Source organism: Molothrus ater, chromosome 1 (assembly GCF_012460135.2).
Source record: "Molothrus ater isolate BHLD 08-10-18 breed brown headed cowbird chromosome 1, BPBGC_Mater_1.1, whole genome shotgun sequence".
Taxonomy (NCBI): domain Eukaryota; kingdom Metazoa; phylum Chordata; class Aves; order Passeriformes; family Icteridae; genus Molothrus; species Molothrus ater.
Window position 1 is genome coordinate 60,430,199 of NC_050478.2, and position 131,077 is coordinate 60,561,275.

General features: G+C 39.7%; 3 protein-coding genes across 3 annotated transcripts; 2 read left to right on the forward strand and 1 right to left on the reverse strand.

Moving 5' to 3' along the window:
- The first annotated feature begins 24,010 nt into the window (after positions 1-24,010).
- On the forward strand, positions 24,011-80,880 carry KIAA0319 (KIAA0319 ortholog). Its single transcript, XM_036379280.2, is given in 22 exon segments — positions 24,011-24,263; positions 35,809-35,973; positions 45,135-45,484; positions 45,487-45,903; positions 53,122-53,305; positions 55,458-55,556; positions 56,221-56,318; positions 56,699-56,786; positions 57,341-57,433; positions 58,042-58,174; positions 59,841-60,069; positions 62,379-62,502; positions 63,875-64,007; positions 64,929-65,077; positions 66,972-67,123; positions 68,190-68,328; positions 69,531-69,690; positions 71,021-71,163; positions 72,137-72,259; positions 73,247-73,337; positions 74,869-74,960; positions 75,816-80,880. Coding segments are annotated over 21 exon segments (3,225 nt in total). The 5' UTR covers positions 24,011-24,263; positions 35,809-35,924; the 3' UTR covers positions 75,995-80,880.
- Positions 80,881-84,830: 3,950 nt separating this feature from the next.
- Positions 84,831-92,018, reverse strand: ALDH5A1 (aldehyde dehydrogenase 5 family member A1). Its single transcript, XM_036395946.2, has 10 exons — positions 91,706-92,018; positions 91,494-91,577; positions 90,393-90,563; positions 90,141-90,257; positions 89,568-89,711; positions 88,558-88,701; positions 87,707-87,865; positions 86,231-86,400; positions 85,441-85,499; positions 84,831-85,288 (listed from the first exon to the last, which is right to left on the reverse strand). Exons 1-10 carry the CDS (start codon positions 92,000-92,002, stop codon positions 85,083-85,085), a joined length of 1,551 nt encoding a protein of 516 aa, XP_036251839.2. The 5' UTR covers positions 92,003-92,018; the 3' UTR covers positions 84,831-85,082.
- Positions 92,019-93,337: 1,319 nt separating this feature from the next.
- Positions 93,338-115,311, forward strand: GPLD1 (glycosylphosphatidylinositol specific phospholipase D1). Its single transcript, XM_036379281.2, has 25 exons — positions 93,338-93,462; positions 96,324-96,379; positions 96,864-96,942; positions 99,485-99,582; positions 100,385-100,495; positions 100,753-100,801; positions 101,283-101,337; positions 101,994-102,101; positions 102,787-102,814; positions 102,895-103,034; positions 103,984-104,049; positions 104,258-104,381; positions 104,889-105,028; positions 106,025-106,211; positions 107,157-107,267; positions 108,271-108,345; positions 108,802-108,958; positions 110,668-110,809; positions 111,349-111,448; positions 111,555-111,648; positions 112,198-112,374; positions 112,676-112,836; positions 113,091-113,117; positions 113,209-113,259; positions 114,372-115,311. The coding sequence occupies exons 1-25, from the start codon at positions 93,366-93,368 to the stop codon at positions 114,465-114,467; spliced, it is 2,529 nt and encodes an 842-aa protein (XP_036235174.1). The 5' UTR covers positions 93,338-93,365; the 3' UTR covers positions 114,468-115,311.
- Positions 115,312-131,077: the final 15,766 nt, after the last annotated feature.

Genomic DNA, 131,077 nt, shown 5'->3' on the forward strand with positions numbered 1-131,077 from the left:
ACTGCCCAACTCCCCCCAAGTGAATATTGCTGGTAGACTTAACACAGGAGCTAATGTCACTACTATTTCAAAGACACAGTGGCCTTTTATTTGGCCCACAGTAATTTCTGCGGCAGTGGCAGGAGTTGGGGAAACAACTGACAGTTGCCAAGGTCCAGTGCTGTGGAAGGCTGACATTTCCATTGCTTAAATTAAGGCACTCATACCTAATTGTTGAGCCGGTGCCAAAATTAGAGGGTCCCACCTTGCCTGTAAATCTGGGTTAGAAAAAAGTCTGTTGCCTAACAGGGCGTCAACTCCTACAGTGTGATGAGGGTCCTGCTGACTTAATTGCATGTAATTCCAAGCTCTTTGTATGGTTAATTGTCTCCAGATATTTTGAAATACACTATATTGTACTGGCTGAAACCGAATTGTGGCATATCATCATAGGGAACAAGCACATCAGCATTAATAACACGAGTTAATTGCATTACTTTTCGAGAATTAATACCATATTTAGCCACCTTTGTGTGGAGGTCTTGCATGACCCTCCATGCAAAAATTTGATGACTATCACTTTTTCCTGAATTAGGAACTGCTTTGAAAACAGGAGAAGCCATAGGCTCATTACAAACAATATTCACATTGACACTCTGCATATCTGACATTTTTGCTGGGCCTATTTTTTCTAATAAATCCCAATCCCCCACTTCAGCTGCCTTCTTTTTAACGTGCTCCCAAAATTGTAAAGGGTGTCAGGCAATTACAGTCACTTGATAGGGGACTAAAGTCCAGGGAGCAGTAGGCTTAGATCTATTACAGGGTCTGCAACAGACAGATTCATGCACTGGTTCAAGTTTCCTTGCCACTGACATTTCATCATCCTTACTATCAGGTAAGGGAGGATATGGCATTGATGGTATCATTTGTTTATGCAGATTGGGGGAAGGCAGAGGGGCAGACAGTTCAGTTTGCTGCTCTTTTAAAGTCATTTCATCTAACTGCTGTGCAGGAGTAGCATATTTTGACATAGCTCTTAATTCAGCAAACTGCTGCACAGGGGAGGGATACATAGGCTTAACATTGATTTTTTTTTCACTCCAATTCTCCTCCCACTCCCTGCTCTCCCCTGTCCTGCTCCATTCTTTCAAAGTCTCACAGAGCAGTGTCCAGGTGGTAGCCAGCTCAGCAGCCGTCCTTTGCCAACACATCCCAAAGTCTCTCCCCAACTTCCTTCCATGCTCTCATGCTAAAAGCCATACTTATATCAGTTTCAAAATCTTGCAACCTGGTCCACAGTAGCATACTATGAAGAGCATAATCAATAGTCCCAATATGTTTTCTCTTCAACAAAGCCTTCCAAGTAGACAAAACAGTCTATCTTCAATGGGAAATATTTTATTCCCCTATAATGTCCCCAGTGGCTTACCTGTATCCCAGGTGTCAAAATCAGTCTGATCTAGACTGGCAGTGTCCCTGCTGCTGCTCTCAAAGCTACACTGGACCCCATCTCCAGCTGTGGACCCCACAGCTCAATTGCATTTATGTCAGGATCACCAGATGTCACTGTTGAGATGGTCACGACACACAGAACACCATGCTTTTTAGAAGGCTTCTCTGTTTATTTTAACAGCATGCTTTCTTTTATACCTTTCTGGAAAGTTTATACACACAGTGCTTGTTGGCGGTCTCCAGAGCAGTCTCCACGACTGTTTGCAGCTAATGTCCAACTGCAGGTCCCCCTTGCTTATCTTCTCTACTTCTTGGTTTCCATGTCAATGACCTTGGTAGAATTCCTTTCAGGGGTAAACAACTCTTATCAGTCTCTTGTCCAACCAAGTCTTCCTAGCTCACAGACCAGCTGTCAGCCCCTTCCACACAGTACCTCTGAGTCTTGTTAATCCTGATGGGGGCAGGTAGCTACAATCTGTCCTTACGTAATCTCAGTACCATTAGATTTGAGGGGATGTGATTGTTTGACTCAAGGGTTTACAGCAACACGCACCCTGGAAGTCTTTGGGAATGGAAATCTTAGACCAAAGTGTTGAACTGCAGGTGGTGACTATTCTGCATTTTATACAAACATTGACTGACTTGCAAAAATTGCAAAGTACAATTAATTGGATGAGGCCATTATTGGAATTACTGAATATGCTGTTGGCACTGCTTTTTGATTATTAAAGGTGAGCTCTCCTTGTTATTTTCCAGGAGCTTATCCCCAGGAGCACTTGATGCATTAGAGCAGGTAGAGTTAGCAATGAAAGGGAGACAGCAGAAACATGTGGGTGATGGGAACATACAGACTCTGCCTTATCCTTGCATGTTACTTTACGAAGTTGGATAGTGATTGATGTGATTAAATTTGTACAGCTATTGATAGAACTATATAGCTGTTGATTTTGTTACTATCCTGATATATGGCCTTTAGCTTATTCTTATGTGTTTTATAAAGTTGTACAGTGGTTGACCTTGTCAATATTCCATAAGTATAGAGATTCTGATAGAGGGTGGGAGAAAGTAACAGCTTTTCTCAGCTGTCCCACCTCACAACAGGGGACTTCTTCAAGACTTGGGTTATTTCAGCTGACCCAAAAAGTAGATGCTCTTGGCTGCACCAAGAGTACAGTTTCATTTTTTACAAGTTAGAGGCAGTGAGAGGGCAGAAGTAGTTTCTTATAGGAACAGTCAGGCACTGGAGAAACAAGACTGATGGCAAGTATTAACAGTAAAGATAAACCCAAGGCAAGGTGCCAAACATTACACAATTTACATTTGGTAGCCCTGTTCCAAAGGCCATCCCAGTTCCCATATATCCTGCTGTGCTGGGGCTAGTCACATGCAGTTTTTCTCTTACCACACACACACAGTGGGTAGAGTTTTGACCAGGCAATATTTTATGTTTGTTTGCATGTGTTGTCCAAAAAAAATCCCCAGGAGGCAATCAAAACTTTTGATTAGGAAGCTTCCAACCTGAAGTAGAGATAAAAAAATGTTAAGAAACTGGCAAATTGATGAAAACATTCCAGGTTTATCTATGCCTCAGGCTAATACTTAAGAGAGCAGGCATAATTGTTGACACCCTTCAAGACCAGGTATGTGCATTAAACAGCTTATTCTAGTAGGTGGCTGTGAGGACCTTTAGGTTGGACAGGATCTGTAGCTTTTAAAAGGGGGTTTTATACCTTCTGAGAAGAATGAAGGGTTCTTACTGCATTTATTTTTGAGGTCCTGAAATATTACCTGTCCCTAATAACCCTGGTTCTAGGCAACTTCTTTATACTTGCTTCCTAATAATGAATCATTCTCACCTGAGGAGACATAACAAGATCAGTCATACTTTTCTTGCTGGTTATCAAATTCATACGTTCTCTCTTCGCAACTGATTTACAGGACAAACAAGCACACAGAATACACAGCAAATATAAAAGAAAATGAGCAAATGAATTCTGTCACTCTATTTGGTGTGGAGCCCTTCACAAAACAGAAAAAGGCTGAAGTTGCAGTAAAGCTATTACAACATGCATCACCCATACACATCTACTGAATTATGTTTGTATTACCACAGTACTTCAGTAAGCCCTAGCCATGAACCATGAGAAGCCACTTCAGTCAGAGTGATATAGATGAAAAAAAATTACTCTTCCCCAAGACAATTACTCTGAGAAACATCTTAGATGTAGAGTGCAACAAGTGCTTACAAGCAGCTTTCCCACAGCTTAAATTACAGGAATACAATTTTGCTGTACTTACGGAATGATGTTAACCTACTGTTTAGAAGTCAATTACGAGAATGTTGAGGAATTGGATTATGGTATTGACAGAAAGCCATGTGTCACTGAGCCAACCTGCAATAATTTCTGATCATTCTATATCTAAAGAGATAAGTTTCTTCTGGTCTTGCAAGTCAAATTATTTAATTGCATTGAAGTAGCATGTCTTTGTCTCATATCCCAGAAGATGGCAGCAGTCCCACAGTATTTTATTTATTTAGAGCTGCAGTTGCTCTCAAGACTTTCTTACAGTTTTCTCTATTTAACCACTCAAGAAGTAAATATTCCTAATCATCATTTTGCTGTTAATGTGGTGTTTGTACCTTGCAATTTACCACCTATTCATGGTAGAGGTTTAAAAATTCTTTTAAAAGAGACTAAAATGAAACTGAACTCACTTGTATTAAAACACCTTATTAGCAAGCTTCTACAAAGACATGTGTAAGGGCTTAAAGAGCACATTACCTGCCTCAAACACTGTTAAGATCACAGAAAGACTTTGCCAGGAGATAAGTGACTGTAGGGCACTAACCCCTGTCCTGGTGGAGGTGAGGTCTGGCTAATGCATCCAGGCAGAAATTCCCACTGCAGATAAATGGGTAAAGAAGTGCTCATACACATATCACCAGTCAAAAAAAGGTCTGTGGGATGGATGGCATCTGTGACCCCTGAAGCCCCTCCCCAGATTTGCTGTTGTGGATGCCTGGAGCTTGGTCTTGAAGTTAAGTCACCATGATGGGATAAGAGATCCTTGAGATAAGATAAAGGTGGTCCAGATGTCATCTCCGATCTACTGGGGGCTAACAAACCTGGGGGAGATACACAAAGCTGGGGAAGCAGAATGTATCAATGAAAATGGATGCAAAGAATACAGAATTTATGGGCCAAGAGAAAAGGCAACCCAGAAACTGTGCTGAAATCAGCTCAGACTGGGTAAAATGCAATTCTGGCAGAGAGAGAGTGCAAACACTGACTCAACAACCCACCAACTCAAAAAAGCCACCAACCCAAAAGAAAATAAAGACTTAGCATGGGACTAAGCATTAGAAGTGAGGGACTCATTTAACCAATACAATAAGAGAACTGTGTAGTCAATGAGCATTAAATCCTTTTTTTGCTAAAATGTGTAAATAGCAAAAAGCCTTTAACAACCTGGGGACCCCCACTGCTGAGAAGGCACGAAGACAAGGGTGAGGAAGGGCCAATGGATGCATCACCATGGGTGATGACTTCCTTCTGCTTGATCATTCTCTCTTTCTCTCCCCCCACCCTCGTCTTTTTTTTTTTTTTTTCTATTTCTTTCTATCTCTCTGCCTCACACTTTTAAATAAAATCTGTACTACTGGCTTGGACACATGGTCTTGTCTGAACCTTAATTCAGGCAAATGCATCTCTCGCTAATCGGATCATAACATGTGACACTATTTATTTAGTGTTCACTGACACTGAGGAGATATTAAAAAATACTAAAAATTCTGTGTTCATCTTCAATATTACAGTCTGTTTCTCCAGCTCTTCCAGGTTTAACAGAAGCCTGAAAGAATTTTGAACTCCTAATTTCAAAAAACAAACAAACAAATAAACCCACAAGATATTTTCTCAGATTTGCAGTGAAAGTTAATCAATTCATTCAATAAAGCTGGTTGTTTATTTTTGTTTAAAAAGGAGTAATTTAGACAATAGCTATACTGCAGCACTTTTCATTAATTGAATTAACACTTCATTCCAGAAAGAAAAAAAGATGTTCATACCATATATAGCCTGTAACTAATTAAGCCACTGAATTTTATCAGTGCTAAATGACACACACTCAATGCTACAGAAGGAAAGTGAGATCTCAAGACAGTCTTGAGTCCTGAAATATCTTGCTAACAGGCCAGACTGGCAACAGAATCTGATGAAGCCCAGGACTACAAACGTATTTAGTGTTAGAGACTAGAACGGCAACTGCTAAAATTATATTCTTTTCATCAAATTTAGGCCTATATTCTAGGATCTCATTGAGAATTTCTTTCTTTGAGGATCTTTTATAAGGAATCCTCAGAACATCTTGGAATTTTCAAGGCACAAATACTATACTGAGAAAGACTCCTGGCCTACTCTGAAAATTATCTGTAAGAATTAAATAAAACTGAAAAAGTGAAGAAAAAGGTGGAAACTGACAACTTAAATGACTGACAACTCAATCCTTACTAACTACCAACTATTAAAAATGTAGATAGTAATACTTACCATTTTAAGTGTGCAAAAATCGTTTCTTGCAATGTTTCCCTCATAGAAACCAAATATTTTAAAGCTTAGATTTACAGGTTTCAAATATATTTCAATTATTTAAGGAAACTCCTGGTCTAAATAAGTGTAGAGAAAAGCTTGAAAAACATGTGCCAAACATAGTTTTAAAAAATGGTCAAGACAATCTTTGTAATGTTCTGGCACGACAGAATTTTTAGGCAACTTGTTACATTAGGTACTCACTGGAAGTTTTGAAAAGCTTCAGCTTGGAAATAAATGAAACAATCTGAGTCCTTTTTTAGGAATCCATAACTATGAGTTTTATGGTATTTATCTCAGTCTCCCTTGACTTTTTCTTCATTTTGAGAACTTAAAGAGACTACAAAACAACCAATCAGAATCTAAAACACCCTTAGTGTTTGCTTCCAGTTTCTCCCTTAATTTCATAACTTTCCATAACACTTTCTAGCATGCCTTTTGGAATCCTGGTTCCTAAAATCTTACTTTAAATTTTTTAAATGCATTTCATTTTAAGAACTTTCCTTTCACCCCTAATCACTGCTGAGTTACTAAGGCAAATGCAAAAGATGAGTGAGAAGAAGAAAAGGAGGAGATCATCTCCAATTAATTGCTGAGATGGATACAACTATATTAATAGAAGTTATTAATGTTTTTTGGGAAAATACATGACAGATATCTTCAAGTTGTTTCATGCAAAATATATAAATATTTTGATACTTTGCAATCAAACAGAAAATTTTCGAACCTCTCTGTGAAATCACCTAGCATTAGAGAAACATTATTCTCAACACAGAGAAATATTTGGCAGTCAGACCATAGCAATCTTCCTCATCCCTTCAAAATGTTGACATCCTGTTACAATAAAGTTTTACTTCACTATTTGAGATTATTAAAATATCATAATAAGGAGGCTTAATATGAAATATCTCTATGAACTAAATTAACCATGTATTATCAAACTAAAAGTCACACAAAAGGACTTATTCTCTCCTAATTACTCTAAAATTAATTCTGTAATAAAGGTACCTTGCAAGTGATTTATCTACAAGATGATAGGGTAATGCTTCTACTTTGAATCGTAGAGACATGATAGTGACAAAGATCAATTTTAATAGTTAAAATGTTAATTTTAACACATGAAGGTCATTATACTATAAACAATCACAGGTGTTATGAGACTAATGGGCAGAACATGTTTTAAATTGTGGAAGCACATAGAACTGTGTTTTTATAATGTTACCCTTGGCAGCAAAGCCAGCATATGCAGTTCCTTCTCCTCAGTCCTCTCAGCCCTGTCTCTTCTGACTCTTTCATAAACTCTGTCTACCAGATGTGCTGGTACAACTTTTATGGACCACTTCATCATTGCAAAGATCTCCATTAAAATAGTCAGTCCTTACAAACAAAAGTGTCACTTTAAGCTGGTAAATTTAATTGGTCTTTAATATTTAAAAACAGGAAGATTGGTGCAAGTGAAGGAGAACAAGGACAGCTAACAAGTAGGTAGCACAGGAAAATTAGGTGACTCTAAAAAATGGCTATGCTGCAAAGAAAAGCATGCCATGTGGCTCTATCTAATATGTCATATTACCTTAGCAGTGAGAAACAAAAACAGCTTTCATCATCAGGTTTTCTCAGGGAATATCCCTTCAGCTCCAATGAAGCCAACATAGTTGAACTGGTGTGAAAACTGAGCTATTTAAAAATCATGTAATAATAACTGTACACAGGCAAAACCTGGTCCTCTGAGAGATGTGCAAGCGTATTCTGGCCCTGTGTGCCTGTGGCTCAACAGAACAGGTTCTGCGACCCACTGATGCCACCTAGAACAGCTGCACAGCTGCAAAAAGGGGGGGTAGTCATGATGATTCTCCAAGAAGTAGGTTTCTAGATACTGTAGACACCTCTATACCTTGCTAGGATCCCATGAAGAACTGGGTTGGCAGATACCTCTATAGTGTCCTATTCCACTCACACTCCAGACTGAATGCATGATCCTGACTTTGCTTTCAAGTGCAAGTCAAGTTAGTACTGCATGCATCTATTCCAACCTTTACTCCCACAAGTAAATAAAAAATTTTAAACCACCCTGAATTGATTGGCAGAGAAGCCACTGCCCCACCTTATTTTGGTTGTTGATAGGCTGCATTCTGTGGCACATGCAGAAATAGAGAACTGTTCTGAATACATGGTCTCTTCATAACCTAAATCACCCAAAATGAAACAGTTCATATTTCAGCATAACTGCAAAGTTCATCACTTATGTTAGACTTTTTTCCCAAACAGTGATAAAATCTTTAAGCAGCAGAAGTCAGAAAATGGATCTCTGCATGGTGTCATGAGATACACACTCACTCAGTAATTTCCTATTTATAATTACTATTGGGAATTGTCACTTAATCAGCCCTAAATTCATTAGTGCCAAGTTGATTATCCTGCTGGATAATCGATCAAGATGCCATGCAGCACTAAGTTAAATGCCTCACAAGAAAAGTCTGCTACATCAAAAAATACCTTTATCAACCAAAATTGCAGCCTCATCAAGAAGTGGCTCCACAAGAATCCATTCTATCACTTTGCCCAGGACCAATATCACAGCTGATGGATTAATAACTTTTTGTATTATCTTATTCACTCTTATTGACTCTGGTGCAGTGCTAGCTTCTTGCCAGCTCATGGAGATTCTTGGACAGCTGCTGGATGGAGCTCTTCTGGACTGCTGGCTTAAACCCTCTGTCTTTATTCATCTCCCTATTCTAAACAGCAGCTTAGTTACAACATGTTTACTTGTCATTCTTCAAAAGAAATACATCTTCAGTTTGCTTTTTCCTAACTGCAGAACATAAACATCCAAAAAAAAAAATCCAAACTTTTGAATTGTTCCTGTAAACACAATACCTACCTAAAAATGAGCCGATACTACTGGTACATCACACTCTTCTTTATCTTTAAACATTTTTTGCATTGTCCGTAGTACTTCTTAAATGTAGGGATTTTTTGCTTATTGGTGCATTTTGAGGCAAGGGGAACTGTTACTTAGTCTGCACTCCAATTTGCCATGAAGGCTTGTGCCACACAAATGCCAAACATGATGGCAATGCCTACAGATGAACCAAGGGTACATCATGGCTGTGCTAGTGCAGAAAAGCAGCTGAATGTCTGCTCTGCTCACACCAGGTACGTGATACTTAATGCATGTGCATACAACCAATGCACATGTGCCTCAGGGCTGAGCCGTCCTGGCTTCTGTGCGTTGAATTTTAGATAATTTGTTCTGGAAACTGAATATTTTATTTGCAACATATTTGCAGAAATTAGTGCTGAAATTCTGACCCCAGGACAGCATTTCTCCAGACTGTTGTACTCTGTACCAGCTGTTACTAATCTCACTGTTTCTGCCTCTGGATTTAATTCCTTATTTACATCAATGGTTTTAGTGTTGCTTTAATCTTCACTGAACTTATAAATAATTTCTTCATTCCCCCCCCTCCCCATTTTTTTAAGTTGAAGCACTAAAGAAAGTCCTAAAAGCCTAAGAAGAAATGAAATGCTTCATTACTGGCACTATTTTTATGGGAACACAGTGAATCTGCTTGCAGATTCAGGCAAGCAAAACCCTCCTCCATGGGGGCTCTTGAGAAAAATGGCAATTGGTCAGTGATGACTGAGGAGCAGAGCTGGGACACAAAGTCTAGAATTGCCAGTGTATATATTCATTCATGCACATGCCCCACCCAAACTGGGACACCCCAAATATGGACTGACACAGGTTTCTGATTCTTTACAGTCTTATTGAATTGTTCAGGTACAACACAATTTGAGTCATCAATAACTCCCCTATTATGAATTACTGGTGGCAGTAAAACTTTGCAAAGCAACAGCATTTCTGCAGCATTCTTGCTGCCTGTTGATCCAGATGCTCCTGGAGTCAGTCTTGAGACAGACAAGTCCTTATGATGCCAGATGACACCAGGAGGGTTTCAGAGATGTGCTAGAGGAGCTAGGATGCTGGCGCTGTTTAGGTCACCCAGGCATGTCTTTTCTCATTCACAGACAGCTCTAAGCTTCTAGGCCAAGTCCTTCTTTCCAGGACTGCCCTTTAATAATAAACTCTCAAGTAAAATTCCACTACCTTTTTCCATTATAGGGTATAATGTTACCTTATGAATATGTCTAGCAGCAAGGAGGTTTTCAAAAAAGCAAATTTTTTTGATTACTTATGAAATGTTTGCCATTTTATTTCAGATGAGTAAAAATAATCATCTAATGAATACTGCCCATGAGCTGTTGTACTGCTTGCATGGCAGACACTCTTTTCAACAGTAATAAACATACAACAGGCTACAAGACAAAATTATTGAATCATCTGTGTAGTTATCAAAATAGTTTTCTATAGCAGTAATGTTGATATATGTCTTACAATTCAACTGAACTTCTCTTGAACTCATTAAAACTTTTGGCCCCACTACATCCCTGACTATATTTCACATGTAAAATTAAATTAATTCCATAAACAAAATAGAATAAAAGAAGAATGAGTGGAAGAAGTGGGGATAAAGAATCTGTTCTTTGCCAATATTCTCAGCTGCTCACCCCTTTTTCCTTGGAACTCATGGGTTTTTAGTTTATCTGCCTTAGCCTGTCCTCTTCAACTTTATTCATCAGAAGTTTGTAGTTTCCTATATTAGTAGGTAAACTTATATCTTTGATTTCATAGAGCTTTACTAGTCTTTAAATAGCCTTTAAATTATAGAAAGAATTAAATATTGCAACAAGTGTATTTGCTTAATAATTTTGGCATCTAACTATGGAACTATTATTCATCAGATATTTATCCTTTTTAAAATAAAAATTAAAATTATTGCTTAGTAAAAAATATATGAAAGTCACACCATAGAGTAGAATTATAAAACCTCTCCCTCTGATTCTTTTCCAAGCTTCCCAAATCAATCACATAGCACTGTCTTTCACTCCATCTTGTTTGCCAAGCACTCTGTGAATGATAATTCAGACTTCAGTAATTACATATTCCAAGGGCTTTGTTCTCCACTTCTACCTGAAAGTAAAAAGATGTTTCCATACTCTTTGAGGAAGGAAAGGCTTTTGAAAAGAGTATTAAAAGAAAGCTGCAACAAACTCATATAAACTCAGCTAATAAATGGGCACGGAGGTTTGCATGTACAATCACTTACTTACAAGTGAATGGTGACCAAAGATAGACCAAAGGTTGGACTTGATGATCTTGGAGATTTTTTTCAACTTTAATGCTTCCATGATTCTATGATATCATGGCCACAGCAAATATGGTCTGCAAAGTGTACAAATAAACAGGCAAGTAGTGTTCAGGTTGCTTTTAAAGAATCTGGAGTTGTAACACAGGGTCCTTCTCATCCCAGAGGCACCTTTATTGCTGGCAATAAAAAGGAGGTTTAGCTAGCATGTACTTCTGCTGTCATATTTTTTCTCCCAGTGCTTACATGTGAATTAGAAGAAAAGGAAAACAGAGGGAATTTCATTTCACTAACACCATCACAGCTAAAATAAGTTTGCCATTTCACTCTTAAACTAGAGCATCTATCAGAATTCATTTGCACCCCAGAAAGGAAGTAAACTTCCCATTACATTAAAACATTAATTCACATGTGCAGAAATCTCAGGGGTGGCATTTTGCTACTTTGCATGTACAAAATGCTTTTAACACAATCATCTCAATTCTTATAAATACAGGGAACTTCCCTATGCAGCAATAGAAGAGTAATTCTTGGTTGAAAAGGGAAGCACAGCAGTTTGTCCTGGTTGACAGTGAGAACTGATGGGAACAGAGCATCTGGGTAGTGATTCCCACTTTGTTACTGGCATTTTTTATGCTGAAAGCATGAGAAATTCCTTAAGTATTACATGGAAATTCCCTCAGTATTACATTAGATAGTCTTAAGCTGGTATTAAATTTGTCAGCATCAAAATTCCTTGATCATAAAATTGAAAAAGTTGAAGAAATGTTTGAGTAAATCAAATAAAAATTAGAGATGTCATTTAGAATGAGGTAATTAATATTCAATATTCATTTAGTTAATAGTGTATTGATCCTGATTTTCAAATAAATTATTAGGCTGCACATAGTGCTCTAATAATTTGGACTAGTTATTGCATTCTGTGTACTGTACAAATTATTTGTTTCAATTATTTGCTGAAAGGAAAGGAGTCCTTTCAGTTTTTTTGAAAGGGAAAGTAAAATTAAAATCTAGTTGTTGTTACAGATTTTTGCTTTTCTCGAAGATAATATTTAGCTATTCTAGTATATCTATACGTTTTTAAGTTCTTAGTACCATGAGTACTGAATTAGAAAATCTCTCAAACCACCTCTAATGAAATAGTAATGTTCAATGTTTCACAAAACAACCATTGGTGCAATTTATTGTCATGCCTAAATTATTGAAGGCTCCAAGGACAGATGAAATAGCTGATATTTTTTACAATTACAAGGTCATATACAAACCATTATTCCAGAGCAGCATTTATAATCACACTTTTCCAAGAGTAGTCTGGGTATCTGCCATAGTCTTACTCACATTAATTTCAGTAAATATCTCCTAAATGGCTTAGAAGCTCAGTTTTCAATCTTTGATGTAGTAATTCTTTTAGATACCCATCCTAGCACTATTTTTTTTTTTGTTCCTCTGCTAACATGAATTGTTTCTCCAGCCAGTTTCTCCAGGCTGTCATTTTCAGGAGCTATCCTTTTGTGTGGTTGTGCTTTGAGAGTTTTCAAATGTCATTGTAAGTTCCTAGTAAGAAAGAGTATCAAAAAAACCCCTTCACCTTCAACCCAGAATAATCAACCTGTTATTTCTCTGTTGTTAGGCAAAGTAATCATATTTCTCTGCTGAGGTGCATATCCCCCCACTACCCCTCGGGCTCTTTTACAATTTTCGGAATGCTTGTTAGGACCAAGCCTTGATTAATGCCTCTTATGCAGTTAGGCTCCCCTTGAGATCATTGGAAACACTGTCTGCGCCCAGGAATTTCTGTTGTCTAATGAGGTCCTGTTTCCTAACAAAGACCATCCCTGGTCTTCATGTAAACCATTCTAGATTGATTCTAACTTGATTTTACTTTGTGTGCTTTATGCATATAGTAATAGAATGAACCTTATCACCAAACTTTGTGCTTTTGCAAACGTATATTAAACCTGCTTTTGTCAATATTTTGGTCAGTGTTTCTCTAAGTGACCTAGACCACTCATTCACAATGCTCTCTTACCTTTCACTTTTCAGACATTTCTTTCAACTTGCTAACGACCTTCATTGTTGCTTTCCCATTGTCACCTATTTAATTGAAAGTCTTTTTTAGCAGTTAATTTTGCTTTAGATATCTCAGTATCTGATTTCTTGTTGTAAAAGTCCCTGACTGTAATTACCTTTCTGTCCTTTGATTAAAGCAGCTTTCATACCCTAAATCAGTGCTGGTGACTTTTCCTGCAATAAGCTCAATGACATCATGTATGGTTGTCATTTATTACGACTCCTTCTCCTTTCCCTGCAATTACATTCCAAGGTTCTCTCACTGAGTATCTTCTATTGGCATTCTTTCCTTTTCCCTGATTTAATACATTTGTCAGATACACTCTCTGGGCTGCTTCCTGACAGCCTGAGATGAGCCTGGAGCAGTAAGTTAGGATGAATACAGCTTCTACTGCTCTTATGCTTCCCTTTTGGATGCAGGAGCTGGCCACTATGAAGCAAAGGCAGTTTCATAGATATAAAACTTCAGCTGCAAGTGTAATAATTTCACTGAACTACCCTCACTGCCCTCTACTTTGACCCTGCAACGTTCTCCCACCAGGCTCAGCAGTGAGGACTCCAAGCCCATTCAAAAGATGCAGCATGAGAATTTTAGGGGAAGAAAGAAAAGATCAAGCCTCCTGCATCAAGTCTTAGATCTCCTCCTCCATGCCAGTTCCTTCTCAAAGGACACTGTGTTGTTCCTAGATAAAAGTACACTGTCAAAACTCTTTTTTTTAGCAGGGCTTACACCAACTTGCTTCCCACAGCAGTTCCCTGAGTAAGCTGAAACCAGTTACAGTTTCCTATTGCAACTCTAGAGAGCAGTCAAGACCAGGCAGATCAGAGTATTTTCACAGCCCTTTCAAACTGTCTTTCCCCATTTCTCAGTCTTGATTTGAACATCTTACTCAAAACAGCAACATAGATAGTTTTTCATTATGGAAGTACTTCACATGATTTGACACTTTTTTCCTTGAATGACATGGGAGAACAAATATTTTATATCAAAGACAAATCAAGGCTAGATCAGAATTCAGTAATTCCTTGTATGACATCTAAAACAAATACTGACTAAACAATATCCTCACAGTGCAAGGGTATTTAACTTGACCTAGGTGTGATCAGAAAGGAAAAGACTACAGAGAGGTGATCTCATTTTCTTTATCATATGTTTTGCATGTAGCTTCTTGCTTCAAGTGTTGGAAACATAGAATCATAGAATAGCTTGGATTGGAGAGACCAATGATGAGAAGACATAAATCATTCCAAATTATTAATTTCAGGCCAGTGTCACCAGGTATTAAATATCAATTATTTCCTATTTTGTGTAGGTAGGAGGGTTAGATTGGGCAATTACCCATAAACATTGTTTTGGTTTCCATGGTTACTCAGGTGATTCTGGCGCCTTTCTTCCACACCATTGGTTGCCACGGATACAAGTCAAAAAATACAGCAGCTACAAGTCAAGATTGCAGGAGTATAGTCCTCCTGCATGCTGCACATATATGCAATGTATCTTGTTTGACACAGCATTTGAATCCTGAGGGCATAATCAGTGGAGTTCTTGGAGTTAATCAAGTTAATAAATTTGTTTTAAAAGGAGAGGATGCTCACCAAACATAAAATGGATAAGACATGGCTACGCTGCCTGAAATAAACCACTTGAGTACCTTCTGGCAAAAGATAGGAATATCCTGATCCTACTGTATTATAAAATTCCAACCCAGACCAATAGAAACTAAATCAGAGCAGAGTGCTGTCTACAGTTAAGGTCAATATTATCTTATCAACTGTGAAAATGTCCTGCACTGTAGATCCTTGTTTAAAAAAAATCCACAGTTATTTTCAAATGTCTGCTGCAACATGTAAACTGACAAAACGAGACCTAACAGCCTATAAATGTAAAAAGAGATAGAATAGGAAGTGCACCGAACTAGGTTTACATTTTTCTGTTCACAAAATTGCAAGAGGTTTATGTGGGCATTGGTATGTCTAAGTGTCTAAACTACATGGAAATACACAATAGACACAGTTAACCTATATTCAAAACCTGAGCTTTTAATAACCTCCATCAGCATGTAAAAAATAGATGCTCTTTTTAATTTTGCAGCTCACCTATATTAAAAAATATACCCCTGTATTTTCATTAGCACACAGTTCACTATGATCTAAGCTTTTAAGTTCTTTCAAATGGCAAAAAATAAGAATACCTATACTTTTCAGATACAACAAACAACTTGCTGAAAATTAATAACTCCTGATCTTGTAAAAACTCAAAAATTGTTACAGGGTGCTATAGCACAAAATATATCATCCTAGTTGTAATAATATTTATTTTATGAAAGATAGTGTAAAGTATATTTTAGAAACCTTTCTGAATTTTATTGCTGTCTGAAACAACAGATCACGTTTCTGAAATAGAATGTAACTGAATAAAAAACACCTTTCCTCCCATGAAAGAGAAAGCTTTAATTTTTTTAATGGATGTTCACTCTCTGCTGCAACTTCTAGAAATCCTGAGAATTAAGTGTCTAAAAAAGCTTGAATTATTTTTCTTCTGTCTTGATATTTTTGGGGATCTTTCCTTGTAAATGGATATCTCTCTATTTCCTTGTCTAAGACACTACGTTTAATTTATAAATATTTTTTAAAATCCACACAGGAAATTCCTAGTACTTTCTTTCTAGTGTTAACTGTGTATTATTGACAGTAACTTTTTAAATGTACAAAATGTGGGCAAAAAATAGAAATGGCTTTCATTTCTGAAACATATACTCTCCTTCTAAAGTTGGATAAAGTTAATGGACAGCCTTACAATCTGCTTAGAAACATAAGAATAAATTCTAGAGACCCAGAGTCTGCTGCTTAAAATATTATCTTGCAATTTTAGATGGCTGACGATTCTTATACTAAGATATTACAGAATCTGTGGCAGGAGTCTGATTAGCTGCAGAAGAAAAAAGCCTGTTTGGTTTTTTTTAAATATAATTAGTAATTCTTTTTCTTCTGTCGAATTGCCTCCTTTCCTCTCTTTTAAACAGATTTTCACAACTTACATCAAAGTTTGAGTTTTGAGTTTGCTAGCTGATTAAGAATGCTAGTAGTCAGCTGAGTAAACATCTCTGTGAAGAGATTTGCAAATTCATCATCATCATACTTAATTTAGGACCAAATTAAATAATATTAACTGTAGTTGAGGAATGACTTCTTAAGTTACCAGTGCTACAAACCAAAGGCATTAAAATTACATGCAGAATTCACTAGGATGCCGCAAATTTATGTTCAAGCTGTCCTCAAAACACTAATCTGCTAATCAAGCAGAAAACATTCTAGTAACACTGTCAAAAATGTTGACACAAAGTATGGAGCTAAATCTTTAGGCTTGACCTGAACACAAAAATTTAATTGGGATGTTAGCTCAAACATTAGCAAGCTTTTGAGTCCAGGATTTTCATGTGACTTTCAAGAACTGGTCAAAATCACTTTTCTAGGAGAGTTGCACTCTTAGCCATGGAACATGCTTCTGTGTGTTTGAAAATAGCTGCATGGAAACAGAAAAAATATACTGCAGAATTTCAGCAATACTGAAAAAAATGTGTAAAGCAAGAATATGATGCACAGTGACTGTCTGGGGTGGGTTCAGGTTATCAGACTTTTCTGATGCCTGTTCTGAGTCACTTATTTGACAATTCAACCTCCCTAAGCTTTGTTTGAGTTTGCTTTAGGTTATCAAGCTGCAGGTGTTTGAAGTCTTAGAGCTCTGTAACTTCTTGCCTACAGATGGTATGAAAACTAAGAGCTAACATAAGGTCAAATGGAACTTGGATTCTCATGGACTAGAAATACACAGGAATGCTACAATCAGCTCACAAAGACAAAACTAGCTGGATGCTGGGCAAATGTAAAAGCTACCATATATATTTTTCCCTAGCTGCCTGATTTTGGCAGCAATATAGGACAGGGAACTACACTGAATGAACATTTGGGTTGACTGTGCTTATGTAAGAAAACCTTGACATGTAATTTTAACAATCAGCTCTCCAACATAAAAGACAGTAAGTATGAGTGTTACATGAAAGATTCTGCTCAAGATAAAACTACACTGTGAGATAGAAAAACACTTGAAGCTCAGCCTGGATAATCGGAAATAGCCTGGATTTTCTGGTCTGAGCCCCACACATCTCCCCATAAATAGAAACAGTACAGTGATATGGCTATAAAAATGGACCATGATGACACCATTTCTTTTTTCAAAAGGCTCTATCTGCTTTTATTTCCTTGTTCCAGTCAGCTATTTCTTTTAGGAAGGCTGGTATCACAGAACAATTTCTGGTTGAGTATCTTTGTCACCATGGGTCAAAAAGGCCAATCATTTTATTCTAATTTGATGTGTGCAACCTATGCCACTGTGTTTAATTCCTGTGTTGTCTACAGCTCAGTTGCTTATAAGGACTGCTTAATGCTACAGGATCCTGCTACTGCAGGCAACAGTAATAAACTTTCAAACACAGGTGAAGACAGCTGCAGGGATCAGAGGGCTAAGAGCTCCCATCTTACCTCCTATTTCATCACACACCCTTTCCTCCCCTCTCACCAGCCTGGGACCTGAGGGCCCTCCCTGGGGGCTGCTGGGGGCTGTGCAATGCCCTGGCCTTGCTGGGGCAGGGGGCTCATCCTGCTCATGCACGAGGGTGCTCATGCCCTACAGCCACAGTCATGACTGTGCCTATCTGCTCAGGAGGTCATGGCACAACATGAAATCACTGAGGACATTCAAATTGAGGAGAGGGTAGACAGTGAGAAGTAGCCCTTCCTCTACAATCAGGAGCCCTGGTCTCCTCCTGGCCTCAATGAGCTGCCCAGGTGTAAAGGAAAGTCACAACTAGACACAGATTTTCATTATTTTTGGCTACATGAAGGGAAACCATGATATGACAACTGAAATAAAATTTTAAAGGATCTATTCTTAACATACCCAGAAAGCTTCTCAGGAGTAACTTAGCTTAGAAACATCATTGTAAAGTCTCATGACGGCTAAGGCAGAAAACTCCGTATTTTATTTATTCATTTATGTTCCCAAATAACTAAATCCTCAGGTGCATGCTAATTTTTATGGAACAACTCTCAAAAATACCACCAATAGAGAGTATTTGTGGTTTTTGTTTTTTGGTTTTTTTTTCATTTTGAAAAGCTTTATATTTGCTTAGACATTCAAGGAAATGATGATGATAGAGAAAAATGTGGTAAAACCTTGTTTGTGGTTTCCCACATTGCCAAACTATCTTTTATGTTTGCCTTTTATACACCTTTAATCTATGTGGGTTTTTTTACAAGGAATGAATCTAATGTTAAATTAAATTGCTCCCTCCTTCTTAAGTGACTGGAAGCATTTGAGTGCTAAGACCTGAGATTGTAATTAAAGTGATAACAGTGGTATGAAATTTGGAAGTCTAATTATTAGTGTCATATGACGCAGAAAAAAAGGCAGTCTAGTTAAGACTCACAATTTCAGTTCATATTTACTGGAATTTTTAAGGTATTTCTTCTGCACCAGTTGTCACTTTACATCTGTAACTTTAACAATGCAAGTGTTCCCTGTTCTCCTACATCTGGTTGTGAGTGACAATGCCAGCACAAGCAAACAGTGCTCACAAATTTTGATTTGCTTCACATTCTCTTCTTCCTCACTAAGAGGAAAGAAAAACCATGAGGTTTGCTTTCATTGCTTATATCTCCTATACCTCCCTGGGAGTTGCAGCCGAAGGACTCACGGGCAAGGTGAAGACAGGGAGTAGGAATTTAACATTCCTAAGAATCCCTGAGAAAGGGAAAGCACCATAAACTCATGCTTTGTCAAAGAAGCACCAGTTTGCACACCCTACTACATTATGACTACTTCTGTTTCTTTGTGTACCTTCAGTACTATTTTGAAAAAAAGGTAAAATGCTATTAATGGCTGATATTGTAGGACAGGTTTTTAATTTGGAGAAGAAAGAAAAAAGACATTTCAGAACTTTGAGCGACTTAGCATCACACTTAAGCTGCAGATCCATCTCCAGAGCTGACTAACTGCTCCCTCCTTTGATCAGTAGGGTTTCTTCACCTTTGAAAGAGTGAGTGAGTGGGGCTGTAATATTTTTATTAGGTACAAGCAAAGTCATAACACTTTGTAAGAGACAATTCATTTTTCTAATTGCAAAGACAGGCAAGAAGAAAATTATATTTGGTGCAATTAAGTGGTTAGTCATTCTTCCAGAATGAGAAAATCTTGCATACAGCTTTTAAAAATCTTTTTGAACTGCAATAAAGCAATCATATTTAAAAAAAAGAGGCATAAATGCTAAATGTTTTACTGACTAATGAATATTAACCAAGTACTATATCTTTAATTAAATACATTTTAAACCACTTAATATGTACCAATATCACTGACAGTCAAATGACAGAGCACTAACATCAATTTACCTCTTTGATGTAAAAGGCAAAATACCTGCTGAATATGGCAACCCAAACTGGTAAGAAAACACCAAAATATTTAATGTTACAAAAACGAAAAATGTGAAACCTAACAAAATATTTATTAGGCTACAACTTGGAATTTGAATTCTTTTCCTGAATCAGTGATGTTATGGAAACTATCCATCACAAAGGATTTACATGAGCATGGAATGTAAGAAAATGCAGTGATTATCTCCCATTGATGATGAGAAACAACAACAGAACTTGATAAAATTCCGTATGATCAGAAGCCTTATTTTATTAATATTTTGATTTACATACCAAGAAAAGCAACTTCTTTTGAGAATCTGGGCAAAGCTTTAAACATTTCTACATGAAAATAGCCTGAAATAACTAAAACAGAAGAGATGTAACAAAATAAAGAAATGTTAAACAACTATGAGGTAAATAATAATTAGATGGATTTAAAAAGAAAAAAGGGGGGAAGCAAAACAACAGTAATAACAGGAAATCATTTTATCATGACTAAAAGTATGCATCTAAAGAACATTTATGCTCTTAGCTATTGAAAATAATCTGATTTTAACTACAGAAAATAATCCAAAACTGTAAATAACAAAAATGTGTTTACAAAGAGGCTGTCCTTTCAGTAAGGCTGAGAAAACAGGAGGCTTAAATGGGAGATACAGTAGGCAGGAATGTTGTTACATTACAATTGAAATGAAAGTAATATTGCATCTGCAACTACCCATGGTAAGGTCATTACACTGTCATTATTTACAGATTCATGCATACTCAACAATAAATGGACTTAAAAACATAGAGATGTTGTAAAACTACAGTTTTGATTAAGGAACAGGGAAAAAGTATAGACTGCCTCAATGAAACATAACAGAAAGAAGGAAAGGATTATACCATGTCACTCTAACCTTTTGCACTCTTATTAGATTTCCTGATACTGTCACTGGTGGGACAGAGAAGCCAATAAAAACCTACTCAGACACAATTGGTCAAGGCAAAAGCTTTTCCTGGGCTGGCAGTAGAAATGACATGTAAGAGCAACCAGACAAATGTGGCCAAGAGGAACTCACCTCATTCCAGCTTTCAAAAACTTTTACAATTACTGATGAATAAAAAAAAACATCTGTCCCAGGTGCCTTGAAGGTGAATACTACCCTCTTTTTCAGTGTTGGTAGACACCTCCTTGAAATGAAACAGATGAAGTTATTTTACTTATTTAAATGGGAGGTGGGAAAAGGTTATTTTCAGGAAAGTGCAACACGATCTAATCAGGGTTAAGTAATGTGAACTAAGTGGCATATGCCCCAAACTTCTTTCTTTTGTAACAGATGTCCCAGGGAAAACTTCCAAGCAGCTGGTTTAGCAATCCAGTTGAAAAGGGATAGGAGAGTAGGATAGGGTGCAGGGTGACTGGAAGGGCTGTGCCAACCCCCTGCGGTGGGAGGGACCTCCTGTACATCATCATAATGTTGTGTTATGTCTCAGGTCAGAGCTTCCCTGAGACAGCAAGAAGCTGCTCATAAGGTCCACTTGGCAGTGATGGGAGGTGCATGTCAGGGGCAGACTCCAAAATGAACCTGGGTATCTGGTGCCGAGTTAATTGTCCTGGGTGATGACAGCTTCACAAGACTTTTGTCTGATCAAATGAAAGCACTTATTGTGGGAAGGCAGCTGGAGGTAACCAGATCAACACTATAGCCCTCTCACCTAGAGGGCTATATTTTGAAGTTTTAATGATTTTGAGATAACATTATAGCATGCTAAGACTATTATTTTGGGAGGATTAAGCCTATTAATTTATCAATTATATGAAAGGCAAGAAAGGCTCAGCAAGAAAATACCTTCTTAGCCTCACCCATCTCCAGCAAACCTGCCTTCACAATCTGTTTAGCCATTTCATTTCATAGCATTTCTGGAGTTTGCAGACTAGCAGCAGAACAGGCACCAGGTGCTGCTGCTGGGTTTCTTCTACAGGAGCTGTTTGCTCCAATTCCTCTGTGTTTGTGTAGGAGTAGTTGCATCTTGATTACTCAGTGGAAGAGGCAGTCTGAAAAGCCAAAGGCACTGGATCATCTACCCCTGTGCAGGGAAAGCAAACAGGGACAGTTACTGCTTTCATCCTTTTTCACCCTGTTTTAATTAAGAGAGTGGGAAGAACCTCCTGACAGGATACGCAGAAGACTTGTGTTCCTAAGCATGTGCTGTGCTAAGGAACCTTTTGCATACCTGCACAGATCCTTCAAAAAGTGCTAACATTGAGAGAATAATCATTCCTGCAGAGAAAATAATTAAAAAAAAACAGTGCCACTGTATCTGCTGGCAGTCAGTAAAATTAGGATCACATAACCGTATGAAGCATTGGAGGTCAATTTTCTTCTCCCACTGGATGAGTAAATTGAGTCCCAGTGCTGGCAGGAAGGCTTCAAGGCATGAGAAATAGGGCTGCCACAAAGGAAAGATATCCAGGCTTCCTCTCTCTACACACACATCCTTTTCCAAGTCAAGTAGACTAGGTCAACTGTGGAAATAATAAGTCTTCTCTTCCTTTTGTGTTGTTATTAGAACATGTTTTAGGAATTCATATGATACTTTTTTACTTCAAATGAGTAGACTTGGTCTCCCTAAGCTGGCCAAAACAGCCAACACGCAGAAATTGCAGAACTGTGGAATCAAAATTGGCACAAGAACACAGCAAAAAAAAATTTTTTTAAATGTCAACAGACAACTCCTTTAGGCTCTTTCATATATATTCAAAAGCAATCCACAATTACAGTTCTGAGATATCATTCCTTACTTTAGAGAGCAAGCACACGAGTCATGACCTTCCCATACTGAGGAAGACATAAAGTAGCTTCAGGAAATATCATAACAGACCATTGTTGAATACAGTTGGTAAGGTGGGAATCAGATGAGGAGGTAAAAGCTGTTGTTCACTCAAGAGATGACATTATTACATCCTTAAAATGCTTTGATATTTTCATCATCCTGTAGTACCTGCAAAACACTGTTTACCCCGAGTCAAGCAATTCATTAAAGACTGAGCAGAACTTGGCAATACAGTAGCATCACAAACAGGTAGAACAGAGGATCTGGGACCTTGATAGGCAGGTGCAAAGCATGAAACCTTTACAAGTCTGAAATTCACTGCTTTTTTAATTTTATTTCACTTAAAAATGAAATTGCTTGTTCTACAATGTTGCTGAGGGAGATATACTTAAATCACTTCTCTATGCCACATGGACTTTGGTGTTGAGTAGAAAAACGCCTGTTTCCAAATCAAACTGGTGTATTATTTTGGAGTGGAGCTGTAAAAATCAAAGAAGCAATCAAACCATTTCTGCATGCTCTGACTGCAAACGGAAAATGGCAACGTGACAAGAAAAGAGCAAAATCAAAGACAGAGAAATGATGAATATTTTGTTGAAAAGCTATTCTGAATAAGCTATGGGTTCTCTTGCAGAGGCTTCCAACAGAGATATTTGCCATTAGGATGTGGGACTTTATCAGATGAGCAGCACTGGCTCCCCAGCCCAACGTTATCAGAAGATTGGAAAGGTGAGGATGTGTGAGCTGGGGAGCATGCCCCAGTGCATCTCATGCCTGACAGGTGCTGGCCTCCTGCTGCAGCCACCGTGGGAAATCCCTACTAGCAGTAACAGTGTCCCTCAAAACGCTGCACGTGGAAACAGAGCAGCGAAAAGCCGAGCAGGTGACAAAAGTAGGGAGACCTGCACTCAGGGATTGGGTGCGAGATCCCACCTTCGAGGCCCTTGGCAGACCAGCAGCAGTGCCGTGGTCGCCTTTCGGCCGCTGGCACCCAAAGTGGCGTGAGGCAGAGCTCGGTTGCCTCCCCGCTACAGCTTCTTGGCTCAACACCTTCATACCCTTGCTGAAGGTCTTCAGACCTGGGAGACCTCTCGCTGCTCTACCTCCAGGTCGCGTCCGTGGAACAGTAAAAGCCCTGTGGGTGCAATGCCGTGGAAGGTGCCACCACTGTCCGGCCGGGCGGGGAGGACAGCAGCAGCAGCGAGACCCTGCGCCCAGGGGCTGCGCCTCCCGCTCGCCCCCTCCTCAAGATGGAGACGCGGTACCTCCTCTCCTTGCTGCCAGCAGGAACCCGCCCCCGCCCCCAACTCCTTCTTGGGATGGAACTGGACCGACCCCACCTCCCCGCCCGGAGCCACCTCCCAGCCCTCCCTGCCGTGCCCAGGGCTGCCCACAGGTGCGGCCCGCTGCCGCGGGTGGTGCGTGCCCGGCGGGGGCTGTGGGCAGCGATCCTGCGCGGAACGCGGCGGCCGCCCCTCGGCAGCGGCGTGAGGGACGGCGCCTGCTCCTGAGTCAGCAGCGGCGAGGAGGAGGAGGTGGCGGCACCTCCCGCCCTGCCCAGCCCGGCCCGGCTCCGGCCCCACGCCCTCTCTCGGCTCCCGGCGCTCAGCACCCGCGGGAGGGAGCGAGGAGGGGCGGCGGGGCGGCGCCGGCTCCTGCCCTCCGCTAGGTAGGGTCGCCAGGAGATGGGATCGCCGCCGCGGCCTGGGCGAGGGTGGGGAAGGGGCGGAAAGCGGAGCCGGTGCTCCGGGCGAGGCGCTCCCCAGGCTGAGCGCTGGGCAGCCGCCCTCGGCTCCCGGCGGGGCGCAGCCGGGCTGGAAGGCTGCGGGACAGCGGTAGCGATGAGCCACCCGGTCTCCCAGGGAGTTCTCCTTCACTCCTTGACTCCCCCGTCTGCGTGAAGCAACGTGTGTATTCTGTGCGACCTGTTAGGCCGGGAGCGTGGGGAGATACAACAGTGGGCTGCTTTGGGGAAGCGTGTGTACATGTTGGCAGATAGATGTATTTATTTATGTATGTGTAGAAAAATAAGTATTTATGTATGAAGGATCATTTTTGATAGGATATTTCCTAGGTGTTCATGTGCATTTATTTGTGTCCAATCATAGCTTTATGTTGTTCTCTGTGTGTGTGTATATATTGATATTTATAAATCCAAGGAATGTAAGAATATTACTCTCACCAAGCTGCCCTCCAGTCTTCTGTCAAAGTGTGTTTTTGTTACAGCCCAGACATGTATTTATGTGCCTGCTGAGAAAGAATGGTGCTAATGTGTAGTATGTGAAATGCTTTGTTAGATTTCATTCTGAGCAGTAGGACAGAGCTTAAACAGGAGAAAGTGCTATGTGTGATTTTTATATCACTGCAGTTTTGGGTGTTATCTGCATTATGGTTGCTGTACAGAAACATTTCCATCCTTCTCCTGACCCCCTTCAGGCGCCTATTGCAGAATAGTCAGATAGTTGAGGGAACAAAATGAAATGCAAACTGTTTTGCCCTCTGTTCCTCCCTTATCTGTTTATACTGTAGGAACACCCTCATATTCCTCACACTGACTGCATGACAAGATAGTGGAATTGATATATTAAACTCTTTGGGGTAGGTTCTCTATCTCTTTTTGTCTTTGCAATGTCTTGTAGTTGGAGATTGATCCTCAGCCACACAATTCTGAGAGATATAAGTATCACATAAGTATCCTTGTGTTTTACAAAATTTGACTTTTGCAGTTGATATTTCACAGTTAGACATTGTGTTGAGCCAAATTTGAATCTCTAAAAACCAGAGTTAATAGGTGGTACTGTCTATACTCATTTTGGTAGCTTAGATGATGGGAGATGAGCTGCTCAGCATGTTCTAAGTCTGAGTGGTACAGGTAAGGTGAGAGTGGTGTGTACAAGCTTCTTGGGCTGATGCTTTTCCCTAGGCACAAGGCAGTGGAGAATGCAGTATAGCCTGGATTTTACATTATTTAAGATAAGTAGAATCACGATCATGGTGGTCTGGTGAGGATGCTGTGCGCAGGGATTGCTTGCCCAGTTTAGGTTTTTCCCCACCATTTCCTTTGGGGAATACTGTGGTGGAGGGCTGAAGGAATACTTCTGTGCAGAGGGACAGAGACACTTCTGTAACACTTAGGAAAACTTCAGGTTCCACAGAGAACACATGCAACTATTAATCTGCTTCATCTTCACTAGCTGTGTATCAGTGAGCTGTAATTCTGTCGATTTTAACGAACTGCATGAAGTGACAAAGTTTTGGTGACCTGGAGATGCTGTAGTTTGGTTCAGCTTTGCATTGTGTTGACCTCTCACCACTTAGGTTTTGGATGCTGTTTGAGCAGGCTGCTAATTTCAGTGGCATGGAGATGAAGGAATTACTGTGGACAGGTTTCTGAACCTGCTAGTGAAATCTCCATCAGGAATGCTTTAAAAACAGTTTATTCTCTCTCCTACCCATGTGCAAAGACACAATATCTGTTTCAGGTGGAGTCTTTCTAAACCTTCCCAGCTGTACTTTCTGTAATGTTGGAAAAGGCTTTCTGCGGGCTTCCACCCATACCAGTGGTACAGATTTGCTTACAGATCTTTCATTTAAGGAGGTGTGTGGGAAAGGTTTATGTATGCTAGTTTTGATATGTTAGGTATATCCTTAATGGAAAACCAGTGATTAAAGGTAGAGCTGTGAACAAGTCCTGCATATCCAGCAGTCTCCAATTTCAGGACAGTGGAGAAGGCAAAAACCATTGTAATGGATATTGTACCCATAGGGAGAAATCTTTCCTACTGTCAGGCTGTTACCTTTCAATTTCTGTCACAAGGTATCTTTCTGTACAAATTTATAATCTAATTTACCAGCAGATATAGTTGCTTTTCCATTTAAGCATCTAATCTCTTCCTGAATTATGCCAGGGTATGACCACTGAGTATTTTTCAGCATGATGTGACTTTTTACTGAGTAGGTTGGAATTGAGTCAGTCCAGTTGGTGATAATATAAATGTTGTAAGGCTAATGCCAGTTTTCAGGCTAGTTGACCTTGATGAAGAGACAGTTCAAAGGTTATTTCCTATCCTGATGTATTTTCTTTGATAAATCTGTTCTCTGTACAGTTTGTTAATTGTTTTGTGTGTTGCAAGGAGTTCCCCTTGTAAAATACAGATTTTATTTTACAAGGGGATTTTAGAGAAGTAAAACATACTCAATTATATGAGATTGGGCTCCAGAAGTTTGCATCTGAGCGGAGTCTGTGTGTGCACATGTGCTTTAGCTGTTTATTACAAGCAAGTGATTTCCTGAACAGCAGAGTTAATTAAAATTTCTGTAAAGTGGTGTATTGAGGTCGAAACCTGATTTTTTCATTGTCTTTCCCTGTACCTCTGCATTTTTTTGCCACGTAGCTTTCTCTTTCCACAGACTGGACTGATTTCGCAATACGTGAGCTGCCATTTTCAATTATGGAATCTGGATGGCACATTATATGAGGTTTGAGCCTAAAGATGTTCAAATTGCAGTTTCGTTTTCTCTGGCCTAGCTTATTTTACAGAAGTCATGAGAATTTAATTACCTTCTGGTAATCAGTTCTCCTCTGGTTGAAATCAATGAATGGCTTAAAGGGTACATAAGTGAAAAAAGTCTTTCAGACAAGATTTTTCTCTACAGGGCAGCAGACTAACAATGGGCATAAAAACCTGCCTTTGTCATGTGGGTCAAAAGAAATGTCTAGAAATGGATTTTCAGCATCCAAATGCTCTAAAGCTCTTTCCTTGAAGGTGATAAAATAACAAGACAAATGGAGAGATGTTCCACTTCATGTGGAAGAATTGGGCTTTTCTGGCTATCTGCTGTTATATCCACGCCCCTCATGCAAGCATTTTTTCCTGCAGTGTGTGTTGTTTTATCTCAGGCAGTCACTGAGTTCAATACTCTAATCTCAGAAATGGTCAATTAACTTAGTTGATGTTAATACTTATATTTCTTGATCCAGTCTCTGTCAATCAATCTGTGAAGAGCTTGGAAAGCTTTTATAAATTAGATTTACCCCTAAGTCTGGTTTCATCACACCGTAGCATGATACAAAAAACATTACCTAACATCCTAGTGCATCCATTTGACTTCAAGTGTCAGACTGTCATTTCTTCTATTGTATGGTGCTTTGTTCATTAATGAAGGTAGTATTTATCACCTGAAGGCCATAAATCAGAAAGCTTGAATCTCCTGTAAGGGAAGTGGATTCAGAGAACTATTACAGTAAAATTTTACTGTAGTAGTTTTGCATTGTTTTTCTTCACAGTGTTTGCCTTGTGAGTGGTATTAGTGCTAGAGTGTCAAAGTAAAATGTAGTCATTAATTTAAGTGCAACAAATTGCACTGGACAATAACATACATGTTTTTGCAACTCTTTCTGTAGCTAGTGTTCCTTTGGCTGAGGTTCCAAACTTGTGGTTTTTTGAGACACCCTCATGTTTTATGTGACAGCTGTCCTCTACATTTCAAAGATAGAAGATGTCTGCCATTTCCTTTGAAGTGTGATCATCTCTGTATTCAGCACTTCTGAGATCAGTGTCTGGAGTTCCTGCATAGTATGTTTGAAAATTTGGTCACCAGTCTGGAAATACTAGCTTTGATGCCTAGGTAGAGATCATGTTACGAGAAGAGTAATTTATTTTTTTTTAAGTATTAGATGCTAAATATCAGTATTAACAATTGCAACAGTTCAAGTTATCATAAAAGAGATTATCTAAATCCTAGCACTGATTTAAATGTGGTCATGACTTTGCCCCATGAAGTTTTTCTTAAAAAAAAAAAAAACTGGCAATATTTAAAGTCTTGACCAATCTATGAAAACTATGAATCTTGTGGGTTTAAATTGTGGGATTTTTCTCTTCAGTAGAGAGAGGTTTCTTTCCCTACTGAAGATTGAGACTTTTTCTATGATTACTGTAGTTCAGGAAATGGCACTTTAAGAAAATTTGTCAAAATCCTAAGAACTGCAATTTAATAATGGCATCTTGAATCAATTATTTTTTCCTTTTAATTTGAGGATGTAGAATATAAGTGGAAAAAAATTGCTCTTAGTTGCAGCTCCATGCTATAGCAAAGCTTTTCATAGTTTTGATATAGTAATTTTTGACCTTGAGCAAGTGCAAAATAAATACATTCTTGTGTTCTTTGCGTTTATGTGATCCAGATTAAACTATCCATGTGAGAATCTTTCTTGCACCTCTCCTTTTAATTTCATCAAGTTTCTCCAGAAGCATCAACCTGCACTTGCAAATTGTCCCTGAGCTGCGCAGAGATACCTCAGTACCTAGCTGGAGCCTGCTGTGCAGTGCAGCCTGCTGTGTGTAATTGCTTTCTGCCAGAATGGCACACTACTGAGACCACACGACTTTGTCACACAGGCCTTCAGTCAGCAGTTGGGCAGCAGCAAATTTGGATTCTGCAAACTGAAGAAGATTTCTACCGCCTTCTCTGCAGTTGTATGTGTCTTTTTGCAGGCAGTTTGCTAAATCTGGTTTTGCTTTTTCCATCCAAAGGTCAAAACTGATGTTATGTACACCCATTGGATAGTTTTCTTCTGTCACCTGTTTTCCTGTTGGGAAAAAAAGTATTTAAATACTAGAAGATTAGATAGATAGATAGATAGATTCTAAAGTACCCTTCATGGTAGGCTAATGACAGGCTAGATGAAAATCCAGAGGATTATGCAAGGTTGCTTTGTCTTGCCTCTGCTGTGGCAGGCACAAGATTCCTTCAAGCTCTCCCTTTATGGGTGTCACTTAATTTTCGTTGTGGAGTACATAATTGAAAATTGCCTCACTTATCAGTTCTCTCTCTCCTCTATGTCCTTGTGAAAGTGGAAAGCAAATGGAAACTGAGTATAATGGTTTAGAGGAACTGTCCAACAGTTAGACTGCCTTCTGTAGAGAGGTATTTTGATGTGTCTGGCCTGTTGTGGGGATGGAAATGCTCTCAGGTGTTTACTGATCTCACTCTGTGCTATTAATTTTCTTAAGGATGAGTTTTTGATTAGCCTTCCCTCCTTGCTGGGCTCTCTGACCTCAGGGCTATGCAAATGTCTGTATTGAAAATTAAGTAGTAACAATCGTGAAACATGTCAATCCTGACACTAATTATAGTGTTTTTATAGCTTAGCAGAGAGTAGTTCCACCATTCATTGGTGGGTTCAAAATTTTTTCTTCCTGGTCTCTTCATCCCATAAACCCCTGCTAATTCTCTCAGCTTTAGGATTTGCTCTATTGTTTGCACTCTCCACCCCAGTTGTAATGAAGGAAATCTTGTAGAAGATTTCCTGAGATCTTGTAGAATAAAATTGCTCTTTGTGTGCAGCACTGCTCTTTTCTCTTTGTCTGGCTGTTTGGTGTCACTTAGCAGTTGACAGAGCTATGGTTACCAGTGGAGCTAGTTGAGCATGTATCCAATCCAGCTGAACATGGCAGAACATATTAAGCTATTCAGTTTGTTGTTCTGTCACCATCACCTTGCTGTTTGTGCCCTGGACCTGACTGAGGAAATTGATACAGAGTTGGGATGTAATACCAATCTAGTGTCAGCCTTCACCAAGACCTGTGGGAGATCCTCTTAATAAAGCAGAGAGACATTTGCAATTATAGTTATATCCTGCAGTTGCAATAACATTCCATCAGAAGTCATGGGTTTTTTTTCAAGTATAGGTATACCTATTGTTAGCAAATTGTGTGAGAGGAAGGTGACTTTGCACAGGTCATAAGCATTGATGACTCTGCAATACCTGCCACATCTGCTCAAGGGCGTGAAAATTATCTCCTTTATTTAGATGCCTAACTTGTGGCTGTTTTGATGATGTGTGTTCAGACAACATATGTTATTGTTAGAAGTCCTAGTGGCTGCACGTGTCCTGAGTATTTCTCTCTGTTACTAGGGACAAATGCTACTGGCATGAAGTTTAATTTTCTTTCCTTCTACAGTATTTATGCAATGTCAATGCTCAGCTATTAAGTAACTGTCTCAGGTACTAATGCAGGTACCATAACTGATAAAATAAATAATTTTAATTCTTCATGAGAGGTGGATTTCCTGAAGGATTGTTTTGTACTACATTTAATAGAAAGGCTGACAAATATGTGTGTATGTGTGTGTGTGTTTATGCATATAGACACTTTCATTAAGTGTGGTTATATGTTCATTTACTCAGCCAGGCTGCTTTATAAAGGAAATGCTGTCAATTCAAAAATAGGGATTTGCTTTACTGTGGCTTGAGTTTCAGATGCTGTTTCAGTATTTCTTTTGGCATGTTCCCTAGCTGTACTAGTGACCATAAGGGCAAGGAGGCAAGGACCTCCTGCCTGCCTTTCTCACTGATGCCAGTGTGGCTGGGCCCAGCGTTCAGGCCCCTCATTCTCCTGGAGGTTTCTGCTGCCAGGCAGTGTTCTCTGACTGCCTTCATGGCTCCATTTGTCCCTGTCTCTGATTTTGTTGGCATGCAGGGATTCTGCTACACCTTCTGTGGAGCACCTGCATACTACCTTATGCTCTCTTTGCCGTTTCACAGCTGAAGGATTTGAATGTATTCCCAGACACAGGTAATTCAGTCTGTACACATTCTTACTGCTAATGGCCCTGGCCTAATTATGTGTAGGAAGTGGCAATATAGTTCTGCATTGCTGACCCCTTTCTCTCTCTGTGGGAGAAAATTATTTGAGTCTGCCTCAGGTGAAGCAAAATGCAGAGTGAGATTTGATGTGGAGGAGAAAAGGAATATGGAAGTAATTTCTTTCCTTGGAAATCTGTTGTAGTTCATGTGTTAGCTACTAAAAGATGTGGTCCTGATCAGCAGCTGCAAATGTTTAAAAGGTCATGGAGTCAAAATGTTTGTATAGAGGGATCAGTTCAGACTTTTCTCTTATCCTGTTTCCTTGAGCCCTGCCAAAAGCTGCCAGCTGGAACAGAAAAACAAGTTTTCAGAGTAAGGCAATATATGTATAATACATACCTGGTTTGACCATACCTGCTGCTCAAGGCTGCCATCCGTCTTCTAGCTAAGAGTGCAAGTCAGACTTGAACTTTTAAGAGCCAAGAAATGTCAAAGTAATTACCAGCAATGCTGTCTGCTTGTGTTGTTATAAAAATAGCAGGCTTTGTGTTATATGTGAAGGATAGAGATTCAGCTAGCAAAATAATCTTGTGGCCTTAGTTATTTTTAATTGCTGGGATCTCAGGGCTGGCCACCTTAAATTTTAATGTGTCTTGTGTTTGTGTGATGAAACTTGCACTTGTGTGGAACAGAAAAGTATCATGGGGAAGATAAGAGGAGCATTGCATGCACACACTGCAGCACTGTTTACTGTTTTAACAGTTTAAGAAGGCACACAGTGTCTGGTAGCTTTGTTCTCATCTGTGGGTCAGAAGCCGGGCACTGAATTGTGACTGGGTGTGCTTTGTGTCTGAGCTTGATCCTAATATCAGGAAGCACAAGCTAGTGTTGCAGTGAATGTGAGCTCTTTTATTATGTGGATATTAAACATCAGTAGATGTGGAGCCACAATGGAGCATGGGAGGACACAGTGCTGCTTTTGTGCATTCACTGTATCCTCACATGGTGTGTCCCATCAGGATTCAGTGAAGATTGTACATGTGGTACAAAGTCTACCATTTTGCAGCTTTGTTAAGTCATGTTTTCTTAATATAAATTTAAAAACAAAAAAAAAGCCAAAACAAACCCAAAAAACCCCAAAACTATAAAAAAAATCACAAACAAACACAACATAAACCAAATCAAACAAAATTCCAAACAAACAAACAAACAAAACACCCAAACCAAAACACACAACCAAATCTATGACCCTTTGCTTCAGGAACTTTTGTTTCTGAATCTGGGACAAGTAACATTGAAAAAGTCTGGATCATTTGCACCATCTCTCAGTGTTTTTCTTAGTGTTGCTAAAATGTGGACTATCTTGTAAGTGTTGCTGTCATGTGGACTCCTCAGGGAATTGTTCTATGGTAAAAAGAAGCTGCTACTTGTCTCTTTTTAGTGGCAGTGAGATTGTAGAGTTGGCCTTGCAGAGGAAAAGACCTGTTAAATAAATAAAATATTTTTCCGCCTCTGGTTGTGGTTAATTTTTACCTTGTGATGTTCTGATACCAAGCCTGATGCATTTTTCCTTAGGCTAAAGAACTAAAAGTCTCTCTTAGGCATCTGGTCCATTTAGCTGTTTCTGGGAATGGGTGAAGGTTACAGCAAATGCACAGTATCTCAGAAACCTTTATCTGCAGTAGTAGGTTCTTCTGCAAATTGTGATTTTTTTGTGGCTAACAACTTTTCCAAATCTAGAAGGATTTCTATAGAAACAAGAAAAAGGCTGTATGTGAAATTGTGATCTTACCATAATAATCTCTTCTATCTCTCAAGGATGAAGTATTTGGGGTTTGTGCTAATAAGATGGGGATATTTAGTAGGAACATAGCATACTTCTGCTACTCTGTTTTTTCTCAAAATCCACAGAAATGTTTCAAAAACCATTGCAAGATGAAGCCTGTAAACATTTTACACTCTGTATATCTTTCTGGTTTAGTTTGAGTGTCTGAAATAAAGCACCAAATAAAAATAATCACTTTGAGTAATGTGTTAGATGACACATTGTTACATGGGCAAGTGTATGCTGCTCGATTCAGCTTAAGGAAAGGCTTAAGAAGCCATCTCTCTTCAGCTGGAGATCAGTCTGCATAACTGAGATTCTGGATAAATAGACTTTCTCATGGTGAAGGTGACCATATACTGGCAGATTGTCCAGGAAGGTTGTGGAGTCTCCATCCTCAGAGATACTGGATCTGTCTGGACGTGGTCCTTGGAAGCCAGCTCCAGGCTACCCCGCTTGAGCTGAGGGGTGTGGATAAGGTATCTACAGAAGTCCCTTCTAACCCTAACCATTGTGTGGATGGGTTGTGTTAATCTTCATAATTCATTTCAGTGTGAAATTAAGCAATTCCGTTCGCATCACCTTTACAGTGAAATCAAAATACAAGGTTCCATGTTGTGGGACCTTCAGGACTGACACTTTCCCTCTTGTGCAAAAGTGCTCATTTCTCTTCAGTTGCCAATGATCCTGTACCTTGACCCTGCTCAGTGGCTATTTCAGTGGCTGCATAAGTGGATCGTTTAGAATGACTTGGCCTAAAGAAAATAAGAACTTTTGGTCTTTGTCTGCTACAAAACTAAGATTAAAGTATATGGAATATATTATAGTATATTAATAAGGTTATAGTTAATAGAAGGACAGAAGAGCAATTAGGTAATGCAAGACAGCAAAAAATGGCCCTGTTGCTGAAAATTTCTTATCATAGAAGTAGTACCTGGAAGCATCCAAACAGCCTTTTGCTCTTTCTCAAGTCAAGCCTTACTAAATTTGCTACAGAGGAGCACAGCTCCTCTGGCAGGAATTGCTTCCTGAGAGAACATCTAACAACAGGTATTAAAATAGCATCGTCTTAGAAGCAGTATAATGTGTGTTTGTTTGGGTTTTTGTTGTTTTGGGTTTGTTTTTTTCTAATTGTGAAGCATGGAATAGGTTGGGAGACCACCTTATCCTCACTAAGGCAGCTGCCTTAGGAAGGGGATTTTGTTTTATGTTGGATAGAACGAAACAAGAAGTTGAGGATCAGGCTTTTGGAAAGTTAGTAAGAGTAAGAATAATGCAATGTCTAATATCAGACTTAATTATTTGGAGATACTTACTGTGACATGGGATTTCTGATTTAGTGAAGCAATACAGAGTATGCTGAAATCACAATGCAAAATCCATTATACTTGGCAAAATGTAGCAGTGGCAATATGCAGTTTTATCTGAATACCAATATGATTCCCTTCATTGATTTCTATAATCCCAGCATCACAGCATCCTGTGTCAGAGGAATGGGACATATGGGTTGAAGCTAGCTCAAGCCCATTGCTGTCTTTTAGATTTTTTTGCTAGTTGTTTAGTTTTTATACTCTGTATCAGGTTAAGCGACCTGTTCGTGTTCACTTGGCTTGTGCTGGTCCAGCTTCCTCAGGGAGGCAGCCACACTCTTTAGTGAGCTAACTGGGGGAAATATTTATTCCATCAGTTGATCCACTCAGCTTTTGATAGAACTCCTAATATCTAAAACAAACAACTGGTCCCTTTTGTCTTGAGATAAATACATGTCTTGCTTTGCAAAAGCTGTGGTCAGTCACAGAAGTGCAAGTTGCAGATCAGAGTCCAGTTGTTTGTGTGACTTAAACACATGCCACCTATAAAGGATCCCTTTTCAGAGAGCAAAAGTCCAACTGCTGAGCTGCTAGGGTTTCTAATCTAGTTCAGTCAGCCCTGGCTTGTCTAAGTAACTTACTTTTCCTTTTGCAAGGGAAAAACCTAGGCGGTTTTTCATCATATAAAATTATGTGTGGCAAGGAACCTGCCAAGAACAGCCAGTTAGCAGCATTTCTATCACATGTAGATATAGGCAGCTGAAATATGAAAGTCATGTAATGAATGTGTGATACTCTGCCTTGAAAAGGGCTGTTCACTGAAAAAAACCCTACCTGTGTTTTCATTTACACAAGTGTTTCTTGGTCAAGCATCCATTTAGGATCCTTTATGTGGGGGGAGTTTGGCTAAACTGGTTTTTTTTGTTGCATGAGTCTTGCATGAGTAATGTTGCTTTGAACTATTCATTCCTTACATCTATTTGTTGCTCAGGATACCTTACTTGGAGAATTTAGTGTCCTGACAAGGGATGTCTCCCTAGAAATTCTGGAGTAGTGTCTGCTTGCATTGCCTTGATAGCTGGGAAAGAATAGCTTGAGCACTCAAAAGCTGACTTAACACTGCATGGATTTTAGCATGGAGAATGCTGTCTGTGATTCCTTGGTTAAAATTACCTGCTAGTTTAAAGTCACAGCTAAACCAGGGTCTGGATAACTGCAGACAGAGAATTTGTGGGGTTTGAGGTACTGGAGGCCAAGAGTGCAAATATTTCTAGGGTGTTTCTGTATCTCTAGAGAAAGAGATTTCCAGGTAGGTAATTTGTTCTGTATCTTCAGCATGCCTGATCTACTATGTCATCCATCAAGAAGTCAGGAAGTAATGATAAAGCCTGCATGTCACCTGTCTATTGTCTTTAACTTTGACATTCTAATTAATTCTAATTCTAATGCTCACATCTGACCTAATTTTTTCCTGTGCTATCTGTTTCAGTGCTTGATGGCCACAGCAGGGCACTAAACAATATTAGAAAAAAACCCCAGCATTAAGACCTATAATTCCCACACCACTGGCTGGAAAAGCGGTTGTCACTGCCTTCCTGGTGCAGCATGGCATTTGGACCTGGTGTACTCTGCCTGTTCCTATGGACAATAACAGGTAGGAGTACTTCTTCTGTGTCTGAATCATCCAGACAGAACAAATGAATTTAATACTCCTGAAGTGTGTATACAGCTGTGAAATAAATATGAATAAGGCAAAAGTTGGGAAATGCTGTGATTCCTCAGTGGTAAAAGCTTTGGTAAGTTACAACTTTGTAAGTTGCAAGGGAGGAAAGCAGTTGTGAGTAGATGTTTGAAGCCAGTTTCAGCAGGCTGCTTTGGGGGAGATGCATAGGGTGAGAGTGGGTGGTGGGAGGGTTCAAAGAGGTTTCCCTCTTTTTCACTTCCAGGAGAGCAATTGAGGAATAATGTGTTGCTTGCATTGTGAGCTACATTTTTGTTCTGAATTTTTATATATGAGTAGCATGGTTCACATCTCTCACCTCATCATACTCTCTACAAACATATCTATCCTTTCAAAAAAACACAGGAAAGTCCTGTAAGTTTCTGCTTCAGCCACAGGAATAGGTAATTTATTTGCATAAGCAGACAGATGAAGAATGATTAATACTGCCTCTGTCAGAGAGAGACTTAATCTGGTGCAGGTAGTTTTGATATTGTAACTGAAGAAAAATATATTAAGAAGTGGGGTTTATTTCCTTAAAAAAATATTGTTTGAATTCTATCTCTGGTGGTACTGGTAGTATCCATATTAGCAGAAATTGAGAAAATAATGCACCACTGTCTGACTCTCACTTTGAGCTGTTTCATGAGGGAGAGACTTGCTTAATATGCTAAAGCTTAAATTGACTGCTGAATTTGGAAAAGTTGGATTAAAGGGGATGGATATTAGCCTACAGCTGAGGGGGATAGTCATTACCTATGTCTGAGCTTGTAGGTGGTGTTTGAGGTAGTCGTCAAGATCACCGTGAGGATCTCATAGTGCCAAGCTTTTTGAAGAGAACATGGAGCTGAGTTTTTTGTTGCTGTAGTGAAGAAGTGTGCCTTTTGTAAATAAAATCCTCTCCTGTGAGATACTGAGTACCTGCTGTACGGTCTATGCTAGCATCTTTAGGGAAAAAAAAAAAAACAAAGCAACTTCAGCAGAAGACAGTAATGTGCAGTAAATACTGAAATTTGCCTGTAGAGAATGTCACAGTTTCATGCTTGTGATAATACTGTTAAATGTTAGCAGATTAGAACATCTTCCACATGCATATAGGAAGTTATCTGTTTTAATTGCAAATTTGCTATGCTCTCTTTGCTTATCTGAGAACAAGACCATTGCTCTCAAAATGCTGGCTGTATTTCAAGCCTCTGCCTGTATCTCAACTACCAGTTCACAGTGTTTAGAGGATAATATAACCTAATAGCTCATATTATTTTAGTAAAAATGTTAGTATTTATTTCCATCTCAGTAATTTGTGGTATTTTAGTACAATTAATATTAAACTGGGAGGTTCCTGCTAAGTTCCGGGATTTGCTTACTACAGTGTATCAGTAAATACTTACCTTTTCTAAGTCAAAAGGACTTCTTTTCAGTGCAGGCTTTAAAGTGAATTGACTGACACTCAGGAATTTGCTAGATGTTTATTCTGCAGGTTTTTTCTGCACATGAGCTTGTGCTTTTAAAAGCTACCTTTTCTTTAAAAAAAACCCCCAAGTTATCTCAACACTTGCTTTAATTTAAGATAATGAGAAGACTGACTTAATATAGGAAAGAAAGGCTCGATACTCCATCACCGAGGGAAGAGAAAAACAGCCTCACTGATGAATAATGTTGGAAGGATATTGAAAAATGTGCTCTGGTTCATTAAAAGACATTGAGGTGGGCTACTCTGTCCTGTTTAGGTAATGTTTACTTAGTTTTATTTCATGCATGATAGTTTTTGACTAATAGTGTTTTACTGCTTCTAATGAATGTGTGGGTTGACCTTTGCTGGCTGCCAGGAACACAACAAGTCACTCTATCACTTCCCTTTCTCAGCAAGATAGAAGAGAAAAATAAGATTAAAAACTCCATGGACTGAGATTGAGACAGGTCATGTCTCATTCATGTACCTGTTACAGTCAAGAGCTGACAAAACTTGACTTAGTGAAATTTATTTAATTTATTGTCAATTAAGCAGAGCAGGATAATGAGAAGTAAGAACTACTATAGAAACACCTTGCCCTCACTTCTCCCATCTTTCTATATTCAACTTTGCTCCCAATTATTCTTTCTTCTTTCCGTGAGCAGCTCAGAAAATCAGGGACTGAAGGTTGCAATTAGTTCATAATGCTTCCACTCTGTTGCTGCTTTTTCCTCACCCTTTCCCTACTCCAGTATGGGGTCTTTCCCATTGGCTCAAATTCTTCAAGAACTACACTACCATGGGTCCTTTTCACATGAAAGTCCTTCAGGTACAGGCTGTTCCAGCATGGATCCCCTGTGGGGTCACAGGTCCTGCTGGAAAATGTGTTTCTGTATGGACTCCTCTTCATGGGCTTGTGATTCAGGCCAGGAGCCTGCTCCAGCCTGGGTTTTTCAAGGGTTCACAACTACCTTCCAGGCTTACCCACGTGGTTCAAGGTGGGGTCCTCCATGGGCTTTAGGGCTGGGTATCTGCTTCAGTGTGGATCTCCATGGACCGCAGCAGGACAATGAAGCAGTGAATCACCATTGTTTTTACCACAGCTGCAGGGGAATCCCTCCACTGGCACTGGACCACCTCCTACCCCTTCTTCAGTGACCTTGCTGTATACAGCATGGCTTTTCTCACATTTTCTTGCTCCTCTCTCCTGCCTGCTGCACTTGTGCCAGATTTTTTGCCTCTTTGTAAAACCTTATCACAGAGGAGCTGCCACCATCCATTTGGTTCAGCCTTGGCCAGTTGTGAGTCAGTCTTGTAACAGGTTCTGTCCTGACATGGGGCATTTTCTGGTGTCTTCTCACAAAGATATTCTGGCAGTCAATTTCCCCCTGCCCCAACTACCAAGATGTGCCACATAAACCTAATTGATACAGATATCCATCACTGACAAATGTGCATGCCTCTCAGGAGGCTTGAGGTGAGTGTAGCAATAGGTATGAGTGGGTACCATGCCTCTGTCACTCAACATCTCATGCATTTTGGGTGATTGATTTCCAAAATCTCTGGATGCAGCTCCTAATTTATCCATATACATATTCCTTAGTGTGCTTATAATCTTGTTTCAGTTTTTTGAATCCATTCATTGATGAAAGCAGCATATATTGAAATACATTTCAATTATCCTGGCCATTAATTAATGTTTTTTTGCTAATGTATCAATTTCTTTTTTCTCTATGAGAGAGAGGAGACATTGTTTTCCAGCACAGAAAAGTGAGTTTACTTTGCAACTGGGAGTCCAGGATCTTGGAAGCAATTAAGTCTAGCTCTCATCTTGAGCAGGCATATTTAATTTGGCATTTGAAGCAGACCTTGTAAATACTGCTGTTAAAATGCATTTCTGCAAATATTGTCAATAGCATTCTCATGGCTGACTCTTGGTTTGGTCATATGTGTGTGCGTGTTGTGTGCTTTGTTTTGAGATTAGCCACTCCAACAAAAATATAAACAGCAATTACCAGGTAATTGCAGTCATAGGTCTTGTGTCATCTGGTCTCCTGTTTTCAAGTCCACCTAGCCCAGATGTAGATTATATGACCTCCCAGATTCCTTGATAACCTTCAATGTCCTTTTATTTACTTGATAAAACTTTGATAACCAATGTCCTTTTATTTACTCTAGCAAAAGGTGTTTCTAAATATATTACAAGCCCTCAATTTTCAACACTTTTCACTACTACTGGTCTTGGACTTTGAAAAAGATTAATACCCTTTTCTTCCTACATGTCTAACATGTAAAGCCCAAGCCAGGAGTGTCAAGGAACACTTTACGATGTGGGTGCGCCTTTGAAATGACAGTGGAACCACTGCCCTGGGGTCATGGTGCATTCTTTGTTACTTAAACTACCATGCCTAGATGTTCTAGTGTCCTGGTTCACACAGGTCTTTCCAGAGATACAGGGTGGTGTAGTGCTTGATTACAATCTCTGAGATCATAGTGAGTTACACCATATGCCAGGTTAGTTCACATTGTCCATGCCTCCATTGGAAGTGATCTGGTATTTCCTTGTGGAGGGATGCAATAGTTGCAGCTGTGCATCTACCCTTCTGTTTTCTTAATATTTTTTCCCCCTTCTTTTTAAATAGCACTTAGTTGATTTATCAGTGACAAACAGGGAATATGACAATTGATGGAATGAAAACAATACTTGGAAAGGATGATCAGACCCACTGAACTAATTATGATGCCTTGACAGATTCTGGACAAAAGAAGTGTGAAGGCTGCTGTAATGACCATAAAGGCTTTGCAAATCATTATTTGCAGATGTTTACTGTTGATAGTCTTTGTTATCGCATATGTATCTGTGTTTAAAGACCTGAGAGACAACCTCAGGGCAGCCTGAAGTAAAAGAATGAAAGTGCTTTCATGGTGTGGAGGGATGTTAGCTGCTGCTAGAGGAACCAATGCAGTAAAATTTCAGCTGTTGAAATGTTCCGATGTCAGTGCTACTGCTTTTCTGGTTTCAAGGACAGTACCCTCTGTAGGGCATTACCAAAGGTGATTGAGTATAAGCCTTTTTCATCATTTATGATATGAAGTGTGCTTTGCAGGGGTTTATAGCTCTGCTGTGGAAATTATCTCTAGCTTGAAAATTGGAATTTTACTTTCTCCTCTTAGATGACTGTAACTAAAATTAAAAACTTACTTTAATTTTGCTTCCAGAAACTTATCAAAATTGTTTCAGTGTGTTATAATGGTAGTAGGAAAAAACAAAACTTATTTTTTACTGATGCGATGTCTTTCATCTCAAAATTCACCAAATGAGATAAAAGTTACTTGAATAGATTTTAAAAAGGATCACTAAGCCTAAAAACAGAATAGAACTAGTTTGCTGCTAAAAGAGAGTAGATGGAGCATATGGCAAGAAAACAGGGACAATCCTACTCTTCCTGTAGCAAAATGCTATAGGATCCTCCATGCTCAGGTAGAGGCTTTTAGGCTGTGAGAATAATGTGCTATGTGGGCTCTCAATGTTGTGCTGCCAGAGAAAAGGTAATGGGATTCTGGTCAAATGTGATGATTCTTGGTGCAGGGTCTGAATCTGAGCTTTTCTCTATTACTGTACATTTCCTTTTGCCACTTCTTTCTGCTTCTTCTTACAGTGCTTGCTGCTAGGGAAAGCAAGCAGAGTGGATAGTTCTGCTGGGGTGATGAGCTGTGATGACCTAAGTGTTAGTACATGGTCAATTTTTTACTGACTCTCTAAAGAATACTTGCTGGCAAATCTTTCAAGTGCTCATGGCTGTGTGAGCACGTGTGGTGGTGTTTGCAGGGGTCCCAGAGCCGAGGGAAGAGATGAGAATCTTGACTCCATTTTTCAGAAGGCTGAAAAAATTATTATTTTATGATATATTTAAAATTTATTATTTTATGATATATTTTATATTATAAGAAAATTATGTATTAAAACTATACTAAAGAATAGAAGAAAGGATTTCATCAGAAGGCTTGAAAGGAATGGAAAGGAATGATAATGAAATCTCCTGACTGACCAGAGAGTCTGAGAGAGCTGGACTTTGATTGGCCATTAGTTAAAAACAATCACATGAGACCAATCAAAGATGCCCCTTATGCATTCCACAGCAGCAAAACATGGAGAAGCTGAAGCTTCTCAGCTTCTCAGGAGAAAAGATCCTGGCAAAAGTATTTTTCATAAAATATGTCTGTGACAAGCATGGGGGAGAGAAACTCTTAGGTTTCCTTGTCCACTTGAGGAAGGGTCTCCAGCCAGCCGCAACAGGGGAACAGCTGTGTTCCCAATGGGCTCCTGACATCAATGGACTCATGCTCCAAGACGTGAAGGAGCAGAAGTGTGAAGCTCAAAGAAACGTATGGATGTTCCCTCATTAAAAGAGTGAATCTCTTTAAAATGAAACTGTATTCCACACTGTGACTCTGTTAGGATTTTGGTAGGGGATACAGGTTGGGTTTTTTTTTAATGGTAACCATCTTGCCTGACTAGGTCTCTGGATATGTCAGTGTTGTCCTGCTGTAGATGTAACAGGGTGCAGCTAAGAGCGAGGGAAACACTTTGCTTGCAGAAGTTTTAGGCTTTTGACTTATGTTCCAGAGGGTTTTGGGGGGTTTAAATAAAGGGAATCAGTCTTCCTATTGGTAACTTGAATGAGTTCTTCTGAAACAGAATTGCATGATGCTGGGTTTTGCCATTAGTGGTCGGAGTAGAACAGAGGTTTAATAACTGAGATAAGTTTATTAAAATAAAATAGTTGTGCTGTGATCTCACACAGTGGGTAGTACTGTGACAGATACAAATGTTACTAAGTGACCTTTTATATTGCACACCTTCAGTTAATTTTCTATATAAGCTAATTTTCTAAATAAGAGACCTCGCTATCTCTGAGTCCACTGCAGACTGGAGATGAGATGTAAGTGAATATGAAATTAGAGATCAGATCAAGTTCACTCCAAGTAAATCATACATATTTTTCATGTGAAGTAGACGCACCCAGTATGAGGCCAAAAGAGCTTGATGAATTCATCCTTTCTTGCACACCTACTGCTACAATTCAGCTCAGGTGTAATGCTAGATAAAGCAAGATGAAACTTCCATTACTTTGAGATTTTTTTCTGCTCCTTGTTGGGATGAAACCTTCTCACATTTGCAAAAGCAGGTAGCCAAGGTTTGTGGCTAGGTTGCGTACTTGGGGAGATCTAGGTTCAAAGTCATGTATCATCTTAGAAATATGCTGCACAAGTTTCTCTCTATGGTTAAAAAAGCACCATGAATCTTGAGGGATGTTGACACTGCAGTGTGATAACTGATGTGTCAAACTGAAAGTGGTGCAGTGAGATTTGAAGTTGATTGAGGACTTGAAGCCTGGCCTCACGTTAGAGCTGTGGAGTGTCCCAGTTGTGTAGGCCTGTCTCTTAAGCAAAAACTATTGGTCATTCTGTTCTGAGCAAATAAATAGTGAAACTTTCAGTTTGTTTTTTTTTTAACATACTCTTCACGTTCTGTTTCAGGAATAAGTTAAAGAAGTGGGGGTGATGAAAACAGCCATCAAAGGAGCTTTTTGGCCCACATTAATAGTGCTGTTCCTAAAGTATTCATTGCAATGATTTGTTGCTGACCTGATATTACACATTTGCACAGAGTCATGTTTCTGTTTTCCCTTTTTAAAGGCCTGTTACTCATCTCTCTACTGATTTATGGGATTAACTAAATGCATTTGAGCTGCAAAAAGACAGAATGGTTGAATGGGATGCCTGACTCCTATACTTCATTTTAACCCAGACTTTTTCTGGCTCCCCTGTTCTAAGTTGTGCAGACAACTTAAACAAAAGACTTGTGGTGGCAATTCTGAGTCTCTGCCACCGTCTTATGTTCTTGGAGGTAAAAGGGAATGTAGAGAAAATGTTTATATGCAGTGTAACAGAAAAAAAATGCAGAAATCTTGAGCATCTTCTGGGTACAGATAAGGATACGTCATGTTTGGGCTGTATAAGAACAGGATAGGTTGTTTTAAGTGCTTGTTTCCCTGGGTAGATTTTTTTCACTGAAAGTGTAAAGTGGAACAGTTGACAGCATCCTAGTTCTGTGTGAAGGAGCAGCTGCAGTCAGAAAAATGGTTCTTGAAGTTCTTATCCTTTTTGTCAGCTTCCTATTCAGCTATATTTTTGCATATCATCAATCTTCTTTAAAATTTATTTCATTTCATGTTTTTCCTTACCCCACACAGCCAGCTCTGCAAAACCATCATACCATCTTGCCCTCTCTGTCCCTCAGTATATTGTGCAATTTTTTTGTTTGTTTGATTTGGGTTTGTTTGGTTTTTTGCATTGAACTAACCTACTTTGCAAGCTTTACATTCTTCCCAGGCAGTTTGATTCTGCACATATATTTTGGTAGCCATATTCAGACCATGTATTGTGAAGGAGTGTGCTGCAGTTCAGCCCAGATGAGGTGGTGGGAACTGTAATGTGGTGCTGGAGAATCTCTGCATCTCATATTCTGACCTAACCCCTATTGCCAGCCTATTCCTACTCCTTGATTTCATTTTTCCTATTGTGAATAATGAGGTACAAAGCAAGCAAAGTCAGCTTTGTCTTCCATTCCTGTGTTAGCTCCACAGTGGGGTCACATTTGTTTTCATTCATTGAGATAGCAATTCCAGTTGAAAACGAAAGAGAATAATTTTCTGGCTTTACTCAACTTTCTTGAAACATAATCAGATTTTAGGGAGAAGAATTATGAAGAGCAGTTATAAGCAGGGAAAAAACACCTAGAAAAGATGTTAAAAACTGACTGGAATATGCAATATGTTGATTCATGCTTTTTTTGACCATTTCACTCTCAGTCTGTAATGTGCTATGAAAATAATTCCAATGTCATGTTAAAAAATTTCAGTGTTACTGGAAATGAAGGAAAGAGCTCCATACTGGAGCAAGCTCTTGGGTTTTCACATGAACTTGTGGGTAAAGCAGCAGAAGTTTGAGAAATTGATCCAGGTTTTATATTAAGATCAGTGAGTATGTTGGGGTGAGGAACTCTTCATGACATTAAGATGAGATGGCAAATCTTTCTCCTATTTAGAGTTTTGCTCCCTTTTCTCTCAAGTGAAAAAATGACCTGTTACAGCATCTTATTTGAGTTTTGTTTCTAAACATGTTTCTAAAGATTCCAGTCGGAACATGCTGCGGAAGTAATGAAGATACCACATGGTTTTGGGTTTTTTTGGTGGGTTTTTTTGGTTTTTTGTTTATGTTTTGTTTTTTTTTTTTTGTATTGTTTTGTTTTTTTGGTGTTGTATTTTTTTTTTATTCTCTGCTCTTTTCTTGTTTTTAAGTGTTGGCAATTTGCTTTTATCTCTATGTATTTGAATTGTAGCACAGGAGTAAAAGTTACTTCTGCAAAATATGTCAAGGTCCTACACTGAAAAATCCTCAAAGGAAAATTTTTACTGGAAAGGGACATGCTTAAAAAAGTAGTGATGATGTTAGTGAAAGGAAATGCGCTCTTTTAAACAGAATACCATGTGTCTCTATCTTGAAAGCTATTTATGGTCACAATAAACTCTATTATCACTTGGATGTAGTGCTGTGCCTTATGTTGGTGGTGTTGTTGCAGGTTCCAGTTGTGAGCAGTGCAGAGAAGGAGCCACATACTCAGGTGCCGTAATATCTCCCAACTTAGAAACCACTAAAATCATGCGAGTTCCTCACGCTTTGTCCGTGTCCGACTGCATCGCAGCGTGCTGTGACCTCTCTGGTTGTGACTTGTCCTGGATGTTTGAACGACGCTGTTACATCGTCAACTGCCAACACAAGGACAATTGTGAGCCTAAAAAAATTGAAACTGTCCAGTCCTACCTTACCTTTGTGCTGAGGCCTTCCCAGAGGCCAGCCTCACTGCTAGGGCTTGGGCAAGTGATCCCAAGTATGGTCCACTCTGTAGGAGTCCAGAATGAGCCGTCAGAGAAGTGAGCAGCCTGAAGAAGCTGTCTCTGCTTGGCAAAGATCCCAGCCTTGAGGAGATACCTGAATACATTGATGATTATAAAGAGTTGGAGCAGGACCCCTTTCAGGTGGGCATCAAAAATGAGCAGAAGGACAGTATGGATTATGCTGACTGGGGCCTGATAGTGGCAGGTGAAAATGGCTTCAACACTTCCACGGGTGATGATGGAGATAACCAGGAAGATTTTGCTGAAAAGAAAGGGGTATCTGGGAAGGTAGAAAGCCTTCTGAATAAAAACAGCTCTGAACTGACTTCTGTCAATGAACACCCCACAGAGAGGTCGTCCCCTCCGGAGATTACACCACTCCCTGGGAAAACATTTGAAAGGGAAGCAGCAGTTCCACTCCTTTCACAACCTGAGGATGCTTTGCAAAAAGAGGTATGTTTGCCCCTAAGGAAGCAGGCTATGGTGAGGCTACTTGGCAATTATTTTAGTTTTCAAATCTTTGAAAATCTTAGGTTATTGCTTTATAATATTACAACTCTCAAATGGCTTACAGTCGTGTTACTGTGTAGAAGAGGCTGAAGGGAAGAGGATTGTCTTAAGAGACAGATGAATCACTAAAGGATTTTTTTTTTTTTTCATCAGATGATAAGGAGTAACGTTCCCTTTAGGGCACTGTGAAGTTTCCTTGAAAGTGTACAAATTAGTGAACCTGGACCTGGTGTTACAGTGTTCTTCATTTCTGACCCCTGGTGACTCACTGGAAGAAGTTAGCAGAGCAGTACTAGCAGACCCTGTGGTATCCAAAGGCCAGAATCAGGGAACATAAGCTCCTCCATCAACAAAATTAGTCCTGCTTCATGGTTTCATGCTACTAATGCACAGTGGTGTTACAGATGTAAGTGCTGAGTTAATTTTTATAATGCTTTTAAAACATGAGAGGGGCATGGAACTTAAGGAGGGATGATAGCAATTTTGGACCATGATGTACAGCTGGATAAAGTGGATAAGGTGTTTCTGTTCTCAGAATCCTTGAGTCTGATAATTAGAAAAATAGGTTAATTACCTAAAATCCAATATCTAAGTCAATATAAGTAAGGTGCACTTATTCTCTGATTATGCCAACTCGTTTGATCAGTTGAGACTCAAGGGGCCTTGGTTTCTTAAGAACGGGGTAGGTTCAGCTGGAAAGTTTAAACAGGCTGTAAATTCAGTATTCCCTGGGTTTGACTCCCCTTGCCAGAGGAAAGAGGAAATTGATCAGTTTTAGCTGACTTGCTCTAAATACCACAAGATTTTGTAACTAGTAAGTATCTCTTGTTGTAAAAATGGTAATTTATTATTGTTACTGTACAGAAGTAAAATGCAAGCAAATAAGAAAGTTGCATGAAATCTGTGACAACTGCAGTTCTGGGAGGGGATGACTGATGTGTGGAGAGCAGCAAGTCATAAGAAACAGATAAAGACTTCAGGTAACTGGAAGGAACCTCTTATTAACAGCCCTGGTCCTCCTGGTGGATTTTAGACACCCCAATACCTACTGGGAGGGCAAGAGAGCAGGGCAAAAGCTGTGCAGAAAGTTTCTGAAGGTTTTTGATAACTTCAAGAAGGTTATTGGTTTGAGTTGTTTCCAGGAGTTGAGAAGGAGAGACTCTGCTGGACCTCACCCTTGCAGGAAACAAAGGATTGGTTAGGGATGCAGGCATGAGGTAGAAGCTCCTAAGAGGGGCAGGAATAAGTGAGGAAGCAGAGTCACAACCATGGGCTGCAGTAGAGCAGTCTTTGGTCTGTTGTGGGATCTGTTTGGAAGAATTGCAAGGGAAATTATTGCCCTGGAGTTAAGTGGGGGCCATGACAGCAGGCTGCTTTTTGAGGACCATCTCCTGTAGAGTCAAGGTAGCCTGTGACTTTTATCACTGACTAAATTGGTCTGGAGTGTATTGGCACAAGTGAGAAGAGATCAGAACTCATTTTCATGTGTATGGAAGAACATTTGAAAATAGAACGAGTGCTGAGGCAAGCTGGTTCTGCAAGCAGAATTGATGATGGGAGACTTGTTTTTAAGAGTTCCTTCCATGCACACTTCCAAATGAGCATAATTAACGTGGAGGTTTAGGTGAGAAGAGTAGATATTGGTTGTTTTTTTCTTAGCATGCAAAAAATATGTATATATGTACATATGAAGAGTATGAGAACAAAGTAGACTGTCACTGCTAATAAAATTTAGAGTGACATTCTGTCATGCACTAGTGGTGCAGTTAGTCCTAGCACAGGGCAATAGCTGAGCTAAAATAAAGGACATCCAACCACTGCTATACTAAGCTCGTCTCCCATATTTCCTTCCATCTGCAAGGGAAAACTTGCAAGCATCTTTTAGTTGCTGCCTGTGTAGTGTGGTGGAAATCAAGCCACACCAAGAACCTGCAGTAGCTCTGTGCTCCACTATATTTGTTCTATATTATACTTTAGGTATGCAGTAAGACTTGAAACTTGTTTCCATTGCATTTTGCTGTCTAATGGAAGAGCCATTAGCACGGTGCTAATCTTTAGCTAATTGTCAGGATCCATGCTGACTGAACTGCTTATGCCTTGTGCCTTAGAGGAGTCATAAAACTTCAAGTTCACCTAAACTATGTGTCAGAGCTGAGCAAGTTTGTTCCCTGTCTCTAAGGGATCATGTGAATACTATTTTATGAAAGTTGAGATTTCACATCCTGCAGCAGTGATAAATATATTTGGCCAAGCCTACTTTGTAGATCTCTTCTTTGATTTTCCCATCCCAGCCAGAATATAAAGATTTTGCTTTATCTTTTTACACTAACTGTAGACGGGAGTTTATTGTAATGTGAAATGGAGAGAAACCTACTTCTCACTGGGACACAGAGTTATTTTTGTGTGATCTTTATATTATGCTAACATTATGCTAGCACAGCCACTGAAATTCTAATAAAAAGGCTGAGGAATGAGATTGCTGCTTTCCGTGCAGAAGGGATGAGATGCCAAACCTGGGTCAGTCTTTAGCGACAGCTGATAATTATGCTGAGGAACTGGTAAGACAAGTGTAGTTAGAAGGTGGTTGGGAAGTGCTCTGTGAGCAGAGCTGTAGAAAGCATGTTAATGGGATAACATCAAAAGCTGTTCATGACATGTATTGAGAAATGGCTCTAAAGGCTCTCTATTAATGTAAAGATAGAATCTGGGGAAGCAGAAGGCTTTCAGAAACTGCCAAAGTCTAAGTGACCTTTGTTTCCTAGGTGGGAATTCCTTTGAATTTAGACATGTGTGGAGAAATGGAGATGATGAGCAGTTTTAGCAAATAGTTTTCTCTTGAATGACCTTCCCTAGAATTAGCTTCAGTCCAGACCCATCTCCTGTCCCCTTCCTAGTCTCCACTCCCTTTCACTGCAGATTATGCTCAGTTGCTTTGATGAGGAAACAGGTGGCACAGGAGGTTGGAGTCAGTGCATGGCAGTCTCCTTTCTGCCACTTGTCATTTCTTTCTCTCTCCTGCCACTGTTCCTTCCTTTTTGTTTCATCTGCACTGGTGTGGCTTCTCTGTGGGCCTCATTTCCCTGGGAGGTGGCATGGAGTGCATGTTTCCATGAGGGTGTCTCCAGCCCTGTGCACAATGTTTGCTTCCAGATGTTTCCTGTTGTGCAACCCCCCACATCCTCCTGCATCCCCTGCCCACAGTGGCTATTGCCCTTGTTTGACTAGGTTTGAGAGGTTGTGGTGCTGGTGCATGGTGGCTTGATTCCATCCACTGCCAAACTGACTGGGACCACCAGGGTGGCCCCTGCAGCCAGTCTTCTGTCACCTAAGCCCTGTCAGGTATGCCCAACACAAATTTCCAGCTTGGCTTCAAGTTTTTCTGGTTTGAGAGCTTTACTTATGACCCTAGTGAAATAGAAGCTGCCTGTGGTGTATAGTGGTGATAGGATTTCCTTCTTATGTGTCTCTTTCTCCAGCAAGCACATATTTTCATCAAATCTCATATGGATTGTTTAGCACATATTTGTGTTTCCTTCTGAAAAAAGGTTGTTTTTTGAAAACCAAACTTTGTTATGAAGGAAAGATTACATTTTCACCCTGGATTAAAAATGCCGAGAGGTTTCCAAATAGTTTTTTCATTGGTATATAATCCAAACAACCTCTCAAACTGTAGTGGTTTTTTATAGGTTATGAAAATATGAAGGTCTTAACATCATGCTTGCTACTAAGTTTAATGAATTGCCCTCCTTATTGCACATTATGCAATGTTTTCCTATCATCCTCTCAGTTCTGCCACAGCAATTCTATATCTCTGTTCCTGGATCTGTGCTGATGCACTCCCTTCTCCAGACAAAGCTGTTTTGACAAGCCAGACAGAGCAAGGTGGCAAAAATGCAATTCCCCGATTCCCTCCCTTCACAGTAGTCAGCAGGATGTGGTGTCAGGTGCTGTGTTCTTTGAGCAAGGACCTGCACAGAGATTTTAAACTGAGAAACCAACCAAATACAGACCTCTGGAGTCTGTGCCCTTGGAGCATCCTTGTCATAAACAGCAGTCAAATGCAGGGAGTTTCTGTATGTGATTTGGGAGAGAGAATATGGGGTTTGTCACTTAAATGAGTCACCTGACTGTTGGGTTTACATCTGAGTTCAGAGGGATCTTATGGACTGTCAGTCTCTGGCAGCTCAATAACATGAGTGTGTTCAGAAACCTGTACAGAGTATGTGCTGTCCATCTGCCCAGATCAGAAATCTGCAGTGCTGCCCATCCTTGAAGTGAGATATCTGCAAAGAATTAATTTTCTTTTTAAAATTTCTAGTTAAAATTGATTTTTAAAATTTACAGTTAATTTCCAGCTGATCTGCTAAGCCAAGTAGGGTTTTTAAGGTCTTAGCCAGAGTCTAGCTGCTGCTATGTTGATGCTGCAATCTTCCAAACATTTACTCAATAGATAAGGCTTTACTTAATTCTTGTGCTTATTGTATTTGCAGGGATAATGGTGCAGTCAAAATGCATAAATCTCTACCTAAGAAGCCTTAAGATGGCTGATGGACTCTATGTGATGGTGAGCCTTTTAGTGTTTGATTGGCTTGCCTTCAGAATTCGTATTTAAGACTTAGAATGCAGTTGAATAACATAGATATTCATCTCTTGTTTTGGCTTTGTTTCAGTTTTGATGTCTGCAGAAGCTGAACAGTTCTGTTTGGTTAAAAATACATTGACTTGATCCATAGAGGATGTATAAAACCCCTGAAAGATATTTTGATACTTAGATTTATCTTTCTTTCTATTTTGAAGTGTGTACTTCATGGTATATTGTTGTTCTTATTTTCTGTTGGAATTCTCAAGAGATTTGCGCTCAAGTCAAACCCAGGGAACTGGAGGATGTGGGCCCTCACCATTGGTGTGTTAGTATCAAGTAATAGTGGCTGTAAAAAAGGGTAAAAGCAAACAACCCACAAAGTCCCTACCAGCAGAACTGCCTATCAGACTCACTCCCAGAAAGAAGTCTTTTCTTTCCTTTAACTTTCACTTCCCAAGCTGGAATTTAGGTTGATCTTGCCCTCCACATCTGTTCCAGCAAACTCTCAGTTTCTGTCTGAGAGCTTAATTTCTGATATTGTCCCTGCCCCAGTTGTCTGCTGTCTGCTAACATTTTTAGTTTGTCTTTTTGGCTGTGACAGCGCTTCAGACATGACAATGCCACAGGGCACCTTTTTTGTGCCTTGCCTAGACTTGCTGACTGAAGTGATGTTTGGTGCCACTGCAGAAGAGGCACCCTGGAAAGGTATGTTTGAGGTAACTTTGTCTCCATCTGTCCTACAAAGCCATGATGGCTGCTTTTCAGCTGCTAGATTGGCAAAGAATGAGGAGAGGAGAGAAGCCAGAGGAAGCTCGAGACTTCCCTCAAATTCAGAAGGCAAAAGAACACTGTGGTTTGCCCAAGTGTGGGAAGAAAATCTTCTATAAAGATGAGGGGTGGAGTGAGTATGTCAAGGAGACCTATCTGGAGGAAAGACCTTTTGTCAAGATACAAAGCAGGATGGGCTTGAGGTTCTCCCTGTACATGATGCTGTCAAGGGTGAGATTCTTGAAGGCACTGCTTCAGGAGAGCTGCAGTCCCTGATCCTGCTCTCAGTGTCCAGCTGCTCAGAGAGTACTGTCTGCATATGGAGCAGAGCTGGAGGTGCGACCTCAAAGGTGCTTGTCTTGTCTGTGTTATGGACTCACCCAAAGGTGCAGCTCTTGGTGTTTTCCTCAGCATCTTCAAGGGTGGGCAGCTGTAATCCCTGACACTGCACAGGGATTTGTTCCCTGTGTCCATTGTTGAAGGTTGAGATGGAGTTGCAGATGACTTGTGCTCTGTTTTCTTGTAGGCTGGGAATGAACAGTTCCTGGCATTGCTTTCACGTTCCCAGCTGCACAAGGAGCTTTTTCTCCTGTCCAGAAGGCAGGGCTGCTCTTATTTCCTAGGGAGGCAAACTGCAAAGGGAAAGTAGAGCACCTGAAATGCAAAGAGTGGGAAGAGAAGTGGGACTGTTCAGTCTTGAGCAGAGAGGGTTCGGGGGGTAATATTAATAACTCTTATGGGTGTGAAGAAGATGGAGCCAGGCTCTTCTCAGTGCTGTTCTGTGGCAGGATAAGATACAATGGACACAAAATGAAATACATGGAATTTTATTTAAACACTAAACACTGTATTTTTTTCTGTGAGGATGCCCAAACGTCGGAGGTTTTCCACAGAGAGGGATTCTCTGACCTTGGAGATACTCATAACCTGACTGAATTTGGTTCTGAGCAGTCTGCTGTACCTCCCTGCTTTGGGGGTGGGGGCTGAGCTGGGCTACCTCCAGAGGTCCCTTTCCACCTCAGCTGTTTGTGATCTTAGTGTACACTTTGCCAACCTTCATAATCCTATTCTTCAGTTAATAGATGATGTACAAATAATAGTATTTTGCTGTACCTTCATATGCCAAACACAGTAGCCATAATTAGAAAAATGCTTTTCCCATATCATTAGATCAGAAATAAGTCTTAAGAATATTAAGGAAAACCTGCTGACCCATTGAGGGTAATGTGTCATTAAAAGGTAAGATTAACCCAGTGCTGAGTTATTCATGCCACTCTTGCCATGTCCTTTGAGGCAGTTCTGATTTACTAACAAGGTGAGGCAGTGCTGCTTGATGAATGAAGTAGAGACATGTAGGGTGTTTTATTCCTGTTGAGGAGATAAAAAGGTACAAGCAACTTGTGTACTGAGCAGATGTAGTAAGAAGCAAAGACTCTGTTATGTTTGTGTATGGCACAAAGACAATAATACCACATAGACTTTCTGACATTGTCTTTTAAAGGTTTATGACTGTATTTAGACCTGTTGTACTGATTTTTTTAATATTTTGGTAACTTGTAGCATTAGTTGTATTCCAGGTTACCACATGACTGTTCTACATCTGAAACTTGGAAAATTAGCAATTGTTACAAGGCCTGGTTGGAAAAAAACCCAGTCCTGGTTCAATGGATATTCTGTATGTGAATAAAATCTCTTAATAACATAAATCACTTGGGTCATCCTACATGCTATTTAAAACACAGCATACCTCTAAATCTAGAAATGTGAAAAATGTCTCACAACAACTCTTTCTCTATAATTCCTTTTTTCAGGCTGCTACACCTTCCTCTTCTTCAGATAAACCAGATTTCTCCCCAGGCATGTCAGAGAAAACCCAGACTCCCACAGTGGCCCCAGAGAATGCCACTGAAGGTGGGATCATGCTACTTCCCACTAATACTGCCCCATCCGAGCCCATGCAGCTGTTCACACCACCTGCTACTGCTGCTAAAGCAGGTAATGTTTCAACAGAGCTGGTGATCTGAGGGGTACCTGCAGGTTGGGCAGAGGGTGAGCATGACTTTTCTACTGTCAGGCTTCCAACCTGTTGTTAGTAAGAGCTCATTCTTTATCCAAATGTTACATAATCCCACTTTAAACCTGTAGACCTACAGTACCACTGCAAACCCCAGAGCCTGTAGTCACTTAATTCTGAGACAAAACCCTGGCCAAGTCCACCATTAGTGGGAAATGACAACTCAAGGAAATACAGCAAAGTAAAAAGCAGAGATTAAGACCTGTTTTAAATGTTTTAGGTTTTGGGGTTTTTTTTGTTTGTTTTTTTTTTTTTTTTAACTTTGTAAGCAATACCTGAAGCTCTCTGGGGTTTCAGAATAGTCTCTTGTACCCATATTGTTGTTTTTGGTGTGACTCTTCAGAGCACTGCTCCCTCTCAGAAACTCTGCAGTAGAAGCCTATCCATAGTTGCCAGATACCATGCAGCAACATAGGTGGGACCTGAGGAAGCTCAGCCCTTAACAGTGGAGAACATGGCCTCCAAATCCTGGGAAAACAAAATTTTGCTCTAATTTCAAAACTGTGGGGAAGCTTATGATAATTAGAGCTGCAGAACCATCGGTTTTATTTTGAAAAGGACTTCTAAATATCATGTCCTCTGTAGTTGTGTTAAATTCTGTGTGTATGTTCATGTATCTCCTTTCTCCTGCTGAATTTCCTGCCTCTCTGTGCACATGGACAAAGGGTTTGAATGACCACAAGAAGCAGAGAAGCACAGATGTGTGTTTTTCTGCACTCCTAATGTACTGAGGGATGTTGAGAGCTAAGCCCTTTGCTTCCTGGTAGAGCAAGTCTGGTTTGGAACATTCTTGACAGCCTCTACCAAAATGCAACCTGCCAGCCAGGATAGCAATAGAAGGTAAGAGGAAGAGATAAGCTACAAGAGATTTCTCTCCAAGACAGTGGATCATCATTACCACTGACTGTTGCCTAGGGAGCTCTTCCTCCTCCTCCTGTGAAGGAGGAGGTTGAAGAGGGCCCAAAAAGGAGTTTGGAAGAAGAAACTGAAGGGAAGGTTGTGATGAATCTCACAGTAGGTACTGCTTTATACAAGGATTGCCTAAAGTTTGTGTGTTCTCAGCCAGACTGTCTAGAAAGTCTCAATGACAGTCCCTCATTCTCTCTTTTGGCCATCACCCTCTTCTAGCCATTTTATTATCATCTCATGTGAAGGTCCAAGTGCAAACCTTTGCTCCTCAGGTGTCTAGGGCAACTTCCACGATCAATTGTGAAGCCTTGGGTGAATTTAGGTAGCAGTGACAGAAAGTGTGTTGTCAGTGTCTTCATTTCATCATTTTTAGACCCATCAGCTGCCACTGCTGAGTAGCTTCTTTGGCATCTCTTCTGAGTTTGTGAGTTGGACATTTAGAAACTAGTGAATGCTGCCTTGGGAGAACTTTTGTTCTGTGGTTTCCCAATATTAAAAGGAAGATATTTGAAACATTTGAAATACAGGACTAAGTTGTGCTTGGGTATATTTCTTCTGGGGGCTGGTTTTGTGTACTTTGGCATTTTTTGAAAGGCAAAAGTTTTCACAGACAAGGACAGGATAGCAAGTAGATTGAATGGGCAGTTCAGATAAGAAGTAACCATTAGCCATGCTATGCAAGTGGAATTTTTAAAAGGAACACAAGATGGACATTGGAACCTGCCTTGCAAGTGCCACACGAACATAGGAATAGTACTTCTTGGTGAAGGAAAGTGTGATAATAAAGTTCTACTATGATTTTTTTGTCTTCATGCACTTCCAATTACTGAGAAAAATACATAACTCTTTATGCAGAGCATTGTTACCTCTGATATAAAGGAAGAATGAGAATGCTTTTCTCTGAAACAGAAGTAGGGAAAATGAGGCATCATAGCTGGAGAAGAAAAAAACCTTTTGTTTGGTAAAAGGTGAAGGAATCACAGTCATGATTAAATAGATCATTATTTTATAATACATTAAGGATTTTTTTTTAATTATTGCTGCCTGTTCTCTGTAGAGTACTTGTCAGATTTTACTTAATCAATTCCAAATAATATTTGATGATACTAAATTTATATCAGTTCCATCTGTTATAACAATGTAGTCATCCTGTCTTATATGCAGTTAAAGAACTTACTGTGTCTGCTGGAGATAACATACAAGTGATGTTACCCAAAAATGAAGTTGAACTAAATGCCTTTGCTGTCCCACCACCATCTACAGGTGAGTTGAATGCATTGGTATACAAGGAGATGCATGCACTACTTGTAAATGCAGATAAGTTCTGAGTTATGTGAACATACACCACTTGGAATAGAACAATTTTTCTTATTTCTCTTACTGCCTCTTTTGTGGCTCTAACTGCAGAGAGATTTCCTCTGTTGGATTTTAAAGAGGAATTTTTTTAAGTGGCTTTTACTTTCAGAACCTGAACTCATTAGCCAGATGATTCAGTAGAAAGCCTGTAATTTCTACCAAAAGATGATGAGGCCTAGTTTATAGCATCTTGCTGTAAAGCTCAGGTGAGGTGGGAAAGTAGGTTTTGAATGCAACATTTGCCTTAAAACTGCCAGCTTCTGAATTTCAGGAGCAAGTATAAGATGTTTCATAAGTAGCTATGTGAAATATGTTGGCTTCACACGAAGCTGGTTTTTGTGAAAAAGTTATTATTTGTGAAGTCCATTATATCCTTGCTGCTTTACCAATTTGGAACACACTGGGAGTTTAACATGTGGTCATACTGCTTCATTTTACAGGCTTAGGCAGTAGCAGTCATGATTTCATACTGTAGTGTTTTATCTGATGAGTGGTGAACTTAATTTCTTTGTTTTATGGCCTTATCTTGAACACAAAACTGATTGTTCTTACCCTGTGTTATTGCTCTTAGAAACAGCCTACACCTATGAGTGGAGCTTAATCAGTCACCCTGCTGACTATAGTGGGGAAATGGAGCGCAGGCACAGCCAGACTTTGAAGCTCTCTCATGTAAGTGAGCTGTAAGCTCAGGCTCATTATGTTTGTGTGGTCCTTTCACAGAACTGTAAGCTGTGGGGAAGGGCACCTTGATTCAAGGAGTTCAAATGGCTTCAAGCCATCCTGAGTCTCTTCACTTGTTTGTGTCACCAAATTTATGCCAGTATCTTAAAGTGCTCTAATAATTTTCTAAGATAAAGTAAAAACTCCTCAGTGTTTACTTCATATTCTCCACTTTCAGGCGGTGGCTAGTGGCCTTTTATGTATGTGTTTATTAAAGTAGTTTGAGGATTCAGACATACATATTTGCTCTCTGGTGATATGATTGTCAGATTTAAGCATACTTTTGTATAATTCAGCATGTAACCCTATTTGTTCTGTATTTGTTTCAGTTATCAGTGGGACTTTATGCCTTCAAAGTGACGGTTTCTGGTGAAAATGCCTTTGGCGAAGGTTTTGTAAATGTCACAGTCAAACCAGGTAAATGAGTTGACTGATACAATAAATTTATTCTACACAAGTACAGCATACTTATCAAACAGTCTCTCAGTTACTGTTTCTCAAGGACATCTGGCAGTCCAGTCATGCTGATGTGTTTCATATCTTGGTGTCTATAAGGGGTTTTAAGAAAGCAGAGCTAAGGGTCCTGCTCACTGTTTAAATACTCTCTAGTCTTTCCCCCTCCTCAGGCAAAGCCTGAGATATCATCATGCCACCTTTCCTGGTCCTGTTCTCCAGCTAGGGACAGCAATCATGTGCTGGTCCAGCTCTATCTGTAAGTTACAGTGCACGGCTCTGATCTGAATTACACCACGTAGGAGCACTGCAGTGGAACACTGCTATGTCAGCACACTGCTCATCGCTAACCACTTCTTTGCCTTTTCCAAAAAGGACAGCAGATGCTGCAAAGCTGTGTGTTCCTAGATTTAATCACTGGGGACTATTGATCTGTAGACTTAACATAAGTTTTGCCTGGGCTTTCACTAATTTTTTTTTCTTGCCCTTTTTTTCTTCCCCCCTTGTCTTTCTCACAGCAGTCAGAATTAACCAGCCACCTGTTGCTGTTGCTTCACCCAAAGTGCAAGAAATTTCCTTGCCCACAACTTCTACCTTCATCGATGGCAGTCGTATGTACTGGACCATCCTGTGTTTATATCCTATATTTTTAATATACAATTACAACATTATTGTTTGTCAATTTCAAGTGAAATTTCTTATTCTCACTCTTCTCAGAAGTTCCCTGAATAATGATTTTGGGAATACGTGTCCAGTTCTAAATGATTTTAATAAATTAAAAAATTATAAAACACTACCTTGCACATGGAGATTGAGATGCAGTGTGTCATAGACTGCTGCATCCAGACAGCAGCTACTCTTACAGCTTCTTCCTGTCCTGCCCAGAGAGTCTCTGTGCCAGTACAGCTGGGGCCATAGTAGAGAGCTGTCAGATAGGGTGTGATGAGGTGTTGTAACTACATTCATAATTACCAAGTACAGACAAGTCAGAAAGTGTAGAATCTGAGACTGATTTTTTTTTTTTAATTCATGTGTGTAAAGAATTGTTTAGATAAATCATACCAAAGGTAACTTGGTATGACTCTGTCGTTAATGAAGTTCAATTTTTCTTGTAGAGACAATTTTAGAAAACCAGTTAGGGATGAACAAATGAATTACTTAAATATTCATTCCAGCAATTGCTACAAGAAACTGATGTGTTTTTCTTCAATGAATGTAGAAAGCATAGATGATGTGAAGATAGTGAGTTACCACTGGGAGGAAATTAAAGGTCCCCTGAGAGAGCAGAAGGCATCTGCTGACACACCTGTCTTGCACTTGTCTAACCTTGTTCCTGGAAACTACACCTTCAGGTACCTGCATGATTATTTTCTTGGGGGCTTATCTGTGATATCAGCTAAATTTTCATTTTTTTCTGTGCTCATCTGTATCTCCTCAAACAAAAGAATTTTTCTTCTGCATGCTGTTACTCTTCATTTTGCACAGTGGAGAAACATGGAGTGGTTTTATCAAAAAATGCTTGCAGTGATCCTTTATAACTCAAAATTACAGAAAGGAAAGTATCATAAATTAATTATGTCCCCACTTCCAGCAGTAACAACTGTGACAGACTAAATTTTCTTTCCTAGCCTAGAATTTGGCTAGTGCCCTGAATGAAACTATGAGTCAGGCTGTGAAAGTCATCCTCTGAAGGGGTGGCAGACAGAATAATATTGGCAGACTGGTCCTCACAAGACATTGTTGTGTGCTGATTTTACTAAGAGTCATTCTGTTCTTTATAAAAGCATTTACCTTGCTACTGGTTTCCTCTGTTTATGCATTGTTGAAGCTGGGGGCTGCCCAGATAGTGGAAGGAATGTTTGTGGTTCAAGGTGCTTTAGTAAAAATCAGTCCTTTTTCTGAACTGTTTAACTTAAAGTCCAGTGTGTACAGAGGCAGACTTCCCACTGACCCAGCTTGGGTTCTTTGGCTGTCAGTGGGTTGCCTATCAGTCAATCTATCATCAGCAGATTGTTGAAGCCAGCATACATCTACATTAACTGTGGTGCTTCACATAAGTTACACCAAAAGTTTTACAGCTTCTGCTTCTGAATTCTGTGTTTTTTACTGGAATTGTTCCATAACAAACAGTAGCAGAAATGAGTGTTAATTTTTTTCTGTGTTAAAAAGGGCAGAGCCTGGCTTACAAGCAATGCTTCTAAGTGTGTTCCAAACCGTAGGGAATTCAGAAGTCAGTTGTTGCATCTCTGCAACTTTGAGGGAGGCTGACTAACCTGAACAAAAAAGTCCAGTGCCCTTGATACACATTGATGTGCACTCATTGCAAAATGTATGGGTTCCCTACTGTCTGAGGTAGTGAGCACTAGTTTTGTTCCTGCTCAAGTTCCCTTCCACGTGGTCAGCTGTATGCAGTTTTCATAACAGAGGTGGATTACAGATTAATTGGTCACCTTTGGAGTGCCTGCAGTAGTCTTATTTTAAGAATATTTTGTGCTTCTGAGAGGCAGTAATGTCTGAGGTTTTTTAAAACCCTGTAAATTTTTAGTTTTGTAACTTGACATTGATATTAATTAAAATTAGTAATGATGGGCCACAAAAAAAAAAGTGAGGATCTGCTACTGTTCTATAAGGAGAGCTTCTGAACATCCAGAGTAGTTTTAGATGTTTCTCTGTACTGTTTCACTATAGATGATGAATAAAATCCTTGTTTTTTACTGAGTACATTTCTAAGATTTTGTAGTGAATGGTGAAGTTGCTATTGACAGCAGGTAAAGGGATTCAGAATATCTAGTTTTGCTTTGGTTTTTTTTTTTGTTGTGAAAGGTTGAAAGTTGGCTTTGTAAAGTTTTCTGAATTTCTTTCTTGCCTTAACTGAGGGATATGTGTGTTTGAAGCAGAAGTTCATATCATATAATGAGTAGCTTTTGTTTAGGTGGTGTTTGAAAAAGTGCCAGAAAAAGATTAATACTTCCATTTGGCAGAAGTTCATCTTAACAGATAGTGTTTTTCCTGTTGTAGACTCACAGTGATTGATTCAGATGGAGCAGCCAACTCCACCATTGCATCTCTGACTGTCAACAAGCCAGTGGATTACCCACCTATTGCTAATGCAGGACCGAATCAGGCAGTCACTTTGCCCCAGAACTTCATCACACTGAACGGAAACCAGAGCAGTGATGACCATGAAATTGTCAGTTATGAGTGGTCACTTAGTCCCAAAAGCAAAGGCAAGGTTGTAGCAATGCAGGTATGTGTATTTCTCCTTTCATAGGATTGAAAAGCTCTTTTATCTTTGCCTCTAACATGGGCAAACACATACCTAAGTAACTGCTCAGAAGCACTGAAATAACTCGAGTTACATTATTATTTTTTTGTTTTTCTTTCACATGTGTTCAGCTCTTATTTTAGATACTACTTTTAATTCCTTTTCATATTTTTTTTAATTATTTGGGGCCAAACAAACTTGCTTGTTCCCTGGTGGTTTGGAAAGACTTCAAGATCACATTGTCTGTCCTTGAACCCTAGAAGCTGTTTTACAGAATCCCATCTTTTGAGGCTCTGGGCAGGCTGAAAACTGGTTCTAGGAGAATGTGGGGATGGTCAGAGTTTTCTTGTAACACTTTCTTCTGGAGAGAGTAGAACTCAAATAGAACCTTCATTTTCTGAATGAAAGATGACAAGACCTTTTGGCAGTGTTTATGCAGCCATGCTCTGTGGTGGATTATTATCCTCACTAAAACATGGGTTTCCAGTGAGGGCTTAAGAGAATTTATTCTCTTATTTTCATGACTGTTTCTGTTGTTGTTTTGGTTTTTTTTTTTTTAATCTGAGAAGTTAATAAATATTTTCATTGGACTTGCATTTGTTAAGTTGGAGATTCTTACAGCTCTGTAGGTGGTTGAGATAATTAATGTAGTGAATCCAGCTGAAACTCAGGAGCCATTTTTTATGAGACTTGATTTCTGCCATGTTGGCAAATGCTTTAGACCTTCAGAACTGAAAAGAGATCGCTGTAGATCTATTCAGGAAAGAAGTAATATTATTAATGCAAGACTACAGTGTAGAGGAAATGAAAAATTATGGAAAGACTTACAGCATGATGAGTCTGATCATTCACCACGACAAAAACTTTCCAAAAGCACCCAAGCAAGCTGAACTTGTAGTTTTTGAGAGCTGTTCAATCTTAGAGCAACCTTTCTGAAGGAAGGGAATAACTGCTCGAATGATCCAATGGATTCACTGGGTATTTAATGTGGAAATGCAAGTGCATGTTACAGTTTCTTTTCAACAGACTAGTAATCTTTTTCATGTGCCTGAAGCTGAGGATCACAGAATCATAGAATGGTTTGGGTTGGAAGGGACAATGAAGATCACCTTGTTCCAACACCTTGCCATGGGCAGGGATGTCACTCACTAGACCAGATTGTTCAGGGCCCCATCCAGTTTGGCCTTAAACAGTTCCAGTGATGGAGTATCCACAGCTTCTCTGGGCAACCTGTGCTGGTGCTTCACCACCTTCTGAGTAAATAATTTCTACTAATATCTAATCTAAGCCTGCCCTCTTTCACTTTGAAACTATCTGCCCATATAAAAAGTCCCTCTCCCTCCTTTTATAAGCCTTCTTTAGGTACTGTGAGACTGCAATGAGATCTCTCCAGAGCCTTCTTTTCTCCAGGCTGAACAACTCCAACTTTCTCAGCCTCTTTTTGGTGCACCAGCCCTCTGACCCCTCTTCATGGCCCTTCTTTTGACCATGCTAGAGGATGCTGGTCTGTGCTGTATTAGATGGTATCCACTGTTAGAGTGCAATGTAGCAAGTACCTCTGCTGGTTAGTTAATCATTTATCAAGTCTCTGTTCTTACTGTCATCTTTATCCAAAAGAAAAAAAGAAAGCCATACTTATTTGCATTATGATTTGGTATTCCTCATATGAAAGATGCACAAATGTTCATTTTATTAGCAAAAGGACCTATAGCTGGGCCCAGTCATTTTATGACTTCTATAGGTATCAGTAAATGCTGCTGAAGAGTAAACTCAGAACAGAGTTGTCTTGTTTAATATGGGGGTTTTTTCCATAACCCTATTTGTCTGGATTCAAGTCAAGCTTGGTTTTGCATTTAACAGTTTTTATAAGTAGTAAAGGATATCATTATGTTTGGTTTTAAAATATCCCTAAGGAAATGGAATAAGCTGTAGGAATTTTCACCACTGTTTAATTTCCTAATTGAGAATGGTAGTGTTCCATGTGTTTCACAATTATTGTTGTGGAGATGTGGTGTATGCAGTGGTTATACCAACAGAAGAAAGTAGGATTTATTGCCTATAGATATTTCTCTGGGTTGGTAGGAAGAGTTGGAATAGTGAACACATTACCTCTGTCTGTGTGCCAAATTTTAAGCCTCCTCTTTATCTGCAAGGTGCATAACTCCTTGCTCAAACACTGTATTTACGACTCTAAGCATTTCTTTCTCCTTACATTTTCTCTGTAAGACCTTTCATTGCCCACAACCCATTTCTGTTTAATCTTGTGCCCTGTCCTTGCCGATGCTGCGAAGGGAGTACGGACGCCGTACCTGCAGCTCTCTGCAATGCAGGAGGGAGATTACACCTTCCAGCTGACTGTGACAGACTCTGCACACCAGCGCTCCACGGCCGAGGTGACGCTGATTGTGCAGCCTGGTAAGTCAGTGCAGGCATGGCTGGCTCCCTCAGGGCTGGCCCAGCCTGCTGCCTTGGCTCCAACACCTCCTCTCCTCGCATTGTACCACTGATAGGGCAGCCCCAGTGCCTGGTACCCCACAAAAAGGACTTGTCCACCTCCATTTTCTGTCAAAGCAGGCAGTTAAGTGTAGAATCAAATGCAGAATCAAACAAAATCCAGGTGGTGATCCTGAGGGCTCACACCAGCCTGGTTATGTAAGGCAACAGAGGTCTGTTTGAATTTGCTTCTATAACCCAAAGTGTAGCTCTTGAGTTTAATGTCCTACAGAGTCTGTTTTGAAAGCTGCTCAGCGTATCAATCAGTGCTTTGCTCAGTTTTCTTATTGTTTTGCAATTCTCCTGCAAGAGTCCTTGTGTGATTTGAATTCACTTAAACAAATTGTCTTGTGTTTCCAAGGAAGAAGTGTCGACCAAGGACTTTTTGAAAGCTGCATCTTTCACATGTTTATTTAGCTTTGGGAGCCAAATGATGAATAAGCCAAAATGATCTTGTGTGATTTTTTAATGCCTTTTTTTTTTCACTGTATGTTTGCCTTTTACATCCACAGTAGCCTTTTCTGCCCCTGTGCAGGTCTCATATTCCACCATGCAGAAATGTTTTATCTTCCTGTTGCTGCTTAACATGCATCCTTTGTAGTTTATCCCTCTGGGGCAAGTTTACAGCAGTCATTCACTGCAGAAACAAGAACATGAATTGGAAGTGTGGTGTGTGGTGGTGCCTTTTAGAACCCTTTATAGTGTGGAGTTAGAAAGATGCTGTTGCTGAAGTCAGGCTCAAGGGTAAATGAATATACAGAAAAATGGTAGCGTTGCCAGTTTTACCATGTCACAAAAGCAGAGGCTGAAAACAGAGTAGCAGGTTATGTTTCTTTGCTAAATTCTCAAAGGCTCTCAGTTGGCAGTAACTTAGTGGCCTTGAGCAGCAGAGAGAAGGGGTCAGTGTCTTCTCTGAGGGCAAAGAATCATATTTGTGTGGGAGGTTTTGAAGGAGGTGGACTGGTAGAACCAGGAGAATACCCCTCATGTTTTATGACATTTTATATAATGCATTGAGCATGCAGCAAGATTTTTGGGAGTGTGACTATGCCTTCAGCTAGGACTATGAAAAAGGGAAGTACTTGATGTGGGATTTGTGATCCCACTTGCTGTGGGATTTGGCTTGCTGCAGAGTGGGCCTCCCACCTGCTGGCTTGTGCATGTCATACTTGTGGTTTGTACCTTTTGAGCCAATATACCAAATTTTTATTAAAATACCCTATGTAAAATCTGATTGGCAGGCCTTGCCAGTGACTACATCAAAAATGTCATGCACTAAATACTAATTTTGCAGAAAATAACAGTCCTCCAGTAGCAGTGGCTGGCCCTGACAAGGAGTTGACCTTCCCAGTAGAAAGTACTACACTGGATGGAAGCAAAAGCCAAGATGACCAAGGCATTGTCTTCTATCACTGGGAAAATATCAGGTATCAAAAGATTTTACTAATCCTTAGTAAAACAGAGAACAAAGTGAAAATGATTGAGTCTAGAGCCTCTTATCCAATCATGTTGAATGATGAATTGTGAATTATGTTTGAAAATTGTTTTCAGGACAATCTCACTTGAGTAAGTAATAGTATAAGAAATAGCAATTTTAAGCTGAACTCGAAAAGCTCAGACACTCTCTGCCTATGTTTTGCAATGTTTCATTTTGAGGCCTACTTTTATAAAATTAAGAGAAAAGGATGGGAACTTCTGTGTCTCCTGTTAAAATGCAAGTAGCAGGCTTGGGTTGCATCCTGTAATACACAAAATTTTCCATTTGTGCTCAGAACTAGGGTTTTTCAGTCACTTGTTTATTGAACAGTAAAGTGTCAGTCACTTTACCCTGAACTTCCAGGAATGGGTGACTAAATCACTCTTGAATGATAATTGAAAATATTTTACAAAATCTTATAACTGTATGTTTATGTGCAAACCTAAGTGATCCTTAATAAAAGGGCAAGGTACTTTACTCATGCAGCTGTTGTTCTTGGTACAAGAAGAGTTATGCTGGCAGACAGTACGGGTTGTGAGTGGCTCTTAGAGCAATACAATTTGCATGAAATATTAGTTATAGTTCTATTTTCATGCTGTCATGAGCTAGAGCTGTGATGAGGTTGAACTTCTGGGGGTGTTTTCTACTCTTCTGATAGGTGAGGATATGTGCTTGGGTGCTTTGAATGTCTTGAGAAAAGGCATTAATGAATTCTCTGAACTAATCTCATGTCTCAAATGGTTCTTTAGCCATCAGTGCCTACAGCAGTAGTAGAACTATAACACACAAAATCAAAAGGCCTGAGCAATGCTGCTGAAGTCACAGTTTGGCTGGCTGGGCACAGTTATTTTTGTGAGATGTTTTATTTCAGTGGGCCAAGCTCTGTACAGATGGAAAACGCTGACAAGGCAGTAGCAACCGTGACTGGTCTCCAGGTTGGCACCTATCACTTCAGGCTGACTGTGAAAGACCAGCAGGGCTTGAGCAGTGCATCTGTGCTCTCCATTACTGTGAAGGAAGGTAAGCCTGGCTGCTGCCTCTTAGGGCAGGGTGTGCAACTGGACACTTCATTCATTCGCTAGTGTAATGTGAAGGAAATCAGAACAGAAAGGTGTAACATATTTGGTGTTATATTTCATATGTGTTTAAGAAAACGGCTCTTTTGTAGTGAACTAGTATTAATTAATTTCCTTTGAAGAATTAATTTCCTTTGTTGCAAGCTGTTTCAATGTTCAATATATGCAAAATTAGTTATAATAAACATGCTCCAAAATAATATTTTTGACAATTGTATGTCTACATCATTAAGGTACTTTTTTATTTTATCTTTGAAATTAAGCTTTGAGCAGAAAAGCAGTTTCACTGTGGATTTTAAAGTAACATCCAAGTGACATCTCAGTGAACCAAGTTCCACTTAAAAATTTAATATTAAAAGACCTGGGTTGTTTGTTTAGTTGTTTTATTAGGTTTGGGGTTTTTTTTTTTTGGTGGTGTGTTCTTGTGGTGGGTTTATTTTTGTTGGGGTTGTTTGTTTGTTTTTTTTAATTATACAGAGAAACAGTTGCTGTAGTGTGGGGTATTTTACATTTTGTGAGTTTTTTCCCCAACATGAAAGCTGTAGAAGAGGCTTTAGGAAAATCACAGTATCATAGAGTGGTTTGGGTTTGGAGGGACCTTGAAAATCATCTTGTTCCAAACCTCCTGCCATAGGCTGGGACACCTTCCACTAGACCAGGTAGCTCAAAGCCCCATCCAGTCTGGCCTTGGACACTTCCAGGGATGTGTTGACTTCAGCAAGCCCAGGATGCAGTTGGCTTTCTGGACTGCAAGTGCACATTGCTGGGTCATGCTGAGCTTCTTGTCAGTCAACACCCCAAGTCCTTCAAGGATTAGAGGCATTTTGCTGACTATTCCCAATCTAGTCTCTGCCCAAATTATACTTGGGATCGGCATTGCTGTCACCCATGTGCATCTTGGAGAAGAAGCTGAACTTTGTTTTACTCATGTGCAACATTGCTTGAACTGTTTCAGAGTTTCAGTTAGTGTTCAGTTAGAAGTATGTGGCAACAGCTCTGCCCAAATATGTCCATGGTCTTGTTTGTGCTGTGAAGTGTAGCCACAATAAAGTTCTGTCTACAGGCACGGGTTTGATATTAAAAATACACAGTTTTCCAGTAGCCTAGTTTAGTCAACTGATTTTACTTGGAAGAGGCACAACCGTCTGTTGTTAACAGACAACACCCTTGAGATCTGCCTGGGATTGATTATTTATGTCCAGCTGATTGTGTACAGTGAGGTATTTCACTCAGCCCCACAGCTTCCTTGAGCCGTGGCTTACTGGTTGTGTTCTGAAAAAAATCAGTGATGTCTAGTTTCTGAAAAGAGAGCATGTTCATCCTTCTTTGGCTTTTCTTCACCATATGCCCTATGCATGTCGTAGTTCCACTGCTAGTGGTGAGAAAAAACATTTGGGAATTAGACTTGCTCTTAAGTTTCCTGATTGCATTTTGCCTAAATACAGGCATTTTGAAGATACAAGATCTTGCACAAGCTTCTATTGGGTAATAAGTGATTTTCCAGCTGAAAAGGTCCCAGCATGGTGATCTCACGCTGTGCTGTGTTTCTAAGTAGGCAGAAAATCTTTTTGCTTGACTGAGAAGATCTGATGCTTAAGTTATTGTGGGGCTATAAATAGAATATCCCACAATGCTTTTTGAAAAAGATCTTTCTCCTGAACTGCAGTATGCTCAGAGCCAGATTTTGTATGCCAACTCATCCTTTCCCTGTAGCTTTGATATGAGGTTCTGTTGTTATTGTCTGTAATTGTCAGGTGAAGAATTGGAATGTGGGTGTATTGACAATGGCATGTCACATGTTTTGAAAGCAAATCCTTCTCCACTATTTTTATGGCTAGAAAACAACAGTCCACCCCGGGCACATGCTGGTGGGAAGCATGTTCTAGTGCTTCCAAACAACTCTGTTACCTTGGATGGCTCAGGGTCTGCTGATGACCAGGGGATTGTGTCATATTTGTGGATTCGGGATGGTCAAAGCCCAGCAGCTGGGGTAAGTTTCTTGAAGGTTGTAACGTAATTTGGCTTTTGTTGTGCACATAACTGCAGCAGGGAGAGCAGGTATGACCCATAAGATGCTGTCAGGTGTGCTCCCTGTTTCTGGTTTGTCTCTCCTGCTCTCTGTAATGCTGTAGTTCAAGAGGCTGGAGATATTTTCAGTACAGCTAGAGAATATAGTAACTAAGGACTGCAGCAATGCAGAGCAATTGGTGATAGCATGAAGCTAATGTGTTTTAGAGAAAAATAAATCTGAAACCCAGATAGTCCAAAGGAGGGAGGGTCTGAGAGAGCAAGTACCAGTAAAGATTAAGGATTCCTGCCTGGTAGCATATGAGGTAAAGTTTAAGGTAAAAATGGTCTTTGGCATTACATGTGTAGGCACCTTCCCTGGCAGACGATTAGCCTGGGGTGTTAGGGCAGGGAATTCTGCTCTCTGAGCGGGGCAGACAGCAGAAATACCTGAGGATAAACTTCAGTTATGTGTCAGCTAATAAAACTGGGATAATTTTTTTCCCTATTTGCAAAAAGTTTTGTGGATAGCTCTTTGGTCTCAGGAAGATCAGCAATATCAGTAAATCAGCAAGTACTGGGAGAGGAGAAGAAGCCAAGTCATAAAAAAAACTGCGAGAAGAAATTTACATGAAGCTGTAAGAATTGAAGAGGTTTAGCCTAAATATAGCTGGCAGAGTTGATAGTTGAAAATGCATGAACTCCAAGGAGAAAAAATTAGGAATTAAGGAAGCAGAACTAAGGATACCAGAATAGAATTGGGAAATAATAATGTAACTGTCTTGGATTTTCAAGAAGATAAGTTCTTCAAATTGTCAGCTGTTCTCTCTTTGGGTATTTTTAATGAAAATATCCATAGTGTGCAGACATCCTCATTAACTATCGCTGTCAAATTTCATTACTCTGCTATTAACTCTGGCTAGGTCACATTTGTCCCAAAAGTCAAAGCAAGAACACACAGCAACATACCAGATAGCTGACTTGATAATGAAACCTGCAAATGAAATCTTTCTCTGAAGGTGTAACTATTCTGGACCTTGTTTTTGCAGGATGTGATCCATGGCTCAGACCACGAGGCAGTACTGCAGCTAACTAACCTTGTGGAAGGAACCTATATTTTCCACTTGAAAGTGACAGATGCTAAGGGAGACTCAGATGTTGATTCAGCAACTGTTGAAGTTCGGCCTGGTATGACAATTAAAAGGTCATCGACATGTTGTGAATACCACATCTTTGTTCTCCTCTTCACTTATTTATTCAGATGTTGATGAGAATCTCTCAAGTTAAAACACAGAGCAAACAGGTCTCTCTCTTTCTGCCTTGTTACTGTTCTGTGACTAGGCCCAAGTGTGTTAAAAAGTGACATAAGGATTCTTAACTACTACAGTTGCCACAGTTAGGACCATAAATAAATAAAAATTATACTTACTAGTTAATATTTTCATTAGGCTTTTGTTGCTTCTCATTAATTTTAGGTTTTTTGTTTCTTTTTCTAGTTGTTAATTAGTTTGACCAATAGAAAGAGATGGGTGCTGACCATTAAATTCAAGTACAAATGCTGCTGTTTGGTGGTTAAAAGTGTGGTTTTGTTTGTTTTTCTCCTTTCATCCTGAAAGACCAAAAAATTCCTCTTAAGAATTTCAGGGGGTTTTAAATGCAGATGAAATAGCTAAATGATGGAAGTTGAAGTCTCAGGAAAAGAGTCTGAAATCTTGGCTCTGTCAGAGACACCTTGTTTATCTGGCTTTGGGGCAATGATTTTATTTTTGTTCCTCAGTTTACTGTTTAATGTAGTCATAGTAATTGGATTATGATTCTCATGAGATATCTGTGAAGTTTGTTTTGTTTGCAAGGCACTCTAGAAGTTCGAGCACCATGTAACAGAAACCTCAGTTTGTAAGGGTAGGCAGGGTAAACATACCTGATATTTCTCAAATTTACCATCCTCATTTAGACTTGTTCTCTGTCTTGCATGCTACAAGTCCATCTTTGGCTCCCTTTTCCGGAGTTGTCAGCAGTAGATTACTAGCAGGGAACTTGATAATTGGACTCATCTAGTGCTTACCTCTGACTTCAGGATGGCAGGCAGCACTTAGGAGAGCAGAAGTTGCTTTTCTGCACAGAAATGTGTAAATGCTGAAATGCACCCTCTGAAGTACTTTATTTCTATTGAGAAGATGGGTTACTATCTTAGGACTCACCAGGTTTGTTTCATAGATAATGTGACAAAATAAGCTGAGTACTACTCTAAGAACACAAAAGAGTTGGCTTATCAGTGATAGGGGTCTTACGCAGAAAACTATAGTGTTAATAAATACTGTCAAGCACTGCATGTTGGTACTGAAATACTTGCCAGTCTCTGAAGGAATAGCATGTTCTTCTTCTGTCAGATCCCAAAAGGAGTGGCCTGGTGGAGCTGATCCTGCAGGTTGGAGTGGGACAGTTAAGTGAGCAGCAGAAGGACACTCTGGTGAGACAGTTGGCTGTACTGCTGAATGTTTTGGATTCAGATATCAAAGTTCAGAAGATACAAGCCTACTCGGATATAAGGTACAAAGATGTCCTGTTGTGCCAGAAATACTTGTGATTTACTTTGCCTCTCTCACTGCTCATAATTAGTTGTAAAATAATCTTTCCTAAGATGACAAAAAATGCTATACTTCTCAACAGAATGTACTTTAAAAGGTGAATTCCATCTGTGGTAGAAAATTGACGAAGTAAACTCTGTAGACGCCCAGAACTGATGTGTTTTGTTTTAAAAAAAAATCCTATTTCTTCTGGACAAATTTTTTCTTTTTCCTTTAAAGAAAGTGCATGCATATATATTTCAGTGTCTTTATTCCATACTGTGCTGCTATTTTTTCCAAATGTTGGATGGAGTTAGATAAACAGACTTTCTCATAGTGAAGCATGTATTGTATTTCAAAGTAATGTTCCAACTCTGTTTAATCAAGCCCATTTTATTTCCCCTTTTTTTTCTACTTCTTCTCCATGGTTTTGATATTCTTAATATTTTATAAACATTTTCTGAGGTAACTGGTGATGAAAATCTATTTTTTGCACAGAAAACTCCCCAGTGGATTCTCTTAATTGTGGTATTTTACCATGAAGAAGAAATACTCCCTCCATTTGGTGTAGAATGCTAGAGATGGCTGTGTGTACCCTGAGAAACTTCTCAGCATGATTGGTAGAAGCTGTTTACATGAGTTAGCTTTAAATTACCTGTTGTCAACCACTTTGTAATTTAAAACCCATTTTGATGTTTGTTTAGCTTTTGGGGAGCTTCTTAAAATTTAAAAACACAGTGTGGAAAGTCTACCATTTATAGCTATGGTATTTCTAATCACAGCTTTTCAAATTAAATTGTTCAAATTCAAATTAAAATGTTCCCTGAAGTGTCTGATACAGGGTGAGATCAGCACCACCCAACTTACAAGTTGTGGATGGCAGGGCAGAAGGGCTTCCACATTAAATTCTCTGGATCCTTTGCTTCTGAGCTTTTTCTCCTATTAAATTCAGTTTCCTAAATTTAGTGAAATTGCTTCAGAGTGTTTTGTGACAGGCTTTATATGACAGTGGAGAAAGCAACTGTATACATATTTAAAGCAAAAGTCAGGAAGACCAAGGAGGAATTATATTTGCGGTTATCCTTCTCTATTGTCTGTGAAACTGAGAATCCCAAGAACTGCTGGTGTTCCCAGCTCAGAATGAAGATCAGTTCAGGGCTCCACAGACAGAGTTCTCTAGTCTTTATCAGTAGTGATGTTGGCTTTCCAGAAGCCAAAAAGACTAAACGCGATATGCCTTTATACTTTATTGCTAAATGCATTACAAAAGTGGTCTGTGACAGCAGTCCTGACCTTAGCTGTTCTTTCTGCAGCACTGCAGTTGTGTTCTATGTGCAGAATGGGCATCCTTCCACGGTGATCAAGGCATCAGATGTCTCACGGACTCTGCACGTGCAGCTTTTGAAACAGAAGGCTGACTTCCTGCTTTTTAAAGTCCTGCGAGTTGACACAGCTGGTATGTTTTGATTGTGCTTGCCCATCTCAGAACTTTGCAGACATTTGGCTAACGCAGCACCTGGAAACACTGCATGAAGTCTTTCTGGCTGCCATCTGGTGTCTGGGCTTGGTAGCTTTACAAAAGATGATGTTGAGGACAATACCTATAATGCTTCATGATTTGTGGTAGGTAGACTGGTGTCAGTCACTCTTAAAAGATGCCATCTGTATCAGCAGGCACATCTTAATCTGGTCTGCATCAGGAAGGCCTGTGGAATGAGGATAGATACCTTAAAGGTATATTTAAGGATAATGAGGATATGAGGATAAAGATACATTTTCTTACAAGATGTGCAAAACTTAATATAGCCATAAAGTAGATATGTTTCATGTCTATGCTTCCTTCAGGGCTTTTACAGTAAATAGGCTTGTAATCTAACTTGTTCTTGTCTGCCTGTATCAGGCAAAATGGATGATATCAGTGTTACCACCTAGTCTTCTAATCTTTACAATATACACAGGCCGTTGGGGTTTCCTATAATGAAGTCTTTATTTTGCCCCAAAAGATGCTTGAACTTCTAAGCTTATTTTAAGCTTCACTAGTAATGTCAACCCTTTATGATCCTTAGGTATTACAGACATAACTTCTCCATAATTTAAAATCAGGACACAACAATTCAAGTACAAACAAAGTAAGCAAGCTCTGGTGATAAAATAGTCATTGATTGTGCAGTAAATTCTGTCTTTATTTACTGGTTGAAAAGGTTGTTGTTCTATTATAAATATACTTTGATTACATTCTTTCTTCACACAACCAGCAGTCTGCTAGACTGTAGATCTATTTGACACATAACCCCAAAGGAAGGGGAGTTTCAAAACATATCACAGTGTTATGAGCCAGATGCTTTGCCACCAATCTAGTCTAACATTAAGAGGATGTATGAAAAGTTGTTCCTTTACACAACAGACCCTGTGTTTGGTTCTGTTCTTAGCCTGTCTTTTGAAATGCTCTGGACATGGGCACTGTGACCCCATAACAAAGCGCTGCATTTGCTACCAGCTGTGGATGGAAAACTTGATTCATCGTTATCTCAATGATGGAGAGAGTAATTGTGGTAAGTTTGGGTGTTGTGGGATGTCTTTCAAGAGTAACTTGTCATGTGAGACTCTTGATTATTTGTCCTCAGAATGGGGAATACTTAAGAGGTAGATGCTGAGGGGAGACTAGAACAGTCTGTGTTTTCCAGCCCAACAATACCTTTCTATAGAAAGATATTTGAATAATTTCTTGAAATGATTCTTGAATGATTTCTTGAAATTTCTTGACAGGAGTAGCCTAAATTTTGAAGAGAATCACTATTTGATCAAATAATGTGAAAACTTGGTAATGGGAGGGAGATTTTGAAACAATTTGGGGCCAGTTGGAGGGTTTGTTGAATAACATGGGCATTGCAAAGCTTTTGAGTAGAACTGTTGCAAAGCTGGAAAAGAGGAAACTATTTCAATTTCTCTGAGTGGGTGGTTGATGCTTCTGTGACAGAATATGATCTCATCTAAGCAAAAAAGACATCAGTCTTCCAGACTGAACAATACTGACCTTTAGAACCTGATAACACTGACAACTGTGAGTACACACATGTTGGAGTTCAAATGATTGCACATCTCTCTATATCCTTTCCTGTTTACCTAGATTTATAAATATAAATGTGGAGCTAGAAGGATCTACTCTAACAGCTCCTCTTACGAAGCACTACTAAAGTGCCAGACCCAGAGCACCTCTTTTTATTTCGGTTAGGGAATGATAACTGAGGTGATAACCACGACCCTTTGCAGGACTGTCAGTTCCCACATAGACTTCAGATATCTTGAGGTGGTGAAAGCTATTTGAGAGTATCTGATATCTAATAGTATATCTAATGTGCACTTTTAATCTTAAAGCTTAAAGATTTTTAGGAATTCATCCAAGAATATGTTGGTGCTGAGTTTTCCTACATTCCTGTTGTCACTCCCCATTCCTCAGGATTGGTTATTTTAATGGAGTTGTATTAGAAGTTATTCTATTCATATGACCTTACAAAGCACTGTTGTGTTTCTTTTTTCAGAGTGGAGTATACTCTATGTGACTGTATCTGTTTTTATTTTCATTGTGGTCATGGTAGGGCTTGCCTGGTTCTGCATCTGCTGCTGTAAAAGGTACATGATTTGTGTTTCTTTTTGATGGGGTACACACAAAAATTGCACACAACTGCCACGTTTTAGTCCAGTCCATAGCACTAAACCACTGAGCTCATTTTGGACATGCGAGGAGCTTCCTGTAGCTGTTTCTGTAGACACATCCTTCTTTTGAAAAAAAGGAGTATCCATTTGTGTGTCTGTGTTCTTCTGCATTATGAAAACCAAAAAGTTGATGTTGCAGTATCCTTCATATTAAGTGATAATTGATGTTAAAATGCTGAGAGTATACTGCAGATCTTCAGTCTCCTACTGAGACCTGCAGGTACTCCGTGCTAAAAAAATAAAAGGCACACCCTGAAGGTCACTGATGTAGGAGTGTTCTAGGCCATGGGAAAGGATCTGCTCCCAATCTATTTTATGCTTTGGACAAGAAGGGTGGATGCCCAGGCTACATGTGGCTTACAGGCAAGGCTTACTCTAGTGATCTCAGTCATGCAGACTTCTTGCTTCCTCTTTCCTTAAACAGGAGCATTCATACTACTGAATGTTGTTTCCCTCCCTGCCTCCCCTCCAGTCTTCCCTAGTGAGCTGATAAGAAATTCTCTTTCAAGTGACAAGCCCCTGCAATTTCTGTCATGAGAGCAAGTGTTTTTGCTGCAGCTCAAACAACTTAGCAAATAGATAATTTGTTCAGGTGTTAGCAAAAATAAAATGCCATCACAATCTTTCTGGGTTTTCATCTTTTTCTAGGGTGTCTTTGCAATATGTAAAGGATGTGTAGGAGTTGATACCAATTTTATTTTTTATGGTTGAAGGAACAGCGCTGTAAATAGAAAACTTTAAATAGTAAAGTGTGTCCCATTCCACTCCCACAGTGCGGGGTGGAGCCTCACAGGCTTGTGCATATTGGATGATTATTTGAGGGATTTTTTTGTAAGTTCAGTTGCTTTTGTCCTTTCTCCTCATGTGGCTTGTGCCTGAGAGTGAGGGCTGGTTGATACAGATCCGTGTGAAAAAGAGGAGGGAATTACACCATGGGACAGAATGTCAAGAGATTCCCTTTGCCTTGTGGAAACCACATGAAAAAGACAGTGTAGACTCAAGATTTGGCTGGAGATTTGGAGTTTTTAAAAACTTTGAGGTGCCAGATGAATTCTACAGAAGATCATGGAGGGGAGGCCAAGGCTGGCTGTTGCTGTAATGCTGGCTGAGCAGTAAGGTAGCTTCTCCACTGTGAACTGTGGGGCACATGAATATTCATCTACCATGTTTGTAGTTACTATGCTGAAATTGAACAAACTGTGGCTTAGGAGAGCAAATCAATCTGCCTTGCTTTCTTCATCTTTTTATATCAGTGAAAATTAGCTATACTGTCTCGTCCATATTGTACAACTGCCTTACTCAGGTATAAACTAGCAATATTTTTAAGTAGAGGTGAGAAAATACAATAACATTCTGTATATTGGTGTATGTATGTGAAAAGGAAGCAGGGGGCAGATTTATGTGTGTACATGAGAATTAAATGTCTTTTTGGTTACTATCTTTTTAGCCGGAAGAGGACAAAGATAAGAAAGAAAACAAAATATACCATCCTAGATAACATAGACGAACAGGAGAGGATGGAGCTACGGCCCAAATATGGTAGGTGCTGTATGGCAGCCCAGGAGCTCACCCTCCAAATCTGCAGCCAGTGTGTCTGAATTGATACCTGTAGGCAGGAGGAGCCCAGAAGCAGGCCTACAAGTTTGGGAATGGTAGAGACAGACAGTGAAGTGGTTGTGGGAGAATCAGTTAATTCCTTTGATAAAGCCTTGGGCTCAGCCTCTGCTCTGAGCTTCAGAGTTTATCTTAATTTAGAACATTCAATTGCCCCACAGATTTTCTCCATGTGAGCCTTCCTCCTCAGCACATGCTTTAATTTGGAGCTGGTTTTGTGGCTGCACAGCAGTTCCCTCCTGACCCATCAGTGCCCTGTTAGACATCAGTAGATTTCAGCTGCTGTTTACATGTCTTTTAATTTACCTGACTTTCAGTTTTTAGCAAGGGAAATGTTGGAATCCAAGGAAGCAAAATCATTCTGAGAAATTGCTGTCCTAGATACAGAGATAATGTTTCTGTAGAAATCTTGACCTTTCATTGCCAGTCATGTTAATAAGGTCATTGAGTGGACAGATTGATTCCAGATTCAAGATACTAATAATATGTTGGGTGTGTACTAAGATAATTCAGTTGTTCAACTACATTTAAATTTAAATACATATATTCACATTTCAGAGTTATAAACTGATGGGCCTGCAATGAAGTCATAAAAGTATCTGAAATTGTATATGATACTTCTAAAGTCAGTTTTTGTATTGGTGTGTGCTGTGTGCTGTTACATTGCACTTCAGGGAATGTTTTCACTTGCTTTTCATATCACAGCAGGGGAGAAGATGGTAATATGCTACTAAAAATCCAAGCCTTTCTAATGAGTTTGTTTTGCTTTTTTATTGTCAGGTATAAAACACAGAAGTACAGAACACAATTCCAGTCTGATGGTCTCTGAGTCAGAGTTTGACAGTGATCAGGACACTATCTTCAGCAGAGAAAAGATCGAAAGAGAGAATTCTAGAACACTTATAAATGGGTCCATCAGAAATGGAGTTTCCTTCAACTACAGCTCCAAAGACAGATAACTGAATGAGGGTAAAAGCACAGAACACACTGGTGCGACACATCTGAAACATGTTGGCCCACTTCTGTTTTTCCAGAACCAAAATCTTCCTAAAATATCAACTAATTGCAGATTAAAGTGTAAATTTTTAGCACAGGTAGGGGAAGGCAGAGGGAGGGAGAAAGGATTAGATGGTCAGCTAACTCCTCTTGTCACCATTCTAGGAACAAGAAAAAGCACATCTTATTCCTTGCATGTTCTGTGCTGAATGTTTGAACTTCAGAAGGCCTTTTTTTCTATATCACTGCTACAAAACTAGCCAGGGCTGTTCTGCTATAAACTATGGTAACTAACAACCGCATACAGATTCATATGTGCTCCTCATGCTCTCTTTGAGAAGTGGTGTGATTTACAACAGCAAAAGCCAATATAGATGAAGTTCCTTACAATTATAGAGAGCAATATGTGGCCACAGGCTCCATCTTAATTTTAGTTTAGGATGGAAACACAAAGGGCATTTTTAGTGCATTGTCTTTATCCATCTGTACTTTGGGACTTCCTTTTCTAGGATAGTGTTCATTGGGTGAAAACATTCTTATTTTCAGAGAAAGTTAAAATCTGGAGCAGTTGCACTGGATCAGCTGTAATGTAACATGGTATATCTGTGTCCTGTAGGATGCAACATCCCCTGTATTCACATAGGAGGTGTGATGTCTTCAGGGAAATCCAGCCTTAGGTTGCTTCTGTAATGATCAAATTGCTTTGGCTCTGCCATGTCCATCCAGGAAACTGTAGCAGGAAGGACTTGGTGTGATGCACCTTGAGAAGCATTTTGAGCATCCCAAACAATCTTTTTAGATCACTTTGAGGAGCTCTGGACCTTTTAAGACTGAATGCTCAGCTGAGTTTCCATCTGTCAGCATCAAGTGCCCAATTAAAGGATGCGCTGGGCACTTGTGCAATGAAATGTTTGTGGCACCTACCCTGTGTGGAGCAGGAGGTTCATTGTACTTTCGTTGTCATGGTAATTGGTACTGAGCAATGTTTTAGCTTGAACATAAGATTGTTTGACTGTTTTTCTCTGGCTATTGAGTGACTGGGTGTATTGGCCTAAAGAGATCCTTTTTGGTCTTTGGCAAGGGTAGGTGTATTGCAGTTCTGACATTCTTGTTCACAGTCTGGGTAATTTCTTCACAGTCTGCTTGTTAGGCTTTGAAATCATGTCCCCAATACTGCTTTTGAAATCCTGAACTGAAGACCTGACTTTTATACACAGGCTTCACTGTGGAGCATCTGTATCAGTGGTACTGTTTAGCCATGACATCAGCTTTTCCTGGGGCTACTCTACTGATGTACTGAAGTCTAGGACTGCGATGGAGGAAGATGTGTTTTGATGGAGAAAGCATTCCTCTGGGAGCATTTTTGAAGAGGTTTTTAATGCTTTGGGGGTTTGTTTTGTTGTTTTGGTTTTTTTTAATCCAGTGGTAAAGAACCTGTTATCAGAGAATAGAGGAGTATAGAGATCAAGGGGAGCAGTTTAGAAGGGTCAGGGAGGGTACATAGCCCATTTCCATCATGAGGAATAATGTAGTTGAGGATTTTGGGGCTTTTTCCATCCTTTCTTTGAAGTCTGACACAACAGAGTAGCTGGCTTGAACACTGTGGCTTCTGTGCTTCTCTTGTTACTGGACTTGGGCAACAGTCAGAACTGTCTAGGCTGGAAGAAATCAGTGGTCAGAAGTTGCAGCAACATAGCATGCTCATAACTTGTTTCATACTTTTGATTATCAAGTGCAGTCAGCAACAGTCCCTAAGACTACTAATTCAGCACTGAGGAGTATTTTTATCCTGTGTCCAGCCCTGCATTTTTCTGGAGATCTTTGTGTGGCTGCAGGAGTCATTGTGGTGGGAGAGGCTGTGAAGAGCTAAAAAGGGCTAATACAGATGTTGTCTATGTTTTTCCCATAAGGAGTGCAGTAGGAATGGTATGATTTGCTTTATTCAGAAACCAAGTTTCAGCTCTGTGTATGGGGGGTTTGGGGTATTTCTTGAAACAAATCTACTTTATCACACTCTCCCTCTTCTTGAGAGTGTGAGTGTGTGTGTGTATATATATTTTTAAATATCTTGGTCAACAAAAGCAAGGTCAGCTTCTGATGTCTTTCAGTTCCTGCTCCAGATGTGTTAACATAATAAAAGCAGCGTTCATTTTAAAGCATTCCTGAAAAAACTTAAAGCCCACTCAAAACAGTAATTTATTTCTGTCCTTTGAAATCCAAATGTTGGGATTTGGATTTTTCAGGAATTATTCTCTTGAAAACATGCATTTTAAACAAGGAAATAAGTTGCCTAAATAATTTCAAGTTTGTACGTGCTGTCCTGCCACTGATGCTTCTGATAAATACTGTCTCCAGTGTGCCTTTATCTATAAGCTTACCTGCTAGGACATGTCAGTGCAGTCTGCAGCATCTGTCAGTTTTGTGAAATTAGTGACTTATGTCTTTTGGGTTTATTTTATGTTTTTAAAGCCAGTGCTGAAACCTAGGATGTTCTTCTTTGAAGGTATTGAAATATCTTAAAAAAAAAAAAAAACAAACATACAAACCCCACCAAAATGAAGAATTGTTTCTCTAGTAAAACAACTCCAGGAATCATAAATCTGCATTCCTTAATGCTGCAGAATTTCCAGGACTATTCCCATGCCCACGGATGCACATTGGTGGGCCCAGATCCTTTGGATCTCTGGTAAGTTCATGGGCCATGAGAACATATGCATGATTTGGCTAAGTGTTTCTCACTCTAACAAATGAGAAATATTTAGACCAGTTTCTCATTGTATAAGGCCCTAGCAAGTGGAAGTTGCTTGGTAAAATTCAGTTCTCTGATGATACTTTAACATCTTTGTTGCTAACAGTATTTTAGCTGTGTTTTCAAAGTTGAATATAGTTTAAATTTTTCAGCTGCTTCTGGTTCTAGTTTGATTATTCCACCTGCTTGGAAGAAGTTATTCCTCTTACCATAAGAGCAGGCTTGCTTTTAATATGTGGCATTGCACAGAAGCTGAAAGCAATAATTTCTGGCTCTGTGAATTTGTAGTATCACGTTTGTGTCACTTGGGCAAGTTTGTGTCACTTGTGTCAGGAATTTAGGAGGGACTATAGCAAGCCTTGTATCTTGATTCAGTATAATTGTTACTTCTAGAACTACTGCTTTCTTGCAGAATGTCAGTTCATACCTTGAATGAAGGGTCAGAAAACTGGCTGTAATGCAAACACAATGGCAGAATTTGGATTCTAACCCTTTGTTTCAGGTTATTATAGATTCCAAGAAGGTTCTCAGTCCTCACGTTTACTTCTGCACACTGTTTTCCTTCACATACAGAAAGAGTACTGGCAGCTGATTTGTAAAATTCCCAAAAGACTCATCTGCACTGAAAAGCAGAGGAGACCAGATAGCTTGTCATGTGTGGCTCAGAGTCTACTGAAAATAAAGAATAATTCAGTTTGGCACTGCTAAGATACTGCCTCTCGTTGAAGGCAGGCAGTGTGGTGATACTTGCAGTGCCTCATTGCCTTGAAGTGCAAGCACTGGATTTTCATTTGCATCTTGATTTTACACGCACAAGGGATTGTCCAGCTATGTAAAAGGACTGCCTTTGTTTGCATTTTAAGGAAGGAGTGTATTTTGGAAAAAAACTTCCCAAGTATTAAAAAGGTTCAGTATCCAATTGTAATATTCAATGCAGTACATACACAGCATGAAACTGCCATGGCTGTCAACAGGTAATTGTCTTGTGGATTTTCTTTTCCTAACTAGAATCATACTGCAGTATGGAAGAAAGTTTACCTTGGCAAATCTGTTGAGATCCACATCCAAGTTCTCTGTCCTGTGGTTCAACCTGTCATATTAAGTAGAAAAACAAAGCAAAATGCAGTATGTCTAATTACAGACAATTGTTTATTTACATAGGTGAAAAAGGTTATTCTTGTTTTGTGTGTAAGAATAGATTATCAACTCTGTCTTTTAGGTAAACAGTCTTACTCTCCCTCTGTCAGATGCATCAGATAAAAGTGCTGTTCAAGCATCTGTTTTGTGCTGTCAGATGTTTGCTTATACAATGTCAGTTTTCCTTTCTTTTGTCTCCTTTGGGCAATCAAAAGTTCACACACATGCAAGGAACTTAACAGTGAGACAGTGAGTGCATGCATGTGTTCTTGGTGCTGGTGCAAACTTTCCTCAGATACTCTAATGTTCTTGAAATAATTGAGTTCCTAGGGAAATGTTCTATTCCTGCATTTATTCCTGTTCTATTCCTGCTCACCTCAAGTGAAATTAATTTTGCTCCCTGTATTCCGGTAATGGGCAGTAGTCAGATGGAGCTTCAGGGTGGTGGTAATAAAAGAACAGTAAGTGTAGTCTTCTGACATTTTGGTGAGATTTGAGAGAGGAAAACGTTCCTTCAGGAGAAGGAAATGGGATACAGGTGAATTAGTTTCTTAATGTCAGTTATTGCTTATCAGGGATCCCTAACTTGAATACTAATCCTATACTTCTGCAGCAAAGAAAAACCCATTTCATGTACCTTTTATATCCTTAACTCCCCAAGGCAAAGGAGGGAAATATAAAATTTAGAAATAAAATTTTAAGAAGGAGGCAACAAAGGCAAATGATTTTTGTACAGGCTATGAATCAGGTGCAGATGAGCTGCACATCTGTATTTTGTCTCTGTATGAAAGCACTTCTCCCTGTGGGTGGATGGGTGAGCTATTACAGAATTTATATTAGGAATCTGTTTCTAGAAAATGTAATTTATTGCAAATGCTATTGTATTGTAACTGGAACCATTTCTGAGCTGAAATTACTACATTTATGTAACTATTAATAAAATTTTGTCTTTCCTTTTAGAAACTTGTCAGGTACTTTTTTAGGCATGGTATTCTGTATTGGATCCCACAGTCAGGCCAGGTTAATAGACATATGTTGTCTTCCATAGCTTGTCCATACTCAAACATAAAAGCAATGCAGTAGCTGATTCCTTCCCTCCCTACTGGCAGAAGCATCTTTTACTAGAGAGGTAATATAATTCAGTAGATCAGAGAGCAGGAAAAAAATAATTTACTGCACTTCACAATAAATTTTCATGTGGTGCTTGTCCTTACTTGGTTTAATTGTCTGTGTGGAAGTAATCACCAGCTGTCATGCCAAGTCGGGTAGTTTCACAGGTTCAGTGGCTTACTCTGTCACAGACTCCATACTTGAGTCAGCTGCTTAGCAGTAATCAGAGATACAGGTGTGGAATATAACCTAAATATGCTGTTAGAGAGGGGTAGGTTATGCCTCTTGTTTCTGAACTGGAAAAGAAAAATCCTTCCATCACCGTGTTTTAAGTTTGTGCTGAATAGTGATAATAAATGGTGCTATGAGATACAAGTGTCTTTCTGTAAGGAAAAATCACACAGCATTAAAGCAACTTTTTAAGTCTGTTTGCATACCCAGTACCACAGTCTGGGTGGCACAAAACATTGCCACTGGACTACAAGGGAATCCTGGCAGCTAAATGACCTGATGAGATATATGTGTCCTTTGTTGAAGGATGGAATCTGCCCCTTTGTTATTGCACTGAACATTTGGTAATAGCAGTAGCCTTCCCCCATCCCAGTTGAGTAAGGGGTGCAGCAGAAGATAATGGACATGATTCCAACACAACTTCAGCCAAGTTGTGCTAAGCAGCTTTGGCACTCACTGATTAACTGACTAAACCACCAGCTTCTCATGGTTCTTCTTGAAAGGACCTAAGCAGGAAATTTTGACCTAGAAACCCTTTAAACACATGCTAAAATGTAACTTAGGGCTTCTAAACACCATACTTAAATATTTAAGATAGCTAAGTTGTTAATATCTAGTAGAACAGGTAAACATAGTTTCTTTAGAGTTCATGACACAGAGAAGTCAGGCAGTGGGGGTGTGTGTGGGGATGTGTGTGTGTTTGTGAAACAGCTGTTTAAAGAGTAACTTAGGAAAATGAACTGGAACTTGGCCATGACTGTGTCAAGATGGAAATTTAAACAGTTTCTCAGGCTTCAAGACTGTTTTAAATAAACAGAAGTAAAAGAGCTCCAAAAATTCTATTTCAAATCTTAACAAATGAAATAAAGAATTATGCATGTAATCACATTACAGAAGCAGGGAAGACACTCTGATCTGTTTTGTGATAAAAATGTTTGACTCAGCATAAAAGACTGGCAATACAAAATGACTGATGGCATATTACTGTGCCCAAGTAGTCTCATCTATCTGATTTAGATTCAAGGGACTCTAATTGGGGGTATGGAAATCTTACACTATATCAACATGTGGATGCAAAGAAGTGCTGTCTTTTCCAGTGATAAAGATGTCAGAAGAAAATCTCTGTAAATCTGAGAGATTGAATTTAATGTGGCTACTGTAAATTCATCAATTCAGCACTGAATAATGTAATAAACCACAAAATCTGATGCTTTCACAGAAGTTATTTATTAACTGAAAACATTTTTTTTAATCACAGTTTTAATATCCAGGAATTGCTAAACTAACACGGGTGCAATCAACACAACTGAGGTGTGAGAATTCAAGTAAGTCTTCTGTTGAAGAATCCCAGCTTTTGCTATGAAGATAACTTTGATTATTCTGTGCTTAACTGATGTAGACTTTACTGACATGAGGATATTAGCTGGGATCCAACCACAATCCCATCTAGACAAAAGTATCTCTTAAGTTTCTTACAAACATTATCTTTAATTATTGTTTGTGCTTGTTATCAGGCATTGTAAAAAGTATTATTTGCAAAAAAAAATTAAACACTCATTAGAAGTGCCATTATCAGAAAAGCACATTAAAAGGCATTAAGATTTTAAATGTACCAATGCATTATCAGTAACTTGTAGTGAAGAGAGCAAGGGTTAAATAATTTATCCTCCAACTGCGCTGTCCCAAGAAGTACACTCATGTTAAATACTACACTGTCATACGCTGCAAGTAAGATGATTTTAATTTTGACCTTATACAGTTCACAGGCAGATACAATTGAATTTCAGTGGCAGATATTCTACCTGTGTACAATACCTGTAACTATTCCTGCATCACTGTGTTGTGGAAGCTGGGCACCTAGGTGTGACCTTCTTTTACCCTGTTGTTTTTTCCAATTAATACTAAACACATCAGTAGCCAAGGCTTGCAAGCTTTCTCCTGTATCCCCCAAATTCAGGCAGCCTGTGTGCTCAACTGAGTTATCTTAGAAGTTGGGCATAGGAAAGTTTCTTGCAACTAGTGTAGAAAGAGGCCATCCTTTTTGTGTTTTTGACAAGCACAGATAACAGTATTAAAGTCCTCACTACTACAAATACATGGGTTTGGTGAATTGGGATTTACTGGAGGGGCAGTAAGTATCCTTTAACTGCCCTTCAGTTGGCATGATGCACACAGTACTGACAGACCCACCTGGTCTCAACTGCTACACAAATACAACCATAAAAAATATTTAAAAATAAGGAGTAGCAGTCAATGCTACTTTATGTGCGCTTTAAACAAAAACCCTGTGTAACTCTGTTCCAGCTTGCTCTCGCTCCCTCTAAGTCTTGTGTTACCTGGTACCTCTTTGCCTGATGGGATAAAAATATTTTAAAGTATTTCATTTTAAAGGGTACATTCATTACTTTATAGGAAGAAGGATTTCATTGCCTTCTTTTATTTATTTTTAATAATGAACACAAGAAACAAAATTTATTCCACTTAACTTCTGCCGTGCTGATTTATTCACCAAATTAACATTGCACATTTAAAGTGCTTTGTTTGACTGCCATTAAAATGTTTTCAACAACATTGTTTATTTCATACTGAGGAAGCCTTACATCATCTTTTGAAAATGACAGAATAGTGAGGTCAAGCCAAAGGTCAAAGCCTCACCTCTAACCACCACTATTTAAAGCTTTATTAGGTCACAAATGAGCCATGTTCAAAGGTTTTTAAACCTTCCTCCCTAATGGACCTTCACCTGTGTAACCACAAATCCAATTCAAGACACAAACCAATAGGGATGGTTATCTGCTCCTGTTCTTTGAAGGGGGTGAGTTATGTTCCTATAGACACTCAGCAATATTTACATCAGGGACTGTACTTCTACCCAAGGAGAGTCATGGTCTTTTTATGGAAGAGAGGGAGTTTATCACCACTTGTGCTTTCTTCACACTGCCCTTATAGTCTCCCCTTATAATTCTGCAAGTTGTTCCTGTGAGTATCTTATCTTCCTCCTGCTTCTCACTAAGCTAGCAATTCTTTGACCTGGGCTGTCCTGTTCCCAGGACTGCTGGGGCTAACAGGCATCAAACAAGGGCTATATTTCATCCTAGACATGCAAGCTGTTAAGGCCCAAGTACACTTCTTTGCTCAAAAACCTAAAGCAGCCTTGCAGTCAGCATTAACAGTGCTGAAAAAGCTGTCTGTCAGCCTATGTGGATGCCTAGATATAGCTCAAAACAATTCCTCACCTTTTGTAAGCAGCAGATTTCTCCCATACTAAAAAACAAAACCAAAAAACCACCAACAAAAAACTCCAACCAATCAAAAAAAAACCCCCACAAAAACAAAAAACCCACACACTTGCTTCTAAAAAAGGTCACATAACACATTAGAAAGTGTGAGTATTTACAAAAAATTCTAAAGGGAGACTGCCATCCCAAAGCCTCCCTTATCCACACTGAAATACTAAAGGTAGTAAAAAATGGTGGTCTGGTTTCACTTGCTATAGGTCACAACCTGTTTTCATTATGCACCAGTCTCAAAGTTCTCCCAGTTACACAGGGATAATCCAAGAACAATAAATATACATCCCTACTCTTTACTAAAAATAATGAACATTGTGATCACATTGCTGAAAAACTGGGTGTATAAACAAAGGTTATGTAAAAACATTTGGCAGCACAGAATACTGTAGATATCTCTATACACACACAGGACAGGGCTGATTAGTTCTAATGAAGGTAGAGGTTGCATTCATACATATTTCTGGCTCAGGAAGCTTATAAAAACAACAGCACTCTTTCCCAAGTTGTAGGGATTGTGCTGTTTGAAGGCTTTTATAATCCCCCAAAGCAGACATATTTTATTTCTAAGTATTCATCGATGCCGTATTTTGAGCCTTCTCGCCCTAAGCCAGACTCCTTTACCCCACCAAAAGGACACTCTGCTGAGGAGATTATGCCTTCATTAACACCAACCATTCCAACCTCCAGCTGTTCTGCAACTCTCCAGATCTGGGCTGGATCTTGGGAGTAGAAATATCCTGTTGTGCAGACACAGAGATACAGGAATGAAAATCAGTAAGGAACAATTGCAGAAGACTGAAAAAGAGACTTAATGACATTCAAAATCATCACCGACAGCATTAAAGCTCACCAAAGCGCAGAAATACATTTATCTGACAGAGAAGCATACCTGCTAAACCCACATTAGCTGCATTTGCTATAGCAACAGCTTCTGCTTCAGTCTCAAATCTGTCAATAGAAAGAGAAAAAACAAAAATGAGGCCCACAGTTCACCGGCTGTCTTGCTGACTTACTGACAAGAAGCAGTCTTATCGAGAATTAAAATGTCAATTTATTTTTCTCAAAAGTGTACATTAACATTCATTTTGAAACACTGAAGGGTCTACCTTTTTCTCTGAATTTAAACTGCAGTTAAGTAGTTAAGATTGCCTTTATCCCCCTGAGGTAGCTGGATGGTACCAAGACATTTACTTCACATGGGTTAGCCTACCTATTTCCCCAACTACACAGCACTCTCAAGTCTGAGAGATAATTGTATGTTCTTCCATCACATCCAATTAGTCTGCACAAAGGCAGGGAAGGCTTTAAGGGCGAACAGACAGCTCCAACTCATCCTCTGTCAAAAAAGCTTAGAACTAGCAAATCACATGACAAACTCAAAAGTCCTGTCTCCTATTTCATACTACAGATCATGAATCCAGGTTTTGCTGCTATCTAGCCTTGCTTAACCATTGAGATACTTTAATTTTCAAAAAGTTGCAGAGATGCTAAGATCAGGTCAAGAAAAAGAAACAAACAAGCCACAGATCCACAGTATGTTTTCACACGTGTACCCCAATCTTTTTACAAGACTTGTATGATCATACAAAAATACTTTCTTGTCTTTCAAATTTTGTTTATTCAAAATAATCTTTCATTGTTTAATTGTTAATTTTAATCTGTAGAATTAATAATCTTACCTGATAACTGGTGCTAAAGGGCCGAATGTCTCCTCTTGGGTGCAAAGCATTTTTGTTGTAACGTTAGTAAGTAATGTTGGCTCAAAGAAATTCTTCCCCAACCTGTGTCGTTTCCCTCCAGTCACAACAGATGCTCCTTGAGAAACTGCATCCTTAATGTGTTTCTCTACCTGAGGTATGCATAACAAAAGTTAAAAGTCAGCATTTAAGAATGAGCAATAATACATTTCCAACTGAAGAAATAATACTCTCCCAATATTTAAGAGAAAATTTTGAAGAGAGGTTTACACTTCGCAGAGGATCATTTGCAATATTATCTAATTTCTCTTCGATTCTTGTTTCTCTCAGTCTGACATTATTTCAGAGGGATAATTATGAATGTGGTCCCCAGCCCACTTTTCTGTAGAAATTAAAAGCCTACACCTAATATGAGAAAAAGTCTTTACAGGACTAAAGACTGAATCTTCTATCAGTGATCAAGCACTACGGAAATGAAGTGTATGACTGCCATGGAAAGAGAAACAACTCTCAAGATGGAACTGGAGAGAACATTTTCCTACATCTATGATTCTACTCAGCCCCAATATTTACAATTCATCTAAGGACAACAAAGCAATAAGAAAACTAAAGCAGCAATCCCTACCTAGAATACTGTCCTTTGAAATTACAGAAAGTGACTAGATAGAGTGTTTATTTGTACATATAGTTGTACCTGATACACGTACTACACTTTTGTGATGCAAGAAGGGAAGACATGAAGGAAAGAAATTCAAGGAGTATATCCTCTGTCTCCCAAATAACTGAGTATTTTCCCGTTCTTTTATAAAGAGAATCCGGCAGCATTCATGTGTGATGGATTCAAACCAAGCCTGCGTGCAACTGAGCTGTAATATCTTACAAAGTATGGGCCACTTGACTCAATAATCTTTAGCCTTAGGAAAAGTGAAATATTATAAAATATGTGACTTTAAGGATTTTTTTAAAAAATAAATATTCCTGGAGTTGCAGGTCACCCAAAACAGAAGACCCAAGCCATGCACATGAAGTTTCAAGTATCAAGAGTTCTGGTATTTTTAACCCTGAGAAATTATTCTGCCTAGCTTTTGCCAAAAAAAACCACTGTTCCTCAAAAGCACTTGTCAATCACAGTGCTTCAGAACTGCAGGATCACTGTACAGCTCTCACAGTGTATCCAATTTCAGTGAATGGTCTTGGGAACAGCTAGGGAGTAATCAGGAGCAATCAGTTGCTCCTAAAGGAGGCCTCTCCCTTAAAGGAAACAGAGGGATGTTACATGAACTGTCCACATCTGTTTGTCTATACGTACACATGGACTTGGGGGACAGAACACACTTCCAGCCACACTGCAAATATGCTTTAATAAAACAAGGGAAAAAAAGGTGAAACATAAATGTAGTTATTTTATGGATCATAAAAAGAAAATTAGAATGTTAAAAATTATATATTTACTTATACCTTCTCCACTGCTTTTTCATTGATTAGTGGTCCTTGGGTAGTTTTTGCATCAAATCCATTTCCAACATGTAGTTCTTTGTCTATAGCTTTAGCAAACTTTTCCACAAATTCATCATGAATTCCCTTTTGCACGAGGAAACGGTTTGTGCAAACACAAGTCTGAAAACAAACAAGATAAGACAAAACCACGTTAGTTTATGTTGTATTTAATCCATCTATTAATTCATTCTGGCCCTCATACCACAGAATCAGGTTACTACACTGATGTCCCCTGCCTCTCCTCCCTCATCCTAAGCTGTTACCCAACAAAGCCATTTCTTTCACCTCCCATTTCACTTCAGAAATACAACTTCAACAAGCTGTCAGTGGGTGTGTGAAGTATGTCACACTGCCTAGTTGCTTACACTGGGGAAATGTTTGTTGAGTTTTGTGGACTCAGATACATGGATCAACCAAGGTCCAGAAGCTGCATGAAATACCTTCTAATTAGACTGCAGAATGCTGGACTGAGCAGCAAAAAGTCAAATCACACTTAGTGGTCAGGGGTCTTTTTTTCTAACTCCTTTATTATCTGAGTTTGAGTTTGCTTTCTTCCTGAAAGTCGTTTATAAGTGCTTTCAATGGTCTATTTATTTGTGCTACCCCTTTGCTCTGACAAAAATATATGGGATTTAAGTGTCGCTGTTTAGACTTACTGGTAACTGGCTTTAGTGCCCAGAACCATTTGTGAGTTCAGGACCCTTCTCACAATGAAGTGTTCTGTGCTATCCTTTTACATAAAATAGCTTATTTACAGCTTAAACTTTATGTACAGCTCTTCACTGTCTAGAAACAAGGACAAAGATTCTCACCTGTCCTGAGTTTCTATACTTAGATGCAAGGGCTCCTGCAACAGCCCGGTCTACATTGGCGCTGTCGAACACAATAAAAGGAGCATGTCCTCCAAGCTCCATGGAAACTCTCTTCACAGTGCCAGCTGCATGTTTCAGCAAGATCTGCAGGCAAGAGAAGAGACACACACATCTGTACCTCTAACAGATGTGAATAGTGGAATCGTGGATGCAAGGGAGTGAAAAATTAACTCTGGCAAGGAAATAATCTGCATCTTCTCTACAATGTTAGACCATCTCCTATGGCAAAAGCAACTTTATCCATTAAAATCCTTAAAGATGAAATGCTGGCCAAGGACTAATGGAGAGAAAGATTTTGATCAACTTCAGGTCAGGTTAAGCTTTTATACACTAATATTGTCAAATTTTTTTGTTCTTTTTTTTTTTTTTTTGGTAATAAAATCTTGACTACTCTTACAAAAGTTTTCCAAGATCTGACAGAATTTGGTATTATGATTTGCCTTGATACCAGACTTTTGCTTCATTCTGCATACAGCCATCCTAGAGAACTGTCTTTTTGTAGCCACACTCTGCAATTTTAGTGATTCAATTAGAGATGCTGACAAGATTGCTTATTGACTACAGTTGATAGCAGAGATTCCAGGGTCTCACTCCTCTAATACTTTCTCTCAACTGCTGAAGCCATTCTTGAATGGCACTATGAAACTCAGTTTCAGTGCTCTTATTAGTATGTTGTCACCTTATGATATAAACCAAGGACATCGTGTACAGGACTGTTCACATTATGGTTTAATAAAGGGCAATTATCAAGAATTACAGACAGGCATTCTTCTGTGAAGTACTGATGCTAAGACATATAAGCAGTATCTCAAGAGGTACACAATTATTTGGACAATCTGTGTACAGTAGCCAGAAAAGAAGGCTCTGTATAAAGGCACACACTTTCCCCCCCTACCTTTCTACTATAACCACAGTAATAATCTTCAAGGGTATTCTGTCCACGTATGTACCTTTCCTGTTGCTGTAGAGCCAGTAAAAGATATTTTGGATACCAATGGATCAGTGCATAAAACTTCCCCTACAGCTGCTGTCTGTTGTCTGGAACAAGGGACAACATTATACACTCCTGCTGGGATTTCAGCCTGGTTTGCAAGCTGCAACAAAAGAAAAACAGAATTTGCATAATTAGTGCATTTTGTAAGAGGAATGGTCACTTAATGATTGTTCACTGTTTTGAAGAAAAGTCTGTAAGTCAATGGAAGCCAAAAGGACTCAGCACAACCAGGAACAGGTGCCACAGGTGCTTAAGAGAGAACCTTTGCTCTGGTTTAAGCTGTGTTCAAAAGAACTAAATTAAAGATATAAGGATATTTTGAGTATCAAAATGGCCTGATACACTTTGAGGCTCTAGACCATATTAGAGGCAATTTGCAAAGATTGTCAATAGACTAAAATACCTGCATCAAGTCAATTTGTCCTTTCTTCATATATGAAGCTGGCCAGAGCTACCTTCCAAGCCCATCTGGTTCTCTGTTTACACTATCAGTCTACTGTTGAGGTAAAGCTTAGTACTGAAAGCTCACCTCCCCAAGAGCTAATGCTGATAAAGGTGTGTCCTCTGCAGGTTTCACCACGACTGTACAGCCAGCTGCCAGAGCTGCACCAACCTTCCGGGTAATCATAGCGCTGGGAAAGTTCCACTAGGAAGAGAGAAAATAGTACAGTCAAAGTTGGGAAAATTTTGCCTCCTGTTTTTGCAGAAGTAAGTGACATTTTGAACTGGGGGGCTGAGCTGAAAACCTTTATGTGACTCAGAAGAGCTCAGATATGCTTACTGGAGTTATAATGGCTGCCACTCCCACTGGCTGCTTCAGCACCAGGACTCTTCTGTCCTTTGCAGATGCTGGAATAACATCACCATAAATCCGTCGAGCCTCCTCTGCAAACCACTCCAGAAACGAGGCTGAATACGTGATTTCACCCTGTGCTTCTTTCAGAGGCTTCCCCTTTGATTAAATCAGAGTGAAGATACATTGTAAGCAGCAAACAGAAGCAATACAAACAAATTCAAGTAATTTTGGAGTTTCTCTTCTTGTCAGAGTATTTTATGATCCCCTCCCTCTGACACACACTGTAATCTCCAGCAAGGATTATATGATTGCAGCAGCAATAGTTCTGTGGATTTGATATACCATCATTGTATAGTCAATAATTTGTATTGCTGTGCCTGGATTCATACCTGCCCAGGACAAGGAAGAGAAACAGCAAATGTAGTATGTATTTATTTACAAACTCCAACTTAGCTGCTATTACCACTCTGAAGAAAGACACAAATCATGGCAAAACAGTTACAAGCTTATCCCAGGGTTATTTGTTTTGGGAATATTGCTTTGGACCACCCCCAGGTCTGATCCAGTGGACTGCATGACCATTAGCAGCTGAGAGACAACAGAGGAGCTGCTGAAGAATCTTCCAGCAAGGTTTGGTCCAAAAGGATACCAGTTTGTGAGCTCCCAGACTACTCAGTGATACACACTGTACGAATCCAACTTGGAGACTTGCATGATTTTTCCCAGTCACAAACATTTCTGCCACGGGGACCATGGTTCAGGTGGATGTACGCTTTTGCATGCCAAGAAGCACATCATGGGTCTGGATTCCTCTGATTAGGTACTACCGTTATCAAACCAACGCACTTATGTTTGTCCGGAGGAGAAATGTTTGAAACGTCACCCACCGACCTAGCAGGGCAATGTGAGTGCACAATATGCCCAAGGTTATTAAAAAGGACATGATGGCAAACTGGTGAAGCACGCAAGGAGAGGCTTGATGGCTGTCCCTTTTACTTGTGACCCTTTTCACCTGCCTGTGTTGTTTTCCCAGCGCGAGTGCCAGCACGGGGCAGTGCCCGTGCCCACCCCCGCCGCCCCACTCACGTTCTCGGCTGTGATGATCCGCGCCAGCTCCTCCTTGTTCTCCATCATCAGCTCGTACCATCTGCGGAGGCGCGCACTCCTCTCCTGGGAGGAGGGAGAGACAAGTCTGCCGCGGCCGCCGCACGAAGGGACGGGGAAGCGAAGCCCCGGGAGACCCGATCGGACCGGACCGCCCCGGGGCCCCCTCGCCGCCACCTCCCGCGGCCGCTCACCTTGGCGGGGAGGCGGCCCCAGGCGGCGCCGGCTTCGTGCGCGGCCCGCACAGCCGCCCGCGCCTCGGCTGCCCCGCAGTCGGACACCCGGCCCAGCTCCTCGCCGCTGGCCGGGTCCTGCACGGGGAAAGCGGCGGCCGTCTCCACCCATCGGCCGCCCACCAGGCCGCCCTGGCGCACCAGGGCGGCGGACAGGGCCTGGCTGGCGGCCCGCACCGGCCCCGGGGCGAGCGGCGCGGGGCGCAGCAGGAAGCGGCGGCGGGCGGCGGCGGCGCCCCGCGGCAGGAGGGTGGCCATGGCCGCGTTCGGCGACAGGCGGTGGGCCCGGCACGGCCCGCCCGCGCCGCCCCGGAGGAGGAGCTGCCGAGGGGCTGGGCCAGAAGCGGCGGCTTGGCGGGGAATCGCAGCCCGCGGCACCCGGCCCCGGGGCAGCCGGTGCGCCCTGGCAGGAGTGGGAGCGTAGCCGGGGGGTGGGGGCGGGAGGGGGCTTCTGCTTCCCGGAGCCTCGTGTCCCACACCCCATCGAGAGCCCCGCTTCGTAGGGAGAGGGGAGGCCCAGAGTCACAGAGTACCCTGTGGTGGAAGAAACGCTCAGGGATCATGGAAGTCCAGCTCCTGGCCCTGCACTGCACACGCCAGGTGTCACACCATGCGCCTGAGGGCGTTGTCCAAATGCTTCTTGAACTCTGTCAGGCTTGGTGGTCTGACCGCTTCCTTGGGGAGCCTGTTCCAGTGCCAAAGCACCCTCTGGGTGAAGAACCTTCCCCTAATTCCCAACCCAAACCACCACTGACACAGCTTCATGCCATTCCCTCGGGTCCTGCCACTGATCACCACAGAGATCAGTGTCTGCCCCTCCTCTTCCCTTCGTGAGGAAGTTGCAGATTGCAATAAAGTCTCAGGGTTCTCAGTCTCCTCAGGCTAACTTGTGCTTAACTGCAGGAGCACTGGCCCCTGGGAGCCTGTGAGCACTGGGTCCCATGGCAGCTGGTCCCATCTCGCTGGGGACTGCTGTGGCTGTGGCACATGCATGAAGGGTGGCTGTGAAGCGCAGGGTGTCCAGCCTCTGCAGCCGGAAGTTCATAGCAGTACACTTGGCAGGAGTACTTCCATGGGTCTCCCATGTATCAGCTGGGCTTCCAATACTGACCACAGGACCCAGACTTGAGTGCGCAGTATCCTGTCAGCTCACCAAAGGTTATGAATTTGTATCACCTGCAACTCAGGAGCTAGTGTTTTTCTATTGACATTGCTTTAGCAGTTCGCTTTAATTTCCTTTGTGAAATGGGATGTAGTTACTGTAAGGAAAGCACAGCATGAGCTGGACAAGCTCTGAGAGGATACTCTTTGCCATGCTGTTGGATTTGACAAAAATCTCACTGCTGCTGTGCAGTGATGTACAGATTACACTGCTCAAACCCCACAGATATTACAGAGTTCAAGTGGGAAGAATACCCACAGTTTATTTCCTTCTTTATAAAAATCACTTTATTTGCAGTAAAAGAAAGCATTGGTATAAAATAGCCTTTCAAATTTGGCAGTCGTTTGCCTGCTGTGTCAGCAATATGTGTGAAAGAGAAGGCATGCTCCGTAACCTACATTTCAAAGGTCACAGTGCTACTGCTCCAGGCTTCTGAAAACCACAGTTGGAGCCAGCATCATGGTTGGTCTGAAGATTTGGTCTGTCTCTCTGGTTATACTCTACCATTTCTGTCAGAGATGTATCCCGTGTGGAATTTCAACACATGTTGAAATAGGTAAGACGTGTTCAAAACGGATTTTGTTGTGTTTTGAATTTCTTGTGAAGAGAAGTAAATTCAGATTCAGCAGGAAAGCAGAGGGAGGAAATAATGTTAAAGTAACAAGCAGTCTACATAATTTTAAAAAATGTGAATAACAGGATAAATGAGCAGTTTAGCTTTTGGAGTTTGAAATTTTACTGGTTTTGTAAGTAAAATGCTTGAATTGACTTGGGTTGCGTATTTTTCCGTCTCCTAAGACACAGGCATTATGTAACTGGAATGTTTTTCTCTGTGAGTCCTACGCAGACAGAGTTTGGTTTGGAGAAAGAAAAGGAATGCTTTAGGCAATTTCTGGGATTGTTATACTTAAATTAAAGAATAACACAAGTTCTTTGTGATAACTCTGTTTTTAAATCACTTTGTATAATTATGCCATAGCTGCACAAGTAGATAAAATTCTGTAATGTGTTTCTGTCTGTAACTAACAGCATAAAAATTTTATTCTGTGTCTCTTTCTGATAGGTTGCTCTCTGTAGCCAGAAAAGCCTAGATTTTTAGCGAATGAAGGCGAGAGCTGGGTGAACATCAAAATGGAGAAATATTTCTGTTTTGAATTTCTTGTTTGCCTGTGCTATTTTTAAAATCTGGTTTCTTCCGCAGTTTTGCGAGCACAAACACAAGCAGTGTGAGATTATTCTGAGTTACTCATAATAATTGACAGTTTATGTTGTTTGTTCTTCTGGTTTTATTTCCAAATCCATTACTCAAACAGGTGGTAAAATGTAGGATGTTGCCTTTATTCGGGTAATTTTCTCAGACCTTAAGTACTGAATACAATACATGCAACTTTGAACAATTTAAAGACTGGGATTATTCATGGTGTTTGAGACTGGAGTGTGTTCCTTTACTGAGTGTTGTACCCATGTCAACATCCTGGAACAATTTGCTTTTCCTAACAATGTGTCAAGAAACCCATAATAATCTGTAGGAGAAGCCATGCTGCCTGAGGTTAGGCAAGTGCACTCCACTCTGCAAGCTCAGGGCTCTAATTACCAAGTACAAGCTTCTGAAGACTTGAAATAACAGATTTGCCAGAATAGAGTGTGTTTGAAAAAAAAAATCTGCAAAGAGAAGCTTACATATCTGTCCCAAAGCAGTATTTTTTTTTCTTTTTCTAATCAAGAGCGCATGTTGCAGAAAACTTGTGTTTATATAATATAAAGATCTTGGTTATCTGACGAGTTGTGCATACACTGAACTATTGGGTTATAGTTTACAACAGGTTTTGTCCATGTGTTGGAAAATTACATTAACCTGTGATGAGCTCTGATGCTGCTAAAATGAGTGCTCTTATTGTTGTTCACATAAAAGTCTATGATGATAAGATAAAATATTTCCAAAATTGAAACACTGAGTACTCCAGGAAAACAGAAACAAGCAAGCAAACAAACAAAAAACCAAAACAAAACCAAAAATACACAAAAAAACCCAAACAAAAACCAAACAATAAACCCTACAAAGGAATTCCTCTTACTCAAAGTTGGCACCAAAGAAATCCTGGACAGAGTTTTGAATGTACTTTTAAAATGGTGAAAAGCTCTGCCTGTTCAGAATGTTGATGGTGTTCAGTGTGCTTGGCAGAGCTGTGCTGTGTCCTACTTGCATGGCTGTGCCTGGAGGCAGGTCCCAGTGGGGAAGCTCTTTGCCCTGGGGGTTCCTGTCAGACTTGTGAGGCTCTGTGGGACTGTAGGGATCTGGCATAAAATTCCTTGTGAAGGTGGAATTGTAGAACCTGGGCCCACTTGAGTAGTGAGAGAAGTGCAGAGGAGGTGTGAGGCAGAAAAAGCAAACTGTCAAACTGAGGCTCTCCCACACTGGAATCCGAGATGTGTGTAGAAATTTCTGAGCCTTTAAATTTTAGAGTATTACTTACTATTTTGTTGCTGTTTCTCTTCTGGTGCAAGGCTGGTCTTTAAGGTATCTTACTTGTATAAGGATGATTTAGATTATTGGGTAAAATTCAAAGTGAAAGATCATTCAAACCCCCACAGTTTTGTCTAGATCTTATTCCAGAATAGTAATGGATTGTTCTGGATTTGGTAGGGGGAGTTTTTTGTTTGTTTGTTTTGTTGTTTGGTTTTTTGGGGCTTTTTTGAGATGTGATTTATTTGGTAAGGAACAAATTAATCTTTGAAAATAGCTTTAGAGGAAATGTTGGGTATTTTTAGAATGGTGTTGATAGATTATTCCTGGGATCTAATATTAATTAGGAAACCTCATTAATGAAAAGGATGTAATTTTTTTCATTCACTTGTTATGCCAGCTAAATAAAGATTTTGGCAGTAAGAATATCTGCCAATTCAGTGAATAAGTAATGTTATTTACCTTGCTGATTTACCTTTAGATTTCTGTTACTTTCCATGCATGTTAAAAATTAATCAAACTGTTAAACACCCACATTGATTCCCAACATACCTTTTTCACTGTTAAGGGCAACAATGAAGCTTGAGTACAGTACAGCTAAAACTTTATGGTCGACACTTTACATGTGCTGTGTGTGGTCCTGTCAGTTCACTGCTGTAACTCATTTCTGGACATGGGAGTTCATTTCCCTGTGATTTCAGCTTGGTTGGTCAGCTTGGCAGCTAGGGATTAGAGAGAGACTGAAGATGTGCTACAGAAAGAGCACTTCCTTATTAGCCCCTACGTGAGAAAACACACCTTCTCACAGGTACACAGTTCTGTGAGAAATGGTGTTTCAGGTGCTTGGCTTAGGTATGAAAATATGGTGTCTTCTGGTTCTGCTACTGCTTCTACCAAAACATGGGCCTGGACACAGTACCTGTAAATCAACTCTTCAATATATTGTTTTTCAGCACATAGAGCTCTGGAATTTTTCACTAAGCATGAAGGGAGTGTTAATTATAGAAAGGTAGGAAGCATATTATTTCTTAATTTTGTATGCTTTTCTTCTGAATGCTTTTCTTTCTGTCTTCTTGCCTTTCTTTGTTATTCTCAGTCATGTGTGCATCAGTATTGTGCCCAGTGTGCCCAGACTATATTTTTACCTTTTTTAATTCAAAATAATTTGACTGATTCTGAATATTATTACAGAAATATAGCAGTTATACCAGTGTGTATATATATATATACTTTGTGTGGTTTCTTGCATGTTTTCTTCTATGTGAGCAGTTGTAATAGAAGAACCAGTAGAGGACTTTGGGAAAGCAGATTTAATAAACCTAAGGACAGCAAATGACAGTGAGGTTTTGTGCACTACATGGTGTATTTTACCACGATACTAGTTGTATTTTTCTGGCTGTTTAGAATGTTTCTATCTTTGATGATGGCAGTAAAATGTGGTTTTGTGCTTTGCAATAGCATTCTGATTCCTTTCCCCCCCATACTTTCCCCAGTTATTATTAAATCACCAAGATGCTTTTCAAGCTGGAAGCATTTATCCGGATGCCTTTTATCCTCCAATCTGCAAACGTGGTAAGGAGAAGCTTTATAAGTCCAATGTTATAACAATTACATTTTTATGTGAAAATCTTACAGAATTTAGTGAGTTGAAAGTGGTTACATCATAAGAAATGAAGTGTGGCCAAAAATGCTTTCCTGCAAAAACTATCCACCATTTTTGTTAGAGGCTTTTTGAAGAAATTTATAATGAAATAACACATTTGAAAATATTTTAGAAAGTAACTCTTGGGTAAATTTAACTATTTAATGGGTAGGACAATTTGATAGAAGGATGCTGTTTGACTAAATTAGGTCAGATTACTGAGTACAGAGAGAACAAAATGATGGGTTTTTTATAAATCTTAGGGAAGGCCTAGAGCTATTTCTGTGTTAAAAATGATTAGTTTCCATCAGATCAGTCAAAAAAAGGATAGGACAATCTAAAAGTCCCATAGCAACAAAATAGTGTAGAACTTGCTGGGGGTGGGTGGGCAAGTGTAAATAACATCCCGGTTTAAAGCCTTTTTTTTTTCCAGAGTGCAATATTTTGCCTTTTAGTCTTCTTGTTTGAATTTAATATCAGTCTTAATTTTGCTGCTTGCAGATCAAAAAACTGCAGTACAAAATTAGCACCCTCTTGCAATAGATGTAAAAGGTATGTCTTGACTTGCAGGTGGTCCCCTGATTTTTTCAGCTCTGAAGGGTCAACTCTTGATCATAGCATCTTCAGCAACATTAGAGCTGTAAAAGAGCCAGCTAGGCCTTCCTGTAGGATATTTGCTACTGAAAGGGTAAATCTGGATAGTGAGAAGTTAGCAAATGGGATAAAGAGCCTATCCTCCAGGTACAAGCTATTAGGGTGTTTAGGTAGATACCACAGACAGGGCAGTGGTAAGTACTTTGTGTGAGGGTATCTGGCCTTACTGGCTTCAATATTGTTGAGATACTAGTGGAAGTTTAAAGTATTGAAAATACTTATTTTAGTGAGCCACGTAAATTCCATTAAATTTGAGGGGTAGTTAGGATCTTTGTTTGGTGTAGAGCCAAATCACACAGCTGCAGCCAAAGTTCTCATTTTTCTCAGACAGAGGTTGCTGATGCTGCCTGTTGGTTTTGCCAACTACAGGCTGCTTCATATCCTGATGTGCTCAGTTCACATCCAGATCACCTCTCTGTCCTGGCATTTAATACTGGTTTTGTCTTCTGTCACTCATTGGGTCACTCATCTTGGTTTTCTGCCTGGCTCTGCCAACTTCTTGTCCAAACTTCAGTCTTGCTTTCCTTGTTTTCATGACTGATATTCACCTGGGGTTTTTTTTACAGTTCCTACTTCGGCTTGCTTATATCTATCTACCTCATCTTTCCCTTCTAACCATTTTGACTGTCTTATACCAGGTCAGAGCTTCTCTATCTGCAGTATCCAATCTTCATTCCTTCACTAACCTTGGAGTCTGTCTTGCCTTATTAGAGTTGGACCACTTGTCAGCAGTTTCCTTAGTCAATATGGAAGAAATAGATTCCTCTTCAGGCCTGAGCTGTTTTAACTGTGTGACAAGATCAAGAACAAAGCCATCCAGACTGCCTCTTTGGGCAGGAGACAAGCTTAGTTGTAGAAGGCTACTCTAATTTTGCAAAGCAAGAACCATCCTTCTTTTATCTAGTTTAGCTGCACTGTAAAATGTCATGAGGCCAAAAGGTAAGTGAATTGCCCCACAAGGTCTGCTCTCTCAGTGTTTAATCTACCCTAACACTGTGCAGGTTCGCATTGCTGTGTCAATGAACATGCACTCTTCCTCCAAGAGTACTGATGGGCTGAACAATCTCCCACCTACCTTCTTCCCCCTTAGAGAATTTAACATGTGTGCTGCTTGATCTCTTTATGTCAACATCCCTTTGCACTTAGCTTTATGTAGGTACACAGATATTTTTAGGCAAGGTCACTGTTAGATCCTACACAATCTTTCTGCCTAAATTCAGGTGAGAGTAATAAATGATTCTTCTAAAGGAAACCTATTTTTTCCTGCTTTCCTCCCTTTTTCCCCTTCTGCACTGACTGTATCTTGGCTAGTTTGTCTTTATCTTGAAAATGATTGGGGTGATAATGATGACGTGGCCCACCTCTGCCCTTTGGAAACTGATGCCTGCCAGAAAACATGACGTTTTGAGTTGGCTGCCATTCCCTACAGCTTTTCTGCCATACAAGTGGGTGCATTAATTTAGTTAGCAGGTTCTCTCTCAGCTCTCTTCATCCTCTCTGCTTAGGAGGCAGCTTTTCATTGTACTGTACCTACTCACAGGCACAGGGAAAAGGAGCAGGCACAAAATTTTCAGATGCTTCAAACCAAAATCATAGAAGGTAAATCTAGTATCTGTTTTCTTAGTATGAATCAGATAAAAGTAAGTCTCTTTTGGCTCTTTTCATGAGCTCGAGTGCAAAATTTATCATCTGTCTGATGTGAAATTGAGCAAAAGTCTGTGAGGTTTTAAATGGAGAAAAACTCTTTATTTTTCTTTTTTTCTATTTAATTTTTCCCCAAAGAATAAATCAAATACTGATAGAATTTTACTGCAATAGGAATGTTCCATGATGTGTCTGAAGACACTCACTGGTCACCATTTCTCAAAGCAAGTATTGACTACATCAGAAGGAATTATCCTCAGCCTTGGGAAGAGGTAAGAAAATTGATTAACTTTTGCTTGATTGACTTTGTTTTCAATTGTTTTCTTCACCTTCACTAGTTGCAATTTCATCATTTGTGAGGTATAGAAAAACCCAACATTTTTATATTAAAATCCTTCCTTATATAGTAACACTTGAAATCCTCTTCTAATCTTTACCATACAAAAAGCTTACAGTTTCCATATAAAGTCTGTCAGTTATTTCCACTGTGGCCTGGTGCATATATTTCATAGGTCCAAACTTTTAAATATAATTGGTTGCATTCCTGTGAGATCTGGTTCAGGGTTTGCCTTTTGAAAACCAGACATGTTTTAGGTATCTTACTTGTGAAATCTTGAACTTAGTCTGAATTTGCTCTTGTTAATGGTCTGTAAGCTATGTAGGAGGAAATGAAGAACAATTTGTCAAAAGTGAGCATGCAGAGGAATGTATTTCTCTCCTCTGTCTGCTTACACAACAACCATGGTGGCAGAGGGAGTTCAGTCCTTGGAAGTGGAAGTGTTTATCCTTGGTCCATAAAAACAGTTTGGTACACATTTAACTTGAAGTATGCAAATTACCCTCACATCAACCTTGTAATTCTATGGCCTTGGACTGTATAAACTGCTTAAAGCTTCTTGAGTTACAAAAGTTGACCACAGCATCAAGGAATAAGTGGTCAGCACTTTGTCTTGATAATCTCTTGGACTATAAGAGCTCGTCAGCTGTATCCTTGTTTAATGCATATGCAGAAAATGCTAACATTTTCTTAAAGACAGGAGTAAAATGATGGACAAATGGATTGTTGTTGTGTAGGCTACAGAGAAGCTGGTGGCTTTCCTGTTTGGAATTGCTTCACATATGGTGGCAGATGTTAGCTGGCATAGCCTGGGCATCGACCAAGGATTTCTAAAGGCCATGGGAGAAGTAAGCCTGTATTATTTTATTTATTCATACAGCTGCATTTATTGGAATGGATAGCTTTGCTTTGGACTGTGGTGGGGGGGAAAGAGAAAAGCTGGAGCCCTGTTTCAGGAAGATTTTTGGAGAAACACAATGTCACAAACTTCATAAGAGTGAAGTTGGTCAGGTTTGGGACCTGTAACCATTAGTGTTGCTTGGAGAGTTTGTTTCTGCTCATATGAAAAGAAACAGGCAGTTCTCTTGTTTTTCTCTTTCTCCAGATTGATTTTCGTGGTTCTTACTCAGAAGCTCACAGTGTTGGAGATTTTGGTAATGTTTCTGTTTGCCAATCATAGATCCTTGTATTGGAATAAGTCCTCTTCAAAACCATGGTGGTTGATTCTGGCTCTTGTCCTGCGCAATGCAGGAGTTAAGGATGGCATATGGACACTGTATTCTTGCCCTACCTTATGGCTTGCAAAGCCCTGCTGTACCTGTCCTCAGGTTTCAGGAGATGTGATAAGGCATATGGACATTTGGATTAAAGCCAAAATGCAGACCAAAGGATGCTTAGATATGGATGGAGTCACTACTGTGATTTTAAATTGTGCATTATTCTCCAGAGGTATAAAATGTCCAGCATACTTTCAGGTGAACTATTAGTGTATTCTAAATATATAGCTGGAAGATCTGCCATATAAATGCATATAGAAGAGCCATACATAGCTTCATGCACACTGTTACCCGTTACAGATACCTAACAGGTTTTTTTTTTGAGCTGTGTAGGGTTTTTTCATTTTTTCATCCTTAGGAGGAGATGTAGTGAGTCAGTCTGAGCTGGACTTCAGTTACCTGACATCGAGTTGGTAAGATAATGAGATTTCCTTCTTTCATATTTAATGGGGTCTTTGTATAATCATATTTAATAAAATTACATATAATATCACATAATTCTGTATTAATCTGTTTTTAGAAAATGCTTTCCTTTATTTTTCTTTCAAAAAAACCCCTTGCAACTCTTTTAAACATTATGTGTTCAGTATTCCTTATGTGCATATTTACTGTTCCCTGACATCAAAACTGGAAGGACAGAAGAGAGTTTTATGTATAGGAACACAGCAAAAAAGATTAAATTATATTACCTTATCTATATTGACTTATTATCTTAAGTTATAAGTAGTTATATGTAAAATAACTAGTGAAAACCTTTTGCTGGAATGTCCTAGCAGGTAGTTAAATAACTCAGTTAAGTGACAATCTCAGTGAGATATATTTAAACTTTGGGAAGTTGAGGATATTGAGGTCAGTTTTAAAAGCATAAAAATGAGCAGAAGACTTAGATATCCACTATTTTTTTTTCTCACAGTTGCATGTGCAATCCTGGTATTTGTAGATCTTCATGACCTTATGTGGTCTTTTGAAATTTGGAATATTTTATAGGCTGTTGTTATTACAAGAACTGCAATATTTTATCAGGTGATGTGGCCCATCTATTATTGTAATACATTATTTTTGTTTTCAGGTATGTACCTGTCAAAGACTTAGCTGCTATCTATAAGGAATTTTATGGAAAAGAGATTATAGCTGAAAGCACAATTGCTGAATGTACTTATTTGCTGTTTTTTGAACTGTAAGTTGAATATCTCTGCCTGAGTTTTGTAAGTGAAAGATATGTAGGAGAAATATGATAATCATATTTGAAACACGTTATGCATGATGTCAGCAGCGAAGACTCCTTCCTAGACCCCAAAATCACAGAACATCTGAATTTTTTTAATGACTAGGATTCAAATTTGGGCTACACAATGACTGGTAAATTACTACACAGATGGTGAATCTTGGCTATTTAATGCATTTATGCATTTAATGTATTTATGCCTATTTATTTGAGAACAGCTGTGTTTTCAAGTACCATTGCACTGTGGTGAGTTAGCAGTATAATTATCATGCACTGAAGGAGTCTCTAGATACATGCCTTAGCTACACTCTATGTAGATCCCTTCAAGTCCAAGAATAATTCATAAAAGACTTTGGATATCTGGTAGTATCTGCTTTTGAATATCCTGAACAGCTTAGCTGTATTTTGTATTTCAGCTAATTACCAATAGTCACACAACATCTACAAAAACTGTGAATCCTTCAAACTTAAGGGCAGTAAAGTTTATATTGTTTTACATTACAACTTTAAAAATATATTAACAATCAACATGGAAATGTAATGACTTGCATAGTATTTACCATATAGGACTTTTGAAAATAACTATTTAAACTATTAAATATCAAATTAAGCAAGTTTTATTTCTGATTTTTTTCAGGCATGGAGAAAGGCTTCTTGTTGGCAAGGTTGGTTTTTTGGTTTTTTTATAAAAATGAGCATAGAGACGATGTGATCCATCTTACTGAGTATGTTGCCTGTCCCTTAGCTTTTTCCAACATTTGCTAGTAAATCTCCATTTCTGGTGGACAAGTTCTATGAATATTTCCTTGGGGGAGTGGATGACATGGCATTCTGGACCAACAACATTTTTGAGCTGACGAGCCATATGCTAGAGAATGGAACCAGGTATAGTGTCTGTCCTTAACTATGAAATGCAGTAGTCAAGTGCTGACACCCACTTAATTGTTCTTCTTAAGGGAGGATCTTTCCTAGAATAGGTGCTGAGCTTTAGATTCTCACTTGGACAAGGGGATTTCCATGTCTGCCTTTTGCCTGGGTGCACAGGATTACGCAGGCCTTGCATTTGTATTTTTTATGTGTTCACGCTCCTTTGCCCTAGCGTGCCTCTGGCATGTCCAGGTGATACTTACCAGGGAAAATTTCGGGCATTCTTTAAGACATACTCAAGGGTTTGCTTAAATGCTGCATAGCCATGCCCTGAGGTTCTGCCTGGACTGGCAATCTGAGTCTGCACCTTTTGGCTGCTGCCATCACTCAGCAAAGATGTCCCTTTTGAGGAGAGGTCAGATATTACCTTCAGACTCTGAAAGCAAATAGGATTAGAAAGACTAGGAGTATATATTCTACTGTTTAAGCTCAGGCTTCTACACACAATTTCATAGTGTTATAGAAGTTTAACGTTCTCTTAGAACAGCTCTCTTACAAATACAATATTTCTTCTTTAGAAGACCAAGAGTGGCAATTAATCCATCCATTTATATGGAAAATACCACTGTTGCTATTTTGGGAAATTATGCTTGAAATACAGAATGGCACAATCTGTTATGTTCTTTGTAACACTTTGATTAAAAGTGCTTTAGATTCATATGCATGCATGTTGCAATAAGTTTCCTTCAAGAGCTCTATAAAGACGTGATATTCATACAGAATCTAATCAAGGTCACCAAATAAACATCATGGGGTTTCTAAGGGTTATGATGATGCTCTGATTTTGATTTTCTTGAGAAAACTGATGACTTCTGACAGAGGAATCAGTAAGTATAAAAGTTGTATTTTTAGTTTCATTTCCATTGTCGTAAAATCTTTAAAGTGCATTCTCTGTACTCTTCTTTAGTGACTGCTACCTGCCTGAGAACCCTCTGTTCATAAACTGCACAAAGGAGCACAAGGACAGCCACATGTAAGTATAGCTCTGATGGTTTAAAGCTTCAGTGATGAGAGTCTTCTGCTAATGTGGACAGTGAGCAGTGGAAAATTAGAGATATTTTGGGTAATCTTTTTGTGTATGAATTTGAGATTCTCTTAGCATGAATAACTAAGGTTGTATAAAGGAACTGTGCAGAACCTAAGAGCGGCATTAATTCTTATCACTGCCTTCTTTATTTTAGCAGAAACAAACAATCAAAACATGAACATCACAAGAATACAACTTCTTTGCTTTCAGAAACACTTGAGAAGAATATAAACTATACAGAGAGAGGAGTTCAATTTGACATACAGCCTTGGGCAACAGTAAGTGAGAAGTAACAGATGTGTCAGGTAAAAGTCATCTCTATATAATATTGTTTTTGTTTCTGTCTGAAATGCTGCATGAAGGAGCAGGGTCTCTGGATGGTCTTTGACAGCATGGACATGCCAGTACCATTGTTAATGTATATATGTACATCGTAAATACTCAATTTTTAAACTTTGCTCATTGTATAGTGAAGTTAGAACACATCCTGCAATGCCAAAAAAGACAAAATATATATTTAGTGTTTACATTTTACAGACATAGGGCTTTTTTCGTTCAAGAACTCCTAGCAAAGCATAGCAGTGAATGATTAGTAGTGCTCCCTTTAAAGCTACAGATTTTTGTCTTTCTGAAATGGTGCTTATGATCTGAGTCAGACTCCTCTTAAATCCATGTGGTGATTTCCATTGCTGGTGACTTGATTTTTGAGGTGTCCCAAAACATTTTAGACTTTCAGCCCCTGGAGCTTTAACCACTGTTGTGTCCCTTTATTATTTTTATTTCAGAAATCCCTCCGCTTGATAAACCATGCTTTTAAAACCAATGTCTGGAAAGCATTAGGAGCTACACATCAGAAATCTTCTAAGCACGTCTCCAAGCCAGCAGCTTCATATTTTCTGACTTCACCCTATGCTAGGCTTGGATGGTTGGTAATCTTTTTCATCCCACTTTGCTCTTAATTTCTGATAAGTTTGAGTATCTACCAAAATATTATTGTTGATCCTTTGGATACTTTTCTAAGGTGACAGTGCAAATCAAATGGTGGTACAAATCTGAGGGAATGTCTTATATTGTATGACCAGAACAGCAAGCTAACATATAAGATTTTTCTTTCAGATGTTGATCAAGCTCAGAATGGAAGGAACCAACTTTAGAACTACCATTGTCTCTAGTTCTGAAGAGTAAAAAATTGTTGCTACCCTTTTTTGGTTGTTGAATGATGTTTGTGCAAAATTAGTCATCTGTCATGAGTTGATGACTGATGATGTCTAGCAAGACCTCTTGGAAATACTCTAGACTACTAGGGAGTCCAAAGATAGATTCAGGACAGAGAGAGGCATATTCTCTTTCCTTGCCAATGCTTCTACCTTGACCTGCAACAAGGAAGAGTAATAAAACATATTTACATTGCTGCTTATTTTAACTTCCCTTATGCTGTCTAAAAATTTGGATTTAATTCTTGAGTTTACTTCACACTAGCTAAATTAACAGTAATTAGTTCTTTCCATGGTCCCTCTCTAAACTGCAGCATGTTACTGAGACCTGGATCCTTTTGCATATCTCCTGTTAAGTCATTGATTAAAGCAGATGTTCAGTTTAAAAGATTTGGGGTTTTTTTGTATTCTTCGTCATATGCAAACAGCCCTTTTTAATGCTTCTTGCTCTGATTGCTCTCAGGTGCCTAATGTCAGTAAAAAGCAGTTCCTGCAGATCACAGGTGTATTGATGGAAGATCATTCTTCTGGTTTTACTTAATTCAAGAAAAGACAAATAAATATATATTTAAAATGCTGTAGAGATCTTTACAAAACAATATGGGGAAACACAAGTCCTGCTTTATCTGAATTATGGGGTTTTTTTCCACTAATGTTGTGGTAGTCTGGAAACTAATGCTGATTTTGTATACTCCTTTGCTGTACAGGGCACTGGTCTCAGCTGACCTAAACCAGGATGGATATGAAGATCTCGTGGCTGGAGCACCAGGGTACAGCACCATGGGCCATGTTCAGATAGGAAGGGTGTATGTGGTCTATGGCAACCATTCAGGTTTGCCACCAGAGGACATGGATCTGGATGGGAAAGCTGACCAAGTACTACAGGGTCATCAGGTAAGGGGTCAAGGCAAAAATTTGTCACTTAATTGTTTTTTGCCTGAAAATTGGTGAACTTTGAATGAGCAATAGTATCATTAATGTGTGTGAGTATTATTCCTGAAACACTCCTCCTGATGTCATGTGATGTCATATGCTTTGCAAGAAAATTAATCATTATTAAAGTCCCAGGAACATTTGAAGTGATGGTGCTCTGTAGGTTCACTTCCGTTGCTGTACCAGATAAAGTGAGTATTAGTCCATAAAGGGCCCTTAAATAAAATTCAGGTTGTGTCTCTGTAAGTCACAGTATAACTAATTCTGGTGCCTGCATTTAAGAAAATGTTGTGTTTTTCTTTTTAATCTAAAATTATTAATTTTATATGTTTTAATTCCTTTGAGTCTGCATTTCTTCATTAATTGATAACTTCTCTCCAGATAATCTTGTCTGTCAAAAAAAAAAAAAAAAGAGAGAAAACTCTTAGACATGATGGTGGCTGGTTTTAACCAACAAGCAAATGACCCTTTTGTGTGTTAAATATGATCCTCTGTAGAAAATACCTTTATTCATAAAGAAGATAATATGGAGAAATGAGATACATTTCCTTTTAATTTGTTTCTGTGGTTATAAACTGTGGAGTAACAGCTTCTATCTTCTTACAGAGTGTTTTAGTGGTTCCTAGTCACAATGCTGTCAACAGGAAAAACCATAAACTTGAGATCAGTGGTGCACTGGACTCAGGAGAGGAAATAGCAAAGCAGCACCATATTATATTCAGTTGTCCTTAATTTTAACACAGTTGACTTTGAATTAAATGTGTTGTTATGGGGGTTATTCCTTAGAAGAAAAAGAATTGTTGGGATAGACTTTAGTCATCTGTTGCCAGTTATTCCCTGTGCAAATGTACATTTGGTTTTCATGGTTTTGACTGGAAAACATGAGAGCAATTCCTTTTCTTTTAGCCTTCAGGAAGATTTGGTTCTGCCTTGGCAGTCCTGGACTTCAATGAGGATGGAGTACCAGATCTGGCAATTGGAGCACCTTCTGTGGGATCTCAGTTTCTTACCTACAAAGTAAGATACAAACATGGGGTTTTTTTGTTTTTTTTTTTTTTTAATTCTCCAAACAGAGTGTTTTTATTTATACATAATTTTTAAACATTGAAATGAAAAAGAGAATTTCTGTTGTTGCTCAAGGTGACATTGTAATTTAAACAGAAGTTTATAAACTTTGTGGGTACTTTGACTACAGCAATGACAGCTACCTGTAGTTCTCTTTCAGTAGCCTTTTTGCACGTTAGAAATCTAAACCAGATTGCAATTTTGCAGCACTGACATACTGGAAATGTAAGGAGCCATTAATAAAATACAAACATACCCTTTTTGTTTAGGAACAGAGAGTCTGGAATGGACCTCATGGGTCAATGAATTTTGTCTTATGAATGCTGTCACAAAGCCAAAAAATTATATCTAAAATATGATATGAACACAGACACACTTGCGAAAATAATCAAGTTACAGAAGCTTAATGACTTGCATCTTATGAGATAAGCCTGTGTAATGGTCCCTGAATATTTTTAGGCCATTTTTAGGCTGAAACTGAGAGACAAAATGTTTTGATTTAGACTATGTCCATTAAGCCTAAAACTCTTCAGAATTTTAGATACTAATTTAGCTGTCCAAATAAGAATTTAAGTTGCTTTTATTTAGACTCACCACTTGAAAATCGTGTGCATCTGTTGTGCCATTGCATTAAATAATAATTGTCAAAATTTGAGCCATCTAAACGTGTATTATGAGTTTAAATACACTAGACTGCCCTTGTTCCTTACACAGAATATGATGAACATGTACTTCTCTACTTTGTTGCTTGGTTACAGCAGTACCCATTAACCATGGATATTCTTAGGTTTGGGGTAGGAAAGAAAGTATTATGGGAAAGCTCTGAGAGGGAAGAGTGAAGTAGTATGAATAGCCCTTGCAGAGCTGTTCCACTCCTTGTGATTGATCTTGCATTTCATACTTGATACTGACATGCAGGTGCTCTCATGCCTTATTTTCTTTTTCTGCTGTTCAGGGTGCTGTGTATGTCTACTTTGGAACTGAGGGAAGAGGCTTGGCACCTCAGCCAAACATTACCATAACTTGTCAGGTATATTGATGATGTAATGTCCTGTTTATACTACCCTGTTAGCCAGGCTAACACAGGGCTACACAGGGAGGAGGTGAGATAAAGGGGCAAAGAGCTTTTTGGGCTTAAAAAAAGAATGTTAAAATTCAACTTATCATTGCAAGGAAATATAGACTGATGGGAATGGAGCAAGCAGGTGCTTGGTTGGATTGGTTGTATTTGGGAAAGACATTTATACCCCAGTACAAGAAGGCAGCAGGATGACTAGAAAGGTGCATTAGCTCTCAAAACCAAAAAAAGCCACCAAAAAACCCTGACCCAAACCAAACAAAAAACCTCAGAGAAAATTGAAGCCAGGGAGTGGGAGGGTAATTTGGTCAAAAGCAAATTTAGGTCTTTAGAATTAAGTTGCTCTATTTTGCTACAGAATTGATGGTTTCAGTTCTATTTCAGGCTTAAACTAACTGTTTATTGCAGTATTCCTACTGTAATCTTGGTTGGTCCCTCCTGGCAGCTGATGTTGATGGGAATGGAAATGCTGATCTGGTTGTCGGCTCTCCATATGCACCCGGTGGTGGGAAGCAGAGAGGATTTGTGGTTGCATTTTACTCTCATTTCAACAGGAGTCACCAAGGTAATATTTGTAGAGTAAATTAACCTTCACATAGTTTATGAGACTGGTTATTTATTCCTTATTAATCATGGCATAATTCAGGTTTGAAGTGATCTCAGAGGGTGTCCCTCCTACTCAAGCTGTGAAGCCAGACCTAATTGTTCTGGGCTTTGTCCAGCTGCATCCTAAAACCTCCAGTGGTAGAAATTACAGAGACACTCCGGGCATTTGTTCTACTTCTTGGCAGTCATCATAGGGGAAAAAAAAAACCTCTTGTTACAGCCAATATGAACCTTTCTTGTTTCAGTTATGTTCATTGTCTATTGTCCTCCCACCATGCATAGAGACCTTACAGGCACAGAAAGCATGGAACACCCCTATTAAACTGGTTCCAGTTTGTCAACATCTTTCCTGTTATGGAAGGACATATTATAGGTGTGATCTAGGGAGCAATCACTTCTCTCAGTCTCTTTGCCATGCTCCTGCTCACATAGTCTGAGGCACTGTTGGCTGTCTGCTGTCAGAGCCTCACACTCAATCCCTGCCCACCAGGATCTTCAGGGCCTTTTCCACATGGCAGCTCCTCAGCCAGTCTGTCTCCAGCTGTATCAGTGCAAGGGCATCTCCTTTCCTAGGGTCAGGCTTTGCATTTGTCCTCACTGAATTTTGTGAGGTTGCTGTCAGCCTGTTACTCCAGCCTGCCTGGGTGCCTCTGAATGAGGCACCTCCCTGCAATCTCCTGTTGTCTGCCAGCTTCAAAAAAAGGCATCATGTTGCCTTGTCTAAGTATTTTATAATAAAGTGACCAACAGGATGAGTCAAAAAATTGATCCCTGAAGGCACTCCACTTGTTGCAGGCATTCAGAGTATAACACATGGCTCTCTGCTCTTGTCAGAGGGATAATCTCTACTGGGTTTTTCCCATCTGGTTTTCTGTCCATCTGGACTGCAATGTCCCAGCTTGGATGCAAGAACAAATGTGGGAAACTGTGTTGGGAACTTTACTAAAGCAATGGATTCAACCATCTATTGTGAGTCCAGGGTAGGCTCACAATTAGAAAACTGTAAATGAACCTCAACAAATGAATATTTATCATTCTCTATGTTCCTTCATAGAGGAAGAGGAATGCTACAAGTGAATACAGTTAATGAGGACAGTGATGAGATTTCTAGTGAATGAGAGAGTAAATGTCATATATGGAACTAAATAATAAAGCTTGGGCAGCTTTGTCAGAATCATGTAATTGAGATTTTATAACAATAATGCTTAATTTTTGCAGCTTGTTCTAATTAATGTAAAATTAGAAACCACAAGAACATGGGTTTCAAAACACTGCTAACTGAAAATTTTGTAAAACCAAAGCACAGAAATACTTATTTAAATTATAGCTAGAATGGTGTGAAGCTCTCCCACCCAGCACCCTTGAAGAATTACAAGTTCTCGTAAACAGTAAGTAGTTTAGGGCAGGCTCAAGTGGTAGCTTTCATGTGCTTCATGTAGGCTATTGGAAGGATTGAGAAACAGGCTGTGTCAAATGAAAGCTTTCACCAGCCAGTAGAGCTGCACGGTGAGCAAGCAAAGTCAACAACTACTGATGCCATGTCACGAACAGTGTAACTTTGCACAGAGAAACTTCTTGTCATAGGATGAATCAGTGGAGGATTGCAAATTGGTTTTTCAATGTCAGGGCACACCAAGATTTAACTCATATTTTTTTCTGGTCTCTCAGGACTTCTTTCAGTACAGGATGCCAACTGGATGGTGCAGGGGGAAGAAAACTATGCTTGGTTTGGATTTTCACTTGCCAGCTGCCAGCTGGAGAACATGACATTACTGCTGATTGGTAGCCCTACATGGAAGACTTGTTCTAGGTGTGTTGCATGTGACAGCTTGCTGCCTTCTCCACTCTGCTCTTCTTCTGCAAAGTTTAAGATTAGACTTCTAGGTTTTAAGGAAGTTTCCCTTTTGTTCTGCTTAGAATATTTTTATTAAATGAATAGTTTTATGTCTTCACACTTCTTTATGAAGACAAGGATTTTTAGACCCTCTCTAGAGCAGGTCTTTGTTATTTAAAGACACCTAAGAATTTCTTGGGTTTCCTTGAGGAGGGAGGAGAGGGGTCACAAAATTGCTGATGGGTAAATGTTCCTTAAATAACCATATGGATAGCTCTTACCTTGAGATAGCATTTTTAAAAGCAAATTAAATATGAAGATGTATTGGATGATTAAAAAGTGGGCAGACAGACCAAGTCTACGCTCAAAGTATTGTGTAATTAGTTAGAACAAGTATGGGAATTACTAAAGTAGATTTCTAGAATTTGTCAGGCATTATTATTCCAAAGTAAAAGAAGAGAACATGTACAATATTATGTTGTTAGATACAAATTTATTTTGCATTGTAATTGAAGCTGCAATCCCCTCTTGCCGGATGTCAGACAGAGTGTTGGGAAGGTGTACGGGTATAACCCACCAAGTACAGAGCGCTTGTTTGAGATAACTGGAGACAAGGTAGGACTGCTTCTTTAGTATGGGAATAATTTGTGAATATTGGTGAATAATTTGAAGTGAAGTGACTTTCTGTAGAAATTACATAGGTGTTTTAAAAATCTAACAGGAGATGGGCAGACTGGGTTTGTCTCTGGCCAGTGGTGTGCTGTCTGTGGCTGGGAACACAAGGAAAGTTTTGGTGGTGGGTGCACCTACTGCAGGTATGTCCTGAAAATTAGAGACCATTTCTGCTTTAGGATGTTTGTTTCTGCATGACTTGAGTAGACATAAAATGTTTAAGGGAAAAGGAACCTGTAAATTTCCATGTAATTAAAAAAAATAGAAATCACTGTAATCACCTCTATATGCTTTATACGTGGAGTCTTATTTACTGTGCCTCAACTTCAGGGGTCTTCTTCCTTCCTTAAAATGGGCTTAACAGCATTACTACTTTGCATTATTTATGTAACAGTGATTTTCTAGTAGACTGCATATTTCTTGGACTGGAAACAACACTATGGCAGTAGACAGTAAGGAATTGAGGATATCAAACTGCTGAAGTGAATGCATTTCTCCCCTGGTACTATGACTAAAAGAATTTATTTCCCTATGCTAATTAATGTTAATCCCATATAATTGTTGATGTAATTTGATACATTATATTGTCTATTTTATGCAATGACAGTATTACCTATAATTTTAGGTATTTAATCTGAGTTCCTATGTCTGATGCTCAACATCTGGTTTTTGGTTGTTTTTTTTTTTTCCAGACAGCCTGTCTAGGATTTTATTTATGTCCTCAGTGCTGCATCAAGCTGGACTGGCTCTGGTATATGACCTGTCAAACAGCACCAAGCCTTCTCTGCTCAGTGTATTCAGTGGCGACAGGAGGTTTTCTCGTTTCGGAGGAGATGTATACCTAAGTGATCTGGATAGCGATGGGCTAGGTAAAGCTTGGTGAATCTAGACCAGAAGTGAAGCGTCTGACTATTGGCAACAGGAAAATTGGTCACCTACATATTCATAAAAGTGCTAAACACAGCTCATTTGAATTGTAATAGTATTCGATTGTGCCTTACAGGGAGGCCTCTCTAAAATCCCAAGCAACTCAATCAGAAATTGAAACATTTTAGTTGCCATCATTAATAGGAATTTTGGTATCTAGAGGCATGTACATGCCAGCTCTTCTGTGTTTTGGTCTACCATTAATTCACTTCTGCTGTTATGTCCTCTTTGTAATACGTGCAGATGAAATGATTGTGGCATCCCCACTGCGAACTAATGGTGTCACCTCAGTCCTGGCTGGTGGGGCTGCTGGCCGTGTGTATATTTTCAATGGCAGACAGGAATCCTCAGGGAATGTGACAGGCCACTGCACATCATGGACATCTCCTTGTCCTGAGAACTGGGTAAGAATACATGAAAATGAATTCTGGACGTAAATTTAAAATAACTAATTAATTGCATCCAGTACAAATACCAAGTGTGTTCTGCCTTTGTTCCAGAAAACAAAAGGTTTTCTCAGGTTTCTCAACCTGTGCAAAGCCCTTAGGCTCCTCCTGTTTGTTCTTAAATTACTTTGCTGTTTAGGAGCCAGGGTTATTATACTGGTCTCCTACTCTCTTCCACTGACTTTTTATTTCCTCTTTTTTTTCTTCTTTAGGCACAGTATGTCCTGATTTCTCCTGAGGTAAGTAACCAGAAAACAAATTACTGAGAGAAACTAAAACGTCCTACTTAAAAAAACTTACCAGCATTATAACTAGCAATGTTTTTTACAGGAACTATCAAGATTTGGGAGTTCCGTTACCACTGTGAAATCTGAAAGAAAGGTGAGAAAAATTACTGTGGTTGGTTGTTTCACATCATCCTTCTACCTCACTTGCATATACTAGCTAACACCTCACATGTATCTTACACATTTTCAAGTCTTAGGTTCTTTACATAGTTACTCTCTGAACCAATAATTAAACCCATTTTATAGATTGATGAGCTATGGAGTTGCTACAATTTTGGCACCTAAGTTAAAAAATCTGAATCGCTTTAAAGCAGCCTGAATTCTAAACTGCTTAGGAGTATGCTGCTCCCAGCTTCATGCCAACCTGTATGCAAAGTGGATGCTCAGCTGTGGAGCAAACCAGGCACCTAAAACCATCCCTCTCATTTAGTCTTTACAGGCTTGCTGTCCTGGCTATCACCTGCAGTGAACGCTGTTCATGTGTCACGTGTTTCTAAGTACAGAGGTCCAGTTCCTACCTGACTGGTTTAGGGTGTGTTTGTGTACCTGTTTCTCTTTCCTTCTTCTCTCAGATGCCCATTTTTTTACCAAACACCAAATGCTACATTTGTATGATGCACTGAGGAGCCTTTTTTCATCTTAGTGCTTGTTTGGCTGAGTTCCAATGTTCTGCTCACTCTAAGATCACCTCCATGAGGACTGAGGCTCTCTGTGTGAATACAGAGGAAGCTCCAGTACCAGGCTGAGGAGGTCTTCAACAAATGGTGTTTGACTTCTTGTGTTAAAACATGCAATGGAGAAACACCTGGAAATTCTTCTCAGCTAGATTAGGGTGCATAATCCAACACCTGAAACACAGGCACTGCTAAAGGCAAGTGAGGCCATTCTCTAACCAGTTGCTTCCTGTTGCTATAGCACCATCTAGTCCACACTCCCGCTTCATCCCTATTGCTCTTAGCCCTGAGAAGCAGTTTATATGGGCAAGAGACTCATTTCATTTGGTTCCAGCTTGCTCCAGTTCCCCAAATGAAATAGTCTGTTTTGCCAAACTATCTTAACTGCTACTCTGATGAGGTGGGTTGCTCTTTCATTTCCCATCACATTTCTATATGACACTAATGAGATGGTCAAAATCCACAAGGGAAGCTTAAGGCAGCCATGCACCTGCAGTTGCACTTTGCTAACCTTTGCTCTTTATCCCTGCAGAAAGAAGTTGTAGTGGCAGCAGAGAGAAGTTCTGCGAAAGCTCGACTTGGTGGAAGGCTTTTTGTCTACTCACTCGAGAAGTTCACAGTAGCCTGAAAGACCAGGGCACACCTGGTCTTCGAGTGAAGAACCTCTGTAGTATTTGTGCTACTTTCCTGAGCCCACACAAACCAACATACCATGTCAGCAAGTTTTTGCTGAATTGTGATGGGCAGCAGCATCGCTTATCTAGAACAAGCAAGTTGGTCTGAAAACCTTTTAGAGGTTGAAATGAGCAACGAGATGCATTTTTGGTAGTAGTATTTGGCTGTATAAGGAATGTTCAGTGGTCACCTTTACTGGCCAGATTTGAGTATCTTCTTGACAAAACTGGGAAATTGCAGCACAGCATTTACAATTCTTACGTACTGTGATAAGGATTCTAAGTTATGGAAAGTTACTGACAAAATAATAAGCATGGAGCAGGGACAGCTTTAAGACTGACAGAAATGTGGGTGCTGATCAACAGGACTGTCTCTCTCTCTCTCTCTCTCTTCTCTCCCTCAAGTCTTGAGGTGTACATTGAGGGTGTAGTGCAGCTCAGATCTCCCAGGAAAAAAAGAACAAGCAAGACAGATAAAGTTTGAGGAAATGCAATTTGGCTGATTACTCTTGATATCCTTTCTGCTTTTGTGTAAAATTCCATGACCATGGTAACATAGAATTAATGGCTTTTATTGTTAACAGTATTGTCTTTAACTAATTAACAATAATTTTGTATGATGCAGGTTTAACAGCGTGCATCAATTATCTATTAAACAACTTGAGCAGCAGAATGTGTTGATACTATTGTTACCAATGCTAGTCTGTAGACACTGTGTGTTTTCTCTCTCTTGCCTCCTTCACAAAGGCAAGGCATTGTTTTTATTTTATATAAAATTGCACAGAATTCTAAAGGTCATATTCCAAAACTAAACACCTCAATTTACTTTCCTAGGAATTCTCTCTCAAGGTTGTTGTTCTAAACAAATCAAAAAAGGCAAGACAAACATTAGCTTGCTTTACAATGCATTCTGGTATCTATTTTGAGGACTTGTCCAAATAGCAGAACACTTTAAAAAAGAAGTTAAATCTGAACTTCGTGCAAGAAATAACTGGCTGCACCTGGGATTGCAGTACTTATGTTACAAATCTGTTAACTGGGTATGAGGCAGAACAAGCAGTGTCCTTTTAAGGGCAGAATAAAGATTTTCTCTTCAAATCAAAATTGACAAAACCAGTAGGATCTGTAGCAATTCCATTCTGAGCATACACTCTCCACTGGCTTTTTTCTATGTATGACCTCCAGATAATTTTATTGCACTTGACTGCATTTTGATTACTTGAATTGTAAGAAAAACTTTAAACATTTGCATATGTCTACAGATAAAAAGCAGTCTTGTAGAAGACATGTCTTTCACTCTACGTTTTTATTGTGCTTTGAGTCAGTTACATACAGTTAGTGAGTCAAAAGAGTTCACAGAAGCCTCCCTGCAAAAAAGCTTATGAGAAAGCTTCCCTAACAGCTGCACCAATATCAGTTCTGGCCTAAAGAAACTACAGCTCATTTGAAAATATCAGTATCTATCTCCCTTCACACACTGAGATTCCTGGGGTTTATCAGCCAAGGTATGTAACTGTTTTTTTTCCATTGGACTGCTCAGTTAGGTGATTTTTTACTACTTTACCTGCTAAGCTTAAAGGCTGCAAAAAAATCAGCTAAAAAATTCAAAAGCATTACAAGCCCCATTATCCTTCTCACCTTCTCATGCCATTAGTATCTGTACTTAAAGTCATGTACAGAAGAACTGTTGGAAAGTAACCACATACAACTGACTTTAACCAAACCAGAATCACAGGCCTGGACAACTTTAATTTATGAACCTTTTTATTTCCATCTTTGACTCATTAGTCCTGAGAATGTTCACAGCTACAGCTACTGTCTTTTCAAGCCTACCAGTACAATGATTTACATGGTAGCACCTAAGGAGCTGCTCACTGTGTTACAGATAGATTAAAAAAATCCCAAAGAAGAAATGTATAGAGTGTGACGTGATTTAGACACATTTCATGCTCCCTCTACAACCTGAGAGAAACCAGTGGAGAAACCAGTCCGAAGAACCACAGAAATAGTTGCCATAAGGCTTTTACTCCTTCCTTCAGCCTATCACAAGGACAACAGGCTTCCACACCTTTAACTAACCTGGCTACTTACTGTGGTGCAAGCTAGTCCATGCTTTGTCTTGGAGGGAAGAGAGAAAGCACAGCCCACCGTAAGAAAAACCAACAACCCGTCTGATGATTTTTACCAGAATTTGAATTATGGCAACACAAGGAGGTGTTAAACTGCAGCTGTATCAATGTGTGTTGAAACAGTGTCAGATGGAAAACTCAAGTGGGTATTATCCATAGGCCCACTTGCCCTATTCCTAGAACTGCTGTTTGGGGCCTAAATTAATTGTTAAGGAATATACAAGATTAGCAGCTACATTTCAAAGCCTTTTATTGCTCCTTTTTTCTCATTGCTTCCAATCTAGAAGTTATGCTTCATGAGAGATGCAGGTATGCTTTTTGCTTTGGAAAACCTGTTCTCTGCAATTAAATAGGGTCTTAAAAATCCATTCAGGAAGTCACTCTTGGCATGGATTTTTCTTTCAAGTCAGATTCCTAAATCTGCAGTTCAGAACCAGAATTATTGATAAATCCTGACTGCTTCCTTCTTAAAGCCAAAAATTCTGTTCTCTGTAATAAAGGCCATTAACCAAAGCAGTATTTGACAGAAACACTACAAATGAGAATGCCCAAAAAGTAAGTACCTGTATGTGATATAGAAAACTAAAGGCACATACATGGGGTGGAAGTGAAACTACTATAGAAAGCATTTTGCTATTTGCCCTCATGTTTCTCTTCTTATGTGTGTGAGCATTAAAAATTTCATTGTAGGTTTTTGGCACAAAATATATATTAAATTAGTAAGTTTAGAAATTCTTGCAGTTTTCAGTAAGGAAGAACAAGGAAAGAGTCCAAAGTCCACCCTGTAACAACGAAAGTCTCTTCATTCCTGCTGTTCCTACTGGTTTGTTAATGTGCTTCTGCTCAGCCCAAATGTTTCTCCTTTAAGACTGGTCTTTATGTCCACTCTTCCAGCTGCAGGTTGGGATTTTTTCAAAGCTGCAGGAACCTAGGCAAGAAACAAAATAGCCTGGTTACATGAGAAGCTGCTCTACCCCTTATTTTCAGAACACTGTCTTTGGCTTCTCCCTCCCTAATACCTCCCAATATCTTTCTCCAAGTCAGTCAGCATGTGCTGGACTTAGTTTTGAACTACACTTCAGGATATTCTAGTAAATTGTAGCCATAGCAACAATTCACAACTACTGCCAGCTGATTCTTAGTAGCAAAAGAGGAGAGGGAAGAAGGAATTTATCTGAGCCTCCCTTTGTCACTTGTAGCAACTTAACTTTTGACTTTACTGATACATCAGCTATAAATTTTACAGTGCAGAGATGAGGTAGACAACACAGTTCACAAGTCCTGGAGAGTGCAGTCAAGAGGGAAAATGACCCATACATGCTAATCTGAGCATGGTCTCTTTGAAATCTTCCTACAGCTTGGTACCCTCAATGACAAAGATAACTGGTGCATATGTAAGAAACTATTACTAACTTCAGACTGAGAGTCAGGCATCACAACCACAGCATCATTCTCCAGAGTGATGTTACAGCTAGTGCTCATCCTCATCATCCTTTTAGCTCTACTTAGCCTTTTACAAGTCAGTGACTATGGATCCAGAGTTAGTATGTGGGTAGGAAGATGAGGACTGCTTCTACCATTAGCCTCAGCTCTCCTTGGGCTTCCAGGTGAAAGTAAATACAGCACTTGTCATGGAACAGCCTGCAGCTTCACTTCTGCCCAGTGCTGGGGCTCCCCATCTCCTTCAGTCCAGCTAGGGAGCACCTTCTCTGTCATGGAGCAGACCCTGAGCTGAATTTTGCCATGCTTTGTGGCCTATCCATCTAAGCCATCTTATTTTCTGCCTTAGGAATGGAGTGTACAAGCAGAGTGTGAGGCAGGAGCCCCAGCCAGCCATACGTACATGAGGAGGTAGTGGAGGATCCAGGTGCCGCCCAAGGAAGGAAAGTAAGCGCCGCCAGATCAGACCACTTCCCAGAAACATAATCCCTGTCACCAACCAAAATATCCTGGGGTCCTACCAACAGAACACTCCCATTAGTCATCCAATCATCTCTCCAGAAAAGGGATTACCCAAAGATAATCTCTCACTCCCCACCAGTGTTTTCTTCCTATATAAGAGGAAGCAGTAAACTCTTCACCATCAACAGCCAAATCCTTCCTTGGAAAAGGGCTGTTTCACAGCAAAGTATTTTATTTAGGATCACTGTACTGTATTCTGTTACTGTTCCATGCAGTTTTCCTTCCTTCATTGGGCAGTTTGAAAATTCAATCCTTATATTTAACTGATTTGAAAAGGAAGAAGTCTTTGCTTTGTTTGTGTGTTTTAAAGGCAGTATGTGCAGTTTGAAAGTTGTACCCCCCCAGCTGGTAACCCTTCCTCTCCAGTTTAGGTATAAACAATTACTGACATAAAGTACTTCCTTTGATGTGCTGGAAATGCCCTGGCTACTTGACAGATACCCTTGTATCTGGAAGACAAAGCTGCTCTCGTCAGAATAGATGATCATTAATGAAACTTTAATACTGCTTTATAATCAACTACTTATACAACCAAAAATTTGTCTTCCCATTTCTTTTCCATGGACATGACACAGAAAAAGGCTGTAATACAATACTGTGCAGTTTGCCATGCAGTAATTTGCTTACAAAATAAGTGACTGTATGAGCACATGAATCACTGGAGCTTTGTCTATGGAAAGAATGAAGTTGTACCAAATATAAAATAAGCTGTAAGAGCAGGACACACATTTTATGATGAACACAGGACTTGTTCCTTACCTCTTCAAGGGATGACTCCAAGTTCATACCAAATGCAACTCCTATGAGTCCAAAGAGAGAAACAGAGAAAGTCCCCATGGTCAGCTGCAAGTTCAGCCTCATCATCACATTACGGTGGCTAAAGAAGGGAGAAACATCTGTAAGGGGAACCCAAAAATTTATTTGCTGCCTAAATTCTTAAATTCCATATAAAATGCACTAAAAAGAAGTAGTGAAAGAGAGGAAGTCATGCTGAAATTATGTACCTCAGTTGCAAAGATCATGAAACAACAGTTCAAAGAAACTATTCTTTTGACATTGCTACATCTGGACACCTCTAAAGGCAGCAGGTTCTGCTTAGCCATCATCATGCTTTCCAGTATTGCTCACTTCTCAGAGGTGTATATATAGAGTAACAGTAAATTTCTGCTGAAATCTGTAACCTCTCACCACCATCTGGCTGCAATTTCTATGTCTGTATTCACAATGGACAAAAATTTTTTGTTACCTTGCAAATTAATACATTTTACAAAAAATGGAGTTGCTAAATGCTGCAGACTACAAACTTCAGTCCTTTTGGGTGAATTCCATATCAAGTCTTCCACAAAAAGATTTTTGTGGTTTCCTGATACAGCATCCACAAAGTGCTTCTACAGATAACTCCTCAGTGTAGAGGAGAAAGAATATTAAACACTGACCTCAGATTGGCATGTTCATGCAAATGCAAGCTACAACTCTTTTTCAGTAAGAAACCTGACTAAAAGTGAAAAATGTAGCATACAGAGAGAAAAAGAAACTTGCTCCCAAGCTATTAATTTTTGTATCACTCTACAGAGTAATAATTTAACTTGTACTGGAAACTCGAGTAGCCTAGCCAGACTCTGGTTAGTAATCTTTTCTGAACAGAGTTTTAATATGCTTCTCAATTTGCAGATATTTCCTGTATTGGATAGCTCCCCTGAACGGTCTAGAAGCTGGGTTTCGCTACTAGGGAAGATTGCTGCCTAGCTACAGAGTTACATACTAATTACACACACTAATTAGGCTATCTTTTTGCTTTGCTTTACCCAGTTCACAACTAGAAAAGTGCAATACAGCTGCTGTGACTACAAGTCCATTCAACCCTCACTAAGACAGAATTCTCCAACTTTCCTTGTAGTAAAATTTGAGAAAGTCTAGGCCAAGAAAGTCTAAATTCCAGATTTTGGCAATCTAACAGATGGTAACTAACCTGTCCAGGTTGATAAAGATGATGCTTTCTGAGTCGTCAATCAGTACTCTGAGTTCACGAGCTTCATTTAGAAGATCTTCTGCTTGCCTGTAATAATTCTCCAACAGCAGCTCCATTTCCTCTGCATGGTCAATCCCAGATGTACTCTCCTCACTGTGAGCAACAATTTATATTTTCCTGGTTATATACACATGTATGCATATACATTCATATTGTATAGAAGTGTATTACTAGTGTGTTAAGGAATGTAAGAATTGTGGGGAACAAGAATGCTGTTAGACACTACACCACAAAATCCAACATTTTGGTAAGGAACTTCCGTCAGTTCCAACAGCATAAAATAAAAATACTTTTCTATTTATCAGCACCTCAGCAGAGACAGTCAGTTATTTTAAGTAGTAAAGTTAACATTTGATGTGCTCAAAGTATGCACACCACCACAAATTCTAATTTTTTTGGATATTAAAAAGTTAAAAAGTTATAAAAATGTTATATATTATTAAATTATTATAAAATGTTAACTATTTTGACAATTAACTTTTTGGTGCCCTCAAGTGGTGAGAGCTGGTAACAGTGCAGTCAAAAACTCCCAATAATAAAACAACACAAAGTGAATCCTCAGCGATGGAGATGGTTTAAGTTATATTAAAACGATTTAGTAATAAAGCATTTGAGCTGTCCACAGCAATTGCTGCAAAGCATTTTTAAGTCCTGAAGCAGCCAAGGAGTGACTATCTTAATGAAAGATGCTCCTCTCTTAAGTGAATTTTGAAAGACTTTCATCTTACTTCAGAACGCTACTGCTGGAGCAGCAGTCTTCCTCTGAAATACAAGTTTCTGGCATTGTGTAGATGAAACTGAGGCATCTGAGGTCCATAAGAGCTTGGAAACTAAGCAGCAAAGCCAGGAAGATTGTTCATAATTTTTTATTTTGTGGTATGATCTCATTTCTCTAGAGAGACTGAAGTTTTTAATCAATCTCCTCCTGGCATTACTGACTGCTAAAGGAACATCTCTGAAATGTTTTTCCATGAAAAGAAGTGGTATGTCTTACAAATCAACTCATGTAAGCTCCCTGAGGACCTTTAACAGAGCACCTAGTTTCTCTCTTTCTGGGGCAGAAACTGAGTTGGCCAACCTGATTTGAAAGCCCTCCATACCTTGAGGTTTTCACTGCATGGAAATGAGAGGAGCTGCAGACTTGAGAGTCTTAGAGCACTATCTGCAGTATTACAGATTCAGCTCAAGGTCATACTTGATGAGTATCTTTACGTTTACATCAGCTTCTCTGGATACACAAAATAAAGACAGACACAAAGACATGAAAATAACTGCTACTGGATGTGCTTTCATTAACTAGTCTCCATCTGTCTCATGACTCTTCCACATTCTGGCATTCCTTCACACCAAGTTAAGAGGTCTGCCTCATCTCTCTGAGCCAAGTTCACCACTCTGCTGCAGAAGATCTCTGATGGCACCTATCTGCCTAACTGGGCTCCTCCACATCCTTTCAAGATGAACTCAAATTTGACTTCACCAAATACCACCTATCAGTTGTATCAATCCTGGATGCAAAAAGAGCTGTTCGCACATGGCCAATATGTCTCCAAATGTGTTGTCATGGCTTGTGTTTCCTGGTGTGCCTTGTGCACAGACTGCCTCATTGCATCCTGCAGCAGAGCTCTTCACACAACCCCCTACTACCTCTCCTACCCTTGTGCACTGGTATCTGAAAGAAGGGATGCCTGTATGTTTCTCTTGACACAAGCATAAGGTGCCATTGGGATCTTTCCTAGATCCCCTACACGCTGTCTACCACGGGGCAACAAAGGCTTTGCTAGCAGACTGTATTAAATGTAAAGGAAGGCTGTGAGCAAAACCGGGAAAAAGACCAACTGCTGACTCAGGAGCAGTTGGAATTTAGAGCTACCTCTGATACTGCTCCAGAAGATCCCTTAGAAATGCAAACCATGTCCCACTTCTGGAACACTGAGTTTCTGCTGCACATTTAGATTAAGCTCTGCAGGGCAACACTTCAAACCCACACACCGTGTGAACAGGATTAAAACGTACAGGCAATGCAGTCAGGCAAAAGTATCATTCAGTAACTTCACAAAGTGCCTGTAAAGTAACTTCTGTTGTCTGCTTATATATTAAACACATCTCTATGCCCGAGATTTAAATACAATTCAGCCCAAAATATATGTGGAAATTGTATACAATATCTTTCCATTTTTTAGTTTTTATTAAAGTGACCAGTGCACTACTGTTGCTGTGTGCTGTCCTTCACCAGAACCCCAGGGTGCAATAGGATTGTTTCTGCACATACATCTCCTGGAATGCTGTCCTTCAGGTGCCCAAGGTTACTCCAAGGCCTCTTTCTTTCAGGTTCTGCTGGTGAAAAAAAAGCTAGGAGCAAGGTGTTCAGAACATTTCTAGTAAAGGGAGTGTGGAGTCTGACCTATTCAAGACAAGCTTTAAAACCTGCCATATTTTGGTGAAACTGAAGAAAATGCTCCCAGAATGTGTTGATTTATATTGAAAAGTAACATTTGCTTTTTCTGCCATCCTGCTTCTGTCCCATCACATACTAGATGATCCAGCCTGTTATGTCAAGAACTATTTGTAACTGTGTAACAATGCAGTTCCTCAACAAAATGGCAACTACAATGGTTTCTGAAGTAGCAAGCATTAGGGTTAAAAGAAAAATAGAAAGACTTTTTCTTTCTGGCTTTTAGCAGTAAACATTCAGTTTAGTGTTCCAGTTTTCCTCAAACAAAATCCACTGTCAAAAAAAAGTATGTGGTTTCAAACTATACATACAACACTTGCTGATCAGTCCATTTAGAGAGACAGAGTTCTTCTATTACTTCTTCTTCATCTAAGATCTCCAGAATAGTTTCTTTGAAAACTTTAACATCTGTTTCCAGTTCTGACAAGCTGAAAGAAGAAAAGGCAAAAGGTCAAATAACACCCAGTGCACCAGTACCCAAAGGTAATCTCTACATGAGTTTGCCAGCTTGTCCCCTCGCCAGATGGAGTGGCCAGGGAAGACTTCCTTGCAGGGTTGTAAGAGCTCCTTCAAAACATGCTCTACAAGCCACACACTTAGCTGTGGCAGTTATCTGTCTGGGGACCAGTGAGGTACAGACACACACCAAAAGGCATCCAGATGTGTTTCTGGATGTATTTGTAAGCCAAAAAAACAAGCACTCTTTGAGTACATAGCAAGCACATGTTTGCCCTGTCGTATGAGAGAGGCCAATACATGAAGGTAGCACTGTACAAGTAACCTCAAAGCACAGATGTACACAGATTTACAAAGGTTTAGATTAAAAGGAAGGTTTTTTAAGGTTTACATTTTCACACTGTTTGATTCTCTTAGGTATTATTTTGTTTTGTCAGATGCTATTTAAGAAGCATGACACAATTTCTGACTCTTCAGAATTTCTTTCCCTTTCCCACCATATCACAGGTAATTCATATACTGACTTTTACATTTCCAAGTAAGATGCACAATCCAGCATTACAGTAATCTAGGAAATTAATATCAGATACCATTTTCCTAATACTTTAATGCATGCCATTTTCTATGGTCATCTTCTAGTGTCTTCACAGCTTATTCTTAGTTACCTCTTGCCATTTTGCAGAAGAATGTGTAGTTTACTCCTATCCACAGATAAAAGCTTGGGATCCACTAGGGCTTCCAGTGTCTCAAGGATCTGAGGCTGCAAAGTGTTAAGTCTTCCCTGCAGTTTGCTGATCTAGATAACAACATGATCCTTCATAAGAATTAAAATAATTCATTTAGAATGATTTGGGCAACTGACTCCTGTCTCTCAACACAGAATTCTCAGTAATAGGTATTTAACACAACCTGCTTTCCAGTGCCCTGGAAATACTTCCTATATGGATACCCCATAAACACAAAGCCAGTGCACAATACAGTATTTCATAGAAAGTGAACTGAAACCCAGTGACAACCACACCAATAAGGCTAAAAAAGCTAAAACATTATTGTCTATAAATGTTATATTAGAATTAGCAAGCACAGATTTCTAATGATAGCTAGAAATCCCATCTGATTCCTGCTTAAGAGGCCAAAACCTCAGCACATTTGTGTGATTTTCATTCCAGCTACAACATGTCTCTAGAAGGGAATTCTGACTTGCTGTTGTTTCATTATCCAAATGGTAGTGAAGCCATCATATCCAAATAGCACTTTATTGGAAAGGGAATGAAAACATACATACACACAAAACTGTAAGAACTAACAAGTCAAAACAAAAAAGAGAAAGTGAAAATGCAGAATACATTTAAAAATATGTACGTGTAAATATTAACACAAGACTAAAGTCATACTGCCCTTTCTGTGTAGTAAGAACTTCCCAAACATTTTTAAAAAATGAGATAGCTCACCCAGTACTGCAGAATTGCTTCTATGGCTCGGAATTCAAAGGGCAGGGAATATGTGACTAGTTGACCTTCCCCAGCTAGCTGAGATGCTAGTTCATTGAGGAGCCAGTGTTCCAGACTTAAATTACGATAATCTAGTATCAGAAGAAACTCTGGTGTTATGACAGCCTTCAAGAACTGAAAAAGACAGTACATGTAAGGAGTCTGAAAAAAACCTCACTGAAGATTTCTCATAACACTGTAGCACATTTGATGATTTGGGCTTTGATAAAATCAATCTTCAAATGTCATTTCAGGTAGGAAAATAACAAAATCTCATGCTAACCGCAAAGAGGCTCAGACACAGCACTGTGCCAGGGATTGAGAAGAGGCTCTGCACCAGCCTTTACTTCTGTTACAATATTAGTAATGTTTCTCCAGTGTTCAATAAGGAAAATGGTCACTAATGTGTACAGTAGATTGCTAGGCAGAGGTCCAAAGAAACATTTACTGCTGGACTGCATGTCACAGAAAGCTGCTGTTTTCTTGCTGTGCAAGAAAATCAAAGTGCAAGGATGAGACAGGGTTTACATTCAGCTATAGGGAAACCATTACCTCCATTCTCATGATGATCCTGTTGTTCCTGGTTGCAATGCTCATCACATGTTGAAATCTTAAATCTCGTGCTTGAAGACCCAACTCCTGGTACAATTCTGTTTTCTTCTTTTCTAACATGAAAATATTTTTAGATGGAGACATTTAGAGGATAAGCACGTATGTTCCGAAATTACATCCTAGTGTGTTACCAAGTCCCACAACAGAACAACCCAGCTATTCTTAAAGGTTTTCCTCCTACTGACATCTCAAGCCAAGTTATCTTCTACAACATTTAAAAGACTGTATTTTGAATGGAAAAATTCTAGATATAAGTGAAAAAGTTGGCCACAACAATTAATTTCACATCAGAAACAAGTGACTCCTTTGAGAAAGCACATGTAATCCTACATGGACAGACATTTAAAAGACTGTATTTTGAATGGAAAAATTCTAGATATAAGTGAAAAAGTTGGCCACAACAATTAATTTCACATCAGAAACAAGTGACTCCTTTGAGAAAGCACATGTAATCCTACATGGACAGACAAGGCAGGAAAAGTAGCATGGTGGTCAGAAAAAAAAAAGGCAAAGCAAAAATTACCTTCCTGTGAGAGATGGTAATATATTATTTTCAAAATACTATTTAATGTACAAAAACTGTAACAATAGAGATGCTATGAAGGCCCAGTGGAAGGCAGCAAAACAGAAGAAATGCTGCAACATCTCAAACATAAACACAGTGAAATATCTAAAACATAATATTTTTAACCAAGTAGATTTCAATTAAGCTTTTCTGCACTGGACAAGGAAAAAGCTCAAACAAACCGAAACAAAATTACAATGAAAACTTACCAAAATAGGTAGTATTTCCCTCTTTGTCAAACTTCATCTGGAGGAATGGAAAAATAAAATATTTTTCACAGAACCATTATAAAATAAGAAATCAATTTTGAAAATTATTTGCACTTCTCTAGAATCCAAATGGAAAACACATTATGAAGAGAAAGCAACTTTTATGCTCTCTATTCACAATTAAGCAAAAGAATTGCATGAATTGACCACGTTTCACTGTGTTTGTGACCAGTGTCATCTGCATGACCGTGTTCCTACACAAATCTTGCTAAGGTGATTTACAGAGGATCAGACTTAGAACAGACTACTTCTGTTGGAAGAGACCTACAATGATCAGTGTCCAGCTGCTTGACCAGTTCAGGGCTGACCAGAAGTTAAAGTCTGATATTAAGGATGCTGTCCAAATGCCTCAAATGCTGACAGGCTTGGGATATTGACCACCTCTCCAGGAAGCCCGTTCCAGAGTCTGACCGCCCTCTTGGTAAAGAATTGCTTCCTAATGTTCCATCTAAACCTCCCCTGGCACAGCTTTGAGCTATTCCCATGCATCCTATCACTGGATCTCACAGAGAGGAGACCAGGAAGGCATCTTACCTCTGGGATTGAAAATTCAGCTATTTGCTCTGTAACACTCTGAAAAATTTACAAATAAAACTTAAAAAGTAAAGATTACCACAGACTGTATGGTTAGGCTTTGTGCCCACATCAAGTATTGCAAAGACATACCATTTAGCTTGTAGCCTGCACCTAAATACTTCTTGTCTCAGCATCTGTCATTCATATTATTCACTTAATGCTTGTATTTCCTAGTAAAATTATTTTCTTGGAAAGATGAAGTTTATTGTTTTTCCCCATAAACAGTGTAATCCAACATTACTGACTTTTAAACTGACTTTCAGTGAATTAAGCCTACCTAAGCATCCATTCCAGTAGAGCTGCAGTGGAGGTTGCATGGCACCTTATTGAAAAGAGAATGACTGCTTTTCATTATCAACAAGGAGACCACATCTTCCTTCACTGGCACTAATAATGGGGTTTTTCACAATATATATTTTAAAAAGAAAACCATAATGTGCAAACCAAGCAGCTTGCAAACAGCTTTCAGTTGCCTTTAAAAAGACAGAATAGAGAGAGCTTGTCTTTCACCAAATTCTGTTTGCTTAGAATCGCAGCTATCAAGACACAGGACTAATAAGGTATTAGCAAGCCTTGATAAATTTAAGAAGAAAGTTCTGACTGCAGCACTTCCAGTAGTTGACTTGCTTTCACAATTAGAGCCAGAGAACTTCCAGCAGATGCTGGGCCTTACAAAAGCATTTTCATCAATACTATGCACTCCAACTGGTCCTCGTATCAGAGTAGCTCAAAGCAACAATTTAGAACTTAGGGATGTTCTCTGAAACACAAATCCACCTGTTTTTCTGACGCTTAGGATTAAAAAACAACCAAACGAGGGAAAAAGCACCATCATCTTGCACCAGCTGCCCTCGCTGGCGGAAATGCCTGCAGGTACTTACCACGGCAAAAACAGGAGACACGCTGGCCAAGGTGGCTTGGGAGCTCTCAGTCGGGGCATGTTGGTAAAATTTACCTGCGGGGAGAGAACACAGCTCTAATTCAGCACACCGCCCTTGGCACTGAGCTGCGCGGTGCCCCGCTCCCAGGCTCCGGCACACACGTCAGGAAGCGCCGCTCACGACAAGGCCCCGACGAACCCGACCCCGTCCCGATCCGCCCGGCCCGGCCGCCCGCAGCGCAGCTGCCCCCACCCCCGTGTCCCGGGGCCCGACATGGCGCTCACCGGCCCAGCGCAGCCCGCGGGCGCCCTGCGGCACCGCCGCCACGGCCGCGGGCCGGTCCCAGGCGCGGCCCGGCGGCAGCCCCGGGGCGGCCCGCGGCCGGGAGCCGCCGCCCGCCGCGCCCGCCCAGCCGCGGGCCGCGCAGCAGCAGCAGCAGCCGCCGCCCAGGGCGCGGGGGAGCAGCGCGACCCCGCGCAGCATCGACCCCGCTCGGCCCCTCAGCCCGGCACCGCTCCCGGCGCGCAGCCGCGGCGAGGGAGGAGCCCGGGCCGGGACGGGAGAGGAGGAGCCCGGCGGGGTGACGGCAGCCCCGGCGCGGCCTGCGAGGAGCAGAATCGGGCAGGGGCCTCGGCGGCTGTGGAGTGGTGGGTTCTGCCGGCCCGGTTCTGTATTTCTGAACGCTCTGAGATAACTCAGTGGCGCCCTGAAAGTTCGTAGCCATTGCTGTGTATGTGAAAAATGTGTATTTTATGGTTGGCTTTTCGCAAATATTAAAATGAATATTATATGTGTTGTGTTAGAAAGTAATGCTGTATTAATTTTCTTAAGTAGTGTGGTAAATATAGTTTTAGGTTATAACAAAATGTTAAAATAGAAATTATGCTATGTAAGATATTTTTTTTAAGAAAGGACTCGCACTGAGATAGCAGTCATAGGACACCTAAATCTTTCAGAGAAAGAGAATTTATTGCTCCATTATCAGGAGAAACGAACTTCTTCCCACCTCACTCGGGCAGGACGATGCCGTCAGGATTAAGAGGAAGAAGTTGACAATGACCAGATAGAATCCTGTGTTTGAATGGAATTTATGCATCATGTATGAGATGCATGAATATGCAACAGGCTATTGTTTTTAAGGGTTAATCCTCTGTTAACGTGTGTCCTTTTTCGGGTTTATGCTGCCCAGAAAAAGGTACCTGGACGTCCGTAACTCTGTTTCTATTGTCTCATATTGTCCTAATTCAAATTGTCCAAATTATTGTTACTCTAATTATATTACCATTTTTATAAACACTTTATTACTATTAAACTTTTAAAATTTTAAAAACACGTGATTGGCAATTTTCACATGTATATGCCCAGAGCCATGATCCTTCTCACCACTTCACCCAGGCTGTATTCAATCCCACTGTACATGAAGATTTGTGAGAATGGGAAAAAAAACCCCAAGCACCCCATAAAGCTCACGTGACCTCTAATGAGGTAGGTCCTCATCGAAAATCCAATTAAATGGGTAACTGTTCCCAAAGACAGAAGTGTTCTTAAAATCCCAGCTCCAGCAGTGCTCATAACACCTTACTCTGTGAGCACACCTTACTGTGGCTGGGATTTTCCCTGCTGCATTCAGCCACTTCCAGATGATCTTCTAAAATATGGGGGTTTTTTCCAAGTGAATTACAGTTTTATCCCCAGCAAATGTCTTCGAATTAAATTTCCTTGCTCTACTTCTGTATCTAAGACAGAGACAACCTAGGTGGTTGAGATGTAAAAGTTTCATTAGCAGCATACCAGCTTCCACTGTTGTATACTCATTTGAAACTGCAGCTTTCATGTGCAGAAGTGCAATGCAGGTAGGAGGGGTCCTTTGGGTAGTCCTGCTGATGTGTGTAAATCGGCCTGGAGACAAAGCCTGCATCCAAACCCTGCAGCAGAACACGTTATCAGAATGTAATTAGAGTATTCATTAATCCTCAGCAGGGAAGTAAAAAAAGGAAGTGATTAATTAAATGATCCGTGCAGCATGGCTGCTCCAAGAGGAAGGGACAAATCTAAACACCGGTCAGCGTTTTGAAAACAAGGGTGTCACCAAACAGGACAAAAGAAACTTACCCAACACCAATTTGATGTGAATAAGCAGACACTTCTTTTTTTTTTGGCCCTGGGAACACACAGGATTACTCCTCCAAACGTGTTCCACTTAGCAAACAAAATTCATCCATTTTATATACTTTTTTTGCCAAGTCATCATTACATAAGTTGTTTTATGTACTATGCATAATACATCCGCTCTTAAATTTAATCTTTACAATAATTGGTTTGCTAGTTATATAACTTCATTAATATTCCTACTCTAAGACAATCATTGATCATCTCTACTGAGCTCTACTGAAAGGAATCCTTGACATTCAAATCAAGATGGGAAGGGTATGGGGTTTCTGAGCAGCGTAACTGGTGTGCATGATGGTCTCCATAGCTTCTTGAACAAAACATAAGAAATCCAGTGACTTCTTGGTGAAGTTTCTATGGTTGCATATTTTAAACACAGCACTCCTAACATTGCTGTACCTTATACTTTGCTTTTTTCTACTTGCAATCATAACTAACTCTTTTATATGGTTAAATCAATTATATTATCAGAATATTTATAACAACTCATTTTCTTTCCTGCAGCAGATGACCTGTGCATCTGTATGTTTGTGTGTACATACATACATTAACATACATAGATGAGACTTTGTTCCAAAGGGATTGATAGGCACAGAATCTGAAGGATTGATCTGAAGGATGGATCTAAAGGTGACTGACTTCACAAGGAAGTAATTCAATGAAAAAGTTCCTCAGCAGTTATAGACAGCATGTATATGTAGACTGAAGCCATCAGATATTTCCAGTTAAAGGGTAACCACACCTGTCTGCAAATGTTGTCCCTATTCATACTTGAAAAAGCTGAAATCTCCTCTAAATGGAATATTTTAACTCTAGTTTTGGTTCATCTCAGCAGGTGGCAGTATGTGCAACACTAATTTAATCTCTTGGATGTCAGAGATACTAAATATTTGTAAATAGCAGACAGCACAGAAAATACCTCAGGAAGGCAGGAAAACAGTGCACACTATTGCTAAAAATTAATGGCAGCTTAT

Coding starts and splice junctions, on each gene's coding strand:
- ALDH5A1 (XM_036395946.2), bottom strand. CDS start 92,002: ATGGCCACCCTCCTGCCGCGGGGCGCCGCCGCCGCCCGCCGCCGCTTC. Junction 90,564..91,493: donor GGATCATCACAGCCGAGAAC/GTGAGTGGGGCG, acceptor ATTTAATCAAAG/GGGAAGCCTCTGAAAGAAGC. Junction 86,401..87,706: donor ATGAAAAAGCAGTGGAGAAG/GTATAAGTAAAT, acceptor TGCATACCTCAG/GTAGAGAAACACATTAAGGA.
- GPLD1 (XM_036379281.2), top strand. CDS start 93,366: ATGGTTGGTCTGAAGATTTGGTCTGTCTCTCTGGTTATACTCTACCAT. Junction 106,212..107,156: donor AAGTACTACAGGGTCATCAG/GTAAGGGGTCAA, acceptor CTTTTCTTTTAG/CCTTCAGGAAGATTTGGTTC. Junction 107,268..108,270: donor CTCAGTTTCTTACCTACAAA/GTAAGATACAAA, acceptor TCTGCTGTTCAG/GGTGCTGTGTATGTCTACTT.